The sequence below is a fragment of the Podarcis cretensis genome (assembly GCF_951804945.1).
Source record: "Podarcis cretensis genome assembly, chromosome: 13".
Classification (NCBI taxonomy): Eukaryota; Metazoa; Chordata; class Lepidosauria; order Squamata; family Lacertidae; genus Podarcis; species Podarcis cretensis.
The window spans coordinates 45,474,801-45,618,979 of NC_137182.1; the positions used below are offsets into that span (position 1 = coordinate 45,474,801).

The 144,179-nt window shown below is 42.0% G+C and overlaps 5 protein-coding genes and 1 long non-coding RNA gene across 6 annotated transcripts; 5 read left to right on the forward strand and 1 right to left on the reverse strand.

The window, feature by feature from the left end:
• Positions 1-14,827: 14,827 nt before the first annotated feature.
• LOC307202082 lies at positions 14,828-20,527 on the forward strand. The gene is made up of 3 exons (XR_013832812.1): positions 14,828-14,926; positions 15,424-15,550; positions 20,476-20,527. It is a non-coding gene; the product is annotated as an uncharacterized lncRNA (long non-coding RNA).
• Positions 20,528-20,553: 26 nt separating this feature from the next.
• On the forward strand, positions 20,554-42,916 carry LOC307200488 (extracellular calcium-sensing receptor-like; the record flags this gene model as incomplete). Its single annotated transcript, XM_079949026.1, has 5 exons — positions 20,554-20,591; positions 21,516-21,807; positions 28,746-28,973; positions 30,733-30,859; positions 42,864-42,916. The coding sequence occupies 5 exons, from the start codon at positions 20,554-20,556 to the stop codon at positions 42,914-42,916; spliced, it is 738 nt and encodes a 245-aa protein (XP_079805152.1).
• A 4,218-nt stretch (positions 42,917-47,134) lies between these two features.
• On the forward strand, positions 47,135-52,706 carry LOC307200489 (vomeronasal type-2 receptor 26-like; the record flags this gene model as incomplete). Its single annotated transcript, XM_079949027.1, has 4 exons — positions 47,135-47,212; positions 48,703-48,829; positions 50,480-51,377; positions 52,427-52,706. The coding sequence occupies 4 exons, from the start codon at positions 47,135-47,137 to the stop codon at positions 52,704-52,706; spliced, it is 1,383 nt and encodes a 460-aa protein (XP_079805153.1).
• A 2,450-nt stretch (positions 52,707-55,156) lies between these two features.
• On the forward strand, positions 55,157-75,610 carry LOC307200491 (vomeronasal type-2 receptor 26-like; the record flags this gene model as incomplete). The annotated part of the gene is made up of 5 exons (XM_079949029.1): positions 55,157-55,377; positions 56,858-57,149; positions 59,905-60,768; positions 72,844-72,970; positions 74,709-75,610. 5 exons carry the CDS (start codon positions 55,157-55,159, stop codon positions 75,608-75,610), a joined length of 2,406 nt encoding a protein of 801 aa, XP_079805155.1.
• On the forward strand, positions 64,809-65,708 carry LOC307200492 (vomeronasal type-2 receptor 26-like; the record flags this gene model as incomplete). The annotated part of the gene is made up of 1 exon (XM_079949030.1): positions 64,809-65,708. The coding sequence occupies one exon, from the start codon at positions 64,809-64,811 to the stop codon at positions 65,706-65,708; it is 900 nt and encodes a 299-aa protein (XP_079805156.1).
• Positions 75,611-93,567: 17,957 nt separating the features above from the next.
• Positions 93,568-100,325, reverse strand: LOC307202056 (metabotropic glutamate receptor 4-like). Its single transcript, XM_079951683.1, has 4 exons — positions 100,232-100,325; positions 99,529-99,660; positions 98,166-98,393; positions 93,568-93,801 (listed from the first exon to the last, which is right to left on the reverse strand). The coding sequence occupies exons 1-4, from the start codon at positions 100,265-100,267 to the stop codon at positions 93,685-93,687; spliced, it is 513 nt and encodes a 170-aa protein (XP_079807809.1). The 5' UTR covers positions 100,268-100,325; the 3' UTR covers positions 93,568-93,684.
• Between the last annotated feature and the right edge of the window lie 43,854 nt (positions 100,326-144,179).

Here is a 144,179-nt window from a genome sequence, read left to right on the forward strand (position 1 = left end):
ATTTCTAAACTTGTTACAGTGTTCATTTTCTGCCTTTTTTTCAATTGCCATGACAGAAGTTTCCCACATTTATCCGCTGATTCAAAAGTTCTTTGTCTCATTTGCCTTATCTTCCATTCTATTTGTTGGTTCATAAGCTCCATGTACTGCATCTGATAGAACTTTATTTCTCTCAAAATCTCATGGGATTTTGGTTTAGACCTCAACTTCTTCTCTCCTTCTTTTATTTTTTCTAAAATTTTTTCCTTCTTCTCATTTTGTTGCTTCCTCTTAATAGAATTTTGTTGAATCAGGAAACCTCGCATCACGGCTTTGCTTGCGTCCCAAATTATTCTTTTTTCCACATCTGTTTTCCTGTTGATCTCAAAGTAATCTTTTAATGTTTTAAGGGCCTTCTTGTGGATCTCTTCATCCTTAAATAGGGTGTCATTCATTCTCCATCTAAAGGATCCAGTTGTTGTTAGTTTCATCTCCATCTTCACCGCATTATGGTCGGAGCACGTTTTTGGGCATATTTCTACTTTTTTTGTTCTTGGCGCCAGACTGCTAGAAATCCAGATTTGGTCTATTCTTGTCCATGTCATTTTTGCTTCAGAGAAGAAAGTTCCCTCTCTCTCTAGAGGGTTCTTTATTCTCCAAATGTCAATCAAGTCCATTGTTTCAGTCATTTCGAAAAAGATCTTTGGTAGTCTCCCTTCTTTTGAAATCACTTGTCTCTGTGCTTTATCCATGTTTGTTGAGACAACTCCATTCATGTCTCCCATCATTAGGATTTTATAATCTAAAAAGTCAACTAATGTCTCATGCAACTTCCTAAAGAATTCGGCCTTCCCTTCATTTGGGGCATAAACTCCCACAATTAATATCTTTTCTCCTTGAATTTGTATTTCAATTGCCAGGTATCTTCCTTGTTCATCTTTAAATATCAATTTTGGAGCCAACTTTTCCTTTGCATAGATCACCACACCTCTTTTCTTTACTTTGTCTGATGAGATAAATTCTTGACCAAGTCTCTTATTTATCAGTAATTTCCTATGTATCCTGGCAATATGGGTTAAAATCATCTCTCCAACCCAGTGACATAGACTCTCCCTTCAGGATAGGCAGCCTTGTCATGTCTCAGATATGATAGAATCTCCCATTGCTGGCCCTATGAGATATTGTTTTAGGACAGTGCGACTGGTTCACTTGCATTGAGTGCCAGTGCCACACAGGGTGCTGCAACAAGGATGTAGAATGGAGGACGAGGTGGAGGGCACCAAATTTTAGCATCGGACAGTGTGCCACTGATATTTCACAACAATAACAACAGCAGCAACAACAACAACAATTTTATTATTGATACTCCATCCATCTGATTGAGTTGCCCCAGCCACTCTGAGTGGCATCCAACATAATAAAAACACAGCAACTGTCCAACATTAAAAACTTCCTGATACAGGGCTGCCATTGGCTCAGTCTGCAAGGAGTAAAATAGAAAATATTCCCCAGTTATCACATTTTGCATTTACTTTTCTGGACTAGGAAGGCATTAATTACTGATCACCCTCCCTGTCCATGCTTACCTGCAAGTGTAACAACAAAGAATACCAAATTGATTGGTTGATTCTCATCTACCTTCACCTAAATCTTTAAGGATTAAGATGGGGCTGTTTGAAATTTGCTATTCATTTTATAAATGATCCTTGTATTTTGCAAATAAGTTTGGACTGTTTGCTTTTTGAAAATATTCTATACATTATTGAATAAGCAGGAAAATCCTGCAAACTCCTAGCATCGTCTAACATCAGAACTACCAGCAACAACGAGAACAGAGGAAGGAAGGAAGGAAGGAAGGAAGGAAGGAAGGAAGGAAGGAAGGAAGATTTGAGGGGTAGATGTTCTGAGATGTTGTGAGAAGTTAAAAGTGGCGAGAGATCCCACATGCATAAGAACATAAGAAGAGCCTGCTAGGTCAGGCCAGGCCAGTGGTCTGTCTGATCCAAAATCCTCTTTTCACAGCAGCCAAACAGATGCCTATGGGCAAACTAAAATACCAATGGGCAAACAAGGTGCCTAAGGTTTTAGCATGGACAATTTTGAGTAGCAAATATGAAAGAAACGATTACTATTATAATTAAGTGAACATTTCCCCCATGGAAACAAACATTATTTTCCTTGCTTAGGTCACCTATTGTTTATATGCCCCAGGTGTGAGTGATATAACTCAGCGCTCTCCGTTATATCGCATGGTGCCGAATGAAGAGCAGCAGTACACCGGAATTGTCAAGCTGCTGCTCTATTTTCAATGGAAGTGGGTTGGGATCTTGGCCATGGGTGATGATAAAGGAGAAAAATTCATCCAGACCATGGACCACATCTTTTCCCGGAATGGTATCTGTACAGCCTTCGCTAAAAGGATGCCAAAACAGAGCAACATTTTAGGTGTGATTAACTTTTACGACATTTATATGGATATAATAGCTTCACTAAATGACACAAGCGTCAATGTCTGTGTTGCAAGTGCTGATCCTCACATGATGTTGATTTTGCAAGTAGTGCTCAATCTAATTGAAAGGGATATTAAGATCCCCATAAGCAAGGTGTGGGTTATGACAGCCCATTGGGACTTTTCATTGGAGCCATTTTTCCACAATCTGGATGTAAAGATTTTCCACGGTGCCTTGTCTTTTGCCATTCATTCTACTGAGGTGAAGGGGTTCAAAGATTTCCTTCAGATCCGGAAACCCTCCATCTCTGATGAAGATGGCTTTATCGGGGCCTTCTGGGAACAAGCATTCAGCTGTTCATTAACTGCAGATACTGACATGGGTAATGGATACTGCACGGGAAAGGAGACGCTAGAGAGACTGCCTGGACCTTTTTTCGAAATGAGTATGACCAGCCAAAGTTATAGCATTTACAATGCTGTACACACTGTTGCACATGCACTGAATGCCTTATATGCATCTAGAAACAGATACAGAACCATTGTGGAGAGAGACCTTCTGGAGATTTCAAAGACAAGTCTTTTAAAGGTGATGTACCATATGTTACTCCCTATTTATATTTTTAGGAACTGACTATGAAATTGACAATATTTGTTTTGTTTTTTTATATGGCACCATCAATGTGCAATTATTATTATTATTATTATTATTATTATTATTATTATTATTATTTAATTTATTTATACCCCAGCCACTCTAGGTGGCTTCCAACAAAAGATAAAAAATACATTAAAACATCAGTCATTAAAAACTTCCCTAAACAGGGCTGCCTTCAGATGTCTTCTAAATGTCAGATAGATTTTTATTTCTTTGACATCTGATGGGAGAGCATTCCACAGGGTGGGCACCACTACCGAGAAGGCCCTCTTCCTGGTTCCCTGTAACTTTGCTTCTCACAGTGAGGGAACCACCAGAAGGCCCTCGGTGCTGAACCTCAGTGTCCGGGTTATATGATGGGCGTGGAAACGCTCCTTCAGGTATACTGGGCTGAAGACTAAAGCCAGAAGACTAAAGACTTTAGCCAGAAGATTAAAGGCCAGTTTCTTAGATTGTTTGGAATGTACTTCCTGATAAGATGGTTTATGCAGGAGCCCCTCCAAGAAGAGTGCAGTGGTCAACTGAGTTTATAAGGCATGGGTAGGCAAACCCATGCCTTAAATACCCGGGATCCAGATCCGGCCCAGTCGCCATCTAAATCCGGCCCACGGACGGTCTGGGAATCAGCGTGTTTTTACATGAGTAGAATGTGTGCTTTTGTTTAAAATGGATTTTTTCAGTTATTTGTGGGGCATAGGAATTCGTTCATGGTTGTTGTTTTTTCAAAATATAGTCCTGCCCCCCACAAGGTCTGAGGGACAGTGGATCGGCCCCCTGCTGAAAAAGTTTGCTGATCCCTGATATAAGGGGTAAGAAAACATTTTCAGGTATCATGGTCCCAAGCTGTGTAGGGTTTTATATGCCAAAACCAGCACTTTGAATTTAGCCCAGTAGCTAATTGGCAGCCCATGCAATTCTTCAAAAAGTGGGGTAATATACAGTATAAGCAGTACTCTGTCCCAGTGTATGGGGTATTTTGCACCAACTACAGTTTCCAGACCAATCTCAAGGGCAGTGCCGCACAGAGCACATTGCTTATAAAGCACATTCACTCTTCAAAAATCTGACTTAAACATCTTTTACTCTAGCTTCATGCTTTTCTTAGGAGCATCTCATTCAACAACAGTGCTGGTGACAAAGTGTCCTTTGATGAGAAGGGTGAATTGTTAGCTGGTTTTGATATTATCAATTGGGTCACTTTCCCAAACAAATCTTTCCTAAAAGTGAAAGTAGGAAGAATGGAGCCTCAAGAACCACTGGACGGACAGATCTCCATCAATGAGACAATGATTACATGGCACAACCAATTGAACCAGGTAGGGTCAGACTGGATAGTCTGGGGTACACTGTTGATCAGTTAATCCTACTCTTGGAAGCCATTTGTGAAAAGCTGGAATAGAACTAAAACATATGAATGAATAAGGGAGTAAATACTAAATATTGTTTGACCTTCCCCACCCCTTTTGTAAAATCAATTTTAGATAGCACCTGTTTTTCCTAGAAAAAAAAGCAGCTCCTGCCCTGACCATCGTGAGTGCCACCATCTAGGCAACCAGAACGCACACGACCAGCAGCAGTGCACAGCGCACAATGGGGGAAGCGCATCACATGCTGCACCATCCATTCTCAGGCTCCTTGGGGATTTGTGTGCTCAAGCCATTTGTGTGTGTGTGTGTGTGTGTGTAGCAGTGACCTTACCCCTGCAGACCTTTGCTCATGGCACAGCTGAGCATTGATTGTAGGGGGAGGGTACCAATACTGTGTACTGGTGAGTAGTACCACTAGAAAAAAGGATTGGTTTTAGGGGAGAAGATAAATTGGAATGAGTACAAAGGATCATTTTCTGTGTGATGTTCCCAAATCAGATATTACTTAGGGAATGCAAACCTAATTCCGTATGAGATCAGTGTTTCTTTTTATTATTCTTTACATTTTTGTTTCATTTTTTTTTAAAAAAAACCTCAAAGCTATTTCATTCCATTTTGTAGCAATTCACTAACACACACACATACACAGCACTGAAAAAAGGATGTGCCATCCTCTGTCAGTGCTTAAAACATTCCTCTTCTTTCCGGACTTAGTATCAATAGCACCCTGAATACAACTTCCCTGTGAAGCATATGATCTTTTCTTACAATTTAGCAACCTGTTCATTAAAATATGAAATTGCACAAATGCTAGATCTTCTTTCTGTAATGGTTTTACTCACCAAGGCTTCTCCTCCCCAATGAGATCCCAGCCTACCAGGTATTAAACGGTGCACATGCTGGCATTACAACTCTACAAAGTTCTGTAAGAGGACAATGGGTTAATTTAAAGGCTGATCATATGAGGAAACCTCAACTTATTTAGAGTGAGGGAAAAGATTCCCGAATGACTCAAAACATAGATCCTATCTTTTCAGCAATTCATCCAGCATGACCCCACCAAGAAAACACCCTGCTAAAAGGAAGACTGCTGACCCCCCCTTCATGTTAACTCTGGTTGAATAAACATACAAAACCCTATCAGAGTCACATGATGCTCTTTGTTAAATTCAGCAACCTCACTGTTACGAGAGATTTTATAAATATTATCTCTTCTCTTTTATGAACAGGCTATACCCCTTGCCTTGTGTAATGACTACTGCTATCCAGGTTCCAGCAGAAAAAAGGAGGAGGGCAAGCCATTTTGTTGCTATGAGTGTCGTCCATGTCCAGAGGGGAAGATTTCAAATGCGAAGGGTAAGGAGACATCATTTTCTAAAGGATGTTCAGAACCATTTTGTATCTCATAGGGTTATGCCACAAAATAATAATAAATACTTCCATTTTAAAAAAAAAAACTTTGTTGATCCATTATGAGCAATTGCATTTGAAAATGATCAAAGGAGAGAAACTTTGCTGAAATTCTCATCTGCAAGGTTTATTCACATTCCATTTGTGATGGCCGAAGAGTGTTCGTGAGTGTATTTTATTTCATTTTGCCAGTAATCTAACCAGTTGTCTGCAGTCTGCAGGCTTCCCACATGCCTATGCTTCAATAAGGGGGGGGAGGGGATGACATGGGACTTTTTCAGATCAGGAAGCAAGAGAAGCTGGGAAGGCTATAGAGTGCTGGATAAAACTTTCATTGAGAGACAGAAAAACCACACACACACACGCACACCACCCTAGGCCACCCTACAACAATCACCACCAGGAATATTAGATAGAAATTTGCACAGCCCACCCAATCCACCCTGAGGCTCCTACGCTTTCCTATCAAGTGCCAACTAAGGGACCACCTGCTCCACTTTGCATCCTCTGGTCAGATAGTTCGGGGGGGGGGAATGCTAAATAAGAGGGTTTTTCGTTTTCCCCTAAACCTAGATAAGCATATGGCCAGGAAGCAGGGGCAAGAAGGAGATGTATCTTCTAACCCCTTCTAATTGAAATTAGAGGGGTTAATTTTTCATGGTGCTGCTTTACAAGGGTCTTTCCTGCATTTGAAACAAATGCACTTCTGGGCTAAGCATTTCCTCATACTAGCCACAGGAAAACTAAATAGTTCTATGGTAATCTGCCAGCATGTTAGATAATCAACAATAATATCAGTCCATTCAATATCTCTATTATACTTCGGTAATACAGTATAATATGGAAGAACTGGTTGATTAAAATACTATTACCTTTTTGTTTTTCTTTTTAAAGATATGGATGATTGTTTTGAATGCCAAGAACATAAATATCCTAATAAAGAGAGAAACGAGTGCCTTCTGAAATATCTGAACTTTTTATCTTATGATGAACCTTTGGGCATCAGTTTGACTGTTTTGGCTCTGTCACTATCTTCAACGACAGTGTTGGTGTTTGGAATCTTTGTCAAGCACCGGAAGACTCCCATTGTCAAAGCCAACAACCGGAACCTCACCTACACTCTGCTCATCTCCCTCCTGCTCTGCTTCCTCTGCTCCTTGCTATTCATTGGCAAGCCTCAGACACTAACTTGTCAGTTACGACAAACTGCTTTCGGTATCATCTTTTCAGTAGCTGTTTCTTCTGTTTTGGCAAAAACCCTCACTGTGGTTTTGGCTTTCATGGCTACCAAGCCAGGATCCAAAATAAGGAAATGGGTGGGGAAAAGATTATCAAACTCTATTATTTTCAGCTGTTCAGTTATCCAAGTAGGTATTTGCATGCTATGGCTATGTACAGACCCTCCATTTCCAGATTTAGACATGCATTCTCTTCCTGAAGAAATTGTAGTGGAATGCAATGAAGGATCAGCCCACATGTTCTACTATATTCTTGGTTACATGGGGCTGCTGGCTCTTGTCAGCTTCGTTGTGGCCTTCTTTGCTCGGAGACTGCCAGACACTTTTAATGAAGCCAAATTCATCACTTTCAGCATGCTGGTGTTTTGCAGTGTTTGGCTTTCTTTTGTTCCAACGTTTCTGAGCACCAAAGGAAAAAACATGGTGGCTGTGGAGATCTTCTCTATCTTGGCCTCCAGCGCAGGGATACTGAGCTGTATTTTCTCCCCTAAATGCTATATAATTGTCCTCAGGCCTGAACTGAACAGTAAAGAGCAGCTAAAAAAGAGAAATAACTAAAAGTCAAACAACTGAAATCATGATACTCAGAAGTAAATCCAGTTGACTGAAATAGGCTTTATTTCCATTTAATTTTGCTGAGCAAATAGCTGGAATATGTCCAATGAGAGTCTGAAGATAGGATATTGACCATTAATCAGAGGTGGCATATTTACAAATACATCTCTGCCCCCCCCCAAATGCTATGCTTTTCTCTACATAAAGATATTTTGTTTAAATGTTAGGTTAATGTTGTCCATCAGTTATGTTTGCTTAAAAGGTTTCCAGTTCAAAGAAACATGTTCCCTCTACAATTGTTCCAGTGCCATCATTAAAACTAAGTTACAGTTGATCCATGTGGACACTGTGCCATATCATATATAGACTATCACTATTATTAGTTATTAAATTTATATACACCCCTTCATCAAGAGACCACAGGGTGGTTTACAGAATAAAACACAAATTAAACAATTTTATAATAGTAAAATGGGGGGAAGACAAAACTCATCCCGCTTTAAAAGGCCACAGAATCATTAACAGCCAAAGAGGAATGTTTTCACATGGTGCCAAAATATATGCTGGGGAAATCATTCTGCAAACAGGGAGCCACCACAGAAAAGGCCTGTTATGATGCTGGCACCCTCCAAACCTCCATTCTCCATATGTCTCCTCTGTTACATATTTTTGGTGCCAGGTGTTTGATTCTGGATTGTTTTATTGATGTTTAATGTGCGGTAAACCACTTTGAGGATTTTTCTTAAAAATATAAAGTGGTATAGAAAATGAAAATAATAATAATAAACAAATAAACAAATAAAAACATTGTTCCAGGCCTTGGGCTCATTAAACAATCTATAGCCTCCTAGACTGTCCAAATTTTAGTGGCACCCTTGGTGACACCAAAATCCAGCATCCGCCACCTCTCACCTTCTGTTGGACTTCATGGTTGTAGTGTCTGCTACAGTGCCCCAGAAGTGTGACCCAGTGTGACCAAACTGTGTGACCAAGCCAGTAGTTTGAGAAGAATATTAACAACAGATTATGCCACTGCATTAAGACTTACATTGGATGCCAATGAGCTAATAAGGTAAGCTGAAGGTGCTGCTGCTGGCGTAGGTTTAAAAAGCACTTTGCAGCTTGGGACAGAGTAAAAGGTCATTTCACTTATCCTTATCCTTATTCTTATCCTTCATAATATATCCCACCTTTTCCCCAGTTTGGGACTCAATGTGTGGCTTACACACATAAAGTAGAACAAGCTAAAGACATAGAAAGAGAACCATTAAAATGCACAATAAAACCATTAAACCACAATAGTATTAAAATAAGATGAAAAGATCCATTTGAAATTGACCCAGTATGTTTCTGAGCACAATTCAAAGTGTTGGTGCTGACCTTTAAAGCCCTAAACGGCCTCGGTCCTGTATACCTGAAGGAGCGTCTCCACCCCCATCATCCAGCCCAGACACTGAGGTCCAGCGCTGAGGGCCTTCTGGCAGTTCCCTCGCTGCAAGAAGTGAGGGAACCAGGCAGAAGGCCTTCTTGGTAGTGGTGCCTGCCCTGTGGAATGCCCTCCCAGCAGATGTCAAGGCAATAAACAACTATTTTACTTTTAAAAGACAACTGTTTAGGGAAGTTTTTAAAGTCTGATGTTGTATTGTTTTTAATATTTGGTTGGAAACTGCCCAGAGTGGCTGGGGAAACTCAGCCAGATGGGCGGGGTATAAATAAATTATTATTATTATTATTATTATTATTATTATTATTATTATACATCAAACTAATTACTGCACTGTGTAGGAGAGGTTCTCCTGCATCGACGATCTCATCAGGTGGTCCTTCCCTTTGAAATGGAGCTCTTACAAAATGGACCTGGGCCATGCTGCAAGCAAAGCATGTTCATTATGATCTGCGGGTGTTAGATTTTCTCTCTAGTTTTGTGGAACGTAGGCATTTACAGTGGTACCTCAGGTTAAGTACTTAATTTGTTCCGGAGGTCCGTACTTAACCTGAAACTGCTCTTAACCTGAAGCACCACTTTAGCTAATGGGGCCTCCCGCTGCTGCCACGCCGCTGCACGATTTCTGTTCTCATCCTGAAGCAAAGTACTTAATCCAAGGTAATATTTCTGGGTTAGCAGAGCCTGTAACCTGAAGCGTATGTAACCTGAAGCGTATGTAACCTGAGGTACCACTGTATTGCCTGTCTCACAACAGAGGACAGAAGAGCTTTGTCAAAAGGAGTAAAACATGATTTGCTCAATGGTTCCATTATACATAATGCCAACTAGATTGCAATGCACCAGGGACTATGAACCATAAAATTATCTCAAGGCACTGTGATTCAGCCTTCCTCTGGCAATAGCCAAGTAGCATTTTGGTGTCAACAAGCATATGCCAGAGTGAAATTCAGAATGTTTATAAAGACTACCCGGTTCCAATGAAAAATGATCTACCACTTATACCAACAGCCTGAGCTGCTCATAGCAACAGATTTCAGTGGAGGTTGACAGTGGAGGATGATAATGAGTTTAGACTGAAACAGGCACTTTAATGTTAAGAAGAGTAGACTTTCATCTCAGGATATTAGAGGTACTCTTGTTGCTGCTACCCATCATGTTCCCTCTATCTTCAGAACATCCTGCTTTGCATTGTGTGACTGACCCCATCCATGCCCAACACCAATATTATCAGCCTGGGCACTTCATCATCGGTGGTATCACTTCACAGCTATTCTCACCCTCCTTCACTCCACTATACTTCAAGGAGAAGCCAAATGAAATGCTTGCTGATGAATATGCGTAAGAATATTTTTCATTCTCTGGGTTAAAAAGTCCCAAGTCAGGAAAATACTAGATAACAGAAGCAACGCCATGTTCAAGAAGCAATCTGCTTGTGGTGGCAGGTGCTCAATGAGACTTGTAAGATGGAAAGCAGCGAGACCAACAGTAGGTGGAGTTGGAGTCAATAAGGAGAAGAGCCACCCCTGGGCTGGTTGTAAATAGAGATGGGGGAGTACTTTGGTTTCATTCACAATTAAAAACAGCCTACCTCTTTCACAATTGCTGGAACAATAGGGGAAGAGTCGGACACGACTAGACGACTAAACAATAACAACAAAAGAGCTATCCCTTCAAATTCACATTTTTCTGAATTCTGCAATGCAGTTTTCCATCTAAATAGCGTGTACAAAAATGCAAATACTAGGGTAAAGTGTCACTATAAATACATACTGTTTATTGTTACAGACAGCATACAAAGCTGTTGCAAAATTTCATAAAATCATGAGTATATTAGGCATAATTTACAATGAAACTGATGAATTTTCATGTATGAGCATCATGAACAGAAAAGTATGACAAGTTTGTGGAAATCCACAAACTAATCCCCATGGGTGCATTAGCAATTTTTTGAGCAGGTTTACACTTTATATACAGTACTGAACATCATCTTCTTGCATTCTTTATATATTTGCTATGGTGATTCTGTGCAGCACAGAGCAAATATTTAATGGAATTGAAACTCCCTTCTCTTCCACACAAGATAAATATACAGGTTTGATGATGGACAGTGTGGATTAGTCTGCAGACTATACACCAGCGAAAGCAGGAAAACCCATTATACGCATCATCTTTTTTCTCTTGTTTCAGTGCAGTGCCAAAGAACTACCAGCATGCCCTATCCTTAGTCTTTGCTGTGAAGGAAATCAATGAGAACGCCAAGATTTTACTAAACATCACTCTGGGGTTCCAGATCTATGACAGCTACTTCAATGCAAGGATGACTTATCAGAATACTTTGAATCTTGTCTCTCACCATGAGAAGACTGTTCCCAACTACAAGTGTGGTGCTGAGAAGAACCTGATAGCTGTCATTGGGGGTCTTGAGTCTGAAACGTCAATCTACATGGATTCCATCTTAAGCTGCTACAAGATTCCACAGGTAACATGATTCTAACTGGGTTGAAGCATTCACAACTGGGACATGTTTTATTATTGTATATTCCCAGGCTTTGGGTGTGAGTGAAGGGAGAAATGTGTGTGAAGGGAGAAAATGATTCTTTACAAACCCAAAGCAAATGACACTGGTGCACTCGCTTTAGAGTGGGGAAGAGTCACCAGTTGCAGCAAATAGGTTAATATTTCACACACAAAAATATTTTGGCGTCACAGAAAAGCTTCTGATGAAAGCAGGGGGAGCTTGATGTCAAACTTTTTTTTCAGTTGTTTCAATTAATCTCATGGTGAAATTGTTTATATGGTTTATACTCCAGTATAAGGTCCAGTGGAAAACAGGAGAATGGGTGTAATATAAAACTCTCTGAGTGTCCCTGGAACTAGTATCAGCTCTATGTGCAACTTCTCATCACACTTGGAAGGTTCAGCAGAGGTTCTGAAGAATACAATTATCAATTAGGATTGGGCTAAGCGATCCTGAGGCCCATTGCTTTGTAAGATACTGTTTCTCAAATCATACTTGCCCTTAGCTTACATGCCATACGTCAGAGTCCAAAAGTTAAAAAATAGGATGAAGGAGAAGGATAATTAGCAGTCTCTGGCATCATCCCTTGATGTTAAACATTCCTAAAATGACTAGCTGGAACAGATACAGAGACTTAAATTCGTCTTCTTCTTTGGCGATCACTCATAGCCGAGTAAGATTGTCTTCCATAAACACTGTTTGAACAATGAAAGTGACCATGGAGGCCAATTCTGGACCCACATGGGGACATTGGTTCCCAGGTGGGAGTTGATCACAGTGTGGATTTGCCAAGCGTGCCTTCCTCTTAACACGTTTCTCCCTTGCGTTCTGAGTTTGAGTGTCTTCAAAGTCCATGACACTTTTGGTAAAGGCTGTTCTCCAACTGGAGTGCTCGCAGGCCAGTGTTTCCTAGTTGTCGGTGTTTATACTACTTTTTTTTTTTTAGATTTGCCTTGAGACAGTTTTTAAACCTCTTTTGTTGACCACCAGCATTACGCTTTCCATTTTTAAATTCAGAATAGAGTAGTTGCTTTGGAAGACGATAATCAGTACAAGGAGCTAAACAGAACTTCTGTCTGCTGGGCTAATCATATGACGTTGATCCCCTTCTCTCTCTCTCCTTTGTTCATGTCTAGATCACCTATTCTGCAGCACAGAGTGCAAAACAACATATTTCTTCCTTATACCAAATGACACCAAGTGAAGCAAATCAATACAATGGGATTGTTCAGCTTCTTGTGTATTTCCAGTGGGTATGGGTTGGGATCTTTGTCACAGCTGACAATAAAGGAGAAATGTTTGTGAAGACACTGACACACCAGTTTTCCTTGAGTGAAATCTGTGCGGCCTGCATTGAAAGATGGCCAAGTGCCAGTCAATTTTTCAAAATTTATGAGGTGATGGAGAAATGTCAGGAAGCGGTCATTTCCCTGAGCAAAACCAATGTCAATGTGTTTGTTGTAAATGCAGACACTTACACCATGAAGTTTTTGCAGTGGATACTAATGGCGGGTGTAATGTATGGTGTGAGGCCAATAAACAAGGTCTGGGTTATGACTGCCGACTGGGATTTATCACTGGACGTATTCCACAAAGATCTGGATATACAAAACTTCCATGGTGCCTTTTCCTTTGCCATTCATTCCAGTGAGGTTAAGGGGTTCCACCATTTCCTCCTCAACCTAAATCCCCACTTTGAGGCCGATGGCTTTATCAGGTTCTTCTGGCAACAGGCATTTGGTTGCCAATTTCTAGATGTGGAAATGGAGGAGGAATCCTGCACTGGTGAGGAGAAGCTGGAGAGCCTTCCTGGGGCTTTTTTTGAAATGCAAATGACCAGCCAAAGCTACAGCATCTACAATGCCGTCTATGCTGTGGCACATGCTTTGCATGCCATGTTGGCATCCAGAACCAAATATGGAGAGATTATGTTTGGGCACTATGTGGGACTTCATGAACCACAATATTTTCAGGTAATGTCTAGGATTGGAAAGCAGATCATTTTTTTTAAATGAATAACCCAATCATAAGACTAAAGCTTTGAGAGCACCTACAGAGGCTTCCACATCCACAGAGAATGTTGCTTTTTCATTTGGTTCTTTGGAAAGTTGTAAGTACAGTATTTATTATTATAAGGGCACAGAAGTGCTCCTAATGAAGGTGAGACTCAAACACAGGATTCCTTGAGTATAAGCTGCAGAAATCTACTGCTAATAAAAAGTTGTCTCTTCAGAAATTAAGGATATTTGTTACATATTTCTTTTTACTATCAATAGATGGTTCAGATTTCAATGAGATCTGATATAAAATACCACAATTAAGTTTAAAAGTGCTAACAAACACATTTGTAAACTACCCAAACATGCCATATATTTTTATCCAATTGTGATAAAAACTGCTGAAGTACTTTATTCTGGTTTGTCAAGGAAAACACACTTTCATTGGTTTGGTGAAATTCAATAAGCAGTTCAAGAGTATTTGTTGTATTAAGTTGTATAGAAGCATGCTGGCAAATTTAAGCATTTAAATCTTGCCAATATTGCAATGCTTGTATGTTTTTAGCAGGTACTGAAAAAAGCTGAATGGAAATGTTGATCTTAGGTTTGATGGATATGGGTTGAGGATTAAATCTTTAAATTAAAATTTAAAGCTCCTGTCCAAAATGTGTGGGGAAAATATGAGGCCAAACAGGCTGTGAAGCCTGTTTTTTAGCAGAGTAAAACCACTTATCCAACTTGCACCGTCCCAGAAGCTAGGAATTAGGAAATTTCACAATTTATGCCTGTTTATTTGTGTTCTGTTGATATTTCCTCAGTTTCTACCTGTTGCCAAGAATAAAACCCCACAAATTTGAAAAACTAAAAAGGTTTACTTAGATTCAATGAAGGCAGCTACTACTTCGAGGTAATTTTTCCCCCCTTAGTTTCTAAAATAGAACCAAGACAGGCATGTCTCCCCTTAAAACTCAAGGGGAGTTTCAACAAATACTGTGAATTGATCCCAGCATGAGAAAACAGAAGCTTTGTAGTGTGTTCTCTGTTTCTACCCAATTTACCATTCTCTTTTTTCCACTGAAGCTTCAACCTTTCCTGAGGAATATCTTGTTTAACAACAGTGCGGGGGACACTGTCTTTTTTAATGAGAAACGTGAGCTAGAAGGTGGATTTGATATTATCAACTGGGTGACTTTCCCAAATAAGTCCTTCTTAAGAGTGAAAGTTGGGAAGATGGATCCCCAAGCACCACTGGGCAGTGATTTCTCCATTGATGAGAAGATCATTACATGGCACCAGAGTTTTAACCAGGTAGGACCCAAGTGCAGCTTCTGAGGTCTACAGGTAGACATTCACCAGATTTGTTTCATCACCATGTAGACCCTGCTGAATGAGTTCCATTTAGCTACATTGATTATTTGTATGGTTAGGGATGGGTTGTTTACATGTCACTGTAGTGATCTTGGTTTCCAGGGTTTAAAACCCTGCAACTCTGCCCTCATTCACTGGTTGAAATGCTTAGACTATTTAGTTGAACCAAGATGTGTTGACCAGTGAAAGGTAGTTGGTGTAGTGTGCTTAGCAGCAAAGGGTTAGAGCCATTGCAATCATTCTGTGGAAGAACTTTTTAAGTTGAATATGCACAAATACTGGTGATTGAAACAACCATTGTAAAGTTAGTGGTGCTGATTGATTAAAACAAAAAACCTCTGGGTGCCTTATTTCAATGCAGCACCATGTTGATGAAAAGGCAAAGAACAAACACAAATAGAATAGAATACATGCAATACCTTCTGTTTTATGGGCAGGTGGTGCCCCTTGCCTTGTGCAATGACCACTGCCATCCAGGTTACAGCAGACAAAGGAAAGAGGGAGAACCATTTTGCTGTTATGATTGTACTCCATGTCCAGCAGGGAAGATTTCAAACCAGACAGGTAGGGGACTGTATGCTATAGTATATCAACTATATTGAGAAGATTTTTTTGTTAGCTATTTGTGAAAAAATAGACGCCTTACAAAAGATTTGAAGATAAACATTTACTTGTCCAGTTGTCAGCCGTTGAACAACAAGTATTATTCGTGTGTGTGTGTGTGTGTGTGTGTGCGTGTTTGTATATGTATGTATTCTCTCTCTCTCTCTCTCTCTCTCTCTCTCTCTCTCCCTCCTTCCCTCCCTCTCTCTCTCTATATATGAATGCAATGTGCTTCTGTCCTTGAGCCCAAGAGAGAGGGTTTAGACCTTTATTGTTTTCAAAGCTCCTTCATAGCAGAGCATAAGTTTATAATCCATATCTTGCCCGTCCTCAAAAACTCCTCCAGACAGTGTTTGCTTGAAGTCACCAATCTCCCATGTTCTCAATCAAAGATGCAACTAACAGAAGAAACAACCAACCAACCAACCAACCAACCGTCAAGTACCAACTAACTCATTCTTCCCCCAATACCATTCATTCTTTGTGAAATATATTTACAGTTCTTAACCCGAGACACCACTGTACAAATGTTTTATCATAAGCAATATTATAAATTGCTAACCAGCATATCTTCTGCTTACCTCCACACCTGAAAACTTCATGGATTGCATGGAGAGCAACTTACTTATCACCAAAATTCTAAAAATGTCAATTCAAGAGTATATTTTGAGCATATTCCAAGGTGTGTTAACTGAATTATATTAGCACCTTTAGACTTCCGTTGACATTAGGCTTCCTTTCTGGGATAGAAAATGCTCTGAATATTGGTAAATGAAACTTCCTATTTTACAACCATTTCTACTGGTAAGTTGTGAAACATTAATGAAAAAGATAATCTTTTGTATCATGTATTCTGTGAAAAACATTTAATGAAAAAGATAATGTTTTGTATCATGTATACTGTGAATTATGTTGAATTATAGTACAGTGAAATTCAAAATTTCCTGATCCGATACCATAAATATTTGTATCTCAGTGAGACTCAAAATACTTTAACTGTAATCCTGATTTCTTTATACTGCAAGATATGGATGACTGCTTCCAGTGCCAAGAAGATCGGTATCCTAACCAAGACAGAAACCAGTGCATCAGCAAGAAAGAAAACTTCCTATCTTATGAAGCACCTTTAGGCATCAGTTTGGCTCTTTTGGCTCTGGCTTTTTCTGCAACTACAGCCTTGGTGTTTGGAATCTTCATCAAACATCAAAACACTCCCATTGTCAAAGCCAACAACCGGAATCTAACCTACACCCTCCTCATCTCCCTCCTGCTCTGCTTCCTCTGCTCCTTGCTATTCATAGGGTGCCCCCAGTTGCTGACCTGCAATCTACGACAAACTGCCTTTGGTATCATCTTCTCAGTGGCTGTTTCTTCTGTTTTGGCTAAAACCCTCACTGTGGTTCTGGCTTTCTTGGCCACCAAACCAGGATCCAAGATGAGGAAATGGGTGGGGAAAAGATTTTCCACCTCTATTGTTCTTGGTTGTGCTTCTATCCAGGCAAGTATTTGTATAGTATGGCTCTGTACTGACCCTCCTTTTCCAGATCTGGACATGCACTCTCTGCCTGAAGAAGTCATAGTGGAATGCAATGAAGGCTCAGCCAACATGTTCTACTATGTTCTTGGTTACATGGGGCTGCTGGCTCTTGTCAGCTTTGTTGTGGCCTTCTTTGCTCGGAAGCTGCCAGACACTTTTAATGAAGCCAAATTTATCACTTTCAGCATGTTGGTGTTTTGCAGTGTGTGGCTTTCTTTTGTTCCATCCTACTTAAGCAGCAAAGGGAAATACATCGTGGCTGTGGAGATCTTCTCCATCTTGGCCTCCAGTGCAGGGATCTTGGGTTGTATCTTCTCCCCAAAATGTTATGTCATTGTCTTCAAGCCTGAACTCAACTCGAAAGAGCAGCTAAAAAAGAGAAATAAGTAACAATCTATCAGACGAAACCCAATTCCAAAGTAAGCATAGTTGACTGGAGCAGGCATTGTTTCTATTTATGTAGGAACACCAAATGTTTCCAATGTGTCCCATTATAGCCTGAAGGTATGATGTTTTGCTTCTGTCAGAGACGGCAGATTTATAAATGCTTTTGTGTTCCTCAGAATATTCTATACTTTTGTCTAAAGAATGATGCCTTAGGCTATATGTACATCATATTTTATTACAGAATCAATGGAGATGGAATTCTTTTTTCCTATATAGTGTAGACACAATTTTGATCTCTGGATAGAGTTTGCCCCTTAAAAGTGATTTAAAAAACAAAATAAAATAGTTAGGTTTCATTTTAGTAGCAGATGTTTATTCTTTGGAACATGCGGAACTGCCCAAGGAAGCTGCAGTGCATGGCAATACATTCTCAACTCTTAAGCAAATATTAATAATAGAACAGTAGAACAGCTGGTTTAGTTCTGAAAATAAAGATTTACTACCCATTGCTTCTGCATTACTCTGCTGTCTGTCCAATTGAAAATATATGGAAGCAGGAGAATGCAATTCCAGCAATGGGAGATATACTCACACCTTCCTTCTTCATTCACCTGGGACATAAGGAGGTCAACCTGATCAGGGTTATGGTTCTCAAATGAGTGTTCTTTTCTTGTGGATGGTGGGATCCTGGACTAATCAAGGTTGTTAGCAATCCCAAAATAGGGAGGGAAAAAGACATATCTCAAATGTCAAAGTTCAAGTTGTGTAGCTATGGTACCACACTGCTCCCTCTGTGGGGAGGGAATTCCAAGGGCCACAAGGGACAACGCTTTTTCCCATACCAACCTACCCTGATATGTCTGAGGGCAGTGAAACTACTAAGAAGGTGATTCTTAGGAGATTATAAAATTGAAGAGAGTCTGTAGAGAAGGAGATGCACTCTCAGTTGTTTAGGGTTTTAAAGACTAGTCTGAGCACATTTGCAGACCAAACAGACAACCAAGAACAATGTGGTGGGTTGCACTCCTTCCTTCTCTCTCCTGAAAATATCACCAGCCAGGGCAAGCAAGTCAGTATAGTTGCCTTGACCAGGCCTGAAACCAAACTGAAATTGATCCAGACATTCAGTCTCCTCTAAGTGTACCTGGAGCTGGACAAACAACACCTTCTCAAGTATCTTGCCCCAAAGGGGTTATTTGTCACTGGGCATGAATGCTGCATTGCCCCTGTGATCGGGGTTGCCTGGGCAGTGTGATGTCAGCAGGCCATGCACACATGCTGTGGGCTGTTCTGACGTCACTTGCACACACTGTGGGGTGTGTGACATGTCATGCAGATGCCCCATGGCTTCCTCACGGGTCACAGCATGCTGACATCATGTGGCCCGTGCTCCCTCAATTGTGATGGCAAAGTGGGGTGACGCGAGCATGCCCTTTGGCCTGCACCACAATGGCTGCTATTAAATGTTAAGTGAGCCCTGCCCCTTCCTTGAAAATTTTCAGGGTAAGCCCCCAACCCCCATTTGCTACTCCTGTCACTGGGTCATAGCTTCTGGGTCCAAAAAGGTTCCCTTAAAGAGTGGGTGTGCCATTGCCTCTATCATGCCACACACTTTACTCGGAGGTGCTCTGGGACTGCCCATTCTCCCCTGTACCACATTTTCATTTTCTTTAAGATATGCAGCTATGAGCTGGGTTTTCCTTCGGTGTTTTAATAAACATCCCCTTTATACCTGCTGCCCCCACATATCACTTTGATCTGAAAACTTAATCCCTCAGGTAGGCAAGAAAGAGGCTTTGTCCTGAACCCGTGCATCCTCTGAGGTAAGTCCTGATAGTGCACACAGTGAGTGTCATGGTCTGGCTGGATGAGGAAGAGTGGTGGCAGCCAGGAGGCACCTGAAGGTGAAGGGGACTTTGAACCAGGATTAGACTGATGGGACAAAGAGGAATCACCAGCAAAGGAAAGGAGGGATGGGGAAAGGCTAGAATGATTAAGAAAGCTGAGACACAGTGAAAAAAAATGCAAGGGGGTGGTATAAATCAGGGGGAGAGAGGACAGAATTTTAGCTTCTGCAACTGACAAGGTTATCTGACAGATGTGCCATGTGCTGACTCCTTGATTATTGAGCAATCAGTGTGCCTGGTTCTGTTTACAGTATCAGAAAACAGACAGAGGGCCTTTTCTGGCAGCCTGAAAGTAAGCAAGGAAGTGCTCAATGCGAATGGACATCATACTTCCAAAAAACCACAAAACCACCTGTTAACACTGAGCAAGTTCTCAGTGAACTATTTCTTCCTTCCTTTGTTAGTCAAGATGCTGGACCTGAGCACTTGTTCATGCAAGGCATATTCTATACTTTGGAACATTCCCTTCTCTGGAGCATAATGGAACACCAGCCTTTCCATTTTCTCCCATGGCTTGCCTAATTCCCTATTATTTTCACACGCATTTAGATCTTCCTGAAACCTGGTGCTCTGCCCAATCTGCAATGAAACAGATAAGATATTTTCAAGGGGGCAAAACATATTTTGTTCAATGCTTCTGCTGCACATGGTGCCACAGACCTAGCAACCCCCCGGGGGCTGTGTACCATGTTATTATCTTAACACAGAGCAATTCATTCTTTCTCTAGCAATATCCATGTGGTATTTTGAAGCCCATGTGCCACAGAAAAACTTCAGGATGCTTATAAAAACCCACCCCAGTGCCAATGACAGCTATTCTACCATTTATTTATAAACATAGACTGGAGCTGCTGGAGAGCCACAGGACAGAAGGTGATGACATTAGGTGATGATAAGTATTTTAGACTGAAACAGGTGCTTTATTTTTAAGAGGAGAACCACCACATCTCAAGATGTTAAGTTTGCCTTTCTGGACCCTACTCATGCTGTTCCCTCTATTTTTGATACGTTCTGCTTTGCATTGTGTGATTGACCTCTTCCACGTCCAACACCAGTATTATCAGCCGGGGCACTTTCTTATCGGTGGAATCACTTCACAGTTCTTCTCACCTGTCTTCACTGAAATAAAATTCATGGAAAAGCCAAAGGAAATACTTGCTGATGAATATGTGTAAGAACATGATTTTTATTCTTTTGGGGATAAAAGCTTCTGGTTATGTACATACATAATAAAAATTTGATAATAAACGTGATAGTATGGTCAAAAAGCAGTCTCCTCAGTGTTGGCTAGTTGGATTTGTAGTAGAAAGGAGAGGCAGACCATCAGTAGATTGAGCTATAGTCAATGAAATGGGACCATCGCCTGGACTGTTCATAAGTAGGAATAGGGGAGAACATTAGCTCAATTTACATTGAAAGGCACACCTAACTAACTCAGATTTCCTGAAATGTTTTTTAAACCAAAGCACTGACATCCTTTGAAATTCATATTTCATCTGCAGCCATATATTTTCCTTCTGAACTTTTTTCCTACCCTGCCCTTCAGCAGTTGTGCCATACATTTCATCCTGTTCTCCACAGAGACTGCATTAGAACTAGCAAATGTAAGAAAGGTCCTTCTAACTCCGGCCAAGGAGTTGTAGCCCTACACTGTAATCTCACAGTGGCCAACGAGATGGCCATGAGAAACCCACAAGCAAGTCCTGAGCATTACAGCAGTCTTCTCAGCTCCTATTCCCAGAAACTGGGATTCAAATGCATTGTGCCTCCAATGGTGGAGAGAGAACCTAGCCACTCTGCTTAATAGCTATATCTCTCATTAGAAATGTCAAATTGTCATTTAAAGCCATATAAGTTGTTGGCCATCACTAACTTTTGTGGGAATAAATTTCATAGTTTACCTTTCTTTTTTACATTCTTTTGTCTCCCCTGGAAATTTCAAAATTCAGTTTCATTGCATGTCCCCAAATTTGAATCTTGTGGGATAATGTCTTTGTGTGTTTATCCACTTTCAAAACATGAGGTCTGTCCACCAGAAGCAAGATAAAAGCAGGAAACCCCACCACATGCATAATCCCTCTTTTTTTTTTCCCAGCGCATTGCCAAAGAACTACCAGCATGTCCTTTCCTTAGTCTTTGCAGTGAATGAGCTCAACGAGAACCCCAACATTTTATCCAATATCACTTTGGGGTTCCAGATCTATGACAGCTACTGTGATGCAAAGATGACTTTTCGGAATTCTTTGAACCTCATCTCTCATCATAGGAAAACCATCCCCAACTACAAGTGTGGTGTTGAGAAGAACCTGGTAGCTGCCATTGGGGGCCTTGACTCTGAAACTTCAAGCCACATGGCCTCCATCTTGGAGCTTTATAAGATTCTACAGGTAGGAAGAGTGTGGCTGGAATGAAGACTCCACAACTGTTGTATATGATTTAGCCTTAGTGTGTATTCCCAGGGCATTGGGAGGGGAAGAAGGAAAGGAATATGTTTTTTGGCAGGCTAAAACAAATATTTCTTGCTTACTTATTATTATTTTATTTTATTTTATTTTATTTTATTTTATTTTATTTTATTTTATTTTATTTTATTTATTTATTTATTTATTTATTTATTTATTTATTTGTAAAAACAAAAACTACCCTGTTCTTTAAGCATTCAGTATGCCAGTATGCAGGGATGCGGGTGGCACTGTGGGTAAAACCTCAGCGCCTAGGACTTGCTGATCGCATGGTCGGCGGTTCGAATCCCCGCAGCGAGGTGCGCTCCCGTTGCTCGGTCCCAGCGCCTGCCAACCTAGCAGTTCGAAAGCACCCCCGGGTGGAAGTAGATAAATAGGGACCACTTACTAGCGGGAAGGTAAACGGTGTTTCCGTGTGTGCTGCAATGGCTCGCCAGAGCAGCTTTGTCACGCTGGCCACATGACCCGGAAGTGTCTGCGGACAGCGCTGGCTCCCGGCCTCTAGAGTGAGATGAACGGACAACCCTAGAGTCTGTCAAGACTGGCCTGTACGGGCAGGGGTACCTTTACCTTTACCTTATGCCATGACTAGAAGAAATTAAGATCAACTCCCTTAGCAGGCCACTGAGTGTGTATGGTATGAAGAAACCAAAATTTTAATCTTTATGACAGCAGGTTGGGATCCAGCAGTGGATCCTCAGTGGCAAAGCCAGACCAGTTCCCCCTCACTTGGCATGACAAAACCATTAGGTTGCATCACTGTCAATGTGGTTTGCAGACAGGGAAGGTTTATGGGGAGGGATGTTAAAGTTGGATGGGTATTGGTATAAAAGGAAATTTGAAAGTAGTATAAAAGATTAATGTTTATTAGTAAATAAATTTATTAAGAAATATATATTAAGCTCAGAATACAAAGGATCCACCCCAACAGACACTACTGCCTATAAGACATGGCAAAAGAAGGAAAATGAGGAGCAAGGATGAGAAAAAGCAAATTCAAAAACTAATCCTTAAACTCAGAAAGTTATTGAGATTGCCAACTTAAATGGAAAACCTAAAGTAGATGAGGATTACCTAAATAAAACTGACCTCTCATCTGCGTTAATGGAATGGTTCTGGTCCCAATCTCTCCCTCTGCTGAACCATGATGTATTAAAAATGTGTTTGATTACTTAATGACACATAAATATCTCTGATGATTAAAAATCCCTCTGTTTTTTGCTAGCTCACCTATTCTTCATTTACTCCAGCGGTGAGTGAAAAAGACCATATTTCTTCGTTGTACCAAATGGCCCCCAGTGAAGCACATCAATACACTGGCATTGTTCAGCTTCTTCTCTATTTCCAGTGGAAGTGGGTTGGGATATTTGTCACAGCTGACGATAAAGGAGAAACGTTTGTGAAAAAGTTGACAAGCCAGCTTTCCCAGAATGGCATCTGTATAGCTGTCACTGAGAGATTCCTAACCCACAGGGATCTTAGTGATTCGGGGATAATAGAGAAATATCAGAGAATGGCTGCGTCCCTAGGCAAAACAAATGTCAATGTATTTGTTGTCAATGCAGACAAGAACACCAAGACAAGTTTGCAATGGCTGCTACTATTAGGCATGTTGAGTGCACGTCCCATAAGCAAAGTGTGGGTTATGACCGCTGACTGGGATTTATCACTGGACGTATTCCACAAAGCTCTGGATATACAAAACTTCCATGGTGCCTTTTCCTTTGCCATTCATTCCAGTGAGGTTAAGGGGTTCCACCATTTCCTCCTCAACCTAAATCCCCACTCTGAGGCCGATGGCTTTATCAGGTTCTTCTGGCAACAGGCATTTGGTTGCCAGTTTCTAGATGTGGAAACGGAGGAGGAATCCTGCACTGGTGAGGAGAAGCTGGAGAGGCTTCCTGGAGGTTTTTTTGAAATGCAAATGACCAGCCAAAGCTACAGCATCTACAATGCCGTCTATGCTGTGGCACATGCTTTGCATGCCATGTTGGCACCCAGAACCAAACAGGGAAAGATGGTGCTTGGTAACTATCTGAGACCTCAAAGGCCGCATTTCCAGGTAATGTCTAGCATGGAAAGCAGATCATTTTTTTAAATGAATAGCCCAAACATAAAACTAAATCTTGGAGAGCACATACGGAGGCTTCCACATCCACAGAGAATGTTGCTTTTTCATTTGGTTCTTTGGAAAGTTGTATGTATTTATTATTATAAGGCATGGGTCAGCAAACTTTTCCTGTGCTGGGGGCCAGTTCACTGTGCCTCAGAACTTGTGGTGGGCCAGACTGTGCACATGCACACACACACGCCTTCCCTCCCATCCTTCCTTCTTCCCTCGGGGACAGAGTGACTGAGAAACCTCCACTCACCACATTCATACGGAGCGGGATGGGCTGGGGAGGGGGCACCCTGCCGGCGCTGGGTCTCAGCTTGTGCAGAGGGGCCACAGCCACCCAGCCAGGAGGGGCCCCTACCCGGGGTGTCCATGACCATGCACTCATATGCCACCAGCAAGCAGCACAAAGGAGTCCTCCTCCTCATCTTCATCATCCTCACTCCTCACAGGCTCTCTGCTCCTGCTTCTTCCCACCCCTTTGCTTCTACTCCTCCCTTATCGGAACTAGACATCAACAAGGTGCCCTGCCCTGCGCCTTGCCCCAATTGGAACAGCGAGCCTTAGGAAGGGTCGCTATTGACCGCCGGCTCACCTCAAACCGACCAATGGCCTGAGGTTGCTAAGGCTTCGGATTGGCCAGCGTCGCGGAAGTCTGAGCAACCTCAGAGCATGCTGGGAGATGTAGTCCCAGGAAAGAGCCTCTCTGCAGAACTAAACCGGAGCTAAACCGGTACGGCGTGGTGACTGACCAAGTGGGTGGCAGGCTCCACAGGACACATTTGTGACCCTGGTGGACCTTATTCAGCCCCGGACCTTAGTTTGCTGACCCATGTTATAAGGGCACAGAAGAGCTTCTAGCGAAGGTGAGAATCAAACATATGCTTCCTAGACTATAAGCTGCAGAAATGGATTGCTAATAAAAAGTCGTTTCTTAAGAAACTAAGGAAATTTGTTATATATTTCAGATGCTATCAATAGATAGTTCAAATTTCAATGAGATCTGGTATAAAATAACACAATTAACTTTAAAAGTGCTAACAGACTAAAGACAAATGTCTTGCTAATAATGCAAGTTTTTAGCAGGTGCTGAAAAAAGTTGAATGGAAATGTTGAACTTAAAATTAAAGTTTAAACCTCCTGTCCAAGATGTGTGGAGAAATATGGGCCAAACAGGCTGTGAAGCCCCATTTTTTAACAGAGTAAAACCACTTATGCAATTTGCACCGTCCTGGAAGCTAGGAATTAGGAAATTTCACAATCTATCCCTGTTTATTTTGTTCTGCTGATCTTTCCTTAATTTCTACCTGTTGCTAAGAATAAACCACACAAAACTGAAAAAACTAAAAAGGTTTACTTACATTTAATGAAGGCAGCTACTTCTTCTAGGCAAAAAATGCTTCTTAGTAACAAAAATGGAATCTAGACAGGCATGTTGTTGTTGTTCAGTCGTTTAGTCGTGTCCGACTCTTTGTGACCCCATGGACCAGAGCACGCCAGGCCCTCCTGTCTTCCACTGCCTCCTGCAGTTTGGTCAGACTCATGTTTGTAGCTTCGAGAACACTGTCCAACCATCTCATCCTCTGTCGTCCCCTTCTTATTGTGCCCTCCATCTTTCCGAACATCAGGGTCTTTTCCAGGGAGTCTTCTCTTCTCATGAGGTGGCCAAAGTATTGGAGCCTCAGCTTCATGATCTGTCCTTCCAGTGAGCACTCAGGGCTAATTTCCTTAAGAATGAATGCGTTTGATCTTCTTGCAGTCCATGGGACTCTCAAGAGTCTCCTCCAGCACCATAATTCAAAAGCATCAATTCTTCGGCGACCAGCCTTCTTTATGGTCCAGCTCTCACTTCCATACATCACTACTAGGAAAACCATGGCTTTAACTATACGTACCTTTGTTGGCAAGGTGACGTCTCTACTTCTCAAGATGCTGTCTAGGCCTGTCATTGCCCTTCTCCCAAGAAGCAGGCGTCTTTTAACTTTGTGACTGCTGTCACCATCTGCAATGATCATGGAGCCCAAGAAAGTAAAATCTCTCACTGCCTCCATTTCTTCCCCTTCTATTTGCCAGGAGGTGATGGGACCAGTGGCCATGATCTTCGTTTTTTTGATGTTGAGCTTCAGACCATATTTTGTGCTCTCCTCTTTCACCCTCATTAAAAGGTTCTTTATCTGAGGTTATTGATATTTCTTCCGGCGATCTTAATTCCAGCTTGGGATTCATCCAGCCCAGCCTTTCGCATGATGAATTCTGCATATAAGTTAAATAAGCAGGAAGAGAATATACAGCCTTGCCGTACTCCTTTCCCAATTTTGAACCAATCAGTTGTTTCATATCCAGTTCTAACTGTAGCTTCTTGTCCCACATAGAGATTTCTCAGGAGACAGATGAGGTGATCAGGCACTCCCATTTCTTTAAGAACTTGCCATAGTTTGCTGTGGTCGACACAGTCAAAGGCTTTTGCATAGTCAATGAAGCAGAAGTAGATGTCTTTCTGGAACTCTCTAGCTTTCTCCATAATCCAGCACATGTTTGCAATTTGGTCTCTGGTTTCTCTGCCCCTTCTAAATCCAGCTTGCACTTCTGGGAGTTCTCGGTCCACATACTGCTTGAGCCTTCCTTGTAGAATTTTAAGCATAACCTTGCTAGCATGTGAAATGAGTGCAATTGTGTGGTAGTTGGAGCATTCTTTGGCACTGCCCTTCTTTGGGATTAGGATGTAGACTGATTTTCTCCAATCCTCTGGCCACTGCTGAGTTTTCCAAATTTGCTGGCATATTGAGTGTAGCACCTTAACAGCATCATCGTTAAAAATTTTAAATAGTTCAGCTGAAATATTATCACTTCCACTGGCCTTGTTATTAGCAGTGCTTTCTAAGGCCCATTTGACTTCACTCTCCAGGATGTCTGGCTCAAGGTCAGCAACCACACTACCTAGGGTGTACAAGACATCCATATCTTTCTGGTATAATTCCTCTGTGTATTCTTGCTACCTCTTCTTGATGTCTTCTGCTTCTGTTAGGTCCTTACCACTTTTGTCTTTTATTATGGTAATCGTTGCACGAAATGTTCCTTTCATATCTCCAATTTTCTTGAACAGATCTCTGGTTTTTCCCATTCTATTGTTTTCCTCTATTTCTCTGCATTGCTCGTTTAAGAAGGCCTTCTTTTCTCTCCTTGCTATTCTTTGGAAATCTGCATTCAATTTCCTGTATCTTTCACTATCTCCCTCACATTTTGCTTGCCTTCTCTCCTCCGCTATTTGTAAGGCCTCGTTGGACAGCCACTTTGCTTTCTTGCATTTCCTTTTCATTGGGATGGTTTTAGTTGCTGCCTCCTGTACAATGTTATGAGCCTCCATCCATAGTTCTGCAGGCACTCTGTCCACCAATTCTAAATCCTTAAACCTGTTCCTCACTTCCACTGTGTATTCATGAGGGATTTGACTTAGATTGTATCTTACCGGCCCAGTGGTTTTTCCTACTTTCTTCAGTTTAAGCTTGAATTTTGCTATAAGAAGCTGATGATCTGAGCCACAGTCAGCTCCAGGTCTTGTTTTTGCTGATTGTATAGAGCTTCTCCATCTTTGGCTGCAGAGAATATAATCAATCTGATTTCGATGCTGCCCATCTGGTGATGTCCATGTGTAGAGTCGTCTCTTGTGTTGTTGGAAAAGCGTGTTTGTGATGACCAGCTTGTTCTCTTGACAGAACTCTATTAGCCTTTGCCCTGCTTCGTTTTGATCTCCAAGGCCAAACTTGCCAGTTGTTCCTTTTATCTCTTGACTCCCTACTTTAGCATTCCAATCCCCTATAATGAGAAGAACATCCTTCTTTGGTGTCACTTCTATAAGGTGTTGTAAGTCTTCATAGAACTGGTCAATTTCAGTTTCTTCAGCACCAGTAGTTGGTGCATAAACTTGGATTACTGTGATGTTAAAAGGTCTGCCTTGGATTCGTATCGAGATCATTCTATCATTTTTGAGATTGCATCCCAGTACAGCTTTTGCCACTCTTTTGTTGACTATGAGGGCCACTCCATTTCTTTTACGGGTTTCTTGCCCACAGTAGTAGATATGATGGTCATCCGAACTGAATTCACCCATTCCCGTCCATTTTAGTTCGCTGATGCCCAGGATGTCAATATTTATTCTTGCCATCTCATTTTTGACCACCTCCAACTTACCCAGGTTCATGGTTCTTACATTCCAGGTTCCTATGCAATATTTTTCTTTACAGCATTGGACTTTCCTTGCACTTCCAGGCATATCTGCAACTGAGCGTCCTTTCGGCTTTGGCCCAGCCACTTCATCAGCTCTGAATCTACTTCTACTTGTACTCTTCTCTTCCTCAGTAGCATGTTGGACGCCTTCCGACCTGAGGGGCACATCTTCCAGCGTCATAACTTTTATATTCCTGTTGCCTTTGTCCATGGAGTTTTCTTGGCAGGGATACTGGAGTGGCTTGCCAGTTCCTGCTCCAGGTGGATCACATTTGGTCAAAACTCTCCACTATGACCTGTCCATCTTGGGTGGCCCTGCACGGCATAGCTCATAGCTTCTCTGAGTTATTCAAGCCCCTTCGCCACTGCAAGGCAGTGATCCATTAAGACAGGCATGTCTCCCCTTAAAACTCAAGGGGAGTTTCAACAAATACTGTGAATTTATCCCAGCATGAGAAAACAGAAGCTTTGTGCTATGTGCTCTATTTCTACCCAATTAACCATTCTCTTTCCTCCTCTGTAGCTTCAACCTTTCCTGAGGAATATCTTGTTTAACAACAGTGCTGGGGACACTGTCTTTTTTAATGAGAAACGTGAGCTAGAAGGTGGATTTGATATTATCAACTGGGTGACTTTCCCAAATAAGTCCTTCTTAAGAGTGAAAGTTGGGGAAATGGATCCCCAAGCACCACTGGGCAGTGATTTCTCCATTGATGAAAAGATCATTACATGGCACCAGAGTTTTAACCAGGTAGGACCCAACTGCTGCTTCTGAGGTGTATAGGTCGACATGCACCAGATTTGTTTCATAATCATGTACGTACACCCTGCTGAATGAGTCTTTTTAGCTGCATTGATTGTATGGCTAGGGATGGGTTGTTTACATGTCACTGTAGTGATCTTGGTTTCCAGGGTTTAAAACCCTGCAACTCTGCCCACATTCACTGGTCAAAATACCTAGACTATCTAGTTGAACTAAGCTCTGTTGACCAGTGGAAGGTAGTTGGTGTAGTGTGGCTAGCAGCAAAGGGTTAGAGCCTTTGTAGGAATTCTGTGGGAGAACTTTTTAGATATCATTCCCTTGGTTCCCATACAACTCTGCCTAACCACTGTATTTCTGCTGTTGCCATGCATGAGATGTCATTTTTCTTAATGTGGAATGAGAGCTAAAACTCAATCATTAAATAAATGTTTTGGAGTGACAACATCCACATGCGACAAGCACAGAAAGCATGCAATGCAAACTTGTGCTTTGTAGGAAACTTTAATTTTTATTCTGTGGTCCATTTTTTTTTAAGGAACCAAGTTGCAATTTGCGTGTCAATTCCCCTCCCCCATGAGAAATAAAGACACAGGACACGTTGTTTAAGTTTTAATTGGGCATGAAAAGGCCACAACTTTATTGATTAGAGAACTGAAGGTATTGGCCTTAGGCATTGGCTCCTATCCACTACCCGGCATGGTGACCGGGAAGGGTTAACACAAACCGTGGGGGTCCTGTTGAAGTACGCCAACTAGGATCCCACGGGTGTCACCGCTCGGGGGCGTGCCGGAGGCCCTTACCTTACAAGGTTTCGGACAAGACAACGCCCCCCGGAGTCCTCTACCGGACTACCCCTTTTCTTGGGGGAAGGTGATGGCGTACCTTCCCCCCATCCATTTGCATAACAATAGAACCCCAGCCAATGCCTAACCGCCAATACTGAGGAAAGTTGTGACGTTTGCTACGAGGAAGGCAAAAAAACCAAAAGGCCGTAAATTCGCCAACTTGGAAAAATTCCTACCAGGCCCCTTGCGGCGACCAACTGGAGTCCATAGCAAGGTCATATCTACCCATGTATACCTATACCTAAGGGTGGGTGGGATGGGAAAACTTCTCAGCTGGCCAGGAGTAAAGAGGGCGGTCCCTGGGCATGCCTGGCCTTAAGTATGCTAGGCCACACCTCCCCAGCCAGCCGATTGGCGGACGGGTGGAAAGCACGCCCAGGGATTCCCCCAGTTCTCGCGGGGGCCAAAGGCCAGCCCCCGCACTTGGGGGAGGGGCTAGACCGCAACCCCCTCTCCTCCCCAAGGGTCAGAAATGGCTTTCTCATCTGTATAAACGTATTTTAAAAGGAAACATATATCAGTAGGTCCATTGGCTTGCACATTTTATTTGCCTGAACCGTTTAGTACCTGAGTGGCTCAGTTGGTTAGAGCATGGTGCTGGTAATGCCGAGGTCACAGGTTTGATCCCTTTATAGGACAGCTGTATTCCTGCATTGCGGGGATTGGAATACATGATCCCAAGAGTTGCCTCCAATGCTGCAATTCTTTGATTCTATATATATATATATTATTGGTTTGAATATGCACAAATATTGGTAATTGAAACAACCATTGTAAAGATAGTGGTGCTAATTAATAATAATAATAATAAATACCCTCCGAGTGCATTATTTCAATGCAACACCCTGTTGATGAAATGGCAAAGAACAAACAAACATGCAATACCTTCTGTTTATGGATAGGTGGTGCCCCTTGCCTTGTGTAATGACCACTGCCATCCAGGTTGCAGCAGACAAAGGAAAGAGGGGGAACCATTTTGCTGCTATGATTGTACTCCATGTGCAGAAGGGAAGATTTCAAACCAGACAGGTACATTTCCAAGCACAATTCAAATTGTTTGTGCTGACCTTTAAAGCCCTAAACGGCCTCGGCCCAGTATAGCTGAAGGAGCGTCTCCACCCCCTTTGTTCAACCTGGACACAGAGGTCCAGCTCCGAGGGTCTTCTGGTGGTTCCCTCACTGTGAGAAGTGAAGTTACAGGAAACCAGGCAGAGGGCGATCTCAGTAGTGGAACGCCCTCCCATCAGATGTCAAAGAAATAAACAACTATGTGACATTTAGAAGACATCTGAAGGAAGCCCTGTTTCGGGAAGTTTTTAATGATTGATGTTTTAATGTGTTTTTTAAAAAAGTTTTTTATTAACAATTTCAACATAACAAAATATCAAAACATATCATATTCGTTATTTTTCCCCTTCCCCCCCACCCCCATCAAACCCTCCCTGCCCCACCAAGACTACCCTCAGCTCCTCTCTCTGATTTCTCAACACATGTTATTCTCTGCATATTATAAAACCGTATAGATCCTTATATTATCTATCTACCATGTTATCAATTAATAAATTTGTGTATGTTTATTCAAAACCTGCCAAGGATTCCAATTCATTTTGTTGTCTTCACTGTGAGAAGCAAAGTTACAGGAAAACCGGCAGAGGGCGATCTCAGTAGTGGAACGATCTCCCATCAGATGTCAAAGAAATAAACAACTATGTGACATTTAGAAGACATCTGAAGGAAGCCCTGTTTTGGGAAGTTTTTAATGACTGAAGTTTTAATGTATTTTTTTTAAAAAAAGTTTTTTATTAACAATTTCAACATAACAAAATATCAAAACATATCATATTCATTATTTTTTCCCTTTCCCCCCCACCCCATCAAACCCTCCTGTCAGGGAACTGCCATCAGTGCCGGAGGGAGAGAGCAAAATCCAGAGGGATTCCGGAGGGATTGGGAGAGGCAGCCCATCTTCTGGGGAAGAGAATCAGCGTAGCACCAATGGAGAAGGGGGGCAGATGGGGGAAGTGGCGAGGCGGTCCCATGACTCCTTGCCGGGGACCAGCGGGGAGAGTAGAGGTCCTCCACTGCCTACGCCCTCCTTGCGCAGAAGGCTTTCGCGCAGAGAGAGTAGGAGGAGACTAGGCGTCAAAGAACTTCTTTACTGGAAGAAGTTTAAGAAACGCCCACTGACGGATTCTGCCAGCGATTGAGACAGCCATGGGTGAGTGGCTGTCCGGACCGAAAAGGTTCACTCAGGCAACCCAGCCAGGTGTTTGCACCGGCTTACGCACGAGCAACCCCTAGAACCATTACACCTCCCTTCCCCTCCAAGACTACCCTCAGCTCCTCTCTCTGATTTCTCAACACATGTTATTCTCTGCATATTATAAAATTGTATAAATCCTTATATTATCTATCTACCATGTTATCAATCAATAAATTTGTGTATGTTTATTCAAAACCTGCCAAGGATTCCAATTCATTTTGTTGTCTTCTTAAGTAATTTGTAAAAGGTTCCCATTCTTCTTTAAAGTCACAGTAGTCCTTATCTCGCAGTTTGTATGTCAGTTTAGTCAATTCTGCATAGTTCATCAATTTCTCTTAATCTTCTGTTGAAAGCCACCCAAAGTGGTTGGGGAAACCGAGCCAGATGAGTGTGGTATAAATAACATATTCTTATTCTTATTCTTGTAGGGACTGTATGGTACAGTATATCAACTTTTTTAGCTATTTGTGGTAGAATAGATGCCTTACACAAGACATGAAGATGAATCATTTCTTGTCAGGTTGGCCACAGTTGAACAACAAGTATTATTCATTCATATATATTGATATTGATATTGATATTGATATCGATAATGTGTTCCTGTCCTTTCAGCCCAAGAGTGGGTTTGTTTTTAGGTATTTGAGAAAAAATAGACGCCTTACACCAGATAAAACATGTCAGGTAAATATATATTAATGAATGCAATGTATTTCTGTCCCTTGAACCCAAGAGATGGTTTAGTCCTTTTTTGTTTTAAAGCTGCTTCATAGCAGAGCATGAGCTAATAATCCACAGCTTGCCTGTCCTCTGAAACTCCTCCAGACAGTGTCTGCTTGAAGTCACCACACTCCCATGTTCTCAGTCAAACATGCAACTAACAGAATAATAAGCAATCCACCAACTACCAACTTCCTCCTTCTTTCCTCAATACCATTTATTCTTTGTTAAATATATTTACAATGCAAATACAATACAAATACTAACATTTGTAACATCTGTGATGGAAATTGCTATATCAAGAGAAAGAGATGGAGATCGTGGAAAGGGTAATGTTCTGTTATTGTTGCTGTCCCGGAAAAAGCTGACAAACAATATCATAAACAGCCAACCAACATAGTTTCTGCTTACCTACACACCTGTAAAATGCATGGATTGCATGCACTTATTTAATCACCAAAACTCTAGAATTGTCAATTCAAAAGTATATTCCTAGGTGTGTTAACTAGGTTATATTAGCACTGTTAGTCTTCCATTGATGTGAAGCCTCCCTTCTGGGATAGGAAATGCTGTGAATATTGGTAAATGAAACTTCCTATTTTACAACCATAACGCGGTGAAGATGGATATGAGATTAATTCCAACCGGCTCCTTTAGATGGAGAATGAATGACAATTTGTTTAGAGATCAGGACATTATTAAAAAGGCCCAAAAAGCTTTGAAGGACTACTTTGAGATAAACCTGAACACTACGGTGGAAAAAAGAACTGTCTGGGACGCAAGTAAGGCGGTCATGAGGGGGTTTCTGATACAACAGAATACTATTAAGAAAAAAGTACAGAACGATAAGAAAGATAAGATTCTGGAGAAAATTAAAGAAGGAGAGAAGAAGTTAAGATCGAGACCGAAATCAAAGGAGATAGTAAGAGAAATCAAACATTATCAAGCACAATATTCAAAACTGATAAACCAGGAAGTGGAATGGAAAGTTAAGTTAATGAAACAAAGATCCTTTGAATCGGCAAATAAATGTGGAAAGCTGCTAGCATGGCAGCTGAAAAAGAGACAAAAGCTGAACACAGTAACAAGTTTAGAAATTGAGGGAAGAAATATTCAGAACCCAGTGGAAATCAGAAAGTGCTTCCAGAGATATTTCAAACAACTATACACTCAAGGGCCGCAAAATGAATCAGAGATAGAACAGTTTCTAAAGAAGAATGGTTTACCAAAGTTGTCTCTGCGGAACAGAACAATCCTGAATTATAGAATAACACAATTAGAGATCGAGGAGGCCATTCAGAATATGCAACTGGGCAAGTCTCCAGGGCCAGATGGGCTTACCTCCAAATATTATAAGACATTGAAAGACTATTTGATACATCCATTAATGGAGGTTTGCAATGAAATTATGGAGCGGAAGAAGGCACCGGAGTCGTGGAAAGAAGCTTTCATCACATTGATACCCAAACTAGAAACTGAAAAGACACAACTTAAGAACTACCGCCCCATCTCCCTCCTAAATGTGGATTACAAAATATTTGCAGACATTTTAGCAAGTAGATTTAAAAAAGTTTTAAATGAAGTAATTCACAAGGACCAGGCAGGCTTTCTCCCAGGTAGACATTTGTTTGCAAACACAAGGAACATTATTGATATTCTGGAACTCTTGCAAACAAACATTAATACAAAAGCAGTTTTGATATTTATAGACGCGGAGAAGGTCTTTGACAATATCTCCTGGAAGTTTTTGAAGAAAAATTTGGAAGGATTGGGAGTGGGGCGGGGGTTTTACAATGGGATAGAGGCAATTTATTCAGAGCAAAAGGCAAAATTGATAGTTAACAATGTGGTGACAGAAGAGATTAGAATTGAAAAAGGAACACGACAAGGTTGCCCTATATCCCCTTTGTTATTTATATCGGTCCTAGAAGTGCTCTTGAATATGATCAGAGGAGACCAGTTGGTGGAAGGTATCCAGGTCGGAGCGAAACAATATAAACTGAAAGCATTTGCAGATGACCTAGTTTTGACCCTACAGGAGCCAGAGCCTAGTACTAAAAGGGTATTGCAATTGATTTATGAGTTTGGTCGAGTGGCGGGATTTAAACTTAATAAGCAAAAAACCAAGGTTTTAGAAAAAAATTTGACTTCTTCAGAATCAGAAAGGTTTCAGAAAGAGACAGAATTAAATGTGGTTAAAAAAGTAAGATACCTAGGGGTAAATATAACAGCGAAGAACAGGAACTTATTTAAAGATAATTATGAAAAATGTTGGTCTGAAATTAAAAGGGAACTAGATGTTTGGTCAAGATTGAAACTTTCTTTGACAGGACGTATTGCTGCTATTAAGATGAATGTATTGCCAAAAATGTTGTTTTTGTTTCAAACTTTGCAGATTGTAGACAAAATGGAGTGTTTTGGGAGGTGGCAGAGAGATATTTCAAAGTTTGTCTGGCAGGGCAAAAAGCCCAGAATTAAGTTTAAGATATTAACTGATGCTAAAGAAAGAGGGGGCTTTGCCCTGCCAGACTTAAAGTTGTATTATGAATCAGCAGCTTTCTGCTGGTTGAAAGACTGGCTACTTCTTGAGAACACTGATGTTTTAGATTTGGAAGGATTCAACAATGCGTTTGGGTGGCATGCATATCTGTGGTATGACAAGGCTAAAATACATAAGAACTTCAAGAACCATGTTGTCAGAAAAGCAGTATTTAATGTCTGGTTGAAATATAAAGACTTATTGGAAAACAAGACCCCAAGGTGGTTATCACCAATGGAGGCTAAGGCCTTGAAAAAACTCAATATGGAGGCCAAATGGCCGAAATATTGGGAAATAATAGAAAAAGATGGAGATAACTGGAGGTTGCAGAGTATGGAGAAAATAAAAGATAAAGTGCGAGATTGGCTACATTATGCTCAGATTAAAGAAGTTTTTAAGTTGGACAAAAAGGTAGGATTCCAGGTGGAAAAATCAAAGTTAGAAACAGAACTGTTAGAACCCAGCTCTAAGATACTTTCAAGAATGTATAATTTGCTGTTAAAATGGAACACACAGGATGAAATGGTCAAATCAGCCATGATAAAATGGGCACAGGACATAGGGTACAACATTATGTTTGCTGACTGGGAAAAGTTATGGACCACAGGTTTGAGATTTACGGCATGTAATGCCTTGAAAGAAAATATTATGAAAATGATTTACAGGTGGTACATGACCCCAGTCAAGCTTGCAAAGATATACCATGTGTCTGATAATAAATGTTGGAAGTGTAAAGAAGCTGAAGGAACATTCTTTCACCTCTGGTGGACTTGCCCTAGAGTGAAGGTTTTCTGGGAAATGATTTATAATGAACTGAAAAAGGTATTTAAGTATACCTTCCTTAAGAAACCAGAGGCCTTTCTCTTGGGCATTGTTGGTCAGAGTGTGCAAAAGAAGGATCGAACCTTTTTCATGTACGCTACAACAGCAGCAAGGATACTCATCACTAAAAGCTGGAAAACTCAAGAATTACCCACACTGGAAGAATGGCAGATGCAACTGATAGACTATATGGAATTGGCCGAGATGACGGGCAGAATCCGAGACCTGGGAGAAGAACTGGTGGAGGAAGATTGGAGGAAATTCAAGGACTATCTACAAAAATATTGTAAATTGTATGATTGTTAAGAAAGATGTAAGATTAGCAAAAATATGGCTTCAACAAACTAGTTATAAAGAATACAAATTTAAATTTAACTGGAAGATGAAAAGATAAATTTTGGATAAGTAACATTTTATAATTAAGTTTCAATAAGAGTATGTTAAATCTTAAAATCTGAGATATTAATATTGAAAAATTATATTATATGAATTAAACCAAGTTAATAATTTGCTGGTAAAATTTATGAGTTTAGAAAGCAGGAACAAGGGTTGTGAGGAAGTCCAAAGATGAATATGAATTGTGGATTTTGGAAAAGATTGTGTTATTACCTATGTATTTTATTGTTAAACTAAAATTTAATAAATATTATAAAAAAAAAGAAACTTCCTATTTTACAACCATTTCTACTGATAAGCTGTGAAACATTAAAACTTAATTAATATTTCTCAATCCAAATGGCTTGAAAGTTCTTAGTGCAAGCATAGGGACTTTATCACTCTAAACGTGCCAAAATTTGGTATGAGTTTGTAAACAAAATTTCTCTGAGATTTATTATTTAGATTTATTTCTGATTTAATTATCCACTGGAAAGTATCCACCGAAAAATAGCTTAACTTAAAGACAAAACATATTAACACTAAGAATTTCCTGAAAAAATTATTTTTCTCTATTGTGTATGCTGTAAATTATATTGAAGTATAGTGCAGTAAAATTCAAAGTTTCCTGATCCTGAAGCATAAATATTTGTATCTCAGTGAGACTGGAAATGCTATAACTGTAATCCTGATTTCTTTATACTTCAAGATATGGATGACTGCTTCCAGTGCCAAGAAGATCGGTATCCTAACCAAGACAGAAACCAGTGCATCAGCAAGAAAGAAAACTTCTTATCTTATGAAGCACCTTTAGGCATCAGTTTGGCTCTTTTGGCTCTGGCTTTTTCTGCAACTACAGCCTTGGTGTTTGGAATCTTCATCCAGCATCAAAACACTCCCATTGTCAAAGCCAACAACCGGAATCTCACCTACACCCTGCTCATCTCCCTCCTGCTCTGCTTCCTCTGCTCCTTGCTATTCATTGGGCGCCCCCAGTTGCTGACCTGCAATCTACGACAAACTGCCTTTGGTATTATCTTCTCAGTGGCTGTTTCTTCTGTTTTGGCTAAAACTCTCATGGTGATTCTGGCTTTCATGGCCACCAAACCAGGATCCAAGATGAGGAAATGGGTGGGGACAAGATTTTCCACCTCTATTGTTCTTGGTTGTGCTTCTATCCAGGCAAGTATTTGTATCGTATGGCTCTGTACTGACCCTCCTTTTCCAGATCTGGACTTGCACTCTCTGCCTGAAGATGTCATAGTGGAATGCAATGAAGGTTCAGCCAACATGTTCTACTATGTTCTTGGTTACATGGGGCTGCTGGCTCTTGTCAGCTTCGTTGTGGCTTTCTTTGCTCGGAAGCTGCCGGACACTTTTAATGAAGCCAAATTTATCACTTTCAGCATGTTGGTGTTTTGCAGTGTGTGGCTTTCTTTTGTTCCATCGTATTTAAGCACCAAAGGGAAGTACATAGTGGCTGTGGAGATCTTCTCCATCTTGGCCTCCAGTGCTGGAATCTTGGGTTGTATCTTCTCCCCAAAATGTTATATCATTGTCTTCAAGCCTGAACTCAACTCAAAAGAGCAGCTAAAAAAGAGAAATAAGTAACAATCTATCAGACGAAACCCAATTCCAAAGTAAGCATAGTTGACTGGAGCAGGCATTGCTTCCATTTATGTAGAAACACCAAATGTTTCCAATGTGTCCCATTATAGCCTGAAGGTATGATGTTTTGCTTCTGTCAGAGACAGCAGATGTATAAATGCTCTTGTGTTCCTCAGAATATTCTACACTTTTGTCTAAAGAATGATGCCTTAGGCTGCATGTGCATCATATTTTACTCTAGAATCAATGGAGATGGAATATTTCCCCCCCTATATATTGTACACACAATTTTGATCTCGTGCATATAGTTTGCCCCTTAAAAGTGATTTTAAAAATAAAATAAAATAATTTGGTTTCATTTTAGTAGCAGACGTTTATTCTTTGGAACATGCGGAACTGCCCAAGGAAGCTGCAGTGCATGGCAGTACATTCTCAACTCTTTGTTGTTGTTGTTGTTTAGTCATTTAGTCGTGTCCGACTCTTCGTGACCCCATGGACCAGAGCACGCCAGGCACTCCTGTCTTCCACTGCCTCCCGCAGTTTGGTCACACTCATGTTTGTAGCTTTGAGAACACTGTCCAACCATCTTGTCCTCTGTCGTCCCTTTCTTCTTGTGCCCTCCATCTTTCCCAACATCAGGGTCTTTTATAGGGATTCTTCTCTTCTCATGAGGTGGCCAAAGTATTGGAGCCTCAGCTTCACAATCTGTGCTTCCAGTGAGCACTCGGGGCTGATTTCCTTAAGAATTGATAGGTTTGATCTTCTTGCAGTCCATGGGACTCTCAAGAGTCTCCTCCAGCACCATAATTCAAAAGCATCAATTCTTCGGGGATCAGCCTTCTTTATGGTCCAGCTCTCACTTCCATACATCACTACTGGGAAAACCATGGTTTTAACTATATGTACCTTTGTTGGCAAGGTGATGTCTCTGCTTTTTAAGATGCTGTCTAGGTTTGTCATCACTTTTCTCCCAAGAAGCAGGCGTCTTTTAATTTTGTGACTGCTGTCACCATCTGCAGTGATCATGGAGCCCAAGAAAGTAAAATCTCTCACTGCCTCCATTTCTTCCCCTTCTATTTGCCAGGAGGTGATGGGACCAGTGGCCATGATCTTCGTTTTTTTGATGTTGAGCTTCAGACCACATTTCTCAACTCTTAACTTTTGATGTTGAGCTTCAGACCATATTTCTCAACTCTTAAGCAGATATTGACAATAAAACATCTGCTTTAGTTCTGAAAATAAACACTTACTACTCATTGCTTCTGCATTACTCTGCTGTGTGTCCATTTGAAAATATATGGAAGCAGCAGAATGACCGCTTAAAACGCGGGGCGCCCTTTGCGTGGACGCGCGCAGCCCCTAGATCTGGAGCGGCTCCAACAGCATAGGCTTGGCTTTGCCTTCCCTCAGGTGGGATACCTGGAGGTCTCCGCCTACCTCAGTCAGTTGTCCAATCCCACCTGGGGGAAGCGTTGCCAAGGAGACCAGGCCAGGTAGGGGAGGGATTACCTGCCCACACAATAGAGGGAGGATCTTACCTGGGAATCCTCACGTGGCTCCAGAGCTTCTCCCACCCTACCCACCCTCAGTTAATGTCTTATTTTGCAGGTTAACTTTTCTTCACAGGTTTTGCAGGTTAACTTTTCTTCACAGGTATGCGGGCGCTGCTACGTTAAGGTCGCTGTTAAAGGGCCGGAAAGGAATTTCCCTGCATTGGCAGGTTTTGCCTTTCCCGTAGCAAAACGTCACAATTTTAACGGTATCAGGCCTTGGGCGGAATCCTTTAGTCCATCTTCCTCTTTGCGGCGGCAATTCCAGGGTTCCCCGTTAAAGTGGTTTCTGAAGGGAGGCTTTGACCGTACACCGAAAGGTTGTCATTGCTCTCCCCTGTGGCGGCGGCGTAACGGGGGCGGCTATCTCTGCTTGAACATATGTTCTCCAGAGCTGGCCCATCCCCACACACACACACTGGATAACCCTGATGCTCCCTAGGTCCCCGGCTGGGGACTGGAGAGGGAGAACACCCAGTGCCTGAGCCAAGGTCTACCCACATTTGAAGTTTAATAAAGTTGTGGCCAATTTAATCCCATAGCACGTTGTCTTGAGTTGTTATTCCACATGACGGGGGGACCGCACGGGATCTGGGGACTCCACCTGTCCACGCAATGCAATTCCATCAATGGGAGATATACTCACACCTTCCTTCTTTATTCACTTGGGACATAAGGAGGTCAACCGGATCAGGGTTATGGTTCTCAAATGAGTGTTCTTTTCTTGTGGATGGTGGGATCCTGGACTAATCAAGGTTGTTAGCAATCCCAAAATAGGGAGGGAAAAGACATATCTCAAATGTCAAAGTTCAAGCTGTGTAGCTATGGTACCACACGGCTCCCTCTGTGGGGAGGGAATTCCAAGGGCCACAAGAGACAACGCTTTTCCCCATAGCAACCTACCCTGATATGTCTGAGGGCAGTGAAACTACTAAGAAGGTGATTCTTAGGAGATGATAAAATTGAAGAGAGTCTGTAGAGAAGGAGATGCACTCTCAGTTGTTTAGGGTTTTAAAGACTAGTCTGAGCACATTTGCAGACCAAACAGACAACCAAGAACAATGTGGTGGGTTGCACTCCTTCCTTCTCTCTCCCGAAAATATCACCAGCCAGGGCAAGCAAGTCAGTATAGTTGCCTTGACCAGGCCTGAAACCAAACTGAAATTGATCCAGACATTCAGTCTCCTCTAAGTGTACCTGGAGCTGGACAAACAACACCTTCTCAAGTATCTTGCCCCAAAGGGGTTATTTGTCACAGGGCATGAACGCTGCCTTGCCCCTGTGATCGGGGTTGCCTGGGCAGTGTGATGTCAGCAGGCCATGCACACATGCCGTGGGCTGTTCTGATGTCACTTGCACACACTGTGGGGTGTGTTGACATGTCATGCAGACGCCCCATGGCTTCTGCACTGGTCACATCATGCTGACATCATGTGGCCCGTGCCCCCTCAATTGCGATGGCAAAGTGGGGTGACACGAGCATGCCCTTTGGCCTGCACCACAATGGCTGTTATTAAATGTTGAAGGAGCCCTGCCCCTTCCTTGAAAATATTCAGGGGAAGCCCCCAGCCCCACTTAGCACCCCTGTCACTGGGTCATAGTTTATGGCTCGTAGCTTCTGGGTCATAGCTTCTGGGTCTATAAAGGTTCTCTTAAAGAGTGGGTGTGCCATTGCCTCTATCATGCCACACACTTTACTCTGAGCTGCTCTGGGACTGCCCATTCTCCCCTGTATCACATTATCATTTTATTTAAGATACGCAGCCCTGAGCTGGGTTTTCCTTCGGTGTTTAAATAAACATCGCCTTTATACCTGCTGCCCCCACATATCACTTTGATCTGAAAACTTAATCCCTCATGTAGGCAAGAAAGAGGCCTTGTTCTGAACCCGGCCATGCTCTGAGGTAAGTTCTGAGACTGCACGCAGCGAGTGTCATGGTCTGGCTGGATGAGGAAGAGTGGTGGCAGACAGGCTGCACCTGAGGGTGAAGGGGACTTTGAACCAGGTTCAGACTGGTGGAATAGGGAGGAATCACTAGCGGAGAGTGAGGGTGAAGGGGAGACGCTTGAGGTAGCCACAGATGCTGATAGAGAAGGAGTGAGGACTGTGTCTCCTGCTCTGCAATACAGTCCTGATTCAGCTCCTTCCCCTTCTCCACTCCCAGCGCAGGATAGAAGGGAGGGGAAAAGGCTAGAATGATTAAGAAAGCTGAGTCACAGTGAAAAAAATGCAAGGGGGTGGTATAAATCGGGGGGAGAGAGGACAGAATTTTAGCTTCTGCAACTGACGTGCTTATCTGATAGGTGTGCTGTGTGGTGACTCCTTGATTACTGAGCAATAAAGTTGATTACTTCATTCACTGTTCCTGGTTCTGCTTACAGCATCAGACAACAGACAGAGGGCCTTTTCTGGCAACCAGACAATGAGCAACAAAGTACTCAAAGCTAATAGATGCCATGCTTGCAAAACAGAGAAGCAACCACATGTTAACACTGGCCAAGTTCTCAGTGAACTATTTCTTCCTTCCTTTCTTAGTAAAGATCCTGGACCTGGCCACTTTTTCATGCAAGGCATTTTCTATACTGTGGAACATTCCCTTCTCTGGAGCATAATGGAACACCAGCCTTTCCATTTTCTCCCATGGCCTGGCTAATCCACTATAATTTTCATTCATATCTTCCTGAAACCAGGTGCTCTGCCTGATCTTCAGTGCAACAGATAATATCTTCTCAAGGGGACAAAACATATTTTGTTCAATGTTTCTGCTGCACATGGTGCCACAGACCTAGCAATCTCCCTGGGACCGTGTACCATGTTATTATCCTAACACACAGCAGTTCATTCTTTCTCTAGCAGTATCCATATGGTATTTTGAAGCCCATATGCCACAGAGAAACAGCAGAATGCTTATAAAAAACCACCCCATTGCCAATGACAGCTACTCTACCATTTATACACAGAGACTAGAGCTGCTATGCTGACATTGGGTGAGGATAAGCATTTCTAGTCTTAATCAGGTGATTTATGGTTAAGAGGAGAAGCTCCTCATCTCAATAATGCTAAGTTTACCCTTCTGGGTCCTACTCATGGTGTTCCCTCTATTTTTTATAAATTCTGATTTGCATTGTGTGATTGACCCCCTCCACGCCCCTCACCAGTATTATCAGCCAGGGCACTTTCTTATTGGTGGAATCACTTCACAATTCTTTGAACCTATCTTCACTTCAATAGAGTTTGAGGGGAAGCCAAAGGAATCAGCTGATGATGAATATCTGTAAGGACATTATTTTTATTCTTTTTTTTGGGGGGGAACTCCTGGTTATGTACGTAAATAATAAAAATTAGATAATAAACGTGATAGTATGATAAGAAAGCAGGCTCCTCAGTGTTGGCAGGTGGCTAGTAGGATTTGTAGTAGAGAGGACAGGCAGACCATCAGTAGATTGAGCTAGAGTCAATGACATGGGACCATCGCCTGGACAGTCCATAAGCAGGAACAGGGGAGAACATTAGCTCAATTTACATTGAAAGGCACACCTAACTAATTCAGATTTCCTGAAAGGTTTTGAAAACCAAAACATTGACATCCTTTGAAATTCACATTTGATATGCAGCTATATTTTTCTCTTCTGCACTTTCCTCCTACTCTGGCCTTCAGCAGTTGTGTCATACATTTCATTCTGTTCTCCACAAAGAGGTCATAAGAATTAGCAAATGTAAGAAAGATCCTGCTGGGTCTGGCCAAAGGCCTATATAGCCCTACACTCACAGTAGTCAACGGGTGGCCATGAGAAACCCACAAACAAGTCCTGAACATCACAGCAGTCTTCTCAGCTCCTATTTCCAGAAACTGGAATTCAAAGGCATAGTGCCTCTAATGGTGGAGAGAGAACCTAGCCACTGTGCTTAATAGCTATATCCCTGAGGTCTGTCCAGCAGAAGCAAGACAGAAGCAGGAAAACCCAGCACATGCATAATCTCTGTATTGTTTCAGCGCATTGCCAAAGAACTACCAGCATGTCCTTTCCTTAGTCTTTGCTGTGAATGAGGTCAACGAGAACCCCAACATTTTATCCAACATCACTTTGGGGTTCCAGATCTATGACAGCTACTGTCATGCAAAGATGACTTATCAGAATACTTTGAACCTCATCTCTCATCACAGGAAAACCATCCCCAACTACAAATGTGGTGTTGAGAAGAACCTGGTAGCTGCCATTGGGGGCCTTGACTCTGAAACTTCAAGCCACATGGCCTCCATCTTGGAGCTTTATAAGATTCTACAGGTAGGAAGAGTGTGGCTGGAATGAAGACTCCACAACTGTTGTATATGATTTAGCCTTAGTGTGTATTCCCAGGGCATTGGGAGGGGGAGAAGGAAATGAGAATGTTTTTTGGCAGGCTAAAACAAATATTTCTTGCTTATTTATTGTTTTATTTATAAAAACAAAACTACCCTTTCTTTCAACTTTCAGTATGCCATGACTACAAGAAACTAAGATCCACTCCCTTAGTAGGCCACTGAAGGTGTATGGTATGAGAAACCAAAATTTTAATCTTTATGACAGCAGGTTGGGATCCACCAGAGGATCCTCAGTGGCAAAGCCAGACCAGTTCCCCTTCACTTGCCATGACAACACACTTAGGGTGCATCACAGACAATGTGGTTTGGAGACATGGAAGGTTTATGGGGAGGGATGTTAAAGTTGGATGGGTATTGGTATTAAAGGAAATTTGAAAGTAGTATAAAAGATTAATGTTTTTTAGTAAAAAAAAATTATTAAGAAATATATATTAAGCTCAGAATACAAAGGATCCACTCCAACAGCCACTACTGCCTATAAGACATGGCAAAAGTAGGAAAATGAGGAGCAAGGATGAGGAAAAGCAAATTCAAAAACTAGTCCTTAAACTCAGAAAGTTATTGAGATTGCCAACTTAAATGGAAAACCTAAAGTAGATGAGGATTACCTAAATAAAACTGCGTTAATGGAATGTTTCTGGTCCCAGTCTCTCCCTCTGCTGAAGCATGATGTACTAAAAATGTGTTTGATTACTTAAAGACACATAAATATCCTATCTGGTGATTAAAAATCCCTCTGTTCTTCACTAGATCACCTATTCTTCATTCACTCCATCGGTGAGTGAAAAAGACCATATTTCTTCGTTGTACCAAATGGCCCCCAGTGAAGCACATCAATACACTGGCATTGTTCAGCTTCTTCTCTATTTCCAGTGGAAGTGGGTTGGGATATTTGTCACAGCTGACGATAAAGGAGAAACGTTTGTGAAAAAGTTGACACACCAGCTTTCCCGGAATGGCATCTGTATAGCTGTCACTGAGAGATTTGTAATCCACAAGGATCTTAGTGATTTGGGGATGATGGCGGAATATCGGAGAATGGCCGAGTCCCTAGGCAAAACAAAAGTCAATGTATTTGTTGTCAATGCAGACAAAAACACCAAGACAAGTTTGCAATGGCTGCTACTAATAGGCATTGTGTTGAGTGCGAGTGCCATAAACAAAGTGTGGGTTATGACCGCCGACTGGGATTTGTCATTGGAAGTATACCACAAAGATCTGGATATACAAAACTTCCATGGTGCCTTTTCCTTTGCCATTCCTTCCAATGAGGTGAAGGGGTTCCACCATTTCCTCCTCAACCTAAATCCCCACTCTGAGGCCGATGGCTTTATCAGGTTCTTCTGGCAACAGGCATTTGGTTGCCAGTTTCTAGATGTGGAGACGGAGGAGGAATCCTGCACTGGTGAGGAGAAGCTGGAGAGCCTTCCTGGGGCTTTTTTTGAAATGCAAATGACCAGCCAAAGCTACAGCATCTACAATGCCGTCTATGCTGTGGCACATGCTTTGCATGCCATGTTGGCATCCAGAACCAAACAGGGAGAGATGGTGCTTGGTAACTATCTGAGAACTCAAAAGCCGCAATTCCAGGTAATGTCTAGCATGGAAAGCAGATCTTTTTTTTTAATGAATAGCCCAAGCATAAAACTAAATCTTGGAGAGCACATTCCACATCCACAGAGAATGTTGCTTTTTCATTTGGCTCTTTGGAAAGTTGTATGTATTTATTATTATAAGGCATGGGTCAGCAAACCTTTCCTGTGCTGGGGGCCAGTTCACTGTCCCTCAAAACTTGTGGTGGGCCAGACTGTGCACATGCACACACACACAACTCCCCTCCCACCCTCCCTTCTTCCCTAGGGGACAGAGCGACTGAGAAACCTCACTCACCACATTCATACGGAGCGGGATGGGCTGGGGAGGGGGCACCCTGCCGGCGCTGGGTCTCAGCTTGTGCAGAGGGGCCACAGCCACCCAGCCAGGAGGCGCCCCTACCCCGGGGTGTCCATGACGATGCACTCATATGCCACCAGCAAGCAGCACAAAGGAGTCCTCCTCCTCATCTTCATCATCCTCACTCCTCACAGGCTCTCTGCTCCTGCTTCTTCCCACCCCTTTGCTTCTATTCCTCCCTTATCGGAACTAGACATCAACAAGGTGCCCTGCCCTGCGCCTTGCCCCAATTGGAACAGCGAGCCTTAGGAAGGGTCGCTATTGACCGCCAGCTCACCTCAAACCGACCAATGGCCTGAGGTTGCTAAGGCTTCAGATTGGCCAGCGTCGCAGAAGTCTGAGCAACCTCAGAGCATGCTGGGAAATGTAGTCCCAGGAGAGCTAAGGATATTTGTTATATATTTCAGATGCTATCAATAGATAGTTCAAATTTCAATGAGATCTGGTATAAAATAACACAATTAACTTAAAAGTGCTAACAGACTAAAGTCAAATATCTTGCTAATAATGCAATGTTTGAAAGTTTTTAGCAGGTGCTGAAAAAAGTTGAATGGAAATGTTTAACTTAAAATTAAAGTTTAAACCTCCTGTCCAATGTGTGTGGAGAAATATGAGGCCAACTTGCACTGTCCTGGAAGCTAGGAATTAGGAAAATTCACAATTTATGCCTGTTTATTTGTGTTCTGCTGATCTTTCCTCAATTTCTACATGTTGCTCAGAATAAACCACACAAAATTGAAAAAAACTAAAAAGGTTTACTTACATTTAATGAAGGCAGCTACTTCTATGCAAAAAAAAATGCTTCTTAGTTACAAAAATGGAATCTAGACAGGCATGTCTCCCCTTAAAACTCAAGGGGAGTTTCAACAAATACTGTGAATTGATCCCAGCATGAGAAAACAGAAGCTTTGTGCTATGTGCTCTATTTCTACAAAATTAACCATTCTCTTTCCTCCACTGAAGCTTCAACCTTTCCTGAGGAATATCTTGTTTAACAACAGTGCGGGGGACACAGTCTTTTTTAATGAGAAACGTGAGCTAGAAGGTGGATTTGATATTATCAACTGGGTGACTTTCCCAAATAAGTCCTTCTCAAGAGTGAAAGTTGGGGAAATGGATCCCCAAGCACCACTGGGCAGTGATTTCTCCATTGATGAAAAGATCATTACATGGCACCAGAGTTTTAACCAGGTAGGACCCAATTGCAGCTTCTGAGGTCTATAGGTAGACATTCACCAGATTTGTTTGATAATCATTTACACCCTATGGAAGGAGTTCCTTTTAGCTGCATTGATTTTTGTTTTTGCCATGCTTCATAAGTTCTTTTTCTTAATGCGTAATGTGAATTAAAAATCCAAGAATTATATAAATGTTTTAGATTAAGAACATTCACATGCAACAAGCACAGTCTTCATGCAATGCAAAATTGTGCTTCGTAGGAATCTTTAGTTTCATTTCTGTGATTCATTTCTTTAAAGGAACCTAGTTGCCACTTCTCATCTTTAAAAACATATTATAAAAGGGAAACGCATATCAGTAGGTCCATTGTCTTGCACATTTTCTTTCCCTGAACCATTTACTAGCTGAGTGTCTCAGTTGGTTGCATGTCAAGACCCTCAAGCCAATCCACCATTAGAATAATGAAATTCACTCAGACACAGATTTTTTATTTAAGGTTATTGAGCAAATTTTGGCCACAACTTTATTGATTACAGGAAATGTGAGCGGTATTGGCTTAGGCATTGGCAAAAGACTATATTGGACTCCCGCCCCCTTTGAAAGGGTAAACCACCCAAAGGGGAGCTGCTTCGGGAGAACCTGCCTGCATCTCCCCCAGTGTTCCCAGAGGCCTGGCCTGACCCTAGCCACTGAAGCGGGCTTCAGACAGGATCCAGACCCCGGATTCCTTTAACTGAATACCCTTGGACAATGGAGGGCCAGGCGATGGCCGACCTCCCCTCCCCCACTCAACAATAAGCCAATGCCTAAGCTCCAAACCTTACAAAGTTGTGACGATTGCTAAGAGGTAGGGGAAAACCAAGTGGCCAGTGCCAATTTGCCAAATGGAAAAATTCCTACCCAAGACGGGCAACCAACTGAAGTACACAGCAAGGCCAGACGACACCTAAATTAAAGGGAGGGTGGGCGTGTGTTCGGTAGCGCGAAGCAGGTGCTTGGCACATGTTGCTCTGCTGCTTTTATACTCCCCCCAATGACCACCTTACTCAAATTGATTGGGCAATAGCCCTGGGTAATCGTGGTGCCACCCTGGCGTGAGGGTAATGGCTTCACCCACGCCAGGGTGAAGGGACCGGGTTGAGGGCATGCCCACAACCAGGACCATCTATTAAGATGATCCCACTTAGAGCAAGGTGCTGATAATGCCAAGGTCACAAGTTTGATCCCTTTATAGGACAGCTGTATATTCCTGCATTGCGGGGGGTTGGGATACATGATCCTCAGAGTCCCCTACAACTCTATGATTGTATTATCTTTATTGGGTTGAATACCCACAAATATTGGTAATTGTCACAACCATTGTAAAGTTAGTGGTGCTAATTAATTAAAAAAACAATAACCCTCTGAGTGCCTTATTTCAATGCAGCACCCTGTCGATGAAAAGGCAAAGAACAAACAAAAATAGAATAGAATACATGCAATACCTTCTGTTTTATGGGCAGGTGGTGCCCCTTGCCTTGTGCAATGACCACTGCGATCCAGGTTACAGCAGACAAAGGAAAGAGGGGGAACCATTTTGCTGCTATGATTGTACTCCATGTCCAGAAGGGAAGATTTCAAACCAGACAGGTAGGGGACTGTATGCTATAGTATATCAAATATACTGAGAGCCTGTTTGTTTTTTTAGCTATTTGTGATAGAATAGACGGCTTACAAAAGACTTGAAGATAAATCTTTACTTGTCAGGTTGTCAACAGTTGAACAACAAGTATTATTCATATATATACTGTATATAGGTATATACTGTATATACTGTATATATATATATTAATAAATGCAATGGAATTCTGTCCCTTGAACCCAAAAGATGGTTTTCTCTCCCCCCCAAAAAAAAAACTCCTTCATAGTAGAGCATAAACTAATAATCCATAGCTTTCCTGTCCTTTAAAACTCCTACAGACAGTGTCTCCCGGAAATCACCACATTCCTGCGTTCTCAGTCAAAGATGCAATAACAGAATAACCAACCAACAGTCAATTACAGTGGTGCCTCGCAAGACGAAATTAATCCGTTCTGCGAGTCTCTTCGTCTTGCGGTTTTTTTATCTTGCGAAGCACGGCTATTAGCGGCGTAGCGGCTTAGCGGCTATTAACGGCTTAACGGCTTTAAGAAAAAGGAAACAAACTCGCAAGAACTCGCAAGACATTTCGTCTTGCGAAGCAAGCCCATAGGGAAATTCGTCTTGCGGAACGACTCAAAAAACGGAAAACTCTTTCGTCTTGCGCGTTTTTCATCTTGCGAGGCATACGTCTTGCGAGGTACCACTGTACTAACTGCCTCCTTCTTTACCCAATACAATTTTTTCATTGTGAACTATATTTACCATGCAAATACAATACAATCCGTTCTTAAACTGAAGCCGTTCTTAATCCAAGGAGCGCTTTCCCTCGCTTTCCATAATGAGGCCTCCCGCTGCCAGTGCCCTTCCACCATTCGGCTTCCCTTCTTAGACCGAGGTAAAGTTTGCAAACCGGGACACTACTTCCAGTTTAGCGGAGTTCGTAAACAAAATAGTTTGTAATCAGGGCTGTTCTTAAACTGAGGTAATATTGTACAAGTGTATTATCCTAAACAATATTATAAATTGCTAACCATCGTATCTTCTGCTTACCTTCACACCTGAAAATTTCATGGATTGCATGGACAGCAACTTACTTGATCATCAAAATTCAATAATTGTCAAATCAAGAGTATTTTTTTGACCATATTCCTAGGTGTGTTAACTAGGTTATATTAGCACCTTCAGTTGATATTACGCTTCCTTTCTGGGATAGGAAATGCTGTAAAAAATTGGTAAATGAAACTTCCTATTTTACAACCATTTCTACTGGTAAGCTGTGAAACATTAATGCTTAATGAAAATTTGTTCATCCAGATAGCTTGAAAGTTCTTATTGCTAGAATGGGGATTCTTTCCTCTAAGCACACCAACTTTCAATTCTATGCATGTGTAAACACAAACAAATATTTATGGAGTTTATTATTTAGATTTAATTCTCATTTAATTATCCACTGGAAAGAATCTTCCAAAAATAGCTTACCTTAAAGACAAAACATGTTAACACTCTAACAATTTCATGAAAAAGATAACATTGTTATTCTGTATACTGTAAATTAGACTGAATTATAGTACAGTTTCCTGATCCTAGACCATAAAGATTTGTATCTCAGTGAGACTGAAAATACTATAACTGTAATCCTGATTTCTTTATACTGCCAGATATGGATGATTGCTTCCAGTGCCAAGAAGATCGGTATCCTAACCAAGAAAGAAACCGCTGTATCAGCAAGAAAGAAAACTTCCTATGTTATGAAGCACCTTTAGGCATCAGTTTGGCTCTTTTGGCTCTGGCTTTTTCTGCAACTACAGCATTGGTGTTTGGAATCTTCATCCAGCATCAAAACACTCCCATTGTCAAAGCCAACAACCGGAATCTCACCTACACCCTGCTCATCTCCCTCCTGCTCTGCTTCCTCTGCTCCTTGCTATTTATTGGGCGCCCCCAGTTACTGACCTGCAATCTACGACAAACTGCCTTTGGTATCATCTTCTCAGTGGCTGTTTCTTCTGTTTTGGCTAAAACTCTCACGGTGATTCTGGCTTTCATGGCCACCAAACCAGGATCCAAGATGAGGAAATGGGTGGGGAAAAGATTTTCCACCTCTATTGTTCTTGGTTGTGCTTCTATCCAGGCAAGTATTTGTATAGTATGGCTCTGTACTGACCCTCCTTTTCCAGATCTGGACTTGCACTCTCTGCCTGAAGATGTCATAGTGGAATGCAATGAAGGCTCAGCCAACATGTTCTACTATGTTCTTGGTTACATGGGGCTGCTGGCTCTTGTCAGCTTCGTTGTGGCTTTCTTTGCTCGGAAGCTGCCAGACACTTTTAATGAAGCCAAATTTATCACTTTCAGCATGTTGGTGTTTTGCAGTGTGTGGCTTTCTTTTGTTCCATCCTACTTAAGCAGCAAAGGGAAATACATCGTGGCTGTGGAGATTTTCTCCATCTTGGCCTCCAGTGCAGGGATCTTGGGTTGTATCTTCTCCCCAAAATGTTATGTCATTGTCTTCAAGCCTGAACTCAACTCAAAAGAGCAGCTAAAAAAGAGAAATAAGTAACAATCTAACTATTGAAATCATTATAGTGGATAGATGTTGCTTACTGCCAGAACTTCAGTTGTCAAAATATGGAAAACCTTGCAGTACTTGCAGCCTGCTCCAGTATGGAAATATGTGTAGTTTAGCACTAGCTGAAAAATTCACCCCTCAATAATATGTTGCCAAAGGCTATGAAGATTGTGAAAAACTCTGTGCGGTTTGGTGGGATTTTATCATGTACAAAACACAAGAAATATAGACTCACAGGTTTCCCTCTCCATGGTACAACATGAAATTGGGTCTTCCTAACGCTCTTAAGTACTCAACTTATCTAATTTTAATCTTTCTGATATATTTCTTTTATGTATTTGTACTTGTATACCTATTATTTTTATTGTATTGCTCTGCTCAATTTATTTCAATTAAATAATATAGAATATGTGATAGTACAGTTGAAAGAGTCATCCAGTCCTAACCCCTGCAGGGGGTTGCAGGAATCTCAGCTAAAACACACATGACAGATGGCCATCCAACCTCTGCTTTAAAACCTTCAAGGAAGATGAGACAACTACTTCCTGAGGGAGTCCCTTTCACTGTCTAACAGCTCTGACTGGCAGAATTCCCCCCCCCGATGTTTAGTCGCGGACTCTCCTTTCTTGTTACTTGAATCCATTGGTTTGAGTCCTACCCTCCAGAGCAACAGAAAGCAAGCTTGTTCCATCTTTCATGTGGCAGCCCTTGAGATATTTGAATATGGCAATTATATACCTTAAGGATATTAAACATATTATGGCTAAACATACACAATCCATTCAACTGTTTCTCCTAAGGCTTGGTTTCCAAACCCTTGATCACCTTGATTGCCCTACTCTGTACACGCTCCACCTTGCCAACATCCTTCTTCAATTGTGGTGTCCAGAATTGGATACAGTATTCCTGGTGTGATCAGACCAAGGCAGAATAGAGTGGTACTATTACTTCCCTTGATATGGACCCTATACATTTGTTGATGCAGCCTAGAATAGAATTAGGTCTTTCTTTGCTGCTGCATCATACTGTTTGTCAGGAATGAGCCAGCTCCTAGTGAAGGTTTGTTGTTAACAGCAGAAAACAGCCAGAAACAGAGAGGCTGCTTTTATGTTAGTCAGACAGAGGAAATCCGGCAGCTGCATATTCTGGCTCCTCTCGACCTTGACGTGCAAGCTGATAAGACAGGAACAGAGAGCAGGCTAGAACGCAGTCAAAGCTCGCCGGAAGCACAAACGTGCAGGAAAGAGTTAAGAGACAGCCTCTCAGAGAATGGGGAAGAGGCGGGAGCTGACCCTCTCAGTCCAAGGTCTTGGTGAATGGGAGGGTTGCAAGATAGGAAGCAAAACAAAAGACGTAAGAAGTGAAAGTTCAGCTGTTTCTGGTCAAGCCAGAAGCAGTCTTCAGAAGGGTCATCTTGAATCATGGTGCCAGAGGCTTTGTTAGAGCCGTCCCAAGCTATCTGTTTGTTTTTGCAATAAATCCTCCTTTTTAATTAGCTACACTTACTGTGTTATCAAGCTGAGAACCTGGACTCCTGACATGTTGACTCATGTTAAGCTTGTCCACCAAGACCCCCTAGATCCTTTTCCAATGTACTGCTAGTAAGCCAGGTTTCCTCCATCTTATATTTGTGCATCTAGTTCTTCCTGCCTAAGTGCAGAACCTCCCTATTAAAATTCATTTTGTTAGTTTGGGTCCAGTTCTCCAATCTGTTAAGGCTATTTTGAGTTATGATTCTATCCTATGAGGGCAACTGTAAAGCTTTGCAATGAAGAGGAGGATTATTATTCTGGTGCTTGTGCTGCTGGTGCTGTTCCCTCATATGGTGTGCAAATTCCATAGTTCTGAATGTATTGCAAATGATCCTGTCCCACATACATGGCACCAGCCAGGTGAAATCCTCCTTGGTTGGATTCATAGAATCATAGAATCATAGAATCATAGAAACATAGAGTTGGAAGAGACCACAAGGGCCATCGAGTCCAACCCCCTGCCAAGCAGGAACACCATCAGAGTACTCCTGACATATGGTTGTCAAGCCTCTGCTTAAAGACCTCTAAAGAAGGAGACTCCACCACACTCCTTGGCAGCAAATTCCACTGTCGAACAGCTCTTACTGTCAGGAAGTTCTTCCTAATGTTTAGGTGGAATCTTCTTTCTTGTAGTTTGGAACCATTGCTCCGTGTCCGCTTCTCTGGAGCAGCAGAAAACAACCTTTCTCCCTCCTCTATGTGACATCCTTTTATACATTTGAACATGGCTATCATATCACCCCTTAATCTCCTCTTCTCCAGGCTAAACATGCCCAGCTCCCTTAGCCGTTCCTCATAAGGCATCATTTCCAGGCCTTTGACCATTTTGGTTGCCCTCCTCTGGACACGTTCCAGTTTGTCAGTGTCCTTCTTGAACTGTGGTGCCCAGAACTGGACACAGTACTCCAGGTGAGGTCTGACCAGAGCAGAATACAGTGGCACTATTACTTCCCTTGATCTAGATGCTATACTCCTATTGATGCAGCCCAGAATTGCATTGGCTTTTTTAGCTGCCGCGTCAAACTGTTGGCTGATGTCAAGTTTGTGGTCAACCAAGACTCCTAGATCCTTTTCACATGTACTGCTCTCAAGCCAGGTGTCACCCATCTTGTATTTGTGCCTCTCATTTTTTTTGCCCAAGTGCAATACTTTACATTTCTCCCTGTTAAAATTCATCTTGTTTGTTTTGGCCCAGTTCTCTGTGCTCTTTGGCCTTGCTTTGGATTAGGTCACCTGTTTTGGAACAGGGGCTGGGTAGGGTTAGGGTTCCACTTGGCAGATTGGCTGTAGCCACTTGGCTTTCGCCTACCCCTTTAGCAATTGTCACAACTTTGTAAGGTTTGGCGATTAGGCATTGGATCAGCAATGTGTGGGGAGGTGAGGTGCAGCCATCACCTGCCCCTCCAGCAATAGGGTATTCCAGTAAAGGAATCTAGGGGTCCTGGATCTCGTCCGAAGTCTGCTTGAGAGGTTAGACCCATGCCAGGACGACAGGAACCACGGGGTGAGTTTCGGTTGATCTTCATCGAAGTTGCACCCTCGTTTGGTGTTTACCCTTTCAGACTACCAGCCAGAGAGGCAGGAGTCAGTTAAAGTCTGTTGCCAATGCCTAAGCCAATACCGCTCACTTTTGCTGTAATCAATAAAGTTGTGGCCTAAATTATTGCCCGATAACTTAAACTGATATTATGTGTCTGTGTGAAGTTATTTACAGGGGAAGGGCTTGGGGGCCTCTAAGCACAACCCTGTTACTACTGATGCAATGCCAAGCCCAAAAACACTGCAGCAGTTATTATCTCTTCTATAATTATCAAACTTACAGTCATTATTTCAATGGCAAATCCAAAGCTTAGAGTTTCCTCCCAGAGGCATGGGGGGGGGGAGGGAAATAAATAAGCAAGTGAGTGAAATAATATAAAGCCCCACTGAGATAGATACACCCAAGTGTAGGGATTAAGGGCAGGCAGGGCCATGTCATTTCAAACTCTGTCAGTTTCCCCCTTTCACTATATAGATCAGTCAAGCATTCAGATAATGTTCTTAAAATACAGAAATGCCTTAGAAATCCTTTAGATTGTAAATCTAAAAGTGGACACAAGTCTCTTTAACTAGTGCATTGGCTGGCAGTCAGCTAAAATTTAAAGTGCATTCTTTAAAGTAGGAGGAATTCAATTTATTGATTAGTCTACGGAGAACCATTTGGAAATCAACTATGCAGCTTTGACATCAGAAGGATGGTGACTGTGGTGTTCATGGTTCTTGTGGTGGTGTTTCCTCACATCGTGTGCAAAGCACACAATGTTATGTGTGCTGTGAATGATCTTGTTCATGTTCCACATGAATGGTACCAGCCAGGTGAAATTCTAATTGGTGGGATTGTGTCTTATATCTATTATCTTGTACCCAGCGTTGACTTCCAGAAACCCCCATCTCAGGAGCAGATTGATGTTCCACTGTAAGATATGATTCCACCCCCTAGATTTGAACTTTCTCTATACTTTGGTAATTCCTTCTGTTTCCATGACTGCTGACCCATGAGTGAGTGAGTGAATAAATGTGTGCATATTGGCAAGAAACCATTGTTCATGCAGACAACGAAATGTTCCTAAAGCTTAATTTATAATGAATTTTAAAAGATGTTCAAAGTCTCATTTCCCCAAAAGCCCAAAGCATTCCTTTTAGGGATTATTGGGAGTGAGATTCCAAGAGACCTAAAGAAAGTGTTCATGTGCGCCACCACAGCAGCAAGAGTTTGGATTGCTCAGAATTGGAAAGCGGAGATCTTACTGACAAAGAAATATTGGCTGATTAAATTGATGGAGTATGCCGAGATGGATAAACTGCAGGGCAGATAAGAGATCCAACGAAACAAAAATTCAGAAATGATTGGAATATATTTAAACCTATTATCTGAAAGACTATTGTGGAGAATTAAAATTTTTGACTGGTTTAGAATAACTCCTGTAAGAAAAAAATATTAAAATATAGAGGAAAAGTAGGTTAGCAAATATATAGATATGTTATGTTGGGCATTCAACTAAAAATAAATAAATAGAGGACCCAAGTAAGAAGGGGAGGGAAGTCAAGGTCAAATGGAGTACAAATGAATTAAATGATTAAGTGCATATTTTTGTTTTCTTTATTATGTTTTAGAATCACATGTTTAGTAGAGTGGTACCTCTGGTTAAGAACTTAGTACATTCCGGAGGTCCGTTCTTAACCTGAAACTGTTCTTAACTTGAGGTACCACTTTAGCTAATGGGGCTTCCTGCTGCCACTGCACGATTTCTGTTCTCATCCTGAGGTAAAGTTCTTAACCCGAGGTACTACTTCCGGGTTAGTGGAGTCTGTAACCTGAAGCATTTGTAACCTGAAGAGTTTGTAACCTGAGGTACAACTGTAACAGGAAAAATGAGACGTTACAAAGTGATTTCATGAACATTTGTTAAAAGAAACCAATAAAAATGAATTGGGAAAAAAGAAAAAAGAATGTCCCTAAAGCACTATTCACATACTGTATCCCAAAGGCAACAGTACTGTGGGAAAATGTGCTTTACATCACAGGTACGGTATATGAGGGACGGTTCCTTATAGTTGGATTTGAAAAGGTGTGGCCAGGTGGGTCATAGGGTGGCATTCTGTCAGGTACTCTTCATTTTTCGAACTGGAAATGGCAGCTCCCAACTTCCTTTATTGCATTTTGTAATTGGTTTGGAGGAGGTTGCCAGCAAAGTGGTGCCCACTTGAATGTAAAGGAGTAATTAGGATTTGCAAAAGGAATTATCTTTGCTCAGTTATGTCCCTATCCCAGGCAACTTAATCTATTTTAAAGCAGAGCAGACCTGTAGATCTCGGGGGGGGGGCGGGGAGTACAATTACATGCACTGTTCAGGCATTTCAGAATTCTACAATGAAACATCCTATTCTTCTTGCAGCGTGGTGACAAAATTCTATCAGCACATCCTGGCTTTGGTGTTTGCTGTCCAGGAAATCAGTAAAAACCCCAAGCTTTTGCCAAATATCACTATCGGATTCCATATTTATGACAGCTACTATGATGCAGGGATAACATATCGTACCACGTTGGGCCTGCTCTTCCAGTCACGTAGGTTTGTCCCTAACTACAAATGTGGCAGACAGGGGAATTTAATGGGAGTCATTGGCGGTCTGGATTCCGATACCTCTTCACACATGTCAGACATCTTAGGCCTGTACAAGATTCCACAGGTAGGATTCATGGGTTGGGTCTATGGGATCTTCTCTAATCTCATGCATCTGCTCTTCTTTCTTCATTCTTCTTTCTTCTTTCTTCTTTCTTCTTTCTTCTTTCTTCTTTCTTCTTTCCTCTTTCAGATAGCAATTTCAAGATTGAAATTTTTGATTGGGGAAAGATAGGATGAAATACATGGATATGAAAAGTCTATTCTATAGTTTGTGGATGCATCTGAAACGCCCTCACTTTAAATTATATGAGGGTTGATAACATGTAGGCCTTCAAGTCTGAAGTACAGCTAGCCCATCGTCAGTCAGCCTATCTCTCCTCTGTTCTTTTTTAAATAATACAGTTTTAAAACTATCCAATTCAGAAGCACTTTTGAGATGAGGAAGAAGAAAAAGGGTGTACTGAATTATTATACGGTCTTGTTGAACTTTCACATATGTAAATTTCAGTTAAAATGTGTTTAATCACGGTTCTTTTAAGAATGCTATATGGATATGTTAAATCATTTAAGGATATATTAATGCAGCTGAATAATTTTTTTATTGAGTTTCTGATAATTTTATACATATAAAACAAAACCGTTTCAAACAGTAAAATACAAGGTTCTTTTGAACCTTCAGACCTCTTTCCCTCCCTCCAAGTGTTCCATATTTAGATTTAAGTTTATCCATCTATTATATAACCATAATTACCATAAATAATTCCACATTACAAGTTCCAGATTACAAGATTTTAACTGTGTACAGTGGTCTTTTAAATAAATTACAAATTTACTCCAATCTTTAGAAAATACTTGATCTTCCTGGTTTTGGATCTTCCCCATCAGTTTCTCCATTTATGCAAACTCCATCGTTTTCATCTGCCATTCTTCTTTTGTTGGTACTTTTTCTTCCCTCCAATTCTGGGCTAGTAGCATTCTCGCTGCCATCGTTGCATACATAAAAAGTCTTTTATCTTCTCTTGGAAGATAATGCTTAGGAAAGCATTGTTACATAAAGTGGTATAAAATTCTAAATAATAACAATAAAAATATTGTTCAATATTCTACAATTCTATTATTCTATAGTAAGAAGAAAAGCATTCATCATTTTGCACAACCCAGGGATTACATTTATAAGAATTACTTATGGATGTAATATTTCACATACTTATTCAGATGGAAATCCATATTACTTCAGATTAATGTGATGAATAGTATTACACTTGGAGCAATTTTAAGATGTATTAGGGAACAGGATTACAAAAAAATAATAATGGCAAAATCTCTTCATTCCACTATGAGAACAAATGAAAAAGAGTGTTTAATTGCACTTGATAATTCTTTACAAGCTACCTTTGTGATACTTTTCAATCAAAAGGCAGGATAGAAATTAGCATTGCATCCCTATTTACTTGGAAATAAATTTCACTGTTCAATAGAGGCTACACTAGTACATGCTTGCAGAGGATTACAGCTTTAATAATAATAATAATAATCTTTATTGCGGTCCAATGACCCATAACATAAAGGTAAAGGTAAAGGTACCCCTGCCCATACGGGCCAGTCTTGACAGACTCTGGGGTTGTGCGCCCATCTCACTTAAGAGGCCAGGGGCCAGCGCTGTCCGGAGACACTTCCGGGTCACGTGGCCAGCGTGACATCGCTGCTCTGGCGAGCCAGAGCCGCACACGGAAACACCGTTTACCTTCCCGCTGGTAAGCGGTCCCTATTTATCTACTTGCACCCGGAGGTGCTTTCGAACTGCTAGGTTGGCAGGCGCTGGGACCGAGCAGCGGGAGCGCACCCCGCCGCAGGGATTCGAACCGCCGACCTTTCGATCGGCAAGCCCTAGGCGCTGAGGCTTTAACCCACAGCGCCACCTGCGTCCCGACCCATAACATAGATACAGATAAAATACAGATTCATATAGACAAGCCCCCAGGGAAGGGAGACCGAAGCGTGATTTGTTTAGTCATGGATATGTTGATCTTTGATTCGTATGACTACTGAAAGAAACTTTGCCACGGCCACTGTGATATCTTTGGACTAGTCATCCAGAAGATATTTGATATAGTAGGCTTCAGATTGACCCAGCCGATTTGCCAATAGTGGTTTAATCAATAGTTCCCTTGCTTCATCATATTGTCTGCAATGCAATAAAATATGCCTCATGCAGTCGACATCCTGAGAGCACACACAGATCCCTATTTTGATAAGGGATACCTCTCAGTCTGCTGTTTAACACTTCTGATGGAAATACATTTAGTCTGGCTTTGGTGAAAAGATGCCGTTATGTTGGTACAGACAAGTATCAAAGATATGCAGGTGTCTAAAACTCGAACCCATAGTGGATTCCTACTGCTAATAGGTCATAAGTAATAACTCAATAACTCAATAACAACTCAATAACAACTCAATAACAACTCCTCAATTACTCAATAACTCAATAACTCAATAAATATTGCTATCCAAGGCTGGATCTAGACATGTCAAAGAAGTGATTCAGTTAAACGTGTTGCAAGTTCATACAGGGAAATCTGGTAGGGAAAGATGAGACTCCACAGCACAATCTGGTGTCACAGTGTTACATTGCATATACAACGCATATAAAACATTTTTTAAAAAACACACACACCACAACAGCAGTCTAGCTGAGTCCCATGTCTACTCAGTAACAAACCTCAATTATATCAATTGGGCTTAATTGAATATAATATATATATAGGATTATAGTCTAAGTATGACCCTTACTTGAAATGTCTCCTTTTTAAAATTTTTAGTTTTCATATGGCTCATTCCAAAGAGTCATGAATGAGCAAACTGACCTTCCTTCTTTTTACCGCATGGTCCCTAATGAAGAGCTTCAGTACCAGGGAATTATTCATTTACTTCTGCACTTTGGATGGAAATGGGTTGGAATCATGATTTTGGATGATGACAATGGAGAGCATTTCTTGAAAACTTTGGAGCCCATGTTTTCCCAGAGTGGGATCTGTTCAGCTTTCACCAACAGAGCTCCAGATGAAATGCGTTTCCACAACCTTGCTGAAATGAATGATTACATTTTGAATAGCATTAAAGGTTTCAGAAAAACCAAAGCCAATGCAGTGCTTATATATGGTAAAACAGCCATCATTAGGTGGTTGGCAGCCATTCTGTGGTGGAAAAAGTTATTGCCTTTAAGCGATCTTCAATATGAAGAATATAAGACTCCTGGAAAGGTGTGGATTACAACAGCTCAAATTGATTTTGCCTTCTTTGTATTGCAAAGGACGTGGGATGTTCAAATGTTTCATGGAGCAATTTCATTTACAGTTCACTCAAATGAACATCTTGGCTTCCAAAATTTTATTCAGTTTATAAACCCTTCCAGTTCAACAGAAGATGGCTTTATCAAAGATTTCTGGGAACAAGCATTTGATTGTTTCCTGCAAGATTTTGATGACTCCTGTACTGGAGAGGAGGGATTAGAGAGCCTTCCTGGACCTTTTTTTGAAATGAGCATGACAGGCCACAGCTATAGTATCTATAATTCTGTGTATGCTGTGGCACATGCCTTACATAGAATTTCTACATCTAAATCCAAAGACAAAACAATGAAGAATAAGGGTGGACTAGATCTCCTGAATGTGGAACCTTGGCAGGTAATAGCTCCTTGCTGTCAAAGGTCTAATGTATATTACAGATGTGTGATGTTCAATTGCCATTATGCCTGGCAGAAAATAGGGACTCCTTCCTCTTCTTGTGAATCTTTTAAATTCTTTTCACTGCAAAGCAAGCTGGCCTCATTCCAGTGTATTTTGACATAGGAATTCTCCTTAGGTGACACAATCTGCTATAATTCTATAAAAAAAATGACAGTGCACTCTTACTAGTATTGTAAATATTTATCCAAAAGTGTCATATAATTGTTGACAATGTACAGATGGAAATTAGATAGGTTTAAACAATGTTGGATATCCTTTATGCTACAAATGAAGCTATGAAATCCAATTATCACCACTAATAAGGTCAGGGCATGTAGAAAGTACCATCTACAAATATCTGTGAAAGGGAAAGCAACGCATTTGTGATTATTCAGAAACATTGAACTTCATTCATTGACTATTTGAATCAAAATAGTCTTGAACAATTGATATTCTGCAAATGTATTAAAATGAATTTAATTGAATTGTGCTTGTATGGCGCCTGATAGACATATCCAAGTTCTTTGTTTTATTTGTCAACTTGGTTCTACCACATTCAATCTACTCAATATAAGCTGTACTATTTTGTAAAGATGGAATCTAAATTTTTTCTTCGCATAACAGTTATAGTGTCTAGAAATTGCTTTCTTAATGTAAAATCTATAGAAAAAGTATATTCTCAGTGAGAAGATTTCAATATTTTAAATGCTATTGTATTCTCTTTCTTCCTGTAGCTCCATTCATGGCTTCAGAGTATCTCATTTAACAACAGTGCCGCAGATGAAATCATGTTTAACAAAGATGGAGAATTATCATCTGGGTTCGATATTACAAGCTTGGCCACTTTCCCAAATAACTCCTATGCCAGAGTCAAAGTGGGAAGACTAGATCCTCAAGATTTTAAAAGAGCTGTATTATCCATTAATGAAGAGAAAATGGAATGGCACAGAGATTTGACTCAGGTGAATGGGATTTATGATAACCACTGAGTGGTTAGTCAGTACAGTGGTACCTCGGTTTAAGAACAGCCCTGTTTATGACCATTAGGTCCAGTCGTGGCTGACTCTGGGGTTACGGCGCTCATCTCGCTTTATTGGCCGAGGGAGCCGGTATACAGCTTCCAGGTCATGTGGCCAGCATGACTAAGCTGCTTCTGGCAAACCAAAGCAGTGCACGGAAACGCCATTTACCTTCCTGCCTGAGTGGTACCTATTTATCTACTTGCACTTTGATGTGCTTTCGAACTGCTAGGTTGGCAGGAGCAGGGACCGAGCAACGGGAGCTCACCCTGTCACAGGGATTCGAACCGCCGACCTTCTGATCGGCAAGTCCTAGGCTCTGTGGTTTAACCACAGTGCCACCTGCATCCCTAGGGTATACAGTAGACCCCCTACTATATACACAATCTGTTTTTGCATATGTATTTGCATGGCAAGGCCCGGTACCCGCCCCATTGTTGGAATAAAGACACTAGACACGAGTATTTTAGGTTAATGGGCTAAAAATGGCCACAACTTTAGTGGTTACAGAATGTGAGTGGTGTTGGCTTAGGCATTGGAAGCAAACCTACTATATCTGACTCCTGCCCACCTACAGGAAGTCTCAGAAGGGTTAACCACCAGCAGGAGGAGCCCTGTTGATACACATCAACTAGGAACTCCCCCAGGGTCAGCGATAGTCTGGGCTTCGGACGGGTCCACGCCCCCTGGATTCTTTTAATGGAATACCCTTGAAATAGGAGGGATAGGTGAGGGCCACTACAGTGGTGCCTCGCAAGACGAAATTAATCTGTTCTGTGAGGCTCTTCGTATAGCGGTTTTTTCGTCTTGCGAAGCAAGCCCATTGACAGCTTAGCGGATTAGTGCTATTAGCGGTTTAGCGGCTTTTAGCGGATCAGCTGATAAGCGGCTTAGGGCTTAGGAAAAGGGGGGGAAAAGGGAAAAAAACCCCGCAGGAACTCGCAAGACATTTTCGCCTTGCGAAGCAAGCCCATAGGGAAATTCGTTTTGCGAAGTGCCTCCAAAACGGAAAACCCTTTCGTCTAGCGGGTTTTCCGTCTTGCGAGGCGTTCGTCTTGCGGGGCACCACTGTATGTCCCTTCACCTCCAACCGAATACTCCAGTGCCTAACCGCCTAACCTTACAAAGTTGTGACGATTTGCTATGAGGTGGGTGAAAAACCAAGTAGCTAGTGCCAGTTTTCCAAGTGGGAAAAAATCCTACCAGGCCCCTTCAACAAAGGATTAAGAACCTAACTATAGGGAGGGAGGGAGGGAGAGAGGGAGGGAGGGAGAACTGTGTGACCATGAACCAAAAGGGGCCGAGTTCCCACCGTGAGCAGCTTAAATGGCATAAGCTACGCCCCCCAGCTAACCAGATTCGTCGGCCCAAGGAGTGAAGCAGTCAGGGACTCCCTTGATGTGGGGGCCAGCCCTGCCCCCCCTACGGGGCGGACTCATGGATATCATCAGACGTGTAATTGTTGATAATATCTAAATCAACATATCTGAAACATTTTCTGAATGCTAATTTCCTCCTTTGTTTAAAACCAGGTGCCTCCCTTCTCCTTATGTAATGAGAACTGCCTGCCTGGTTACAGCAGGAAGGTGATTGAGGGGGAGAAATTTTGCTGCTACATTTGCGCTCCATGTCCAGAAGGGATGTTCTCAAACAAGAAAGGTAGGTTAGACATTGTAAAGACATATGGATATAATGAAATGACAGCTGAATCTGTGATTACTGATGACAGAATGTCTAGCCTGTATCGTTATTAATGCCTACAATCGTTCCTCCACATACCCACACCAAAGTTATTGACAAGGCTTAGATAGACTGTGGCTTTCTCCCTCTGCATGAATTGTCTGCCTCCAAAGACAAATGGAATCCAGTCAGTCCCATAATTGGGGAATTCCTGATGCTGCTGTTGAGCATGTCCTCCCCTGGATGATAGAGTTCATTTACATCCTGCATTCACCAGAGTAGTTAAGGGCAATGCTACAAAAACAGAGTTTCACCTAAATCCAGGTGGTTCAAGTGAAGAGAAATTTAAGGTTTAACTGTGAGTGATTGCCTGCTTGAGCCAAATGTAGTGGTTAAAGTTTTGTGATGAAAGGATCATTCTAGGCCAATTCAGACAGGTCAGGACTGTAGGTCTCACAAAGAGGAGAGCTTCCTTTTATAGAGATTCAGTGATACACTGCAGTGGCAATGATCATGAAGCTTTATTAAAGATACAGAAACAAAACTATAGCAAAGATATGACACACTTGTTCTCTGATTACATTTAGAAATGAGAACCATCCCCTTGGGTAAATCTGGGTAGAGGAACTCCATACTATGTGCGATATGTGTCTTTATTCTGATTCCCACCCAAAGCTGCAACCCAAGCCTTATATAGCTATTATCTTTAATAGCTCTATATAGCTATTAGCCACTGCTACATAGCATGGCTTCTGTTCATCTATATTCACAAAACAATGGTATGGAAAGCCACCGAGAGATCAGGTTAGTGAAGTAGGGTCACCTTTCCCTGTCTCTCTCCTGATAAAGGTCATTCATCATAAACATAACATTTCTAGCAATATTACCATGCAAAGAAGCCTGTAGGTGTGATAAGTGTGAGAAGATGTGAAAGAATTAATAATATATTTTTGAAGAACAAAACGACATAGAGCAAGAAGTACAACCAAGATTTTGGACAATGTCCCTGGATGTCCTGCCAACCACTACTGTATTTCCCATTTCATGTCAACCCATCCCTAAAATAATTAATTGTTCTTGGTAGATCATGTGATTTTTCAAATAGAAGCCAATATTTATAATACCTCAAAACCCTTACATAAGCATATTAGGTTAGGAGGATAGAATGGACGGTAGCCCCATGTTCAGAGTTTTGGTACTAATTACTAATAACTACTTATTAAGATGAATTCCAGGAAAGATGCTCATTGTTCATGAAAATAGAAGAGTGTTTAAGAAGCATATGTTCTTCTTTTAGACATGGATTATTGTATCAACTGCCCAGGAGATCACATTCCAAACAAGGGACAAGATAAATGCATCTCCAAGGCACTCAACTTCCTCACTTTTGATGAACCTTTGGGCATTACTCTAGTTTCTTTGGCTATTCTTTCTTCTCTGATGACAGCTATGGTACTTGGAATCTTCATTAAGAAAAGGGACACTCCCATCGTCAAAGCCAACAACCGGAGCCTCACCTACTTTCTTCTCATTTCTCTCCTTCTTTGTTTCCTCTCTGCTTTGCTCTTCATTGGAAAGCCTCAGAAGGGGACCTGTCTCCTGCGACAAACAGCTTTTGGCATCATCTTCTCCATTGCTATTTCTTCTGTTTTGGCCAAAACCATTACAGTGATTGTGGCTTTTATGGCCTCCCAGCCAGGAAACATTTTCCGGAAATGGGTGGGGAAAAGATTGGCATATTCTCTTGTCTTGGCTTGCTCTCTCCCTCAGTTTGTCATTTGTGTTATTTGGTTATGTACCTTCCCCCCATTCCCAGATTTGGACATGAACTCACTAGCTGGAGAAATCATTGTGGAATGTAATGAAGGGTCACTTTTCATGTTCTACTGTGTCCTGGGGTACATGGGAATTATGGCAACCATCAGCTTCACCATGGCTTTCCTAGCGAGGAGGTTGCCAGACAGTTTTAATGAAGCCAAGTTCATCACCTTCAGCATGTTGGTTTTTTGCAGTGTTTGGCTGTCCTTTGTGCCAACCTACTTGAGCACAAAAGGAAAATACATGGTGGCTGTTGAGATCTTTTCCATCTTGGCTTCTAGTGCTGGGTTACTAGCTTGCATATTTTCCCCCAAATGTTATATTATTATATTGAGGCCTGAACTGAACAAAAGGGAACAGCTAATAAGAAGGAAGCAATAAAAATCAAATAGGTTCTATCCAGAGCTAGTCCTAATCAGAGTAGACCCCTTGAAATTAGTGAACATCATTAACTTGGTGTGTTAATGTCAATGGATCTACTAAGAGTAAAACTTAGTTTGTTACAATCTGCTATATATTTTGTTCCTGCTCAGGAGCAAACACCTCTTCTCCTTTGTTTGTTGAATAGACTGAAAGGTTACAGGCCTCCTTTGAAAAAGCAGATTTTCGCGTTATTGTCTTCACTGCTGTCTCTTTTGTTTTGTGCAGTGCTTTTATGATGTTTTTTGCTTTCACAATCTATAAACCAATAAAGACTGGCTCAATTTCTTTTATTGTCATACTACCTTTTCCCACCCAATATTTGTGCTGTTAAGTTAAACACATTGCCCTCATTGCTCTCGAGAGAAGAAGTGAGTTTTGGATTTGATCTCCCGCTTTATTACTACCCAAAGGAGTCTCAAAGCAGCTAACAATCTCCTATTCCCTTCCTCCCCCACAACAAACACTCTGTGAGGTGAGTGAGGCTGAGAGACTTCAGAGAAGTGTGACTAGCCCAAGGTCATCCAGCAGCTGCATGTGGAGGAGCGGGGAATCAAACCCAGTTCACCAGATTACGAGTCCACTGCTCTTAACCACTACACCACACTGGTTCTCTAGATATTGTTGGACTCCAAGTCCCATCAGGCTTAGCCAACATGACCAAAATTCAAAGATGATGGAAGTGGGAATTTAATAACATCTGAAGGATCACTGGCTCTCAGTTTCTGTATGTTGGTCTTTTTCTGTGTTTGTGACAATCGTGCTCCAGAGAAAATGCATACATAGTGGCCATGGAGATCTTCTTCATCTTTGCCTCCAGTGCTTGTTTTCTGGATTACAACTTTTCATCCAAATGCTTTCTTGTTGTGCTGAGGTATGATCTGAATAAAATGCAACAACTAATAAGGGGGGGGGGGAATAAAATATCAAATGATCAGTCCTATTTGTTTTGCCACCTTTTTTTGTTTCCTCTGAAGTGACTGTTGGTAGATTTAGCACTGTGGAAAGTGTGGTCTTTGGTAATCCACTTTAAAATTCTCACCTAGCTCCTCTCAGATCCCAATCAAATAAAATTCTTTGGAATGTTTGCCTACTTACTTAATAATTAATTTAGGCTCAATCTCTATTCATGTTTACATGGTCTAGAGATGATTGAAATATTTGTTGTTGTGGTGGTTTTTTTAAGACCAATTATATATAGGTTGTAGTATATTTTCAAGAAATGTATGTAATGGCATCTATGTGCAATCTAGGCACAGATAAAAACAGATACTAGGGGATGCCCCTGGAAGACCCCCCATAAAATTTACAGAGGTATATACCAGCTGCTTAACCCAAACAGAAGAAAACCAAAACTTCTCCCATTCCCGTCTTTGGGGTCATCTTCTTGCCTTGCTAATAGAAACAACAAAACTAACCAATTCAGCCAAGCTCTAAATTCACCTTTACGCTATTAAGGAATAAAGATTGGAGTCCCTCAATTTCCTATGTGTGGACAGTGACACTTATAGAACACATACAGGGCAGCTGAGTCTCTATTGACACTTTCCCCCTCAAAATACCTTGTGCGCATTTGGGAAATATTCAAATAACAATGTGTCATTGAGCAGCAGTCTAATAAGGGATAAACAAAGGTTTCAACAGACATTACAACATTTCTTATCCCTTTAGAGAGTAGCAGATTATCTTGAGGGACAGCAAATAAAGATTTTAAAAAAGTAGTTCTCTTGGCTTTCATATCTATGACAGCTACTATGATGCAATGAGCTTTGAAATAAGGTGACATATTTCAAATTGGTTTTCATCAGCAGTTCTGGTTCTCATGAAACCTCAGAGAGCCCAGAATCATTGCAGAAATTGTTATCCTTCCCCTACAATTATCCATACTATTATGACTGAATCACCTGGACAAACCCCCAATGGCTTCCCTGATTGCAATAGAAAAAAACAAGTATTACATGTTCATAAATACCACAGTGTTCTATTGGCAGCAAAGATTATCTAAAAGCAGGCAAGGCTCTGTCATTCTCCGTATGTCTCCCTTTTTCTATGTATAAGTCAGGCTTCAAATGAGTATCTCCTTTCATCTAGCATTCAAGGCAAAATTTTATAGCACAGCTGAGGCTAAGAGAAAGGTGTATAAGAACTGTTTTGGTGGAATCGCATTAAATCTGCACCATTTTGCTTAAACAAATTTGCTCTTGCAGATAGCGACACCATAGAGGGACCAGGAAAAATGCATATTTAGAGGGGAAATTTGCCATCAGGAAATTGAGGTGCTGCAATGTTGTTGATACTGCTGCTCTTCTTGCTTCCTCACCTGGTGTGCACAGTGCACCCTATGAATTGTGCCCTGACGGACCCCCTCTCAATCCCCCATGAGTGGTACCAGCCAAATGAGTTTGTAATTGGTATGATCGTATCTCAGATGCATTACATTTTCCCCAATATTTTATTTGACAGAGACCCTTCATTGGAGCTGGTTAACTTTCCAATGTAAGAATCCATTTTAATTTTAAATGCATTTTCATGAAAGCTGCTTGCTTTACTTTGTTTGTCTGTTTGCTTTAGACAGAGAGATCCTATATGCATATAAGTTGGCAAACTGCTTTTAGTTTTGTGGGAGGGAGAATCTCATATATTAATGGATGGATGTGAATATTGTTTGAAATGAAAGGCAAAATGCACATATTGACTCAACCATGTTTTGTGGTCTGATTGCACTCTAGTTACATTGCTGGTCTATACATATTTTCATCATTGTCATATAGAAATGGGTTAAGGAAGGTGTAGGTTGCAGTTATCTATTTTATTTCTCAGATTTAACATGTTGGTCCATGTGGAAATCAGGTAACATAGGATTCTACTAAGTCATGCCTTCTGTTTTAAAATCAAATGTAATTGTTTTCTTTGTTGCATTTCATACTTTTTTCTGCATAAGCTAGCTATTACCTATAAATTTCCTCTTGAATATTTATTTGTTTATTTGATATATTTCTGGCAAAACCATCAGTACCTGAAAAAGAGTTAAAGAGATTTGCATTCATTCAGGAAGTAATGTGCTATTGAATGGGCTTCTTAGTTCAAGTTATTTGAACATATAGCATTGTAACTTAGAAATTAATGTATCTCCCCCCCCCCCCGGCCACTTTGAGTTTTGTTCTCTTTGTGTTTTTTAGGTTATTAATCAGTTTAATCCTCTGACAAGTGCATAGGTTTATCTGCCTTGGCGACAAAATCCCTTAGCATTAATCTCCCAACATTGTTGCTTATTCTGTGGGTGCAATGCCCAACATAATATTTTTCTCTGTTTTGTGACAACACCAGCAACCTCTTGAACTAGTTGATTTATTTGCAGTGTATGTATAAAGTTCTACCAGCATATCATGGCCTCGGTGTTTGCCATTAATGAGATCATGGGAAATCCAAAACTCTTGCCCAATGTCACTCTTGGGTTTCACATCTACGACAGCTGCTCCAATTCAAGGATAACCTACCGTACTACACTGGACATGGTCTGCAAATCACATAGTTTTTTCCCTAACTATCAATGTGGCATCCCAAAAAATCTAATAGGAGTCATTGGAGGACTTGAATCTGACACCTCCACACGAATGGCAGACATCTTAGGTCTTTACAAGATCCCACAGGTAGGATATGCTGGTGTTTGTTATGGAAAATTTCCATAACCAACATATAATTTACTGCCGCTTGCTCATTCTGCTTTCCTTCTGCAATTTAATAATTTTTAAAGAGGATAACAATAACAAATATATAATCTGCACCAGGGTAATATTGGGGTTTCCAAAGCCATAAAGCACCATCTGGAACTCCCTCTTTGGAGAAGCTAGAATGTGTCCCTCCTTATTGTCCTTCTGCCAGCAGTTGAAGACCTTCTTGTTCCAACAGGTTTGGGGAACTGACTGCTTTTAATGAAAGAGCTTGTGTTGTGCTGTTTTTATTGTAATTATTTATATGTCTTAAACTGATTATATGTATGGTGTTTATTCTATTAATGTTGTATTGTTTTTAATGACCGCCCCCGTGTTTGTAGTCATTCTTGTTTTTATCTGTAAGCCACCTTGAGTCCCATCAGGGAAAAATTATGGGGTATACTACTACTACTACCACTGTAGTTAATTTCAGAAACTGTTTCATAAAGTACGACAGCTTCAGGGGATGAAGCTGTCAAATGTTCAATTTATTTACCAAGAACATAAGCAGCTGCCTTCTTCCAGCTGAGACAAGTTGTTCATCAAGCTCAATATAGTTTACTGCACCCAAAGGTGGCTCTATAGGAAAAGAGTTAGAGATCTTGCACATCATCTGTAACAAAAAAAGCCAGTGGCTGTATGTAGCACATTTTTTGTGCAGTGTATCTGATTTATCACCGAGCTGCAGTTTTTCCAACCCTTCCAAACTATGACAGCCTCTCACCCCTTTCTCTGAAATGTCTGAAAATTTATATGCATTTGTTCATTTAGTTTTCTTATGGCACCTTTGAACCAGCTGCGAATGATCAAAGCAATTGCCCAGCTTTTTACCGCATGGTCCCCAATGAAATTCTACAGTATGAGGGATTTGTCCAGTTACTTGTGCATTTTGGATGGACCTGGGTGGGGCTCATGACAATGGACACTGAAGCTGGAGAGCATTTCTCAAAGGTCTTTGAGACCATGCTTTCTGAGAGTGGAATCTGTCTAGCATTCCAGGAAACTTTTCCCAAAAATGTGCATTTCATCGGCATGGAGGAAATAGTGACTCTCTTTCTCAACATTGTGCCAGATTTCATGAGGAGCACAGCCAACGTAATTGTTTTATATGGAGAAACTGCATCCATTGCATGGGTGACAGGTATTATATTTGTAAAAACATTATTTCCTATAACAGCTGCTGATTATGAGTTAAGTTCTATAGCGAGAGTGTGGATTATGACAGCTCAAATGGATCTCACATTGCATATAGTTCAAAGGGATTTTAAAATGCAAACGCTCCATGGTGCCCTCTCCTTCGCAATTCACTCAAAGAAGATTCAAGGCTTCCAAGAATTTCTTCAGACTATCAACCCTTTGAAGGCGAAGGGAGATGGTTTTATTAAGGATACCTGGGAGAATGCATTTAGCTGTTCTGTTTCGACAGACTATGTTGATGACCTCTGTACTGGGGAGGAGAGATTAGACAGCCTTCCTGCAACTTATTTTGACATGAGCATGACTGGCCACAGCTACAGTATCTATAATGCGGTCTATGCTCTGGCACATGCCTTACATATTACATACTCATCAAGATTCAGTAGAAGAGCAAAGGAGGATGGGAGACGATTGGCCCCTCATAGGGTGGAACCCTGGCAGGTAATGTCTTCTTATTGACTCTCAATGTTAAAAAGGGAAAATGGTGTCTGATCCGTCTTCACTGGGATACAATATAATATTTGGGGTGTGTCTCTGCTTGCTGTTTTCAAAAAAAACCATTATGTGTGGTGTGTGTTCAGGCCACACTTCTTAGAAATCTCATTGGAGGGCACTCTCATATGCATAATGTCTTCCTATGAGGCTCTTGTGGGTGTGGGAATGCTAGTAGTGGTAGCAGTTGCAAGAAGATGGTGCAATGATTTGTTGCTGTTTTTTTAAAAAAGTGCTTTAAAAATAAAAGAACTGTTGTCTCTCAAAGTCAGTTGCTGGCCATCACAAATGGGGAGACGGCTGCTGTGCCAAAATCCTGTTTCAGCTTGGCTTTGGCATCTGGTTTACTCCTGTGAGAACAAGATCCTGGAGCAGAAGAAACATTGGTCTGATGAATCAGGGTCTTACTATGTTCTCAGTTCCTTGATTCTCCTTTTCTTTCCATCTAGATTTTCTCTTTAATTCAGAGGATCTCTTTCAACAACAGTATTGGTGATGAATTTAAGTTCAATGAACATGGAGAGTTAGCAGCCGGGTTTGATATTACAAACTTGATCACATTCCCAAATAATTCCTATGTCAGAGTCAAAGTGGGAAGGTTGGAGCCACAGGTATCATCTGGCATAAACCTCACCATTGATGACACGAGAATTGAGTGGCATGAAAACTTCAGTCAGGTTGAAAGTGACTTAATCCTATTTCTCTTCCTTCTCCTCCTCCTGATTCTCCTTCTTCTCCCATGCTAGCAACAGTATGATAATATCTCACTCTTATTTCATGTACCAGCTTACATTTACATGCCATACCTCCACTCTGAATAGCCAACAGAGGGACTAAATTCCCCCCCCCCCATGCCAATGTTCATGATCATTTAAGGAGCCTGGGAGACATTATATTGAACATAAAAATAAAAAGTCATTCTTCATGCATTACATGATTAACCATTGCAGTTAATGAGCCTACATACTGTGGTGTCAAGTAAGCTTTTCTTTCTAAAACAAAGCTTATGACTTTGTTGTTGTTGTTTTATTATTTTATAAACCATACTCAGAGTGAATATGCCCATACGGTTTGAAGGAAGTTGAAACACTTACTCACATCCTACAATATTACCATTTTTATAGGTACATCCATTCTATATTTATCACCCCAATCATCCAGCGAATCCCAAGCAGATCTGATGACCACTAGTTAAAATAGCTAATAGAGGACAGTGAAAGTGACTAAATTCTGTGTTTCTGCTATAAAACTAAGGAGACAAGCTCTGAATGAATCTGGTGGCCAATGTCTTAACGGGCACATTTTAAATTAGTGGTTAAAGGCTTTACCCTGTATATTTTAATTGTTTTATATCTGCATTACTTATTGTGTTTTAGCTTATAGATTTTAATTTTAACCTATTTATATGTTTTTTTTAATAGTTGTATATTTCTGTATTTCTGGTCTGTGGCCATAATAAATCCATTCTTCTTCTTATTGGGTTAGTCTGTCTCAGTTTCCATAAAACTGATATAGGGTAATAGCCATCTAAGACATAATAATTTAATTGAGAAAGCGTATTTCACCAATACTTTAAAGCTGGATGGCTGACAGCAGTGAAGTGATGGACCTTACTCTAAGCCTTCTATATTCACTGGAATAGATCCATGAGGTCTATGCAACTGAAGGTAACATTTTCCTTCCTTCAATAACAGGTACGTCCCTTCTCCCAGTGTAATGAAAAATGTCCTCCTGGTACCAGCAAGAAAAAGAAAGAGGGGGAGAAATTTTGTTGCTATGATTGCACTTCGTGTCCGGAAGGGAAGATTTCAGACCAGCAGGGTAGGAGATTTATTATTAAGAAATATGGATCTGATCAAATAGTCAATTGTGTGTGACTTGTGACAAGTTGTATAATCTGAAAGATATACCAATGCCTGTCTTTGATGATCTTTTTGCCTCCTTGGTAGCTGTCTGAAGTAGAAATGAAATAATGTGTTTATCACGCATTCTCCAATTATCTTAAATGGTTTTGCTCTGTCATTTGGATAAAAAAGAAAGGCAATCTGTATAGAATACCCCCAGCATGCTCCTGATCATGGCTCAACCACTGAGACTTGTAATTGTTTTATTGGGTTTCTATTATGAGAAATAGGGACGCAGGTGGCGCTGTGGGTTAAACCATAGAGCCTAGGACTTGCCGATCAGAAGGTCAGCGGTTCGAATCCCCGCGACGGGGTAAGCTCCCATTGCTCGGCCCCTTCTCCTGCCCACCTAGCAGTTCAAAAGAATGTCAAAGTGCAAGTAGATAAATAGGTACCGCTCTGGCGGGGAGGTAAATGGTGCTTCCGTGTGGTGCTCTGGTTTGCCAGAAGCGGCTTAGTCATGCTGGCCACATGACCCGGAAGCTGTACGCCAGCTCCCTCGGCCAATAAAGCGAGATGAGCGCCGCAACCCCAGAGTCGGCCACGACTGGACCTAATGGTCAGGGGTCCCTTTACCTTTATTATGAGAAATGGGGAAACACAGCTTTCCCTCCTATCTCCTGGAAACCTTTCTATGCTTTTATGTGAAGCACAAGTGATGAAGGTTCTGGAGATCAAGAAAGGCAAAATGCACATTTTCTCCTTTCTTCCCTTGTGAAGTCTCTTGATACTGAATAGGGAGTAGAGGTTTTTAACCTCACACCATATGAATATTGGTGCATCACTGCCTCCAAGATACTGTTCAGTGTGAGAGGCTCAAGTAGAGTTCTTTCTCCCTCCCTCCCTCCTTTCTTCTTCAGATGTGTCACCATCTTTCTTTCTAAAAAATGCTAACATGAGGTCCACAGAGCCTCATCAGGTTATTTTTTATTTTTTTGTTGTTTAGAATTTTGCTTTTAATTTGCAAATAAATAAATTTATGCATATCTGTGGGAATTAGCAGATTGTGGAAACTACTGCTTTAGGGCTGTATCCAACCAAATCCTACTCAGAGTAGATCCACTTAAAGAAGTTGATGGACATAATGTAGTCATGTGCCTTAAGTTCAATACATCTACTCTGCATAGGACTAGCACTGGATACAACCCTCAGCTTCAGGTTTTGTTGTTTCGCTTCCAGACTGATAAACATAACGTTTAGTATTGGAAGGAAGAGGTGAATCTTTTTAAGGTAACCGATAGATTCTGTCAATTTTAAAATCCCCTCTGGGGAAAAAAGCAATTTGTTTAGCAAAAAAACCATCCTAAGCTCATAAAATAAGCATAAAATAAGGTGAACAGCAGTTTGGACAATTTAAAACCAGCAAAAAAACTAATATCACACAGACATAGAATGAAGTTGGGGGGGGGGGGAATAAAGCAATCAACATGTTAAAATTTAAAAAGCCCAGGGGAAAATATACTTGGAATACCTGTTATGTTCTACACACTGCTCTAAATTCCCATCATACAGCTTAATAAAGAAGGTATAGTTAGGGTCTGATATGGTTAGGGTCTTTTGTGGCTGCAAGTATTGAGTTATATGGACCTGTTTGAAAGGGTATCTTATTCCAGAAAACAAATCAATTTTAAATTTGGTATTTTTTCCACTTTTAGACATGGATTATTGCATCAGCTGCTCAGAAGATCAGTACCCAAATAAGGAAAAGGATCACTGCCTCCCCAAAGTCCAGACCTTCCTCTCTTTTGAAGAACATTTGGGTATTTCTTTAGCAACACTGGCTCTATACTTTTCCCTGGTCACAGCTCTGGTACTTGCAGTCTTCATTAAGCACAGGGACACTCCCATTGTCAAAGCCAACAACCGAAGCCTTACCTATATTCTCCTGATCGCTCTCCTTCTTTGCTTTCTCTGCTCTTTGCTCTTCATTGGACAACCCAATAAGGTGACCTGCCTGCTTCGACAAACAGCATTTGGCATCATCTTCTCCATTGCTATTTCTTCAGTTTTGGCCAAAACCATTACAGTGGTTGTAGTTTTCATAGCCTCCAAACCAGGAAGCATTTTCCGGAAATGGGTGGGGAAAAGGTTGGCACTTTCAATTGTCTTTTCCTGTTCTCTTACCCAGCTAGGCATTTGTGCTGTTTGGTTGGCCACATCTCCCCCATTTCCAGGTCAGGACATGCACTCAGTGTCTGGAGAAATCATTGTGGAATGTAATGAAGGGTCAGTCTCCATGTTCTACTGTGTCTTGGGCTACATGGGCTTTTTGGCAACCATCAGTTTCAGTGTAGCTTTCCTAGCCAGAAAGTTGCCAGACAGTTTCAATGAAGCCAAGTTCATCACTTTCAGCATGCTGGTCTTTTGCAGTGTGTGGTTATCTTTTGTTCCAACCTACCTGAGCACCAAGGGAAAATACATGGTAGCTGTGGAAATCTTCTCCATCTTGGCCTCCAGTGCTGGGTTGCTAGGCTGCATCTTTTCTCCAAAATGCTACATTATTATTTTGAGGCCTGAGTTGAACAACAGGGAACAGCTAAAACGAAGAAATAATTGAATAATGGCAGAGTTTCTGGTGTCATTTTAAGATCCTTAAAGGAACACATTAATAAGTACTTGGGTCATCCACCAGGAACTGCGCTACACTTACAACTTTTTGCTGAAATTATATATCTAAGGATTTTAAATATATTCAGAAATAAAATAATATTTTGCATGCAGTATTTATGTGTGTTCACTTTTTGCCACAAATCTGAAGAAGTGCACAATCTGACTATGACATGATTTCTGACCAAACAAATTTCTGCTGTGGAGTGTGTGTGTGTGTGTGTGTGTGAGAGAGAGAGAGAGAGAGAGAGAAGGGAAATGCAAGCTGAACAATAATTGTGAGTAATAAATGGTTCCTAGGCATGTTCATCAGGTATCATGGAGATTATACAATAACACCCCCTGAATGTCCCAAGAAGAGGGATGTGTAACATCAGGTCTGGGGGAGAAATGCTGCCCACCCAATTGTTGCTTGATGACAAATGAGGGAGCAAAAATTCCAAACCAAATCAGTCACAAACGGGGGGAAAATGTGAGTCTGTATTAGAATACATAAGCATGACTAAGATTAATTTATTACCATAAAGTTGCATATGTTCTGTATATGGTACAGAATCTGTTGCAGTAGATACTACAAATAAGACCTAAATGGAATGACAAAAAATAATTGCCTGATTTGTTCAGCAAGGAAAAGAGGCAGTTGTAGAGTTTATGAGTTGATCCCAGAAACAGGTAGGTATTATTATTCAGGCATTTTGTTCTGGGTCATAAGGTCATCCCAAAAGGAAATATATAACATATTCCAATGGAAGAATTAATGGCACAGACTGACATACCTGACATCAGGCAAATATGAGGTCCCCCCCACTGGCAAGCAAGGCTCCCTCTCAGCTCCCATCAGCACTGACACCTCTGGGATGTCCCATTGGAATCAGCTGCATGTGCAAGTTCCCCATTAGGAACTTTTTAGGCTGAGCCCCACAAGTAAGTGACACAAGTTAACCTCAAAAGTTTTCTTAACTGGGTAGGAAGAGGGTGATCTGAAAGTTGGGGACATTGACACCAGTTCCTTGTCGTGGTCTTTCAGCACCTTTCCACTTCTGCAAAGGTGGAGGATCTATGAGGAAGGTCCACCCACAGAGGCTGATGGATCCAATGGGATTCCAGATGGCTCTGGGGGTTTTCTGGCTGATTGGACCAGCCCTGTGGTCAAAGTACTGCCCAACCTCTGGAATATCCAAATGGGTTGGGCTGTTGACATGGCTGATATTGAGCACCCTTGCCCACTTGGGTCAAAAGAATGCAAATTGGTATGGAAATGTGAATTAAAGACTGTGAAAACAGAAACTGAGAAAAACCAAAATTGCTCCTCTCTATATGCTGATGACAATGTCCTGGTTAAATTAAGAAATATGTCCCAGCATTAAAATTTGTTATAGAAGGCTTGGAGTGGAAAAAAGAATAGTATTGCATGCCATCCCCAATCTCTGAGTCGTGCAAGAGTCCAGAGAATTCTAGGCATGTTTTCCCATGTTTATTGTTTCCTTTTGGAAATTGAGACACAGATGAGACTATCGCGTCTTTGTGATATATGGTTTATTTACACATATGTACAACCTGAGCCTACGATGGAGGGGTTCACAGCATAATCACCCTAGTAGGGTCTTGTTTCTCCCATATCTGCAACCTTGGATTCAAACTGACCTCAGCAAGAACTCTGACTGTCTCTCTAACTTTCTGTGTTTTACGGACTGCTGCCTTTACCAGACTGCAACCTTTTTTCCTTAGCTCAAATCATGCCCAAACTATTCTAAACTCAACTCTGCTTTAAGAAAGGGGGTAAAGGGAAAATCACAACGGAGAAAAATACATGAGTAGCCAACAATTGCAGGGGGGAAGCTGGACTGGCTAAAGCTGGGGTTTGCAAGAGAAGTTAAATATAAAATAAAAGGTTTATTTGGCTATGTCTGAAGAGGAAGAACAAGCAAGTGGTAGGTCCTCCATATGGGAAAGGCTACTCAACACCTACTTTGCCTCTTTCTTCACCCAAAAGGGAAGTGATGCCCAACCTAGTGATAACAGAATAAATGATGTAAGGAGGGAGCACCAGCCCAAGATAGGAAAAGAGGTAGTGAGGGAACACCTAGCTACTTTAAATGAATTCAAATCTACAGGGCCTGATGACCTGCATCCAAGGTTACTAAAGAAACTTGTGGATGTAATTTCAAAGCATTTGACTATTATCTTTGGGAATTCTTGGAGAACAGGTGAGGTCCCTACAGATTGGAAGCGGGCAAATATTCTCCCCAACTTCAAAGGGCAAGGGGAGTAAGACCCAGGAGCTGGGTATGTTTAGCCTGGAAAAGAGGAGAGTGAGATAGCCATCTTCAGATATGTTAAGGGCTGTCACACGGAAGAGGTAGCATGCTTGTTTTGTCCTGCTCTGAAGGGTAAGACTCAAACCAATGGCTTCAAGTTACAAGAAAGGAGATTCTGGCTAAACATTTGGAAAAACTTTCTGATAGTAAGAGGTATTTGGCAGTGGAACAGACTCCCACGAGAGGTGGTGGACTTTCCTTCCTTGGAGGTTTTTAAACAGAGGTTGGATGGCCATCTGCCACGGATACTTTAGCATTGCTGGGGGTTGGACTATATGACCCTTGGGCCCCTTCCAACTTTTATGATTCTATGAAAACTCTTTGTCTTCTGAACTAACTCTGACACAAACAGTTCCCTCTCTTTGGCTTTCTTGTTTGTCTGATACCTTCCCTTTGTCATTTGTAGCGGCTCATCAACTAGGAAATTACCAACCTAGCTTGGCTATTCAAGCAATTGAATCCATGCCGGACCCAGGAATTAGAAGCAGGGTCCAAGAATTAGAAGGGAGTCTGGGCATTCAGCCTACCACCTCCCCCAAAAAGTCTCATAACACCATGAAGAAAGTGAAACAAAGGGCTCAGGTGGGATCTACCATTCTGCATAAATATCAACAGAAGGTATATTTTTTGATACAGTGGTACCTCGGGTTAAGAACTTAATTCATTCTGGACGTCCGTTCTTAACCTGAAACTGTTCTTAACCTGAGGTACCACTTTAGCTAATGGGGCCTCCCGCTGCCACTGTACCGCCGCTGCACAATTTCTGTTCTCATCCTGAAGCAAAGTTCTTAACCCGAGGTACTATTTCTGGGTTAGCAGAGGCTGTAACCTGAAGCGTCTGTAACCCGAGTTGCCACTGTACATTATTTTTTTATTAAAAAAAGATTTGCACTGAAAACTGACTTGATTTCATGTTTGATATATATGTCAACTAATAAAATTCAGAAAATCATGACATAAAACCAGCATTATTTCATTATACCCAGGCAATAAAGTATTGAATAATAGAAAGATTTCCTTTACAAATTGTGTGTGTGTGTGTGTGTGTGTGTGTGTGTGTGAATATATCAGACTTGCATCTCATTTTCTTTTAAAAAAGCCCATTTCACACCACAAAATTCTGAAGAAATTTAGACCCTTCAAGTAGTCCCAATTTATTAACACATATTACATTTCAGTATAGATTACCCAAAATATAAATAAAAACATGAACTCTTTCTTCATATGTTACAGAAATAGACTTTGGAGCTTCAGATTGGGTCCCACAAAGAAGACTCTATTTTCATAGGATTATAACTTCACTTAAAATAAAAAGTAATGATTTCACAACAACCCTTCAGTCCAGCTCCCACAAAGAAATATAACTTCAATAAAAATAAAATATTTTTTTTATCTCAAAACAACCCTACAATAATAATAAATGCTTAAATACTTTCATTATTTCACATAGTACCAGTTTTTCTGTAGCTATTTTATGTTTCCCTGTGCTGGGGAAAAATAGCCATGAATGAATTTATTATTCATTTATTTCTCTGCATTATCTGCTCTTTGTTGTTAAGCTCAGGCCTAAAAACAATAATGTAGCATTTAGGAGAAAAGATACATCCTAGTAACCCTGCACTGGAAGCTAAGATAGAGAAAATCTCCACAGCCACCATGTATTTTCCTCTTGTGCTCAGGTAAGTTGGAACAAAAGAGAGCCAAACGCTGCAAAAGACCAACATACTGAAAGTGATGAACTTGGCTTCATTAAAACTGTCAGGCAACTTCCTGGCTAGGAAAGCTACTGTGAAGCTGACAATGGCTAGGAAGCCCATGTAGCCCAAGACACAATAAAACATGATGCTTGAGCCTTCATTACATAGCAATATAATTTCTTCAGTCCCTGAGGGTGTGTCCACATCTGGGAATGGTGGAAAGGTTCCCAACCACAGAATACAAATCCCTACTTGAGTACTAGAGGAGGAGATGACTACGGAATAAGCCAAGCGTTTACCAATCCATTTCCTCATCCTGGATCCTGGTTTAGTAGCCATGAATGCCAAAACCACAGAGATGGTTTTGGCCAAGATGCTAGAAAGGGCTACAGAGAAGACAATACCAAAAGCAGTTTGTCGCAGAAGACAGGTCACCCCATTAGGCTTTCCAAGAAACAACAAAGAGCAGAGGAAACACAAGAGGAGGGAGATGAGAAGAATGTAGGTGAGGCTTCTGTTGTTGGCCTTGACTATGGCAGTGTTCCGGCATTTAATGAAGATGACAAGCACCAGAACTGTGGTCAGAGACAACAAAAGCGCAAAGGAAATTAGAACAATGCCCAAAGTGTCATCAAAAGCCAGGAAGTTTGGAATCTTAGGAATGCATCGATCCCGATCTTTGTTTGGATAGTGATCATTTGGACAAGAGACACAAGTTTCCATATCTGGGGAGGGGAAGAAATTTAATTCAATGAAAATTGTTCTCAAGCTTTTTCAAGAGTCCACCTAACATAGATTCACCATGAGTTACAAAACCTTCTGAACAATTGGCTCCCAAAAAAGGAATGCCAGCAATCAAACAAATGTGTGTGTGTGTATTTGTGTACTCACTCTTGACCCCCCCTTCTCCCCGTCTTAGAATAATAACTGCTGTGCAGTAAAAAGAGAGATTCAGTGCAAATGATATCCAATATCGGGGAAGGTAGATAATTTTGCAACATGGGCAAAAATAATAAATATTAATTATTATTAATGAAAGGTCCTCTAGGTTTTCTTCTCCCGTATGCACCACCTAGAAGAGAAGTTGAACGTGCTGGAATGTGTGACAAAGACAGAGATAAGGATAGATCCTGGGGGTGGACCAAAGGAGATTAACAAAAAGGAAAGTGCTATTGGGCGAATGGTTTATGGGAACATTCATAACCAATGTGTTGAACAGTGAAAGATGTAGAAAGGAAGGGACAGAATGAGGAATTGGAGACTTATTTAGGATGTGCTTTTCTGGAAGTCTGAGCAGTGGTGAGCCAGAAACTATATTGTTTGAAAGGACTGTGAGTACAATGTCTAGGTCTCTATATTTCTAACAAGGTAAAGGTAAAGGACCCCTGACAGTGAAGTCCAGTCGCAGACGTCTCTGGGGCTATAGTGCTCATCTCGCTTTACAGGCTGAGGGAGCCAGCGTTTGTTCACAGACAGTTTTTCCTGGGTCATGAGTAAGCTGCTTCTGGCAAAACCAGAGAAGTGCACAGAAACGGCGTTTACCTTCCCGCCAGAGAGGTACCTATTTATCTACTTGCACTTTGGAATGCTTTCAAACTGCTAGGTTAGCAGGAGCTAGGACTGAGCAATGGGAGCTCACCCCATTGCAGGGATTCGAACCGCCGACCTTCTGATTGGCAAGCCCAAGAGGCTCAGTGGTTTAGAACACAGCATAACCCACAGCCTTTTCTATATTTCTAAGGAGACACAAATACACTAGGTAAATGTGAGTACAATGTATTATTGCTTGGGGGCTCTCAATACTTCATTGAAGAATCTCATAACAGGTCTGCTTTAAAAGTATTTTTTTCACACTGACTAAAAATAATGAATAATATTAATGGAATGTTCTTCCACATTTTTCAGACCATGGATCATGCCATTATTACATCAGTGTTACTCAGAAATATTTTTTTACCTGTGTTTCTATTATATTAAAAGTTCAAATAATATTAACAAGACCTTTCCATAAAGCTTATCTATATAAACAATAAGAACCATATATTATGCCATGATTTGAAGGGGGGGCACCCGAAGTTAATAACAGCTAACTTGCAAAACAGTAAATCCTACCAATCTCATCAGAAAACATCCCATCTGGACACGGAGCACAATCATAACAGCAAAATTTCTCCCCCTCCTTTTTAAACTTCCGGTAACCAGGATGGCAGTGGTCATTACATACTGAAGGGGGTGGCACCTATCCAAAGGGAAAGGTTATTATTAAGAAAATGCCTGGGAAATTGATCTTAAATCAGTATGAATCACCAGTAAATAGGAGTGTAAATGATATGGAATAGCATATCCATATGAGCACAGGTGCAAGTTTCACTGGATGAAATACTGATTGTGTCAGGCATCTTAAACACTAAAGTTAGAATTTCTGTACTGAGCTCAGCAAGCACTCAAACATGTTATCTGATGTAATGCCATTAACTAGTTTAGAGACCCTATGACCCTCCATATTTTGTTGAATTAGCATTCCTATCAAGCAAAGTTTCCCAGCTGAAGAGCCAAAGGTATGCATTAGGTGAAAAAGAATTACATCTAACCTGAACTTAGCTGGCTTAGCATAGTTAGGATGGTTCTCTTATATAGGACACAAAATCAAAAAAGGGAATTAATTTAATGGAAGAACTAAATGAAAAGATAACAATCTATTTGAATATTCATTGGTAGCTCGCCTATAAAGTATCTTGGTATTTATTTATTAAACACTCAGAGAAAAGGATTTTCAAGCTAATCATTCCAAATTTGAAGAGCCTGTAAAAGAAGGTCCTTTGAAAAGACCTTAAAACATCTATTGACTGCATAGTATAGTTACATTAAAAATGAAACCCTACGCCAAAGATAAATGGACATAAATCTGACATCAGAAATCACAAGACAGAGAAGCCAGTAGGAGAACACTTCAATCTCCCAGGACATTCAATACAAGATCTCAAAGTAGCTGTCTTATTACAAAAGAATTTCAGAAATAGACTTGAAAGAGAAGTTGCTGAATTGCAAATTATTACCAAACTTAAAGGGACGCAGGTGGCGCTGTGGGTTAAAGCCTCAGCGCCTAGGACTTGCCGATCGAAAGGTCGGCGGTTCGAATCGCTGCGGCGGGGTGCGCTCCCGCTGCTCGGTCCCAGCGCCTGCCAACCTAGCAGTTCGAAAGCACCTCCGGGTGCAAGTAGATAAATAGGGACCGCTTACCAGCGGGAAGGTAAACGGCGTTTCCGTGTGCGGCTCTGGCTCGCCAGAGCAGCGATGTCACGCTGGCCACGTGACCCGGAAGTGTCTCCGGACAGCGCTGGCCCCTGGCCTCTTAAGTGAGATGGGCGCACAACCCCAGAGTCTGTCAAGACTGGCCCATACGGGCAGGGGTACCTTTACCTTTACCTTTACTACCAAACTTAAAACCATGGAGAGACCTGGTCTGAATAGAGATATTGGATTCTTGTCTCATTACATATGCTAAAGCTATTATTGGTCATCTACAGTACATACTATCCCATGCTTTTTCCTGTCACTAACAGTCGTCAGCAGGTTTACCATACCCATTGAGTAAATCACCCATCTCCTACTACCCACCCTCCTACTATGTATAAGGGCCTGGTGACTTCTGTTTCAGTGTATCTGAAAAAGTGTACATGCACATGAAACTTATACCCAGAACTAACTTAGTTGGTCTCTAAGGTACTACTTACTGGACTTTATTTATTTATTCATTTATTTATTTCGTCTGCATCAGACCAACATGGCTACCTACCTGAATTAAAAATGAACGTAACAGAAGATATTTTTATTTCTGTTTTAAAATTTAATTGTATCAATCACATATATTATTTTGAAGAAATAATAAACTGTGGGCAGGCTATCTGTGGAATGGGGAAACAGCTAGGATATTAATTATGACATTTCAAAAACCACAGAGTAGAAGTGGAAATCAATATCCTAAATAAATATTATATCATGATGTGATGGAGGTAAAGATGCTGGAGGGATAGATAAATATGAAGCATTAATCAATTAAGAATAATAATTGAGATAGTTCCAAAAGTTAGGACTGCACCCTAGATCACCCTGATTCACCTCATAATTTCATATATGTACAAAGCCGATACACACATTTATTATGTATTATTATTAGTGTTGTGATGAGGATTTGGTTTCAAATAAATCCAATAACCAGAGGGTTAAAACCTATATTCTAAAAACAGCAGAAACATGAATAAAAATGTTTCAATTAGATCTTCTGGAGCAGAAGAATATTCAAATCCTTTATTATGCCTGGCAATGAAAGGGCATAATAGATGTCTGGGTTAAAATATGGCTTAAGCTTCCTATAAATACCATCGTGGCCATAGTCCAGGAGGCGTTGCTGAAGGTAGCGTTTTTCTAGCACTGGACTCCAGCTGAGCTTTTGTGCATCACCTTTTCAACGCCATCCCTTTGATGGTGGAGCTACAACCTTCTACATTTATGGGGAAACCTTTATACATTTATAGCGGGCATGTCACAAGCTTACTGGGGTTTGGCAAAGTATATTTGATGTTATTCCTGATATTACTGGTTAGCCGTCTTATTGTTTGATCATGAATGTCGCTACTTGAGAGGTAGTATGGCTCTTTCCCTACCTGAGTCAAGTTCCAGTGCCATTTGATTCTGTCCTCATTAATGGAAAACTCTTTGCCCGGAGGAGCCTGAGGATCCAGCTTCCCCACTTTGACCCTGATGTAGGATCCATTTGGGAAGGTCACCAAGTTTCTAATATCAAATCCACCTACTAATTCTCCATGTTTGTTAAATGCAATTTCATCTCCGGCACTGTTGTTGAATGACATCATCTGAAGGGATGAGTGGAGCTAGAGAGAGAGAGAGAGAGAGTGTTTTAAAGTCAAAAATGCATTGTAATATTATCATTAAAATATGAGATCACAACAGCTTTGGGTAGCAGATATGGGAAGAGTGGCAAAAAAAATCAAACCAGTGGAAATTCAGGATTTGAATGTGCTGCCAAATATATTTAGGGAGGAAAACTAAGACTATTACCACTATTGGAGGCAAGTCTTCCTCTAGAGAACATGATTCTTGTTGAAATGAGGAGGGGAAAGGAACACAAGCTAGGGTAAGATAAATGCAAGTCAGCAATAAGATAAGCTAAAAAACATTTCATTGTGCCCATTGCTAAAATCATAAAGAGCAGCAGTAAAACATTATTTAAATAGTTGTGTAGCAAGAATTTGGCTAAGGAGGTGCTTGGATTCTCTCCTCTGAAGGAAATAGTGGAGCTAGAAAGAGAAAGAGAGAGATTAAAAGTCTATAAAGAATTTTAATATTGCCATTGCTTGAAGCAAGAAGGCTTTCTGTAGAGGAGTGAATTCCTTTTGAAATGAGCAGGGGGAAAGGAACAAAAGTTTGGTAAACTAAATGCAAGCAAGCGATAAGTGCACTGTGCACATCGCTAAAAACATAATGAGCAGCAACAACACATTATTAATATAGTTGAGTAGCAAGAATCTCGCTAAGGAGGTGCTAGGACTCTTGGATGACAAATGAGTCAAACGTGTGTTAAAAGAAGATAAGGAGTTTTCAGGGAAACTGAATGATTCCCCCCCCCCCCATCAATCTTCAAAGTTGAAGACATGGGGCAAATCCCTGTGCCTGAGCTGCCCTCCGCAGGAAGTACATTTGAAGAACTGAGGGGAATAGTGTTGACCTGAAATAAGTCCAAGGCCTTATTGACAAAATAAAAATTGACAAATTGCCTGTCCTGGATGGCATCTACCTGAGTTATTTAAGAGCTCAACTATGTATTTGCTGAACTGCTAATTAAAATATGTAACTTCTCCCTAAGATCAGGCTCCATGCTTGAGGATAGGCCAATGTAACACCAACTTTTTGAAAAAGGGATCCAGGGAAACCCTGGAGATTACAGGCTGATTCGCTTAATCAGAATCTGCATAGTTTCTGAAAGAGTAAGCCCTGCTTTACTCATCTGCTACAATTCTTTGTAAGTGTTACCAGGCATATAGATACGATCCAGTTATTATTTATTGAATTATAGGTCACTTGGGTTTTACAAAAAGCAGCTTACAATATAGTACAAAAACTAAAAGCAGTGCAAAGCTGAAATGGAGCACATCCAAAACTCTCCAAATTATGGGTACAAAACCTAACTGGGAAGAAACATTTTTTCTGGTGCCCAAAGGGAGCCAGTAATGTCAGGTGTGCCTCCATGTGAAGAGCATTTCATAGGCTGGGGGTCACCATTCAAAGGTTCCATTCTCTGTACCTGAAGTAGCGCTTCATCTGAGTCACCCACAGACAATGGCAGAGCCTCCTAGGTCTCTCCTGGGAACTTTCCTTTCTTCTGCCATTCTCCCAAACTGGGGATGCTTCAATTCCCGGACTCTCTTTGAGGGTCCTTCCATTATCTATCTGCTGCTTTCAAGTGGGTGCAGTCCTTGGCTCCCAATGGCATCCCAGAAGGGGAGACACCAGAGCAATAACTGCATGTAAACTGGATACTTTACAAAAGGGAGTATTACCTTCCATGTTTCCACATTCCAAGGATATGGTCGGCTCCCGGCCTCAGTTATTCTGTAGTTGGCTCTGGATGAGTATGTGATATGTAAGGCATGTGCCAGAGAATGGACAGCATTATAGATAGCGTAGCTGTGGCCAGTCATACTCATTGCAAAATAAGGTGCAGGAAGGCTCTCCAGCATCTCTTCTCCAGTACATATCTTTTTGATGTATATTGGCTCAGTATCATTTGGAAATTTACAGCTGAATGCTTGTTTCCAAAATTCCTTGATAAAACCATCTTTCTTTTTCCAAGAAGGATGTACATTCTGAAGAAGCTCTTTAAAGCCTCTCAGATGACTTGAGTGAATTGCAAAGGTTAGAGCACCATGAAGCCCTTCCATATCCATATTAAATATCTTTAGCATGGCACATGATGTGAATTCAATTTGGGCTGTTGTAATCCACACTTTTGCTGCAGATACCTTCTCCGGATATTCAGGATATGTTTCTTGAAACATTATAGTTCCTGCTATAGCATATGGCAACCATGAAATAGAAGAGGTTTCTCCATATATAATAATCACATCAGCTTTGCTTACCGCAAAAGCTGGCAACAATGCCTGTGTTTCTACGACTACTTTTCCTGGATCAAGGAAATTATGCAAATTTTTACGAATTCGACGTATGAATGCTGAACAGATTTTATTCTGCAGAAGCATTGGCTCTATGGTCTGCAAAAAATGTTCTCCGGCTTCATCATCTACAGCCATCAGACCTACCCATTTCCATCTGAAATACACAAGTAACTCAACAATCCCTTGAAACTGAAGGGCTTCATTGGGGACCATGCGATAAAAAGAAGGGAACTTCAACTGATCATTCAATTCTGGTTGAAATGAACCATATGAAATCTAAAATGAACAAACAAACAAAAGTGCACCATTTCAATGTTGGAGGAGGAGTTCAGTATATTATTTAAAAACTTGGCACATATCCATCTTTCCAAGCTGAAATTCCCCCTTCAAAAAAAGCATGTAGGAATAGGAGCATGAAACAGAAAGACAGAATGACTACCATTTCCCACATTCAATGCAAAACTCGACACTCTTACCCATTGATACAGATTGTAACAGCTGACCATAAAACTCATTGCATTTTGATATGTAGCATACACAAGTGCTGGATGCAAGTAACACAGCCTTCTTGGACTGAAGTCTCCAATTCCCACACTGCTGGTGAAATCACGTTTATGTGGGTTCTGGCCTGTGAGATCAGCAGGCAAAACGTCTCTGTCAGGTTCCATGAAAGAGCATCAGCAATGCTATCTTTCATAAATAAAATATGCTATACAAGGAAGAGGATGATCAACAAAGGAATGCCCCAGCTGCATGAACCAGGGGTTTCTGTGAGTGAGAGAATTAATAACAATAGGCTGACAGTAACACCAAAAAATGGGGGACGCGGGTAGCGCTGTGGGCAAAAACCTCAGCGCCTAGAACTTGCCGATTGTATGGTCGGCGGTTCGAATCCCCGCGACGGGGTGAGCTCCCGTCGTTCGGTCCCAGCTCCTGCCAACCTAGCAGTTCGAATGCACCCTTAAGTGCAAGTAGATAAATAGGTACCGCTTTATAGCGGGAAGGTAAACAGCGTTTCCGTGTGCTGCGCTGGTGCTGGCTCGCCAGAGCAGCTTCGTTACACTGGCCACGTGACCCGGAAGTGTCCTCGGACATGACTGGCTCCCGGCCTCTTAAGCGAGATGGGCGCGCAACCCCAGAGTCGCTCATGACTGGCCCGTACGGGCAGGGGTACCTTTACCTTTTTTTAACACCAAAAACATGCAGTAAAATTCATAAGTGTGTCAGTCAAGCATCAAATTGAATCAATGGAGAAAAAACCTCAAGGAAGCTTACATCCCTGGTAGGTCTCTTAAGAACTGAAGCATGAATCTACTCCCCAACAATAAATTATTACCAAATATAACACCAAAGAAATGCAGTATGGCTTTCATCTGACTTTGCCTAAAGTTTTGTTTTTAAAATGCATTCTCTCCAAAAAGAAACAACCAATATTCTGCAGGAAAGAGAACCAGACTGCGAAATCATCATGCATGTTACTGGAAAGCCCTGACAGCCAACGCTTACATATATACCTCACAAAGGCACAGCCAGGAGCTGTCATTCTCCAAGTAAAATTAGATGATAGATAGATGATAGATAGATATAGATAGATAGATAGATGATAGACAGATAGATAGATACAGATGATAGATGATAGATAGATAGATAGATAGATAGATAGATAGAATATTACTATGTTCTGTACAGTGGTACCTCGCAAGACGAAATTAATTCGTTCTGCGAGTTTTTTCGTCTTGCGGTTTTTTTCGTCTTGCGAAGCACAGATTTTGGAAAAGCTTCAAAAATCACCAAAGTCTTCAAAAACCTCAAAAAAGGCTACCACACCGCGTGCTATGAGTTGCTCCTCGAAGTCAAGTCGCAACTGCACCCCCTGAATGCACGGTTTCAAGAAAAAGGAAACAAACTTGCAAGACAAAGGAAACAAACTTGCGAGACATTTTCGTCTTGCGAAGCAAGCCCATAGGGAAATCCGTCTTGCGAAGCAACTCAAAAAACGAAAAACTCTTTCGTCTTGCGAGTTTTTCATCTTACTAGGTATTCGTCTTGCGAGGTACCACTGTATAGGCCACCCTGGGATGACAGGATAATAACAAGAAAAAATACAGACTTCACTTTTTGTGTCACCAAATTCCTACATGAAAATTGGAAATTCCTATTGTTTGGAAAATCAAATTCTACCTGTGGAATCTTGTAAAGACCTAAGATATCTGCCATTGTTGAGGAGGTCTCAGCGCTCAGTCCCCCGATGACTCCTATTACATTTTCCTGGATACCACATTTGTAGTTGGGCACAAAGTTATGTGAGTTAAAGATCAGATCCTGAGTGTTGCGGTAGGTCATCTTTGGGTCCCAGTAGCTCTCATGGATGTGGAACCCCAGAGTGACATTGAGCAAGATATTGGGATTCTCATTGATCTCTTCAACAGCGAACACCAAGGCTAGGATATGCTGGTAGAACTTTGTCACCACTCTGCAAATGAAGGGACTTGCAATTTCATTGGAAAATTAAAGTAAATTATTTTAACACTGTTTTCAACTAGATCTAAGAGCTGAAAGTGCCCAGCTATAAAGAGTGGGCACAGCCAGGAAAGTTAGTCATTAGCTAAATCCCATTGGCAAGAAAAAAAGCTATGTTATGGTTATTAGACTTGTGCATGATATAATTCTGTTTTTGGAGTTCCATTCAACCAGATCAGAGTTATTGTAACTCAGAATATATAGACAGTAGAACAATCTACATAGAGGATATGAAATATTTCCTTGAATTTCACTGTACTATATGTAATATTACATGCATTCTTTTTTAACTCTAGACAATTTCAGCAATGGGCACCAGCTGGGTCACAGAAGTACGATACTGTGTTTGGAATCACTGGTAATTTCTGAAATCTCCTAAAAATGCATCAATTTCATACTTGTCTGTGTACCTTCAGACCTTCCTTTTAAAAATTTGAAACCCAGTTTTGAGTGGAAATAGAACGGAATGCAGGGGACTGCCTTCTACTAAGTCCATCTAGCTCAGCATTTCTTATATCATTTACTTTCATGTTGTAGCATGCAAGTCTTTGTCAGCCCTACCAGTGAATGCCAATAATTTAAACTGCAACCCTTTACATGAAAAGCATGTCCTGGAAGACTTCCTTATAGCTGTTCCCTGTATGCAGACACAGACAGAACAATTATGTCTAATGGTTTGTAGTACTGATTTCTTTAGTAAGTTGTTTTATAGCATAAATCATTCAAAAAACCAAACAAACCCTGCTTCTTTGAAGGATGCTTTAATTAATTCATATCTATGATCCAGTATTTCCATTTGTGATGATGATGATGATGATGATGATGATGATGATGATGATTATTACTACTACTATAATTAAAATTTACATTCTTCATGTAGTGTTGGAGATGTCAAATAAAGATACGGTGTGAAATGAAATCAATGTGGGTTTTCCAACACAGTGAGATTGGAGTTCCGCTCATGGACTGTCACTTCAAAAATTGTCCCGAATGGTTCTCCAACCTTCTAGAAAAGATTTTGAGAGTAATTCAAATGAGAGAAGGAGAAAGCTGCATTGCACAAGTGGGAATGTGCATTGATTTCCACCCTATGCATTTATCTTTACATATCTTGGTATGTCTAGCTTAGAAAGCCATTCAGGAATCAAAACATGAAATTTATTCCTATTGGAACATTTATAATCTTGGATTTATCTGACCCCATGTCCCCTCACATGGTTTCCTCCTGAAAAGACTGCAGTCAACCAGCAAAAGAGAGACAAAGAGAGAAGTGATTTGTCTGATCTCTCCTGCTCTGTTATTCATCTGATCTTGCTCCCTCCCTCCCTGCATGGTTTTCTGCCTGAAAACGGCTGCCGTCAACCAGCAAAGAACAAACAAGCAAGGAAGTAAGAAAGGGGGCAAGTGCTGGCTGTTTAGATATCTGAATCTGCAGAGTGTATAGAGAAGTTTGGACATAATTCTTTACATTCAAATAAGTGAATTTACACAGAGCACAGGCAGATAATGGGGACCGTGTGTAGTCTTTTTCAAATAAATGATGGGAACATGAATTCAAAGAGGCAGTCAACTATAGAAACATAAAACACCACACACACACACACACACACACTGCAGTTTTATAGAAGGAAACAATTCCTTACAGAGATTCTTCAAGCAGTACTGGGGAAGGTTGCTTTTTGAATGACAAATCAGGGATAACATAATGTATAAGAGTTGTCATCCCACCAATGAGAAGATCGCCTGGCTCATACCACTCATGTAGAACGCTTACAGGTTTCTTTCTGCTGCAGCTAATACTATGCACTTTGCACACCATGTTTGGAAGCAGAAGGAGAAAAATCACCATCCTAATAGTAACCTTCCGTCCACACATGAAATCTCCCACGTCTCTCAGTTTACCATATCATTAGAACTATTGACCTCATTTGAGCAAGATGACTTTATTAGCAGCTGACTCTGCCAACACACTACTCAAAGGGACTCCTATCCACCTTAACTTTAACCTCAATAACACCACAAAAGCATATCTTGAATGCCAATTAAACTACATCAATTTGAAATGTGAGCTCTACAAAGTAAGAGAGAAACTGGTCAAAATGACACAGCCCTAACTCTCTCTATTCCCTAATCTTAGCTGTCTATGGAACACTGGAGAACTTATAATCATTTCAGACGTTCCAATTGAATGTTTTCCCCTTCTGTCTTCTGTGAAGCCACTGGAGCTTTGGTCAATTGAATTGATTATACTAATTTAGATAATTGCAGGGGAAATAATAACTTCTGCAACGTTCTTGCCTGTTGAAAATATGGTTTCTTTGAATGAAACATATTTGTTGCATCACATAGTTGGAAGGGAACTTCAAGGTTCCCCCTGGGGATGAGGGTTATTGTTTTGTCACAACTTGCCTGTTGCAGTGTGGGGCAGGTCGACAATTTTTTTGAAAGCAATAAATGAACAATTAAATGAAGTTTGGGAAGCTTAACACAGGTCCCACCAAATGTGACAAAGGTTTCAAACAAAATTCTCTTCTTTTAGAATAGACAATTTCAAATAGCATTATTAGTGTTATTACTACTATTTTAATTTATTACTAAAAGTAAGATTTGAAGGGATTTGAAGAATGCTTCAGAATCTATTATAGACAGTAAACTGTCATCTGTGACCACTGCAGTCTGCACCTTGTAATGGAGCTGCAATCTGATGTCTTTATTCTCTGGCTCTCCCTCTGCTAACAGCCTTTAACCACTGTAACATACTTAGTAGCCCAGCCAATTCCCTGCACTGAGTAAGGCCGTGAGGTTTTTGGGAAGGGGTAAATAACAAACCAATAGAAAGAAACAGCAGGAAACACATTCAATTGAACACAGTTGATATGTGTTCCCAATTTATTTACTAGTTTATTGACTTTCATCACAAAACAATCAAAGGGCAGGTCACAACAGGGCACTACTATCCGTGAAACCAATCAATATAATTAAGCAGAATTTTTTAAAAAATCATAGCATATTGAGGAAACATCAAACACTTATCTATCCACATTGTGTGAATAGGAACATATTCTAACTTAATGTTGGTGTTGGCCAGATCTTGAGCCACTGGTTAGTAACAAAGACCCTTCAACTAGTCTCATGGTTACAGCATTGCAGCTTTTAGTCTTCCTGGAGTTTATTCTATTTATACCAGAGCTCTAACATCAACTGTAATTTTCTGAAAAAACTCTGCCACAGTAATATACATGTTTTCTATTCCTGTTTTCAACTTATTGGCCAATCAAGGAACAAAGAGTTCATATATCTTACTTGCACTGAATTGCATATCCTGTTAACATTTTAGCCTCTTGGTGAGACTTGCATCTATTTTCATGGGTTTTCTTTCTTTCTTTTTAAAATCACTATGCAAAACCACAGAACAAAAACTGTTGTAATTAGTCCCTGCTTATTTACACATATCTGATGATTATGTGTAGAACACCAAGAAAAAAATTGGAAGCATAAACCCTTCTATTATTTATAGCTTTCTTCGGATCAGTTGATCTTTGTTGTTCAACTCAGGCTTCAGTAGAATGATGTAGCATTTAGGGAAAAATATGCAACACAGTAGCCCAGCACTGGAAGCCAAGATGGAGAAGATCTCCACAGCCACCATGTATTTTCCACTTGTGCTCAGGTATGTAGGAACAAAGGAGAGCCAAACACTGCAAAAGACCAACATACTGAAAGTGATGAACTTGGCTTCATTAAAACTGTCGGGCAACTTCCTGGCTAGGAAAGCTACAGTGAAGCTGAGAAAGGCCAGGAAGCCCAAGTAGCCCAGGACACAATAAAACATGATGCTTGAGCCTTCATTACATAGCAATATGATTTCTTCAGTCACTGAGTATGTGTCCACATCTGGGAATGGTGCAGAAGTTGCCAGCCACAGAGTACAGATTCCTATTTGAATTTTGGAGCAGGAAAGGACAATGGAATAAGTCAGCCTTTGTCCCAACCATGTCCTCATCCTGGATCCTGGTTTGGTAGCCATGAATGCCAAAACCACAGAGATGGTTTTGGCCAAGATGCTAGAGAGGGCGACAGAGAAGATTATACCAAAAGCAGTTTGTCGGAGAAGGCAGTTTACCACATTAGGCCTTCCGAGGAACATCAAGGAGCACAGGAAACACAAGAGAAGGGAGATGAGGAGAATGTAGGTGAGGCTTCTGTTGTTGGCCTTGACTATGGCAGTGTCCTGGTATTTGATGAAGATGCCAAACACCAGCACCGTAATCTGTGCTAACAAAACTGCAGAGAAATTTAGAACAATAGCCAAAGTGTCATCAGTAGCCAGGAAGTTTGGAATCTTAGGAATGCATTGATCCTTTCCTTTGTTTGGATATTGGTCATCTGGACAAAGGACACAAGTTTCCATGTCTAGAGAGAAAAGGAACAGCAATTTAAATGCATGGGAAATTGTTCTCATCATAGCTGTCTTAGCAGAAGCCCACCTAACATGGATGCAAAGAATTGAGACTATGCTTTCTAAAGGGAACTTGCTTGGGATCTCTATGTGAAAGACCTCTATGTCTCTACATTTCTAAGGAGACAGAGATCCACCAGATGAATCCAAATTGGGGGTGTGGAATTTGGGGGGCTTTAAGGACTTCCTTAGAGAAGCTCACAACAGATGCCTAAAAAGGGTCCTTTGTATTTAAAAGGGTTTTTCCACAATTTTTTCATAATAACAAAAAACAACAACCCCAAAACAAATAGTACTAATGAAACGTTCTTTTACATTTTGCAGACAACAGATCTTGCAATCATCACATCAGTTACCTAGGAATTTGCTGGTGCTAAAATGTTTCACCTGGGTTTCTACGTATTTTTTACTCAAGATGTTTAACAAGAACTATTCATAAAACTTTTGTATGCAAATAACAAAAACTATATATTATACCCAGTGCTTTTTTCTGGGAGGGGATGCAGGGGTACGCATACCCCTAAACATTTTGGGAATCTAAGTTTGGCCTCCTTGAGGGGCACTATTTCACTATGTGTAGGAAAATGAATGTACCCCATAACATATTTTTTTTGGGGGGGGCTGATTATACCATTATTTGAAGATAACCCACAGCTTACTTTGAGGGGGAGGAATGTATTCTTTGATTTATATTTATATGACAAGTCCTACCAATCTCATTTGAAAACATCCCATCTGGACATGGAGCACAATCATAACAGCAAGATTTCTCCCCCTCTTTTTTTTTCTTATGGTAGCCAGGATGGCAGTTGTCATTACATACTGAAAGAGGTGGTACCTATCCAAAGGGAAATTTATTATTAAGAAAATGTTCAGGAAATTGAACTTATATCAGTAAAAAGCACCAGTAAATGAAAGTGCAAATGACGTGGAATAAAATATGCAGAAGAGAACAGGTGCCAGAATCACTGGACGAAATACCTACTAGATCAGGCATCTTGAACACTAAAGAAGATTTATATTATATTATATTATATTATATTATATTATATTATATTATATTATATTATATTATATTATATTATATTATTATATTATTATATTTATATTAAATTTATTGGATACTTATCTTCCTATGCACACATTTTAAAAGGCCATGGATCATTGCCAAAAGCTATTGCCAAAAGCTTGGTTAAAGAGGAATGTTTTTATTTGGCACCCAAATATATATAAAAATTGTGTCGGGCGAGCCTCCCTGGGGACTGAATTCCACAAATTGGGAGCCACCACAGTAAACACCTGTTCTCATGTTGTCACCCTCCAGACCTCTATGTAGTGGGCACACAAATAAAGAACTCAGATGATGATTGGAATATTGAAGTACCGTATTTTTCGCCCCATAGGACGCACCATCCCATAGGACGCACCTAGTTTTTTGGGGGGGAAATAAAGGGAAAAAAAATATTCCCCCCAGGCACGGCGGCTGGCGCGGGGGAAGCCTGAGCTTCCCCCCACCCCAGCCCCCAGAACAGGCTGCCGCCCCAAGCCTTGCGCGCCCGGCAGGACCTCCCGCCGGGCGCGCAAGGCTTGCCAACATCTGCCTGAAGCAGGGGCAGGCTCCGCAGCTCGCCCCCTGCTTCGGGCTGCAGGCTGCCGCCCCAAGCCTCGCGCGCCCGGCGGGACCTCCTGCCGGGCATGCGAGGCTTGTGGATAGCTTCCTGAAGCCTGGAGAGCGAGAGGGGTCAGTGCGCACCGACGCCTCTCGCTCTCCAAGCTTCAGCGAAAGCCTGCATTCGCCCCATAGGACGCACACACATTTCCCCTTCATTTTTGGAGGGGAAAAAGTGTGTCCTATAGGGCAAAAAATACGGTACCTAGGTAAGGTAAAGTTAAAGGACCCCGGGATGGTTAAGTCCAGTCAAAGGCGACTATGGGGTTGTGGCACTCATCTCACTTTCAGACCGAGGGAAACAGCATTTGTCCACAGACAGCTTTCCGGGTCATGTGGCCAGCATGACTAAACCACTTCTGGCGCAACGGGACACCGTGATGGAAGCCAGAGCACACAGAAACACTGTTTCCCTTCCCACCACAGCGGCACCTACCATATTTTTCTGTCTATAAGATGCCCCCATGTATAAAATTCCACATTATTTTGGGGGACTCAGAATAAAAAAATGGGGGGAGATACTATTCGTGTATAAGACGAGCCCAGATTTTGAGCATTATTTTAGAGTAAAAAAACCATAGTCTTATACACAGAAAAGAATGGTATTTATCTACTTGCACTGGCGTACTTTCGAACTGCTAGGTTGGCAGAAGTTGGGACAGAGCAATGGGAACTCACCCCATCACTGGGATTTGAATTGGCAAGCCCAAGAGGCTCAGTGGTTTAGACCACAGTGCCACCCGCGTCCCCATTGTACCTACACTTAGCCCAGCAAATAGTACAACTTGTAAAACATCTGATCTAATGTCACTTCCAAGAACAGGTGTGGCAAACTTTTTACCCTCCAGATGTTGCTGAACTGCAACTCCTAACAGCCTCAGCAGTACGAAAGTACGAAAGTTTTTCCATGCCTGAGACAGAATGACTTGAACTAGATGTTTCTAAACTTTAATAAAGTGTTAATTTCACTAGCTATCCAAAGTTAGAATTTCTCCCTTCCATATGAATGTTTCAGGATATAACATTAATAAAAATAATACAGATGCGAAATAATTTAATGGAATAGCTAAAGCAGGATGTAGCAAGCCATTTGAATGTTGATTGTTAACGCACAATTTAAAGTTTATTAGCATTTGCTTTCAAAATAATTATTTCACATTTGAAAGGACTGTAAAAGAAAACCTTGCAATCAATAAGAAAACCTTAAAACTTTTATTGGCTGTGTTGACTGGTTATATTAAAAATGAATGTAATAGAAATTTTAATTTCTGTATTAAAATGCAATTGTCTCTGCTCCATATATTATTTTGAAGACGTTAGAAATTGTTGATATTGTTATGAGTTTGGGGTGTTAAGGTGGGTGTCAGACTCCTCTAATCCCTGGATCCAACAAGTGTTAGAATTTAATCAAGGTTTCTAAGTCTTGGAATTGCCAGGCCAGCCTCCTGGTGTGGTGATAGCCTGGATGATGAACCATTAAGCAGGATTAAGGGGCTTGGTGCAAGGTGGCAAATGGGTGGGGTTTTCTCCCTCAATAGATAAAGCCAGAGTTTAGAGTACAGAGTTTGGAGGAATGATTTGACCTAGAAGTAAAGCAGCAGAATGGAGAGAGCCAGAGAAATATTTCAGAGCAATGTTTGATTTCACTGAAGGTTCAGGTTGTATATATGGGTAAGTAAACCATATCTCTTGAAGACACCATAGTCTCTGCTGTGCCACATTTCCAAAGGAAACACCACCCCTGGAACCCCTGGAATCTCACACCGCTCAGACATTGGGGTGGCATGTAACACTGGTGTTAGAATCTAGATTTTCTGGAGAAGAGCCTGTGAGCAAAGAGTCCTGATTCTAAATGGAGGGGGGAATGGGAACACACCTGGAATAGATAAATCAGCAAAGCTAGCAACAGATGGAGCAGCAGTTTGCTGAAATGAAGTCCTCTCAATGGGTTTGCTAGATCAACAGCTGCAAGTGGTGAAGACTGACCTAGAAGCCTGGTTGTAAGACTTCAATAAGGGGATCAAGAGGATAGAAGCCTAGCTAGCCTGGACTCTAAGGTATCTGAGTCACTAGCTGAAACCATGACTAATTTGGAGTTGGCCAACAGGCTCGCAACAGCACAGGGTGGGGGGCTCTGGACTCAGCATGGGGCGCACAGCACCCGACCTTCTCCCAACTGTGTGGCACAGGGTGCTTGGTGCGGCCTGCTCCCAACCGTGCCAAGCCACAAGCACTCATTGCATGCCGCACGTGTGACATCACACATGTGCCTTGCATGCTTGCAATGTCAGGCCCCCTCAGTCTTCAATGCAAGATGACATTGCTGCATTCCTCAGTTTCTTTAACACACTTTTATCTATTTGTCAACTCAATACAGTTTCCCAGTGAATTTCAAATGTATGCAATATATTAATCAATTCTGCCTTTTTCTTTGTTACATCTACAGTGGCAGAGCTAGGGGCTCCAGCACCCGGAGCGGCTGTGTGCGTGGGGGCGGGGCTAAAAGTGCATGGGGGTGCATCCCAGGGGGTGATGTCACCCCCCTCAGGGATGACACCCTTTCTTCACCACTGGACATCTATAGACATCTCATTTTATTATATGATCATGAATATTGATACTTGAGAGGCAGTGTGGCTCTTTCCCTACCTGAGTCAAGTTCCAGTGCCATTTGATTCTGTCCTCATAAATGGAAAACTCTTTGCCTGGAGAAGCCTGAGGATCCAGCTTCCCCACTTTGACCCTGATGTAGGATCTATTTGGGAAAGTCACCAAGTTTCTAATGTCAAATCCACCTACTAATTCCCCATGTTTGTTAAACGTAATTTCATCTCCAGCACTGTTGTTGAATGACATCATCTGAAGGGATGAGTGGAGCTAGAGAGAGAGAGAGAGAGAGAGTTTTAAAGTCCAAAAAGCATTGTAATATTATCATTAAAATATGAAATCACAACAGCTTTTGGTAGCAGATGTGGGAAGAGAGTGGCAAATCACAGAATTTGTGAAAATTCAGGTTTTTGAATGTGCTACCCCAGAGAGTCAATTTTCTTCAAATACATTCTAGACATTATTTGAACAAATAAATCTACATTATATGCATACTTGTATTCATTAAGTGCATTAACTCTTGAGGTGACAAATTCCAAAATTTGCTCATTTTAATGCCAATATGCCGTATACAAAGGCATCAATGGTAATAGGTGAGAATTCAGTATTGCATGCAAACTGAACAGTCTGCCACAAGAAACTTTACCTTCCAAGGTTCAAAAGTCTGAGGAGATTGTCGGCCACTGGTCTCAATTGTTCTGTAGTTGGCTCTGGATGAGTACCTGATACGTAAGGCATGTGCCAGAGCATATGCAGCGGTGTAGATACTGTAGCTGTGGCCAGTCATACTCATTGCAAAATAAGGGGCAGGAAGGCTCTCCAGCATCTCCTCTCCTGTACATGTGTATGTGTCGTCTATTTGCTCCATAGCGTTTGGAAATCTGCACTTGAATGCTTGCTCCCAGAAAGTACGGATAAAACCATCTTCATTTGCCCAGGAAGGACGTACATTCTGAAGAAATTCTTGGAAGCCGGGCAGATCATTTGAGTGAATTGCAAAGGACAGAGCACCATGAAGCTCTCGCATTTCAGCATAAAACAAATCATGAAGCTTAGAGAATGTGAATTCAATTTGGGCTGTTGTAATCCACACTTTTGCTGCAGATACCTTCTCCTGATATTCAGGATGCATTACCTGAAGTATTCTAGTTCCTTCTATAGCATATGGTAACCATGAAATAGAAGATGTTTCTCCATATATAATAACTGTATCAGCTTTGCTTACTGCAAAAGCTGGGAAAAGCCCCTGTGTTTCTGTGACTACTTTACGTTCAATAAAATAGGTATGCAAATTGGTACCAATTCGACGTATGAATGATGAACAGATTTTATGCTGCAGAAGCATTGGCTCTATGGTCTGCAAAAAATGTTCTCCACCTTCATCATCTATAGCCATCAGACCTACCCATTTCCATCTGAAATACACAAGTAACTCAACAATCCCTTGATACTGAAGGGCTTCATTGGGGACCATGCGATAAAAAGAAGGGAACCTCAACTGATCATTCAATTCTGGTTGAAATGAACCATATGAAATCTAAAAAGGAAGAAGAAAAAAGGAACAAGAGGGCATTTCAGCATGGAAAGAGGCATTCATCATATTGTTTAAAACCTTGTCACATACTCTCTAATATCTCAAGGTTAGTGATGGGAACCTCTGACCTATGTTCTAATTTGGTCTGGCTGACCTAATTTGTCTACAAAGTTGTTTTCGCTAAGCCACTTATGGAAAGAATTAATATCCTAGTGGTGCTGGTGACTTTAGACAATCAGCAATCGAGGCACTCTTGCCCCTCTGAAAACTTAAGGTCACTCATGAAAAAGATCTGGGTGTGAGGAAGTTAGTAACTCATCCAGTAGCCTGACAGTAACACCAAAAGTATGCAGTGGAATTCATAAGTATATTACTACCACCTAATGAAACACCAAAGAAATACAATGGGGATTGCATCTGACGTAACCTGAGATTTTGGCATTCATTTCTCAAGAAGGAGGCCCTACCAAAATTCTGAAGGAAAAATGACCAAACAGTCAAATTATTGCACATGAATAATCAAATTTCAACACGAAAGGGAGAAATTTCCATTGTTTGAATACTCAAATCCTACCTGTGGAATCTTGTAAAGACCTAAAATGTCTGCCATGTTTGAGGAGGTCTCATAGCTTAGTCCCCCGATGACTCCGATTACATTTTCCTGGATGCCACATTTGTAGTTGGGTACAAAGTTATGAGAGTTAAATATCAGATCCTGAGTGTTGCAGTAGGTCATCTTTGAGTCACAATAGCTGTCATAGATGTGGAACCCGAGTGTGACATTGGGCAAGATATTGGGATTCTCATTGATCTCTTCAACAGCGAACACCAAGGCTAGGATATGCTGGTAGAGCTTTGTCACCATGCTGCAAATAAATAAATTAACTGGATAATTAAACAGTGCACATAATTATTTTATGTAATTTGTCACCATGCTGCAAATAAATTGTCACCATGCTGCAAATAAATAAATTAATTGGATAATTAAACAGTGCACATAATTATTTTAATACCGTTTTCTTCTAGATTTGAGATATGCAGCTGTCTATAAAGAAGGGGCACAACCAGCAAAGTCATTCAGTAAGTCTGGTTGGCAAGAACTATGCCATGAACATCAACAGCGCCACAGAAGTGAGATTCTGTGTTTGGAATAATTGGCACTTTCCAAAACATCCTAAAACTTCATCATCTTCATACCTATCTGTTCAGCTTTGGCACCTTCCTTTTTAAAGTTTCAAAGCCAATTCTGAGCCCAGCCTATCCAGCTCAGCATTTTCTACACTGGTAACTGGTAATGTTTCAGAGTGGGATCTTTGTCAGCACTAGCTACAGGTGCCAAGCTGTTCCCTATAGACAGACAGTGCTGATCCTTTTATTAAAGCTGTTTTGTAACACAGATGGTCCCCCAAACAAGCAAACCCCACTTTAATGAATTCTTTTCTATACTCTAGTATACCCCATTTTCAGCAATCTTGGACATATAGTACAAAATAAAATCAATGTAGATTTATCCAACAATATGTGTGTGGAGGTCCACTTATGCAATGAAACTTCTCCTTCCTTTCCTCTTTCTGTGTGCCTTTGAAATCTTTCCTGGGGTCAGGGGGAGTCCTCTAGCCTTCTGGGAGCATGTTTTGAGGGGAGGTTGCAAGTGAGAGAAGTGGAAAATTCCAATGGGCAAGTTGGAATCTGCTATTGAGCAGCAGTGTGAGAAGAAACTGCATTTTTCTTCACATATCTTGGTGGCTTCTTTCCAGAAGACCATTTAGTAAAGAAAGCATGAAAAAGAAGAACAAATTCTCTTCGTTTTGTTTTGCTGCTTTGGTTCTTAGATTCTCTTTAGTTAACTCTTTCAAGAAAGGAATAAGTGAAAACCCATTCCCTTCTATAATGCTTTTATGAGATTTTCTTTTGGTCCCATAGAAGATTCTTTTGCCAGTAGCTGTTGGCATTTGGTTATTTTTAAAAGTGAATATAATTATGAAATAAATCAAGGGACTTAAGGGCTCTCATTTTCAATGTAAAGTATATCTCTCCTGCATACTATGATAGAATGCTTCATATTTTGAATTTCTGCTCAAATTGAATTACAATAGGTTGATGCTTCCAAAGGTTCAAATGGCAATATGAGCATAGTATTTAAAATCAAAGAAACACGTCGCCAACAATATAAATGTAAAGAATCATTGAAACACTCACAACTCAACACACATACACAACACACTTTCATAGAGGGAAACCGTTCCTTACAAAGGTGAGATAATCAGTTCTGGGCAAGGTTGCTTCATGAATAAAACTTCAGGTAAAATGTAACAGATAAAATATGTCATCCCACCAATGAGATCACTTGGCTCATACCACTCATGTGGAAAACATACAGGTTTCTTTTTGGTGCAGCTAATACTATGCACTCTCCTGCTCTGTCATTCATCTGATCTTGCTCCCTCCCTTCCTGCATGGTTTTCTACCTGAAAAAGGCTGCCGTCAGCCAGCAAAGAGGAAGGAAGGTAGAGAAGTTTGGACATAATTCTTTACATTCACATCAGTGAATTTACACAGAGCGCAGGCAGATAACGGGAACTGTTTGTAGTCTTTTTCAAAGAAATCAAGGAAACATGAATTCAAAGAGGCAGTCAACTATAGAAACATAAGACACCACACAAACAAACAAACAAACAAACAAACAAACAAACAAACACAAAGTGCAGTTTTATAGAAGGAAACAATTCCTTACAAAGGGTCTTCAATCAGTACTGGGGAAGGTTGCTCGTTGAATGTAATTTCAGGGGAAATGTAATGGATAAAAGATGTCATTCCACCAATGAGGAGATCACCTGGCTTATACCACTCATTTGGAACACGCACAGGTTTCTTTCTGGTGCAGCTAATGCTATGCACTTTGCACACCATGTTTGGAAGCAAGAGAAGAAAAATCACCATCCTGATGGCAAGCTTCCATCCACACATGAAATCTCCCACGTCTCTCAGTTTACCATGTTATTACTGCTATTGACCTGATCTGAGCAAGATGGTTTGAGTGGCAGCTGGCTCTGCCAACACTCTACTCAAAGGGACATCTACCCCCCCTTATCCTTAACCGCAACAATATCACAAAAGCATAATTGAATGACAATAAAGATACAACAATTTGAAACTTCAGCACTACAACGAAAGAGGGAAACAGATCAAATCACAGAGTCCTGCCTCTTCCTAGTTCTTAATCTTAGCTGTCTATGGAACACTGTGGTGCTTATAATCAATTCAGACTTTCAAGTCAATTTTTTCTTCCTACTACCTTCTGTGAAGCCACTGGGGCTTTGGTTACTTGAACTAATTATAATGATTTTGATAATGCAAGGAAGGTAATAAATTGTGCAGTGTTTTAGCCTGCTGAAAATATGTTTGCTTCAACACTGCTGAAGCAAACATTTTTTCTACATCTTAGAGTTGGAAGGGAACGCAGAGTTCATCTGGTCCAAGAGGCCTGCCACGGTGGGAAACCCATGGCCACAAAATCCTGGAGAATGTTCTCAACAAATTCTTAGTAATGAGCAGAATCCAACCCTATTCTGAGCTAGAAATTCATTTGTTTTCAAAAGTTGAATCCTGAACTTATAAGAGAATTGCATTCAAAAAAAATGTCCTCTTTATGACTAGAATTTGTTGGAGGATTCTTTACCTTCTAAGCCATGGGTCACCAATGGGGTACTGGTGGGCACACTTATGCCCAGAGACACCCTGATTCTGTCTTGTTTTTGTCACAAAAGGCGACCCATCTAGAAATGCATGAACTCTGAAAGGAAGCATACAAGGAAGATAACATATTTGTAAATATCTGTTGGTGGTTGAGTTACATGTTTCTATTGTGTGCTAAGTTAAAATATATATGTAACAAAACAGAAGCCAAAACAAACCAATTGCAGTGTAACAGAAAGTAACAGAAGATAATCTGAATGGATGTTGGAACACATTGAGTCATGTTCATACATCACTCCTGCAAAGTTAAGCATGTGAGAGAGACTGAGGTGTCCCACAGCATTTTCTAACCCCTGGATGTGAGAAATGTGTAGAGAACTGATTATTTATGGCTCAGGCAACAGGTGGAATGGAATGTCAGTAGAATATATGTCTTCCTCAGCTGGAGGGTGGGCATATTTATCATGGGCTGTATGTGATCTGACCATTGAGGATGGATGCCTTTGTGGCCTGGCAGGATGATAGATGGTGTGTTGAACTCTTCTGGTAGGGTATGTCTTGGAAGAAGGATATTGGAGAAGGTGGTTGTTGGATGACCTTAGTAACTGAGGAGAGAGGTAGGCATAGCAGACAGATAACTACCTGCACTCTATTAAGCTTGCACTTATACCTTGTATTAATGGACTCTCTACCACTGTCCCCAACCATCCATTGGTTCTCCTGTTGGTCCATGATAAAACCATGCTGAGCCATGATTTGATTATCTATGAATGGACCAACCTGTTATGTATCATTGAAATTTCACTGGAGAAGCTGCTCAAGCCAGATATGACTCAGCTCTTTTCTGAGTATTCTGTGCAACTTCTGCCCAGTATTGAAGGCTTTTTGCTGTGATCCATGGACTTTCACTTCCCATCCCTTGGAATCCCCTTTCTTTGAACAGAAGTTTAGGGCCTACATCTGCTTTTGGGCCAAGCAGACAAGATGGGGATATGGTACATTCTGCTGTTCAGAAGCCTCCCCGACCAATCTGTCTAAAGTTGTTTTGGTTGTTGTAATTGGAGAAACCTAGAACAGGAGTGTCAGCAATCAATGACTAGATGGTCATCTTTTCTCCCCAGAAGTCTGAGACTTAGACTGGATCCTAAGCCGTTTCAGCTTGGACATATGACCAAGCAATGCAATACAGAGAACCATTTAAAATGGTGCATTTAGGCAAAATGTGTACTAAAATGTGACTGAGTTTTTGCACCAACAAAAAAACAAACAAAAACCACCCACAGATGGAGAAATGGAAAGATGAACATAAATTTGGGAAAGTAAGACCTTGAAATCCCCCCAGCATTGATGGATTGGCCCATCTCTAGCTAACTGCCCTCTTGATTCTTGCTCATCTAATCTTATTAAATCTTGCTGCAGGGAGTGGCTGGGTGGGTCCTGAAGACAATAGTTTTGTGTGTAAGCTGCTCCCACTCCTTGACGCCTCAAGGACTTTTGATACAATTGGCCATGTTATTCCTCTCAGTCAGCACTATGAAATTGGGACTGAGAACAACATATTGCAAAGGCTCTGCTCCTATATATTGGGCCATTTTCAGAGATTAGCCTCAAGATGCTACTGCCCAGAATCAGGACATTTCTCCCATGGTCTTCTACAGTGGTCTACACATGTTATTTAACATCTATATGAAGAAACCTCTCCCCCCCACACCATGTGCCAGTCAATACATTACAATATCTTGTGGGGTTATCACCTTCCAAGCTGAGAAGGGTGATAGCTCATGAGTCTCAACATTCTGGAACAATCATAAACCATTTCTGCATTAGTTTCTTGAGATGTGTGCATTGCATTGTATGGCCCTTTAGGGGAGTTCGTTCTGAAATAGTCGGCTGGTAATCTTTTTTCATTTTTTGTGTGCTTTTTATTATATCATAATAAATACCTGTAAACCACTCTGACATTTATTCTGAAATTGAGATATACACTTAATTTTATGAAGAAATAAAGAAATTCCCCATGCTCTCTAGATCCTGGCATGGTGCTGAGATCCTCTCACTGTTCCCCAAATACAGTAAGAAATACAGAACATGAGGTGTCGTATGGGCTGAAGTACATAGAAGCCTCTAGCACTGAAAATGGGATTAGAAGAAAAATGCTATTATCTTTCTAAAGATGTGGTATATAAGAAAATTATTCATTTTAATTAGAAACAACAATTTATAGTGTGGAAAGATGTTAGAGTATGTTCATCACTAAAATGTCCTGTTGCTGATATTGATCATAAGAGGAGGGGAAATGAATTGTACTGTTGACATTTCTATCCAAAGCATTTTCCCATTTCCTCATTTATTATTAAATTGGAGTCATTGTTGGTCATCCTAAATTTCCCTGCTCTTACTTCTGCCATTGTGCAGCAGTAGAATGGATCAAATTAGAAAGTCCTACTACATCAGAAAGCAGTTCTTCATGAAAATTTGAGTGGTCTGATAATGGACAGATGGCCTTTGGTGGTAGTAGACACCCCTTCATTACAAGTTTTTTAAGCAGAAGATGGATACCCAGCTTTTGTAGCAGTGCATTTTGTAGCAGTGCATTTTGCATATCTTCAGGGGAGATGGAGTTGATGACCTTTTTGGGTAGCTACCAAATGGTTGATTCTATGATCTGCCAAATATGTTTGCTTCAGCAGTTTTGCTACTGATTTATAATGGCATCCAAAAACATAACAAAAGTTATTTCCCCCTCTATAATCAATTATAGTGGAAGACAGAAGTGCCTGGCGTGCTCTGGTCCATGGGCACACGAAGAGTCGGACACGACTAAACGATTAAACAACAACATAATTATCAAAATCACTATAATCAATTCAGCTTCTCAAAGCTCCAGTAGATTTCCAAAATAGAATAAGAAAACAAAATACTAAAAGCAAATCTGAAATGGTTATAAGTAAAACCCTTGTTCCATTAACAGCTAAGTTGGGGGGGGGGAGAGGTAGGTCTGTCATTTTTGTCATTCTGCCCTCTCTCTGTGTAGAGCAAATTTCAAGATTCTGTTTTCAATTAGAATTCAATATACACTTTTAAACAGTTGAGTTTAATGATAAGGTGGAAACGTGTCCATTTGAGAAGTACATTCCCAGATTCTGCTGCCCCCCAAGCTATCTTTCAACCAGGAGTCTCCTTGTGTGGAGAGAAGTTTGCTATCAGGATGTTGGTGCTTCTGATACTGCTACTTCCAAACATGGTGTGCTATGTGCACACCATTAAGTGCACCAGAAATAATCCTGAAGATGTTCCACATGAGTGGCACCATTCGGCTGATCTCCTCATTGGTGGGATCCTGTCTCACATCTCAAACCCAGTGCTCTCCAACATTTTCTTCAACCAACACCCTTCTCATGCCCTTATCAAGTACCCAGTGTAAGCAAACACTTTTTTCCCTTTTAGTTTTTTTTAAATATTTGTATGAATCACTAAGTACTACTTTAATTTGGGGAAAATAATGAAAGTAAACTTTTTAAAGAAATATGAAAACATGAGAAAATGATGTGCTCAATCAATTGCAATTGGGCTGTGGTTCGACTAGCAATTGGATATTTGGAAATATTAATGTCCTATGATTGAATAGATCTCTACCTGGCTATAGCATAGGTGCTGTGTCTGCCCATATTTTCACACATCCAAACATATCCGTCCTATATAGTTCTTTAATTCAGGGGTGGATCCATTTAGCACTCAGCCAAATTTCATGCACATGACAAGGAGGAGGAACATATGACATTGTCTTATACTGAGACAGACTAATGGTCCATCTATCCCAGTATTTTCTGCACTTCATACAATGAGTGGTAGTGGCTCTCCAGGGTTTCAGACAAAGGGCACTCCCATCCCAACTTGGAAATGCCAAGGGTTGAATCTGGGACCTTCTGCATGCAAAGTGGATGCTGTACCACTGGCCTTCGTCCCGTGAGGCAAGGTGAGGTGTCCACCTCAAGTGGCAGGATCCACAGGGTCAGCAGATCTGCCCTCCAAGGGATGCATCGCCTGGTTCTGCTGCTGCTGCCACAGTGGTAGAGACAGATGGGATATGTTCCTTGGAGGTTGCATTTGCCACCTCTTTCACAATCCCCCCCCCCCTTGAAGCTGCCACGAAAACAGCCTCTTGGTGAATAGGAAGTGCTGCTGGTCTCTACCCACACTTGTTCCCAATGTAGATCTTCACTCCCACCTTCTTTCCTGGCTTGCCTCAGGTGCCAAAATGTGTTGGGCTGGCTCTACCCTTGACCATAAAAATAGGAGAAAGGGAGGTGGGTGAAAGCAGTGGCAGGGAGGGATGGACGGACGGAAGTGAGTGGTAGAGAGAGGAAACAGGATGGCAGAAGGAAATGGTGCATCCTGCATTATTTTGATTCTGGCCCTCCATACCCCAGGCCACCCAAAGATTACCCTTAAGGGAACACATTCCCTACTCCTGCAGTCTACTTGAAAATGGCACATTTGTTGCGATCTCCATTTTAAGGGTTGTACTATGGAACAGAAATGCTTAGATTAAAGCATTCTAGAGCAGATCAAATTATGGACAATTCGTATTGATAATAGAATTGTGCCAATTTATTCTGTGTGTGTTGTTGTTCTTTTTTAAACTATGCTCCATCAATTGATGAGACAATAAATTGCATCCAAAAATTATCAAAGTGTTTCAGCAACAGTCATTATGCATAACTGAAACTGTTTAAGTAATGAAGAACAAACTGGACAAAAACACCAAAACTGAAATGCAGTTCCAGAAAATATTTCATCAATTCTGAATCCGTGTCTCCATAATGTATGTGTTCTGACACATTTAAAAATATGGGAGTTGAAGTCAGATCCAAACATTTACAACCTTCCTCCACTCTTTCTAGGCATGGACCATACTTTAAAGCAGGCTTAGGCAAATTTGCCCCTCCAGATGTTTTGGGACTACAACTCCCATCATCCTTGACAACTGGTCCTGTTAGCTAGGGATGATGGGAGTTGTAGTCCTAAAACATCTGGAGGGTCAAGTTTGCCTATGGCTGCTTTAAAGCTCCATGTCCGAGTGTCATTAGTTGTCGTCATCGTCATCATAGTATTTTGCTCCAGAGCATACCCTGAATCAACCTTTTCTCCAATTTAGCACTAAAAAGTGGGTGTTCATGGGGGAAGCTCTGGGGCAAAAGGAAAAAAAAGAATTATTGGACATGGGGAACATGTGGATCTATGCCTCGAAAGAGCTAGGCAAAAAGTAAGTATGGGTAAGCCCTTACCTGGTGTACAAGTCTAAAGGAACAATGCAGTGAAAGGTTATCACAGCGCATTTTCTTTCTTTCCTAAAGGGTTTAGCTAATGACTAACCTTGCTGGCTGTGCCTTCTACTTAATAAACTGCTGAATCTCTCTGGTCTAGAAAGGACCAGTACTGTTCACTGTATGATTCTGCCATGAAATAGTAAGTCACTTTATTTGCAGCATGGTGACCAAGTTCTACCAGCACATCCTTGCTCTGGTTTTTGCCATTGATGAGATCAATGAAAATCCATGGATCTTGCCCAATGTCACCCTTGGCTTCCACATCTATGACAGCTATACTGATTCAAGGAAGACTTACCGCACCACTCTGGACCTACTCTTTAAATCACGTCAGTTTTTCCCTAACTACAAATGTGGCATTCAGGAAAATGTAATAGGAGTAATTGGGGGACTTAGTTCTGACACCTCTTCATGCATGGCTGACATCTTGAGTCTTTACAAGATTCCACAGGTAGGATCTGAAGATTGTTATAATCAGGCTTTCCTCTCATCGCCCCCACAATTCCTTTTTCCATTCTTTCCAGCAGTGTTTCCATGAATCATAAAGCATAATGGCGAAAAGTAAAATTAACTGAAATATGTGGAATTGCCTTTGTGTCTACCAAATAATGTGCATGAAATGGGTGGGGGTGTAAAAGAATTTTGTTTAATTCATTTAGAGGCGAATTGCTTCAAATGTGATAGAAGGAAATGGGTTATCAGCTTTTGGCAATTGCAACAGCATCTTCACAAAAATCCCAGAACCACAAACCCTCAAGACCCCCCCCCCCACTTGTATAATTACTGATTTTTCACTCAGTCAGTCTATTAGAGAAATTTTCTCTTTAGGTTAAACAGACCACCTTATCTGCCAGTCCACTGCCACCCCCACTCTCTCTGCCCCCCTACACACACACACATACAGTGGTACCTAAGGTTACAGACGCTTCAGGTTATAGACTCCGCTAACCCAGAAATAGTACCTCAGGTTAAGAACTTTGCTTCAGGATGAGAACAGAAATCATGCTCTGGTGGTGCGGCAGCAGCGGGAGGCCCCATTAGCTAAAGTGGTACCTCAGGTTAAGAACAGTTTCAGGTTAAGAACAGACCTCCAGAACAAATTAAGTTTTTAACCCAAGGTACCACTGTACACCCATGATTGCATGTAATGGGCAATCACTGAATATTGCAAGTCCCATCCCATCTCAAAGACAAGGCCACGCTCCATGAACCAATACAAAACAGCTGCAGTCACATACACGTTTTCTTGAGAGTGAGTCATTTTGAAATTAAAGAGGCTAACTTCCAAAAACAGGCATTATAAATTATAACACTTTTATAAATGTTGGGTGCTCATTAATATTATTATTTTTATCAAAGAGTTTACCAGGCGGTTAGTGCAATCGTTGATGGAAACAATCTTTTGACCAGCCTGTTACAATTCCTGCTTCCAACTACTTCTCTCTTGTATCTTATGAAGTAGACTGTAGTACATGAAAACTTCAGCCAGCATACATTTGTTAGTCTTCAGTTGGAGTGTGTGAAAGTCACTTTGGGATCTATACTTTAAGGTTGTACCATGATGCTTACCAAAATTGGGGGGGGGGTGTTAAAATGTACAGCAGGCCCACAATTTATGCATATTTAACTTGTGTGCATTCAGCTTTACATGCTTGGCAAATTAATTTATTTTTATGTGGGGCAGGAAAGGGGCAGGTATCCAGAGGGTTGGGAAATTTGGCAATCCCATCTGCCATTTTATCCAATAATTAGCTCCTGTTACGACCCTAATATATCTGTTGCTGTTGTTCTTAAAGATTTCATATGGCTCATTTGAACCAGCAATGAATGATCCAAACAAGTTCCATTCCTTTTACCGCATGGTCCCCAGTGAAGCCCTCCAGTACCGGGGAATTGTCCAGTTACTTCTACACTTCAAATGGAAATGGGTCGGGCTGTATGTGATAGATAATGAAGGTGGAGAACAATTCTTGCAGACCATGGAGCCTATGCTTTTGCAGAATGGAATATGTTCAGCATTCATAGAAAGAGCTCAAACACATGTGCACTTCTCTGATAACATAGAAGAAATGGTTACTTACATAAAGGGTATTTTTCCAACTTTCATGCTGAGTAACGCCAATGCAATTGTTATATATGGAGAAAGTGGAACTATTACATGGTTGGGAGGGATTATAGGGGGAATCAAGGTAAGTCAAATACTGTTTCCTCAAAATAAGAAGATGCTTTCTACAGCAAAAGTGTGGATTACAACAGCCCAAATTGATTTCACATTTTATAGCTACCAGACAATTACTAATATGGATAGACAAATGTTCCATGGTGCCATCTCCTTCGCAATTCATTCAAAGGAAATTCAAGACTTCCAAGAATTTCTTCAGAATGTAAATCCTTCTTGGTCTGATGAAGATGGCTTTATCAAATATTTCTGGGAAAAAGCATTCAGTTGTTCATGGTCAAACTCCATTATGTCTGCATTAATCCATGGCAGATGTACTGGAGAGGAGATGCTGGAGAGCCTTCCTGCAACTTATTTTGAAATGAGCATGACTGGCCACAGCTACAGCATCTATAACGCTGTGTATGCTTTGGCACATGCCTTAAATATCATGAAATCAACCAGATCAAAACACAATAGAATGGAGGCCAGCGACATATTGTCTCCTCAAAATGTGGAGCCCTGGCAGGTAATGTTTCCTCATTTAATTGTCATTTTCTGAGTGCAGGACAGTGGCCTGTTCCCAGTATCCATTATGTGACTAACAGATATTCCTTATGTGACAAAGTCTCTACAAAACATTAGTATCAAGCTCTTGTGTTCTTCATTTTCTTAAACTCCTTCCCTTCCTTGACAGACATTGACCTTCTCATTGTCCTTCTCTTTCAACCTAGCTCCACTCATTCCTGCAGAGAATCTCATTCAACAACAGTGTTGGAGATGCAGTTACACTGGATGAACATGGAGAATTAGCATCTGGATTTGATATTACAAACTTGGTCACATTCCAAAATAAATCTTACATCAGAGTTAAAGTAGGGAGGCTTGATCCTCTTGGGAAAGACCTCACCATTGATAATGACAGAATTGAATGGCACAGAGGCTTGACTCAGGTGGGGAATTAACTGTGTGCATCAATGCTGGTGATCACCAGTCAAAGTGGAAGGGCAATAAAAATGAAGAAAACACAAAATGGGAGCACAAGGGATATAAGGGGGGAGGAATGAATGAATGCATTACAAAATAAATAATTACAGCTGAAATTTATTGGAATACCATATTGTGATGACAAATAACACAAGTGGTTTTTAATAATAGGTGGAGAATGAGAATGTCATAGAAGAGAAAGCATCATTTTAAGGGCAACCTTTATCCACATGTGCAAGTCTATGTTTTGAATTCAGTTCTGGAGGTTCTGTTTTCTGGCCTACCATTGAAATTAGCTAAATAATCAGCTAATAGAGACAGGACCTTATCAGTGATGGCCCCTACATTATGGAACTACATTCTAAGGAATGTGCATTTCACCTGTGCTGCCCTTCAGAAAAGCTTTGAAAACCCCTCTGTTCCAGTTGGCTATTAATTAAGATAATTTCATATAATCATAGGATCATAAAATTGCAGAGTTGGAAGGGAACCTGAGGTCATCTAGTCCAAGACCCTGCAATGCAGGAATCTTAGTAGAGCAGAGATTCCTGCCACTTAATGTGTCCCACTGTACTTACAGATTTTACCTTCTGCATCACTTGCCCTCCTGTTTGCTGGTAGATAATCTGATATAAGATAATGAAAGATTAATTCCACAAACCTTATTTAACCCTAAACCATGCCTATATATTTGGGCAGGTGCCACCCCTATCAGTATGTAATGACAAGTGCCTTCATGGTTATGGGAAGAAGAGAGAGGAGGGTAAGAAATTTTGCTGCTATTCTTGTGTTCCATGTCCAGATGGGATGGTCTCAAATGAGAAAGGTAAGACATGCAATGTTGTAATACAAACTACAGTGGAACCTCGGGTTATGTACCATCCCCCTTATGAACACTTCGGGTAACGAGCTCCGCTAACCCGGAAGCAGATGCTCCTGGTAGTGAACCTTGCCCCGGGATGCGAGCGGAAGTCGGCACAGCGGCAGCAAGAGGCCCCATTAGCAAAGCGCACCTCAGGTTAAGAGCGGTTTCATGTTAAGAATGGACGTCCGGAACGTAACCAGAGATACCAGTGTATCTGTATTTGTTGAAGTAAAAAGTGAGGAGCCCTTTTATAATGCTATTGCCTTTTACTTTGTGCATATTTTTTAACATTCACAAAATGTTTTGGTTTTTTTTTATAATTATCAAATTAAACATAGTCCTCATTTTTATATAGATACCTTTCCATTGGCTGTTTACTTATAATTGCTTTAAATTATTTAAGGACAATGTTTTTAGAAGAATGAGTAATTCCTAGTGCCAAGTCCTCAGATAACTGCAATATTAGAGCTCTGAAAGTCAGACTGGATGCCCATGAATTATATAATGCCCCAGAAATAAAACACCAGGAGATGGCAGACTGAAATAACACAAACTATCAGCAGTTTTGATTTGGACAGAAGTCAAAATGACTGACACCTTTGCTGACTCCTAAGATTTTGAAATACAGCCAGAATGGTTGTCTCATTTCACTGAACGAAAATTCTTATTTTAAGAAAAACTTTTTTGAACATCAGGAGAAAATCACATTTCAATCCAGATGTGATAGATGACATTTCTGTTTGATGCACTTTGGGCAGAAGAATTTTAAACATTTCATGGGCAAAAACACAAGGTGGGCTTCTGGAAGGCAGTTCTTAAGCTTGAACAATGAACAATGCCTTACATTCCTTTTCAGATGAAGAAACTTGTGTCAGTTGTCCAGAAGACCAATATCCAAACAAGGGCCAGGATCAATGCATTCCGAAGATTCCAAACTTCCTGGCATTTGATGACACTTTAGCCATTCTTTCAACTTTCTTTGCACTTTTGTTATCTCTGATCACAGTTTTGGTGCTGGGAATCTTCATTAAGCACCAGGACACAGCCATAGTCAAAGCTAACAACAGAAGCCTCACCTACATTCTCCTCATCTCCCTCCTCTTCTGTTTCCTCTGCACCTTGATGTTCATTGGAAAGCCTAATGAGGTGACTTGCCTTCTCCGACAAACTGCTTTTGCTATAATATTCTGTGTGTCCATCTCCAGCATCTTGGCCAAAACAATATCTGTGGTTTTAGCATTCATGGCCACCAAACCAGGATCTAGGATGCGGAAATGGATAGGGAAACAATTGGCTTTTTCCATAATTCTATCCTGCTCCCATATTCAAGTAGGGATTTGTGCTCTTTGGTTGGCAACTTCCCCTCCATTTCCAGATTTAGATTCACACACAATGCTTGATCAAATTGTACTCTTATGTAATGAAGGGTCGGTCACCATGTTCTGCTGTGTCTTAAGCTACATGGGTTTCCTGGCCATTGTCAGCTTCACTGTAGCCTTCCTAGCCAGAAAATTACCTGACTGTTTTAATGAAGCCAAATTCATTACCTTCAGTATGTTGGTGTTTTGCAGTGTTTGGCTCTCCTTTATTCCAACTTACTTGAGCACACGAGGGAAATACATGGTAGCTGTGGAGATCTTCTCCATCTTGACTTCCAGTGCTGGGTTACTGAGTTGCATCTTTTTTCCAAAATGCTACATTATTGTGGTGAGGCCTGAGTTGAATAATAAAGGACATCTGATACGAAAAAAGATATAAATGAGAGATATTTTGCTGCATCCTATGTAAGAATAAATTGCACCAATTTAATGTTTTGTTCTGTGAAAAGCTTGCTGTTTGTTTTAATTGAAATAGACTGTGGGAGAAATTTCAAATTGCCAAGATTGACTGCAGACTTCTGCTATTAATCCAAGAACTATACTGCAACAAAGAAGTAAGGCTCGGATTAGGTTTAAATGGTTGTATTAATGATGCTTTTAAAATGCCTTAAAGATTGCATTCTGGTTCCCACTCTTTTTAACTTTTATATTAATGATTTTGTGTCATATTTAGCCAATGCAAATTCCCCTTCTCATGTAATTAGGAGCAAAAAGACCTCAACATAGATATATGTTGATAATTTATTGCTCCTCCCTCATTTCCAATTAGGACTCTTGGAGGTGTTCAACACATACTGTAAACAGGAAAGCCTATTTATAAATTACTCTAAGACTAAGATTGCGGTTTGTGGCATACAGAGTCCTAGGACATGGGTGGCTCCGTGGTCTAAACCACCGAGCCTCTTGGGCTTGCCGATCAGAAGGTCAGCACTTCGAATTCCCATGGCAGGGTGAGTTCCTGTTGCTCTGTCCCAGCTCCTGCTAACCTAGCAGTTTGAAAGCACGCTAGTGCAAGTAGATAAATAGGTGGTGGGAAGGTAAACAGCTTCTGTCATTGTTGGGGCAATCAGAATATGGTCCACTATTTGATTGCTGATTCAGGACCTTAAACTGTGTTTTATATAAGTGACTTATTATTTTTTTCTGTGTACATCCCAATGTTCTTTTGTTGCTGTGGCCGATGGCTGATTCAAATAAAGTTTCATTTATTCAGCTTCTGTAATGGTGTTCCATTGCTCAAGAAGCAGTTTAGAAATGCTGGCCACATGACCTGGAATAGTTGAACCACCTTTCCTGAAGAACAAAGCCAAGGCTGTTATTGTATATGGAGAAAATCAAGCCCTTGAATGGGTGAAGAACAGTTTAGCAGCAACCAAAATAATTCAACGAATATTTCCTCAATACAAACAAAGATTATCCACAACAAAGGTGTGGATTACGACAGCCCAAATTGATTTCACATTGCATACCTTGCACAGGGCGCTTGATCCTGATATACAAAAATTCCATGGTGCTATCTCCTTCACAATTCACACAACAGAGTTGCAAAACTTCAAAAATTTTCTTTCCATCGTAAATCCTTCATGGACAAGTGAAGATGGTTTTATCAATGATTTCTGGGAACAAGCATTCAGTTGCTCTCTTTCAAACCACACTGTGTTTCTTGCTGATAAGCCATGAAGTGGGGATGAGGTGCTGACGAGCCTTCCCTCATCATTTTTTGAAATGAGCATGACTGCCCACAGCTACAGTATCTATAATTCTGTCCATGCTCTAGCACATGCCTTGCACATCACATACTCAGCTAGAATGAACATGAGAATAAAGAAGACTGTGGGTAGATTCTCTCTTCATCATCTGGAGCCCTGGAAGGTACCGGTAATGTTTGCTGTTAGGAAATGTAGTCTTTTCACTGAAGCCTTTATACTGTTACTTCTAGATGACCACTTGATTGAGAATTCATCCAAATTTGAATATGCAAATCCAAATAGTTTTATCATTTGAAATCCCTTTCTGCTTTAAAATCTGATTTCCTCCAAAATTTGGGTTGCTGTTTTCCAATCCAGCAATATTTAATATCTATGCATTAGTAGGAAAATTGCATTAAAATGTGTATATTAGTAAAAAGATTTTTTAAAAACCAAAAAAATCATTTTGTTAAGAGAAAATGCTTGCAAAAATTGCTGCATTCAACAAAATTGCATATAAAATATTGTTAGGAGAACTTTACACTATTTTTTATTTTTTTAAATATCAGAGTATTGCAGAAATGTGATGTACTCAATTAAAGATTATAAAAAATAAGAAACCTAGATAACTGAAATTGGCAGATTTGTCCATGCCATATGTTAAGTGACATTTATTTTGATGTGTTTTCAGCAAGATGAAACGGCCATTAGTATTCCTCCTGATTTCCCAGTGTGGTGTTTACATATATTCCTGGTTAAATATTACTATTCTTATTGCTTCTAGAATTTAATAGCTGCCCTTGATCCTAAGATCCAGGACAGATGACAGCAATCTAAAAACATCTTCAATGTTAAAAGAAAAAAATTAAAAACAGTGTAAAGAAAACTTGAAATTACATCTACATAAAATACACATTTTAAGGGTTAAATGTGAGCATAAAGAGGGACGGCCTCAGAGAATGTCTTCTCCCAGCCACCACCCCTGAGCTTCTGAGGATGGAGGAACAACCAAGAAGGCAGCGCCCACCAACCACAACACCTAAGAGGTTTTTTTTTACAAAAGTAGGCTGTCTTTCAGGCAGAGGCTTCAGAATGCCCCCAAAACTGAGGGGCCCCAACCTGCAGCATACACAGGCATTTTAACATCACTGGGGGGGGGGGAGGCCAAGCACACTGGAGGAGCTGGCCACTGAACCCGTGATGCATCCAACAAACATTGAGGAGGTCAAGGGGTCTGCTTTTAGGTATTTGAGGCCTGAGTCATTTGGAGCTTTAAACACCAACATGAGCATCTTGAATTGGGCCCATAATCCACCCTACATTCTTCATATTCCCAGGGTGCATGGGTTTGTAGCTCTGCAACTATACACTTAAAAGTTCCTCTGGTAGCCCACAGTCTCATCCAGTCCAGATTGATCTACAGCTACTTTGTGGGCAGGAAGGTAATAGAGAGGAGGCTAAAAAGCAAACGCAAACAGGGCGTTATTTCAACATAGTCTCTTCAGCAGCAGCAATTTTTCCTCTCTTTCATTTTGTTTAAAATATAGGGGGTCAAAGGAATTGAAAAGGATTTTAAGAGATTAAAAGGTTTTGAAGTCTTCAAAAGTCTTCAAATGAAGTTTTTAAAATGTGGAGATATAGTTAACAGGAAACCAGGGTGGTGGCTGCAAGGCTGTTAAACTTCGTTAAAACTAATTTACGATGCCAGCTTCACAAAGTTCTAGGTTGCAAATTCCTGGGGTTTCCGGAACACATAAAACACCGTTCCCTTCGATAGGAGGAATTTTAAAAAGAGAAAAAGAGCGGGGGTGGGGATGGGGAGAGAAGCCAGAAAAGCAAACCCTGGTCATGTAATTGAAAGAGAATATGCAGAGTTCTGATAAGCACTTCCTACCTCAGTGCCATCTTGCCCCAGTATCCCCAGGCCAGTGTGGCTTGCAGTATGGACATTAATCTCTTCCACAAAATACTGATAGTCTGGAAGTGACCTAAGTGTACTCTGCAATACTTATGACTGACAAAATTAAAATGTGATTGTGGAACTCTAAATGGTAGTGCTTCCTCACTAACAGGGGTCATGACCTGCATTGTGATTTCATGTTGTACATGTTCTCAAATTCCTTCCCTTACTTGCCAAAGACTGATAATAAACAACAGCTTTAATCCCACCCCCTCCTTGATCGAGTTGGGAGGTCTTTTTGCAGAACCTTTGTGTTTTTACCACGATGTGCCACTCTCTTCACATACAAGCTACCAAGTGACAGGTGCTGTCCATTGTGAATTGCAATGGTTCTTCCCTGGAGAAAAATAATTTAAATACAAGCTATTGAAGAATCTTAGTACTTTTGAGTTTGCTTTATTCCCTCTCTCTTTCCATCTAGCTCCACTCATATAATTTCATTCAACAACAGTGCTGGAGAAGAAATTACTTTTAATGAACATGGAGAAATAGCAGCTGGCTTTGATATTATGAACCTGGTCACATTCCCAAATATGTCCTACGTCAGGGTCAAAGTGGGGAAGCTGGATCCTCAGGCTCCTCCTGGCAAAGAGCTCACCATTAAGGAGGAAAGAATCAATTGGCACAAAGGCTTCACTCAGGTGAGAAAATAACTGCACCGTCTCCCAAATCACAACATCCAATAAAGAGGGATGTAAGGAAAAGAAAGGAATCATTACTTCACTTCATTTAACACATAAATAAATTTGCAATTCACAAGAAGTGAAAAGTAGTATTTTAAAATAACAGGAAATTAAAAAAAGAAAAGAAGACAAAACAAAATGTCTCCACTGAAGGATGGCACTTAAAAGTGCTGTATGTGACCAGCTCAGTGCTTAAAAGTGATTTTTCAATGGCACCACAGCAGTGGCGTAGCGTGGGTTGTCAGCACCCGGGGTAAGGCAAGTAATTTGCGCCCCCTAACCCATGGATTTGCGCCCCTAACCCTAACCCCCAGATGTTGCGCCCAGTGCGGCCGGCCCCCCTTGCACCCCCCACGCTACGCCACTGCACCACAGTGACTGAAAGGGAAGGAAATGCAGAAAACCCACTCCTGCCACTAGCCCTGCACCTAGATGGTCTACATGCCAGATGAGTTCTTCAGCCACTTCAAAGGCTATGAAAAATTGGGCTCCCCAATGATCTTCAGCCACTTCCTAGGCCCTAAACACTCTTTGGCCTCTTCCAAGGCCTGCTGAAGAGGTCTTATTGCTCAGAATCCAGCGATGATCTGAGCAAGCAAAGACTGAGTACAGCCACACTCTCAAACTCAAGCTTCGTCAACCTCGGCCTTCCGATGTTTTGGCCTACAACTTCCATGAGCCCTAGCTAGCAGGACCAGTGGTCTAGGGTGATGGGAATTGTAGTCTCAAAACATCGGGAGGGCCGAGGTTGAGGAAGCCTGTTCAAACTGATGCTTTCCATGATTTACAGGTTAGCAGCCATATCTAGATGAACAGTATTTTAGAATCTTGGATTCTAGATTGCTGTTTACCAGTCGGATGCAGATGAATTCCTCAAGTCTTTTCTTCATTTAGAAAAAGTTTCTATACTATTTGATAGGTGCCACCCCTTTGCTTGTGTAACGAAATGTGCCCACCTGGATACGGGAAGAAAAAGAAGGAGGGAGAGAAGTTTTGCTGCTATGATTGTGCTCCATGTCCTGACGGGATGTTCTCAAATGAGGAGGGTAGGCCACATTCCCTTTCTTTTTTAAAACAAAGTTCTTTGAACGTATCATACATGTGGAATAAATGCAGAGCTGCATATTTAGGAAAAATCAAAGTTGAGCTTGAAAGTTAGAGAAATGGTGAGATCAGGAGAGGAAAGAGGTGGCAGTCTCTCCTTTCAGTACACGGCAAGAGGAGGGGAAGAGAAGAAGTTGCATCCATTTTATATACTGTATCTCTTTCTTCACTAAATATGGTTACAGTTGTAATTATCACACACTGCAAAGGGGTTTAAGTGTGTTGTAGTGGTTAAGAGCAGTGGACTCGTAATCTGGTGAACCGGGTTCGCTTCCCCACTCCTCCACATGCAGATGCTGGGTGACCTTGGGCTAGTCACACTTCTCTGAAGTCTCTCAGCCTCACTCACCTCACAGAGTGTTTGTTGTGGGGGAGGAAGGGAAAAGGAGATTGTTAGCCGCTTTGAGACTCCTTAGGGTAGTGATAAAGCGGGATATCAAATCCACTACAACCCACATATTCTTATAGAAAATTCAAGGTTTGATCTCTGCCATCACTGTTTGAAATAATACTATCAGACAAATTCAAATGTTTATATGGTTCCACTTTGTTAGAACCATTTTTCATGCTTTTAAATAGTCCTACCTTCTTGTTGTTGTTTTTCAGGCTTGGAAACTTGTGTCCCCTGTCCAGGAGATCAATATCCAAGCAAAGGGAAGGATCAATGCATTCTTAAGACACAAAACTTCCTAGCTTTTGATGACACTTTGGGCATTGTTTTAACTTTCTTGGCACTATTTCCCTCTCTGATCACAGTTCTGGTGCTGGGCATCTTCATTAAGCATCGGGATACAGCCATAGTCAAAGCCAACAACAGAAGCCTCACCTACATTCTCCTCATCTCCCTCCTCTTCTGCTTCCTCTGCTCCTTCATGTTCATTGGAAAACCTAACAAGGTAACTTGTCTTCTCCGACAAACTGCTTTTGGCATCATCTTCACTGTGTCCCTCTCTTGCATCTTGGCCAAAACCATTTCTGTGGTTTTAGCATTCATGGCCACCAAACCGGGATCCAGGATGAGAAAATGGTTAGGGAAAGGATTGTCTTATTCCATTGTCCTCTTTTGCTCCAATATTCAATTGGGCATCTGTGTTTTATGGCTTGCAACTTCTTCTCCATTTCCAGATTTGGACATGAGCTCATTGACTGATGAAATAGTTGTGCTCTGTAACGAAGGTTCAACCATCATGTTTTATTGTGTTTTGAGTTACATGGTGTCAGAGCTGCCTCCAGGTCCCAGCTCACAGAGGACCAACGCTAGGCTGTAGTTATGTACAAAAGTCTTTATTGAGATTCAGTTTCCATTTTAAAACCGCAGCGTGCAGCTCTACGTCCCGACCTTAGACCGGCGAAGTCCTGTCTGAGTCTCCTCCCCCTCCACACCAGTTTAAGACTCTCGCTTTGCTCCACCTCTTCCTAAGTTCCTTTCTCCTCTGGGCCCTCCTGCCCGCTAGGGTCTCATCCTTCCTGGACTCCTCTGACGCTGACTCTGACGATTCTTGCCCCTCCTTCCGGCGGGCTTTAGGACCTGGTTCCCTATCCGGGCTACCTTCTGTGCCGCTCGCCTGTACCTTTGAACTTGGCGCGCGCGCCCAGCCTGCAACTTTCCTCTTAACCGTTAACTCGCTCTCCGATGGAGGCGTGGTCAACCCTGACTCATCTTCTCTCGCTGGATGTCGCCCGTGGTTGGCAAAAAACGGTGTCACCCCCGTGGACACGTGTTGTGTGTTGTTGTAGGCAAACTCGGCCAGGGGCAGATAGTCCACCCAGGTCGAGGGCTGCTGGTTGGCGTAACATCTCAGGTACTGCTGCATGACGGCGTTGACCCTCTCCGCTTGTCCGTTGGTCTGCGGGTGTCTTGCCGACGCTAGGTTGACCTTGACGTTCAGGATCCCCATCAGCTTCCGCCAGAAACTCGAGATGAACTGGCGCCCCCTGTCGGACAGGATAGACCGTGGCAGGCCGTGTACCTTGAACACGTGGTCTATGAACAGCTTGGCTGTCTGTTCCGCTGTGGCCACCTTCGCGCAAGGAATGAAGTGCGCCATCTTGGTGAACATGTCGACTACCACGAGTACTGCTGTTTTGCCCCTCGAGCTGGGCAGGTCAGTGACAAAGTCCAAGGCTACCCTCTCCCACGGTTCGGACGGGGTCTGTAGCGGTTCTAACAGTCCCGCCGGCGCTCTGTGTACTGGCTTGGCCCTTTGGCAGGTGTCGCACCTCGTGACGTAATCCGCGACTTCTCCCCGCATCTTGGGCCACCAAAAGTCTCTGGCTACTAATTCCACCGTCTTTTCCTTGCCGAAATGTCCGGCGCTGGGTGCGTCGTGTAGCTGTTGCAGTACTGTCGCGCGGAGTTCATCTCCCGGTACGTAGATGGCCCCCTTGCGGAGGAGCAGTCCGTCGCGTATCTGGAACTCGTCGTCCTTTGCCGTGCCGCTGCGCACCTCCTCCATCTTGGAGCGCGTGAAGGAATCTGTTCGCAGCTCGCGCCGTATCGCTTCCAGGTCTACTGTGGCAGAAGCGCATGCCCACGCCTTGGGTGCGAAAATGTGTTTGGCCGCTACCGGTGCTGCTTCCTCCAGATACTGCGGCTTCCTGGATAGCGCATCAGCCATGATGTTGTTGTCTCCGGGGATATATTCTATCCTGAAGTCGAAATCCGCAAAGAACTCCGCCCAGCGGATGTGTCTCTGGTTCAGGAACCGCGCCGTGCGCCAGTACTCCAGGTTCTTATGGTCCGTGCGAACTTGCACCGTGTGTTTGGCTCCGATGAGGAAGTGCCGCCACGCCTTGAATGCTGCATGAATGGCCAGCAACTCTCTGTCCCAGATGGTGTAGTTCTGCTCCGACTTGCTGAGTTTCCTGGAGTAGAAAGCACACGGCCTCCAATCCCCTTGCGGGTCTCGCTGCAACAGGACTGCCCCCACGGCTCTATCGGAGGCATCCGTCTCCACCCTCATGGGCTTGCTGGGGTTCACATGCAGCAGTTGTTCCTCGGAAGCGAAAAGACGCTTGAGTTTCTGAAAGGACTGCTCCGCCTGCTCCGTCCAGATGAACTTCTTCTTCTTGGAGCTGAGGGTGTCCGTGATGGCCGCCGTCTGCATAGCGAAACCCTTGATGAACTTGCGATAAAAGTTAGCAAAGCCGACAAACCTCTGGACCTCCTTCCGATTGCGCGGGCTCTTCCAGTCCAGTACTGATCGTACCTTGGCGCTGTCCATGGCGATTCCCTTGTCGGACAGCTTGTAGCCCAGGAAATCCACCTCCGTCATGTCGAACTGGCATTTCTCCAGTTTGGCGTAAAGCCTGTGCTCCCGTAGTCTTTGCAGGACTTCCTTGACATCTCTCTCGTGAGCCTCCTGCGATTCCGAGAAGATCAGAATGTCGTCCAGGAAGCAGACGCACTTCTTGTAGAGGAGCCCCGCTAACACGTGATGCATGAAGGCTTGGAAGCAGTGGGAGCCATTTTGTAAACCGAAGGGCATAACCCTATACTCATAGGTGCCCAAGGGCGTGAACATGGCCGTCTTCCACTCGTCACCCTCCCGCATGCGTATAAGATTGTACGCCCCTCGTAGATCCAGCTTGGTGAAGATGCGTCCCTTCCTCACCGTCGCGAGCAAGTCGTCGATCTTGGGCATCGGGAAAGCCGTGGGCTTGGTTTTCGAATTTAAAATTCTGAAATCAACTACTAGCCTCTTCTGGGGCGTGTCTTTTTTCTTCACAAAGAACACAGGACTGCCCCCTACTGCTTTGGATTCTCGGATGAATCCCCGCTTCAAATTGTGATCTATGAACTCCCTGAGCTCTTGCAGTTCGTCTTCAGACATGGAGTACAGTTTTCCGGTCGGCAGCGTTGCCCCCGGCAGGAGGTCAATCTTGCAGTCGTAGGGTCTGTGGGGAGGCAGCTTGTCCGCTTCCTTCTCGCAGAAGACCTCCAAAAACGCCTTGTACTTGTCGGGTACCGCTTGCAGCATGCCCAGTTGTAGCTGTGGGTCATCCTCTTGCCCCTCGTCCTCCTGGTTAGTCATGATGCAATGTTCTGCGCAGTAGGGGGAGCAGAAGGTCAATTTACGCTGGTACCATGCCAATGCCGGGCTGTGCCTGTCCAACCAGCTCATGCCCAACACTATGGGCGTGTCTGACAGTTGGGTGACGTTGAAGCTGATGACTTCGCGGTGATTTCCAATGCGCATCACCATTGGCGGCGTTTGCTGTACCACCTGTCCCCCCAGCAATTCTCTTCCATCGACTGTCACTACTTTCAGGGGCATCGTGGCAGGCAGGAGCGCTATGCTATGTTGCTTGATGAAATCCACTCCTATAAAGTCTGCATTGCTACCAGAGTCAATGGTAATAGGCACTTCCATGGTGAGCCCATTGGGAAGCTGGAGTGTTGCGGTGAGCTGCACCACTGGTTTGGGCGGGAGGGGGTCTGTGGGCTGTAAGATTCCTGGGGACTGCTTCACTGATTCGTCTGGCTGGGCCCCAGCGGCTCTGCTTCCAGCCAGACTTCGTCGTTTCCCTGCTGCGGTTCCCTCTGCTGAGCTGCTTCTGTTACTTTTGCTGAGGCTGCATTGTGCTTGCGGAGCCTCTGGGGGCACTCTTTTGCCATATGCTGAGCACTTTCGCAGATGTAACACTTCCTGTTCCGTCTAGGAGACTTCACCTTGGCTGCTCCTGGTGTGAGGGCTCTGGTTGCTGAGTGAGCCTTGGCACCACCTATCTCCATCGGCTCCTCTCCCCCTCCCAGTGGAGGCGTGGATTGAGCGCGCGCTGAGTCTCTGGGAAAGAAAGGAGGTGCCCTTGCTGGCGTGCGTCCCCAACGCCCTTCATCCTTGCTCCAGGGACGTTCTTCTAGCCGCACACCAATCGTCAACGCCTTCTGGACCACTTCTTGAGTGCTCCGTGGCCTCTCCCCCCTTGCTATTTCGTCTTTCACAGCCCCGTTGAGCCCCTCCCAGAACAGGTCCCTGACGGACGCTGAGTCTTTTTCCCATCCCAGCGCGTTGACCAATGCAAAAAAGCGGGAATGATATTGCCTTACAGTGGCTCTGCCTTGTTTCAAACCGTGAATCTCTTTTCTAGCGACATCCACATCTATCTCCGATAAAAAACAATCATCCATCGCCTTAATGAAGGCTTTTGCGTTTTGGAGGACTGGATCATTATCTCTCCACAGATTGCGCAACCACGCTTTAGCTTCTCCATGGAGATGCGTTAGTATGAAGCCTACTTTCTCCTGCTCATCTCTAAAGTCCTTCTCCAGCAACTTTAGCGCAAAAACTACGTCTGCTCTGAAGTTAGGATATTGCTGCAGACTCCCATCGAAATGCGACACCAGGCTCCCCCCTCTCTTCCCGAGCCCGATCCCTTCTGATTTGGCTGCCGGTGGCCCCTGTTTAGTCAACATTTCCAACCTGTTTTGCAGATCCTTGCAGACAGCATCTGATTCCTCTTCTCTCCTCCTTGCCGCTCGTATTTCTGCGTTAAGTTGTACCACGGCATCTTGCAAAGCTGCCAGTCGTTCTTCTGTAGTCATCTTGTGCTGCTTTTGTGAGCTTGCGAAGCACCTATCTTCGCCCCTCGCTGCGTCCTCTCACGTTGCGAGGTTCTTTGAAATGTGAGACAGGACTTACTGTCAGAGCTGCCTCCAGGTCCCAGCTCACAGAGGACCAACGCTAGGCTGTAGTTATGTACAAAAGTCTTTATTGAGATTCAGTCTCCATTTTAAAACCGCAGCGTGCAGCTCTACGTCCCGACCTTAGACCGGCGAAGTCCTGTCTGAGTCTCCTCCCCCTCCACACCAGTTTAAGACTCTCGCTTTGCTCCACCTCTTCCTAAGTTCCTTTCTCCTCTGGGCCCTCCTGCCCGCTAGGGTCTCATCCTTCCTGGACTCCTCTGACGCTGACTCTGACGATTCTTGCCCCTCCTTCCGGCGGGCTTTAGGACCTGGTTCCCTATCCGGGCTACCTTCTGTGCCGCTCGCCTGTACCTTTGAACTTGGCGCGCGCGCCCAGCCTGCAACTTTCCTCTTAACCGTTAACTCGCTCTCCGATGGAGGCGTGGTCAACCCTGACTCATCTTCTCTCGCTGGTGGTGCATATGTGGGCTCTGACACCTGGGACTCCTCCCCCCCACTACGCTCCGGTGGGGAAGCTGGTCCTGACTTCCAACCGCTGCTCTGGGAGTCCCCGCTGGCCCCTTGCTTCTGGGGTGTCCCCCTTGGGTCGCCCCTTGCCCTGCCCATCGGCGCCCCCTTCTGTGAATCTTCCGATTCGCTGGAGAGGCTCATGGAATCTATCGGGCTGCTGTCATATTCTCCTACGCTGCCCTCGGATTGCTCCCCCTCGCTTTCCATCTCCTCTCCTCCCTGCGCTCCCGCTGAGTCCCTGACACATGGGTTTCCTGGCCATTGTCTGCTTCAGTGTGGCCTTCCTAGTCAGGAAGTTGCCCGACAGTTTCAATGAAGCCAAGTTCATCACCTTCAGCATGTTGGTCTTTTGCAGTGTTTGGCTCACCTTTGTTCCAACTTATTTGAGCACAAGAGGAAAATACATGGTAGCTGTGGAGATCTTCTCCATCTTGACCTCCAGTGCTGGACTGCTGAATTGCATCTTTTCCCCCAAATGTTACATTATTCTGATGAGGCCTGAGTACGAAGAAAGTGATAAATTACAGAGCATTGTGGTTTCGTTCAACTGCATGCACACAAAAGCTCATACCAAGAACAAACTTAGTTGGTCTCTAAGGTGCTACTGGACATTTTTTAAAAAAATATATGTCTACTGCAGAGCTACCTACCTGACTCTTGGAATCCTATGCAGGATCATAAAAGAGGTGTGATACAATCAACTGGGAAAAACTAAATTATTTCAGCAATTTTGCTTGTGGTGTTCTCAAAACTATTTATTTTATATTATTTAATTCATATTCAAGGGTATTCTTACCAGGAGAGTCAAAAATTCACAGAAAGTTCATCTCAAAAACCTGAAATTTAAGGAGGAGCTAGGGATCTAAACTTAACTCTGCTGACTTAATGACTGACCAAGAAGTTGAGAAGGGGAGAGAGAATAAAATACATTAACAACGGTAGCAGATAACATTTTTCTTAATCCAAATATGAAGAACATGTTATATTAAAATATATCAATGTAATGCGCTATTTAGAAATTTTGATGTCTTTAAAGATTTGTCCTCTTGATTATTTTTAAAATAATGTTGCATTATGTATTGTTCTCACTCTTTATATAGATCACAATGTTTTGATTTTGTGGTTGCTAATATTTTTAGGAAATATATTTCTAGAACAACAGGTTTCAGCATAATTAAGATCTCAGATAGTTTTGATGTAATATTGGCTGGATTTGTAATATAGAAGACATGGAAGGACCTTCCATTCATTGTGTTTGCCACACAAGGAAAAACAAAACAAAACACCATAGCAGTGTCTGTATTCAACCCCCAAAATAAAAATGGTAGGGTTTCAAGCAGGCAATCTTGATGTGCTAAATGTTAGATCCATAGCCTATTAGAGACCATAGCCTATTAGAGTTGCTGCAATGAAATCCCTTAATTGAGCCATATGCAGAGAAGAAATTAATGTTCTCAATCATAAGGAAGAATTTAAAACTTTACTGCAAATTGTCTTGAAATAGTTAAAAATAAATGTTAGCCGCCCAGAGTAGCTGGGACAACCCATGCAGATGGGTGGCATATAAATAATAGTTCAGGTGCCCTTGATTTTTAGTATTGAGAATGAGAGCTCCCTACACAAATCAACTTATTACCTAACAGCTCTATATATTCAGATAGTAGTGGAACTTGGAAAGGGCCTGTGTGTAAGATGGAAGAGAGCTTGATTTTAGGAAGAAGCAGATTTCTAAATATGTCATGCACTAAAAACCTTTCACTAGGCACTAGGCAATCTACCCCAATCTCTGAGTGGTGCTAGATTCTAGGGAGTTCCAGGCATGCTTTTTGAAGACTCATGGGTTTTTTGGGGGGTGGGTTGGAAAATGAGGCACAGTGGAGATGGTGGTATCTTTCTGATACAGTGGACCCTCCGGATATGAATTTAATTCATTCCGGGGGTCCGTGTGCACCCCAAAAATTTTGTAAGAAGAGGCACCGCTTCTGCACACGTGCACAGCACAATAGAGCATTCACAACCCAAAAGTTACATTACATGAAGGTAATGTAACCCGAGGGTCCACTGTACAGTGTTACCTCGGGTTAAGAACTTAATTTGGAGGTCTGTTCTTAACCTGAAAGTGTTCTTAACCTGAAGCACAACTTTAGCTAATGGGGCTTCCTGCTGCTGCCGCTGCACCGCTGCTGCGCGATTTCTGTTCTCACCCTGAAGCAAAGTTCTTAACCTGAGGTAATATTTCTGGGTTACCAGAGTCTTTAACCTGAAGCGTATGTAACCTGAAGCATATGTAACCCGAGGTACCACTGTATATCGTTTACACACATATACAGTGGTACCTCAGGTTACATGCACTTCAGGTTACAGACTCCGCTAACCCAGAAGGAAGGAAGCAGCAGGAAGCCCCACTGGCTAAAGTTGTGCTTCAGGTTAAGAACAGTTTCAGGTTAAGAACAGACCTCCATAACAAATTAGGTTCTTAACCCGAGGTACCACTGTATGTTCAACCTGAGCCTATGATGGAGGGGATCGCAGCACAATCATCCCATGAAGGTCTTGCTTCTCACATAGCTGCAACCTTAGATTCAAACTGACCTAATCCATGCCTCTGATCCTCTCTCCAGCTTCATTTGTTTCAAAGGCTGCTGCCTTCACCAAGATGAAACTTTCCCCCTAGGTCTCATCATGCACAAACTTCCATTCTCAACTCAGCTCTAAAGCTCCACTTTAAAACACTCCTTTGTCTTCCAAACTAACTTTGAGTTGAGAAAGGGGCCCTCCCATTTGCTGTCTGGCACAGAGTCCCCTCCTTTTGACTTTCTTAATGGCCCATTACAGTGGAACCTTGGATTGCAGAGGTAATCCATGAAGAAGGCACGTCCGCAACCCGCAGCGTCCACATCCTGAAGCACCGCATCTGTACAGGTGCGGGTGCAATTTGGCGCTTCTGAGCATGTGTGAGCGGCAAAACCCAGAAGTAACTCGTTCTGGTACTTCCTATTCAGGTGAATATAAATCCTGCGTCCAGCCAGGCTTCCGCTGAGCAGCTTCTGTGTCTCCGAAGCTGGCCTAGCAGGATAGCAGAGTAGCAGCGGTCCTGCGTCCGTGTGAGAAAAAGGGATAAATCAAGTCCAAAGACAGATCGGTTCTTATCTCTAGAAGCGTTTATTTACAAGCCATAAATCAGTCTCTTTCCCTCAGAGCTTTCCGGCATCTCTCCGTGCTTCCAAAAGCACACATTCACAGCCTGCAGCCTCGGAGCTGAGCTGAGCTGTGTCTCTTAGGCAGAAGCGAAAGCAACTCTGCTCACAGACTGTGACGCACTTCTCTGTGTCAAGCTCCTATCAGATACAGGACACCACGGAGTTTTAACCCTGTCAGTTCCAAACTCCACACTTCCAGGTTTCCTGCAGTCCACAATGCCCCTTCCGATCTTCAGGAGGAGGGGGGGTTGTGGGATCACGACCCCGCCCACACTCACTCTGCGAGGCTGGCGTCAGCCTCGCAGGAGACAGGGATTCACCCAATTAGCATACCCTGTGGCCCCAGCCAATTGGCTGGCGGCAGGGGCGGGCCTTCCTAGGGCCACTTAAGGTCAGGGCAGCCCCTGGCTCGCCCCCTTTCTTCCCTGGAGACGACGCAGTTTGCAGTTTGCAGTTTGGGTTTCCCTCAGCTGCTGGACCACGTGGAGTTATTTCAGAAGAGGCTTGCCGGCAGGGAAGTTTACCTTTCCTTATTCCTTTCTCCTCTAGGAGTGAGCGCTGCTTAATTCGCCTTTATTGCGCTGCTCTCTTCATAATTGGGTACTTTGGCTGAATTTTAATTGATTGGGGTGCCTGGGGGGTGACTGCATTGCCATTCGTCGTTAATTCCGCTGGTGCCTTGCTGTTTGTGTGTGTGTTTATTGTTCCCGTGGTCAGCAGAGGTGCTTCAGAATTTCCTCATCCTTCCTCCTTTTGCTTCTCCCCCTCTCTCCCCATGGTTTGAATGCTCTTTAATCAGCTGATTTTACACGGTCTCCGTTCTGCCCCCCTTGTTTCTCCCCTCTCCCCAGCTAATTTAAACAGTCTCCATTCTGCCCCTTCGTTTCTCCCCTCTCCCCGGCCAGCCCTCACGTTTCCCGCATATCAGCTGTTCTTGCTTGTGGGAGATCTTATCTGCCTTGCCTGGAGCGTTCCTGCCTTGCTTCTTTGTTGCCTTTGTTCTTGAGCTGCAGGGCACCTCGTGGAATATGCTGTAGCTTCACAGAAAAAGCTCCCTTTCTTTTACAGGGAATTTTCAGCATTCGCTGCTGGTGTTGCTTGATTTCTAAACTGCTTGATTTTCAGGAGTTGTTATCTCTATTTTTGTGGGGCTTTTCTCCTTATGGGGGTTTCCCCCTTTGCGCTCCATTCCAGCTGCTGCAGTTTAACACCGGAGCTGTAATTGAGCTAAAATCACTGTGTGTGTGTGTTTGTGTGCTTTCCTTCCAGCATCTCTTTCACGTCTGCAATTTTACAGGAAGCTCTGTGTGTTTTGGTGCAAGTTCCCTGCCCTCATGAGCTTGCCGTGCCTGCTGCTGCATGCCCCCTTCAGAAGAATTCATTCAGCTTTGTGGAGCTTTTTCTGGTGATCCGTTGCCTGCCCTCGACTGCTGACTGCCTGTCCTGCAAGGAGCTCAAGGAAGAAAGGCCGGAGGACACAGCGCACCCATCCAATCAGGTTTTGCTGTTGGGGCTTCATGCTTTAGCTAGGGGTTTGTGCAGGGGAGCGTGGTGCAATTAGGCTGAACGGCAGCTGCGGGAGGAGAGCAGGCTGCGTTTGGTGCCGGTTGTGTTTCATTTTCCTGCTGGGGTGAGGGGGCAGAATTTCTTGTCAAATAATCATTTCAGCAGCATTCTTGAGGGGGTGAGTTCTACAGGCTGTTTTATTTTCGCGCGGAAGTTTAGACTTGGAAAGCATCGGAAGCAGCTGTGCCGTTGCCGGGCAACCACCGTGCCGTTGCCGCCATTTCATCCGCCCACATGGCCTTCCGGGCAGTTGCCATTTTGCTATAGGCACTCCACCTGGGAAGTAATTTTAAAAACCCTACCTTTTAAGCCTAACCGGCGGAAAAACCAGGGAAATAATTAATGTTCATAAGGGGTACGTGGGGAATGCCTGCAGGTTTTGCTCTTGCGGTTGTGGAATTTTTTCAGTGTTAAAGGGCTAGCGTTAAGTGTTTCTGCACATGTTCCTTGTCACTAGGCAGTGGGAACGCATTACGGCCGCCATTTTGATTGCCCACGTGGCCTTGCGGCGGCGGCCATTTTAGGAGAGGCAAAACCACGTGGGATCTACTTTTTGAGTGCCCCTCACTTTCTATTTGGTTTTAAATTCAAAAGCAATATAAACAATATAAACAAAGGAAATAAACATAAGCAATATAAACAAAGGATGATAGCGCAACTATTACTAGAGCCTAGCTTATATATGAGCATGCAAGGGGCTGCAGGGAGCCCCTCCTCTTGGTGCATAAGCTTGTATAGAGCTGGCTACAGCGTCTCTGGCTAGGCTAATCTTAGAATTAATATCCTCTAATGAATTTGACTGCTTTTGTTTATACTTACACTCTCGAGAATTTCATTCTGGGAATTTATGAAACACATTTAAATCAAATTGAAGCATTAGTGCATAGTATATTGGAATTCAAATTATTTCATTCAGCTTGCGGTGCTCTGTGGAGCTGTGTCATTTACTCTCTGCCTAGGCTTTAAGTTTTATAATTTGGTATAGTTAATTCATAGTTATAAGGAAAAGAGATCCAGGTTTTACATCATTTGATTTATCAAAGGGTTTCTTCGCCTGCAATCTCTTGCGAGCTTTGCATACAGGTTATAGGGAATCTAAAGCAAATAGCTCATGCCTCTTTTACGTTCATCTCTTTCTGGTATTTCATCAGTTAGTTTATAAGTATATATTTAATCTGGCAATTTTAAATCATTTGGTTGATTTTGATAATAGTGCTTAAGGGCTTTTGGGAGCTTTGCTTTGCTTATAGGTTTGTTGCATAAGTCAACTTATCATTTTTCACTGCTGTATTGCTGGGTTACAATGTATAATTCTACCTCTGGCTTGCTGCATAGCTGCTGACATTATCAAAGGTGCTCTTCTGTTTATTATAGACTCAGTATTCCTCTAAATACATTGCTTGAGGTGTGGGCTGGTATTTTGGTCTGCTATCCAGTGCAGATAATAATGAGCTACGGTGATATTGTTTGCAGCTAAATACAATTTGTTGGAGATTAGTTAGGCATCTTTGATTCCTTTAAACTCACCAGTGCAGACAATACTGAACTACTGTGATATTGCTCGCAGCTCACGCATATAATCCAAGCTAGTTGGCGTTGATTTTACTGAACCAGGCTAATTAAGGGTATCAAACTATGTCTGCTCAAAATGCCGCTATATCTGGGGTGGCACAAGGGAACCAGGAGGGGTCCCAGGCTTTGTAATGCCTGCTGTATCTGGGGGGGGGCATAAGGGAACCAAGAGGGGCCTCAGGCCTTCGTAGTGCCTAGTAACCCACATACTTTGGCACAGTTTTTCAATGCTTTTTAGACATTTTATAGGCAATATAGGCCCGCAGGCCAGGTGGCAGCGGCACCTCTTGCGCTCACCCAAGAATGCATCCCGGATACGCCACCTAACGTTGTGGACCGCCCTGGCACCTCCGGGGCCACCGCAGCAGTGCTGAGAGCAGCCAATGATTCAACAGTGGGTCCTGTGTTCAAGATGGGTTAGGGTAGCCTCCTGTGCCCTGCAACCCACAGGCCTAGTCAGTGTTTCCTCTGCTTTGGAAACCTTTTACCAACAATTCAGGCCCATGGTCACTACGGCCTCTTCCGAAATAGTGAGGAGCTCCTTTGCACTTTGGCCTCCTTATTTAGGGTTCCACATTCGGGTAGCAATCCATTTATGCATCCTCACACATAATTACAGTCTACGTGTCCCTGGGTTTCCAATGACAGATCCTCGGGAGGTAGGGCTCATGCTTACAATTATAACCTTTCTGCCTCTCAGTATACCCCAGACTTTCCCAGTATTCCACAGGGAATGCTCTGGAAGGGAGAAAGAAGTCTAAGTAAGAGGAAGCATTCGGCCAAGAAGAGCAAAAGAAGTAAGCCTTCTGATGCCGAGGACGATTCAGAAAAGCTTCCTGCTGCCCACCACCTGCTGCGTTCCGAGCGACCAGAATTACTGGATGGAGCATATGGGTCCCTATGTGGGAAAAGGAAAGTCTGAAAATTTGAAGCCAAGCGAGTCCCTCACCATGAGGTTTGCTGGGAGTACAACACGGGTGTGTGCCAAGGGCCAAATTGTAAGTATGTGCATGAATGTGAGAAGTGCCTAGGTAACCACCCAGCGTCTTCGTGTTTTAAAGGTAAACAGCCTTTTCCGGGCAGCAGGGGGCATTTCCATCAGGGGTCTTGAAAAGCTCACAGACCCGCCAAAAAGAACAGCCAGAAACTGGTATTAATTTGGCCCTTGACTGGGATGTTCTCTTCTGTTGAGCTCTCACCTCTTAGAACCCTTCTCGATAGATACCCTAAAAATAGAGGCAGCAAAGAGTTTCTCTTATGGCCTCAGGATCCTCATTTCATTACCCCCTAACTCGGGGAACCCCCCCCCCAAACCAAAGAATCAGTTCGGGAAGTGTCCCGTCTAAACAATTATCGCACTCCTAGAGTGGCAAACCTGTCCCGGACCTTTGACCTTTAGTGCTTAGAAATAAACATCTACTTCTCTAACAAATTTACCCCTGGGGTTAACAAGGGCATCACGGATGCACAGGTGCAGCGAATTGCCACAGCCATTCCGGGAGCACCTTTGGAACCTTGGGAACATGATGTCCTGAAGGGAGTATTAGCTTCAGGAGCCCCGCCCACGCTTAGATCTTTTAAAAGGGCTTGGGTGGACTTTATGGAGTTTCAAGGCAAACTTATAAAATAATAATAATAAAATATGATAATGATAATAATAATGACAATAATAATAATAGTAAAAACAAAAAAACAAACAAACAAAAAAAAAACACCTACGCTTGACACACCTCAAGGTAAATTAAAAAATCCTAAGCTTCACACGCCTCCTACCAAGGCTGAAGCTCTGCAATACTTGGTACATTGGAGAGTGCTGGGTCGTGCAGCAAAGACTCTTAAACATCCAGTAGGCGGCAATCTCTTTTTTCTGTAAGGTTGTTTAATCCAGAGACCCTGGTGTGGCCTTCTTAGTGTGAAGGGCACTGTGGGGCTGGCGCAGGCCGCAGCCTCCTAAAAGTGATGGTAGAAGGCCCTTAACTTATGACATTCTATGCTACTTCATAAATAAATAAATAAATGTAAAATAATAATAATAATAATAAACCATTAAAAAAAAAAAAGAAGAAGAAAGAAAATTAAGAAGTATCTGTTGGTCCGAGGACAAGGCCCAGTTATTTACAGCTGCATACTCCATTGCCTTTGGCGTTATGCGCAGTGGCGAAGTGGTTTGTAAGGGCCAACCAGATTCCATTGCCCGAGGTAGTTTGAGAGACCTGACCTTGTTCAGATCCAATTTAGTCCTGCATGTCCAATGTTCCAAAACCGATCAGCAGTAAAGGACACTAAACAATTCATGTACATGGGACCAACCGTCTCAGGTCCATTCCTCGAACATTGGGATGGCTCCGGCCTTGCACGGCATCAGTCCATGCACGTTATGCGAAGGGCGATTGCTGCCTGAGGTTTACCCTCAGCTAAATTCACGGTTAACTCCTTTCGGATTGGGGCCGCCACCACAGCAGTGCATTTGGGACTCTCATCTGAAAGGATGAAGGACTTGGGGGCAGTGGAAGTCTGATGCATTAAGGGAAGTCTGATGCATATAAAGGATATATTCATAAGACCTTGTGATTGTTCACAGTATACCTGACCTGGCTTTGTTACCTTCTTTTGCTTCCAGGTGACGTTGTGATGCATATTTGGAGTATAGGCCCTGCACCGTCCACTGGGATATAAACCATGCCGCTAATGGGGACCTAGGGTGCAGGAGCTACGAGGGCGCGCATCTGGATAATCGGGCACAGCATGGTGCATTGGGCCAGGGTCCGCGCCATCAATTCCGGTCTCGGGCCGCACCTTAGCTACAGAAATATATCTTGGATCTCTCGAAGGAGAATGCGCTGGGCCAAAAATGTTGCCCGCTATTAGGGCCAGAGCGGCGGCGGAGGGGCCCCCAGATGCTTTAGTTATCCAATTAGGCGAAAAGTGTTAGCTTACAGAAAGGCAGTCGACTTGATGTGGCATATCTTTAGTGACTTGGAGGAACTTAAGGCCTCTTACCCAAATGTCACTACTATTTTATTTGGGCCTCGTGGATGGAGAGGCGGGTTTGGAGAGATTGCAGGTGCCCGATAGCCATAAACAGAGCTAGGAAAGCCTGGCATTGGGCGGTGGTGCGTAGAGTGGCAGCCCTGGGTGGGAGTGGCATTGAGGGCCCACCCAGTGCCATGGTCATCCAGCTGAGCGAGAATGACTTGGCGTATAGGAAAGGGGTGGACTTGATATGGAACATTATCAATGACTTGGAATTGTTGAGGGCATCCCATGAAAACATTACAATAATCTGGTCATCTTTGCTGGAAAGGCGATGTTGGCGGGATGCAGAAAAACCCGTGGCTGTGAACAAAGCTAGGAGGATTGTGCAGCGCACGGTGGCTCGTAGAGTGGCCGCATGGGGCGGTCGGGTCATTCAGCACCCATGCATACGGTTTGACAAGGAAATGCTTTATCGCTGGGATGGCGTGCATCTATCTGATGCTGGCAATGTTATTTGGTTGGCAGATAATTTTCAAGGCGTTAGGGATTGGTTACAGGTCTGAGGGTATTGGCGGCGAGCCGGCTTGCGGCTCGGTGGCGGTAGGCATTGGCCGGGGTATTATCATGCAGATGAGGTTGGGGGGGAGGAACGCCATCACCTCCCCCAATGCTTGAAGGGTAGTTCGTTAAAGGACTCCGAGGGGCGACGCCTCGTCCGAAACCTACGGAGGCTAGGGCCTAAAACGCGCCCCCGAGCGGTAACCCCTTGGGGAGCGCCTAGGGATATGCATCTCGGGTGGCTCCCCCTGTTGGTGTTTAACCCTTCCCGGTCAGACCGGATAGTCGGTTAGGGCCAATGCCTAAAGCCAATACCCTTCTTTCCTGTAATCAATAAAGTTGTGGCCATTTTCGCCCATTAACCTAAAACTCTGTGTCCGTTGTCTTCATTTATTCCACCTGTGGGGGGGAGGGAATAGCCACACAACCTGAAAACACGTAACCTGAAGCGACCGTAACATGAGGTATGGCTGTACTTCCCTTCATAAAAGCTTGAAAAAAGAGTGAAACTCAGGGCTGAGTTGGGATCTACCCATTCTTCATAAGTATAAACAGAATGTTCATTTTCTGACACATTATTAAAAAAGATTTGTACCAAAAACTGAAAACTGACTTGATCTCATTTCATATACACAAGTCTATGGATACAATACAACAAAAGCATTGTTGCATTGAACCCTCTCTTTATACTCAAGCAATGAAGTATTAAATCATACAAAGATTCCATTTAAAAACCAAATAGATATATTAAAATAAAAGTGAATATGCCAGACTAGCCTCTAATTTTACTTAAAAGAGGAAAGAGCTTCAGGCTGGCTTCCTCAAAGAAATAGAACTTAAATTAAAATAAAAAATATTGATCTCAAAACCACCCCACAATAATAATAAATGCTGTAATACTTTCATAATAATAATAATAATAATAATAATAATAATAATAATAATAATAATAAAAAATTTTATTTATATCCCGCCCTCCCCAGCCGAAACAACAATCAAAATAATCCAACAATTCTAAAAACATTTCATTATAAAAATTAATTAAAATCAAATTTATGGCAACCAATAAGCAAAATTCTGTGCAGATTGCCAGAGGAGGGGGGTCAGGCTGCACCCTGACCAAAGGCCTGGTGGAACAGCTCTGTCTTGCAGGCCCTGCGGAAAGATGTCAAGTCCCGCAGGGCCCTGGTCTCTTGTGACAGAGCGTTCCACCAGATTGGAGCCGCGGCCGAAAAGGCCCTGGCTCTAGTTGAGGCCAGCCTAACCTCTCTGTGGCCTGGGACCTTCAAGATGTTTTTATTTGAAGACCGTAAGTTCCTCTGTGAGACATACTAGGAGAGGCGGTCCCGTGGGTACGAGGGTCCTAGGCCGTATAGGGCTTATTTCACATAGTACCAGTTTTCCTGTAGCTATTTTATGTTTTGCTGTGCAGGAAAATAAAAAACAAATTTATTATTCATTTATTTCTCTGCATTAGCTGTTCTTTGTTGTTCAGCTCAGGTCTCAAAACAATAATGTAGCATTTAGGGAAAAAGATACATCCTATTAACCCTGCGCTGGAAGCCAAGATGGAGAAAATCTCCACAGCCACCATGTATTTTCCTCTGGTGCTCAGGTATGTAGGAACAAAAGAGAGCCAAACGCTGCAAAAGACCAACATACTGAAAGTGATGAACTTGGCTTCATTAAAACTGTCAGGCAACTTCCTGGCTAGGAAAGCTACTGTGAAGCTGACAATGGCTAGGAAGCCCATGTAGCCCAAGACACAATAAAACATGATGCTTGAGCCTTCATTACATAGCAATACAATTTCTTCAGTCCCTGAGGGTGTGTCCACATCTGGGAATGGTGGAAAGGTTCCCAACCACAGAATACAAATCCCTACTTGAGTACTGGAGGAGGAGATGACTACGGAATAAGCCAAGCGTTTACCAATCCATTTCCTCATCCTGGATCCCGGTTTAGTAGCCATGAATGCCAAAACCACAGAGATTGTTTTTGCCAGGATGCAAGAGAGGGCAATGGAGAAAATGGTACCGAAAGCAGTTTGTCGGATAAGACAGGTCACCTCATTAGGCCTTCCGATGAACAGTAAGGAACAGAGGAAGCACAAGAGGAGGGAGATGAGGAGAACGTTGGTGAGGCCTCTGTTGTTGGCTTTGACTATGGCAGTGTCCCAGCATTTAATGAAGATGACAAGTACCAAAATTGTGGTCAGAGACAACAAAAGTGCAAAGGAAATTAGAACAATGCCCAAAGTGTCATCTAAAGCCAGGAAGTTTGGAATCTTAGGAATGCACTGATCCCGACCTTTGTTTGGATATTGATCATTTGGACAAGTGACACAAGTTTCCATGTCTGGGGGGGGGGGGGAATGAAAGTTAATTCAATGAACATTATTCCCAAGATTAAGAACTGTTTTTTCAAGATTCCCCCTAACAAATATTCACCATGGAAACATTACAAAGCCTTTGTAACAATGTGCTTCCAAAAAGAAATGCCAAAGATCAAACCCAGAGTCTTGCAGAAGTTATTCAATATCTTGGAAGCCAAAATAATGATAATTTGATTAGACTTTCTGCTGCCGAAATAGCTTTGTTCTTAAAAAACTGTTGTGCAGTTAAGAAAGAATTATTGCAAAAGATATACAATATATGAGAAGCCAAAATAATGATGTGTTGAAACTTTTTATCCTCTGCCCAAATAGTTTGTTCTTAAAGAACAGACCATGTTTGCTCTATCCTGATTGATTCATTTCTCTTTGTTTCAAGCTATTCTATTGCACACTGCCTTGATTCTTGGGTGTATTGTGATATATGGACAAGCAGTGGTGCATTTATGCCAGAAATATGATGCTATTCAAGAACTTAAAAGTTTTTTTATAAAATATCAGAATAATGTCCACTATTTGATTGCTGACTCAGGACCCTAAACTGTGTTTTATATAATTGACTTTTTATTTTGTTCTGTGTAAAGGTAAAGGTAAAGGGACCCCTGACCATTAGGTCCAGTCGTGGCCGACTCTGGGGGTGCGCACTTGTCAGAGCTGCCTCCAGGTCCCAGCTCACAGAGGACCAACACTAGGCTGTAGTTATGTACAAAAGTCTTTATTGAGGTTCAGTTTCCATTTTAAAGCCGCAGCGCGCAGCTCTACGTCTCGACCTTAGACCGGCGAAGTCCCGTCTGAGTCTCCGCCCCTTCCACACCAGTTTAAGACTCTCGCCTTGCTCCACCTCTTCCTAAGTTCCTTTCTCCTCTGGGCCCTCCTCCCCGCTAGGGTTTCATCCTTTCTGGACTCCTCTGACGCTGACCCTGATGATTCTTCCCCCTCCTTCCGGCGGGCTTTAGGACCTGGTTCCCTATCCGGGCTACCTTCTGTGCCGCTCGCCTGTACATTTGAACTTGGCATGCGCGCCCAGCCTGCAGCTTTCCTCTTGACCGTTCCCTCGCTCTCCGATGGAGGCGTGGCCAACCCTGACTCATCTTCTCTCGCTGGTGGTACATATGTGGGCTCTGATACCTGGGACTCCTCCCCCCCACTACGCTCTGGTGGGGAAGCTGGTCCTGATTTCCAACTGCTGCTCTGGGAGTCCCTGCTGGCCCCTTGCTTCTGGGGTGTCCCCCTTGGGTCCCCCCTTGCCCTGCCCATCGGTGCCCCCTTCTGTGAATCTTCCGATTCGCTGGAGAGGCTCATGGAATCTATCGGGCTGCTGTCATCTTCTCCTATGCTGCCCTCGGATTGCTCCCCCTCGCTCTCCATCTCCTCTCCTCCCTGCGCTCCCGCTGAGTCCCTGACAGCACTCATCTCACATTATTGGCCAAGGGAGCTGGTGTACAGCTTCTGGGTCATGTGGCCAGCATAACTAAGCCACTTCTGGCGAACCAGAGCAGCGCACGGAATCACCGTTTACCTTCCCGCCGGAGTGGTACCTATTTATCTACTTGCACTTTGATGTGCTTTTGAACTGCTAGGTGTACCAATGTTCTTTTGTTGCTATGGCCAATGGCTGACACAAATCAAGTTTCATTCATTCATGCTGGAATGGGATGACAAAAGCAGGGATAAGGAGATATGATGTGGTTGGACCAAAAGAGAATAACAAAAAGGGATAAGCTATTGGGTGAATCGTTTCTGGGAAGATTCATAACCATTGTGCGGAACAGCGAAAGATGTAGAACTGCTAACAAACCTCTGGAGAAAGGGGAGGGCAGGACAAGGAATTGCTACTGATTTAGCAGTTGCTTTTCTGGAGGTCTGAGCAATGGTGCGCCAGAAACTATATTGTTTGAAAGTATGGTGGGTTTGGAGCACTATGAGAAGGACCTCTAAGGAGACCCAAATCCACCAGGTTAATGAAAGGGGAGAATTCTTGAGGGCTCTCAAGACTTTCTTGAGATGCTTCATAACAGGTCTTCTGTTTTAAAAGCATTTTTTTCACACTAACCAAAAATAGTTTGGGATGTTCTACATATTCAGACAATGAATTATGCCATTATTATTTCAGAGTTACTTCGGAATTTCGTTACGCTGAAATATTTTACCTGTGTTTCTAATCATATTATAAGTTGTAATAATATTATCAAGGTCTTTCCATAAAACTTAACTATATAAACAATAAGAACCATATATTACACCATGATTTGAATGTGGGGGGGGGGGGGACACCCAAAGTTAATAATCCAACCTGTTCAGATGGGCAGGGTACAAATAAAATTATTATTTAGAATCATAACAGCTAACTTGCAAAACAGTAAATCCTACCAATCTCATTTGAAAACATCCCATCTGGACATGGAACACAATCATAACAGCAAAATTTCTCCCCCTCCTTTTTAAACTTCCGGTAACCAGGATGGCAGTTGTCATTACATACTGAAACGGGTGGCACCTATCCAAGAGGAAAGGTTATTATTAAGAAAATGCCTAGGAAATTGATCTTAAATAAGTAAGAATCATCAGTAAACTGGAGTGTAAATGATATGGAATAACATAGCCATATGAGCACAGGTGCAAGATTCAATGGATGAAATACTGATTATGTAAAGCAACTTATAACTAAAGATTAGAATTTCTATAATGAGTCCACCAAATAATTGACCTATTTATACATCTGATCTAATACCATTAACTAGGCTGGAGTATATTGGTATATTGGAGTGCTCTGATGGTGTTGCCTGCTTGGCAGGGGGTTGGACTCGATGGCCCTTGTGGTCTCTTCCAACTCTATGATTCTATGATTCTATACAGTCAAAACCTTTTCAAGCTAATTATTCCAGAATTGAAGATGCTGTAAAAGAAAGCCTTAAAACCAGTAAGAAGAGCTTCTAACATCTATTGGCTATATAGTATAGTTATGTTGAAAATGAATGTAATAGAAAATATTAAACATCATTGTATCCAGTCTGCTTGATACGTGAAGACTTCATTTTATCTACTGTCTGATTGACGGTAAGATATTAAATTCAGATGGAATGTGCCAAGAATGGGAATACAACCTAGGTGTAACAATAGATGAAGATGCCTGGGTTTGAATCAGGATGAAACTTCTTATAAATGCCACTTTTGCAAGAGACCAAGAGGCAGTGCTTAAGGCAGTTGTAATGGTTCTAGGGGTTGCTCGTGCATAAGCCGGTGCCAACACCTGGCTGGGTTGCCTGAGTGAACCTTTTCGGTCCGGACAGCCACTCACCTATGGCTGTCTCAATCGCTGGCAGAATCCGTCAGTGGGCATTTCTTAAACTTCTTCCAGCAAAGAAGCTCTTTGACGCCTAGTCTCCTCCTACTCTCCCTGCGCGGAAGCCTTCTGTGCAAGGAGGGCATAGGCAGCGGAGGACCCTTACTCTCCCCGCTGGTCCCCAGCAAGGAGTCAAGGGACTGCCTCGCCAATTCCCCCATCTGCCCCCCTTCTCCACTGGTGCTACGCTGATTCTCTTCCCCAGAAGATGGGCTGCCTCTCCCCATCCCGGGACGCTATCTGGAATCCCTCTGGAGCTTGCTCTCTCCTTCCGGCACTGATGGCAGTTCCCTGACAGCAGTGTTTCACTGGTACTACAGTCAAGCATTCTCACATCACTTTTACAACCTCATCTCATGGCTGGTGAAGCTGTAACAAGAGGGGAAACTTTATATAGTGGGAGTGTTACAAGTTTACCGGGTTTTGGCAAAGCATATCTGATGTTCTTCATAGTATTATTGACCAGCCATTTTATTGCTTGATCATGAATGTTGCTATTTGAGAGGTGGTTTGGCTATTTCCCCACCTGAGTCAAGTTCCAGTGCCATTTGATTCTGTCCTCATCAATGATGAGTTGTTTCCCAGGAGGTGCCTGAGGATCCAGTTCCCCCACTTTAACCCTGATGTAGGATTCATTTGGGAAAGTCACCAAGTTTCTAATATCAAATCCACCTACTAATTCCCCATGTTTGTTAAATGCAATTTCCTCTCCAGCACTGTTGTTGAATGACATCCTCTGAAGGTATGAGTGGAGCTAGAGAGAGAAAGAATGAGTTGTAAAATCTATAAAGGGTTGTAATATTATAATACATTTATTTTGTGATGGCAAAATCACAACGAAGTGCAATCAGCTTTTGGGAGCAGATACAGTACGAGAGTGAAAAATAATCAAATCAGTGGAAATTCAGGATTTGAAGGTGCTTCCCAATATATTTAGGGAGGACAGCTAAGACTATTACAGTTGCTGGAGGCAAGAAGGCTTCCCCTAGAAAACTGAATTCTTGTTGAAATAAGGAATGGGGAAAGAACACAAGCTTGGGCTAATTAAATGCAAGCAGACAATAAGATAAGGTAAAAAGGATTTCATTTTGCATATTGCTAAAAACATAAAGAGCAACAGTAAAAGATTATTTAAATAGTTGAGTAGCAAGACTTTGACTAAGGAGGTGCTTTGACTCTTGGATGACAAGAGAGTCAAATGTGTGCTAAAAGAAGAAAGCAGAGAAAGTGAATTATTTGCATCCTCTCCAGCCTCTGCTTCTGTTTCTGATTATGGACTGTTCCCTGCCCCCAGCCTCTCCCTGCTCACTAAACCCTGTTACCTCTACAGCTTCCAACACTTCCTCTTCTCAGTCTGTTCCCTTTTCTCCCTCTGGCCACCCATCCCACCACCTACCCCTGGCTCTAAGCCTTTTTCCATTGGCTGTTCCCTTGGGGATTCCCCAGCTGACCCCTTCCACCACTCCTCTGCACATAGCCAATCCATGACATTAATCTGATAATCAAAATACTTAACTTCTCTTTAAGATCAGGCTCCATCTTTGAGGACTGGGGAGAGGCCAACATAACACTAACTATAAAAAAGGGATTCAGAGAAATCATGTAAATTACGTACTGGCTTGAGAGTGTCACCAAGCATAATGATATGATCCTGTTCTTGGTTTTGGCAAAATGTTAAAGTGGTTTACAATATAGTACCTCTCACCTGGAAGCTTCCCTTTCTTCTACCATCCTCTTAACCTTAACCGGGGTGGGGTGGGGTGGGGTGGGGCTCTTCATTTCCCTACCTGTCATTGAGTATCCTTCCACCATCTATCTTAGGGTTGCCATATTTCAAAAAATAAAAACCATAGCACCCCAAAATTGTATGGCAGCCCTAATCTTATGTGCTGCTTTCATGTAGTTGTGGTTATTGGCTCCCAATGGCATCCCAGAAGGGGAGACACTGGAACAGTAACTGCATGTAAACTGCACACTTTATGAAAGAGAATATTACCTTCCATGGTTCCCCATTCCAAGGACATGGCCACCCCCTGGCATCAGTTATTCTGTAGTTGCCTCTAGATGAGTACCTGAAGTGTAAGGCATGTGCCAGAGCATAGACAGCATTATAGATAGCATAACTGTGCCCTGTCATACTCATTGCAAAATAAGGAGCAGGAAGGCTGTCCAGCATCTCCTCTCCTGTACATGGGTTTGTGATGTCTGTTGGCTCCACAGCGTTTGGAAATTTACAGCTGAATGCTTGTTCCCAGAAATCCTTGATAAAACCATCTTTAATTGTCCAAGAAGGACGTACATTCCGAAGAAACTCTTGGAAACCTTCTGGGTCACTGTAGTGAATTGCAAAGGATATAGCACCATGAAGCTCTTGTAAATCAATGCCAGCTATCTTTTGAATGCTAGATAATGTGAAGTCAATTTGGGCTGTTGTAATCCACACTTTTGCTGTAGATACCGTCTCCTGATATTCAGGATGTATTTCTTGAATTAATCTAGTTAATTCTATAGAAAATGGCAACCATAAAATAGAAGAAGTTTCTCCATATATAATAACTGCATTAGCTTTGCTCAGTGCAAAAGCTGGCAAAAGATTCCTTGTATCAGCACCAAACTTTCGTTTATCCAGGAAGTTATACAAATTTTCACGAATTCGTCTTATGAATGCCGAACAGATTTTATTCTGCAAAAGCATTGGCTCTATGGTCTGCAAAAAATGTCCTCCGCCTTCATCATCTATAGCCATCAGCCCTACCCATTTCCATCCAAAGTACAGAAGTAACTCAACAGTTCCTTGATACTGAAGGGCTTCATTGGGAACCATACGATAAAAGGAAGGGAACTTGATTTGATCATGCACTTCTTCTTGAAATGAACCATATGATATCTAAAACAAACAAATAAAAGT

Coding starts and splice junctions, on each gene's coding strand:
- LOC307202056 (XM_079951683.1), bottom strand. CDS start 100,267: ATGGCAGACATTTTAGGTCTTTACAAGATTCCACAG. Junction 99,661..100,231: donor GTCTTTACAAGATTCCACAG/GTAGGATTTGAG, acceptor CTTCCTTTTTAG/ATTTCATATGGTTCATTTCA. Junction 93,802..98,165: donor GGCACTGGAACTTGACTCAG/GTAGGGAAAGAG, acceptor TTTTCTCTCTAG/ACATGGAAACTTGTGTCCTT.